The sequence below is a fragment of the Microtus oregoni genome, unplaced genomic scaffold (assembly GCF_018167655.1).
Source record: "Microtus oregoni isolate MIOR12 unplaced genomic scaffold, Mior012 000009F_ref0000495, whole genome shotgun sequence".
NCBI classification, from domain to species: domain Eukaryota; kingdom Metazoa; phylum Chordata; class Mammalia; order Rodentia; family Cricetidae; genus Microtus; species Microtus oregoni.
Window position 1 is genome coordinate 41077009 of NW_024543068.1, and position 117255 is coordinate 41194263.

The 117255-nt window shown below is 43.4% G+C and overlaps 1 protein-coding gene across 9 annotated transcripts; it reads left to right on the forward strand.

Moving 5' to 3' along the window:
* The first annotated feature begins 3436 nt into the window (after window positions 1–3436).
* On the forward strand, window positions 3437–104907 carry Heatr5a (HEAT repeat containing 5A). Of its 9 annotated transcripts, none has more exons than XM_041658339.1 (37): window positions 3437–3550; window positions 15734–15936; window positions 17822–18033; window positions 19471–19579; window positions 21275–21424; window positions 22004–22178; window positions 27493–27653; window positions 28928–29183; window positions 30364–30519; window positions 33012–33262; window positions 35746–35857; window positions 40155–40307; window positions 41437–41536; window positions 44989–45098; window positions 50631–50794; window positions 50882–51057; window positions 55625–55730; window positions 56525–56712; window positions 59944–60100; window positions 60979–61168; window positions 62117–62286; window positions 65001–65027; window positions 67830–67965; window positions 72759–72938; window positions 80295–80534; window positions 82062–82243; window positions 83304–83372; window positions 86371–86550; window positions 88542–88764; window positions 89445–89690; window positions 91526–91668; window positions 94367–94514; window positions 95093–95365; window positions 98242–98466; window positions 101052–101206; window positions 101968–102181; window positions 103376–104907. In XM_041658339.1, exons 2-37 carry the CDS (start codon window positions 15811–15813, stop codon window positions 103678–103680), a joined length of 6168 nt encoding a protein of 2055 aa, XP_041514273.1. In that variant the 5' UTR covers window positions 3437–3550; window positions 15734–15810; the 3' UTR covers window positions 103681–104907. The 9 variants fall into 9 exon arrangements, with proteins under 9 accessions (XP_041514273.1, XP_041514276.1, XP_041514275.1 ...); XM_041658342.1 differs by having other exon boundaries at window positions 91526–91653; XM_041658341.1 differs by having other exon boundaries at window positions 27496–27653.
* The last annotated feature ends 12348 nt before the right edge of the window (window positions 104908–117255 follow it).

Genomic DNA, 117255 nt, shown 5'->3' on the forward strand with positions numbered 1-117255 from the left:
AGCAATCTGGAAGCCGCTTATGCCTCCACGTGACAGAGTCACCCTGAGGGGTTGCAGCTTTCAGCAACCACGTGCTCTGGTTCGTGCCACTTAAGAGCTGTACTTGCAAGGGAGATTTAAAAATGACTCAGAAAAGAGCAAACCACGCGGCCAGAGACTACGCGGGCCTGTGGAGTTTAAATCCACGTGGGGAGTCCAAGGCCGCTGGCGGCTGAGGAAGGGGAGGGCTCCCGCCAAGCCGAACTAGAGCCCGCCAAGCCCGCAGCCGCCAAGCCGAACTTGGGGCCGCCAAGCCGAACTCGCGGCTGCGAGTGGGGAAAGGAGAGGTTCTAAAACCAAACGTTGGGTGCCAAAATGAAGGCGTAAGTCACAAACAATGCCACACCAATTCGGGGTTATGATTATTAGGGTGGTATTTATTTAAAGGGGAAAAAACTTACAGATCACTGTCCCAGGCAACAGCCCTCTGCGCAACCAGGAAAGGAGTCTAGTCGCAGGCGGAGAGGAAGTGAAGAGAGCGAGGAGAGGGAAGTGGCCGCTTTTTTAAAGGGAGAGAAACCACGCCCCAGTGGGCTGGTACCTCAGCGGTGATAGGCTGGAGGAGTGGGAGGACCTCCCGCAACAAAGGAAGTTCAAAGAAAGACGTCAAATGCCTTACTTTGGAACAAAATCCTAAATTTCATGTACGTTTACTTTATTTATCTGATGAGAGATCGGGGGTTGGGAAGGAACCCAAGTGCCTTTCGTATCAAATAGGAATGTAATTGTAGCCCTTTTCTGTAAAATACTGTTAAATACACTGTTGCAGTATTTCCCTTTGCTCAGGAAGCCTGTGTAGAGTTCCTAGTGAGTTCAACTGCTTCCTTTGAGAATCAACAGCTCAGGACTATTCACTTGCCATCCTGAGCCAAATTCATGTTGATACGTTCAAACATCTCTTTGGATATTTATAGATGTGCTTTGCCTACTGAGGGAATCCTGCCCAGCTTTATGTTACTACTAGAATTTTTAAATATTTTTATTGTTTTTATTGAGCTATACATTTTTCCCACTCTCCTTCCTTTCCCCCCTCCCCTTCATCCTCCCATTTGTCCCCCCCACACACACCATGTTCCCAATTTACTTAGGAGATCTTGTCTTTTTCTCCTTCCTAAGTGGATCCATGTATGTCTCTTTTAGGATCCTCTTTGGAAATGTTTCCAGTCAGAGAGGGACTGTAAGCATGTGTATGAGTATATGCATACTGGTGACTCCGTGAGTATGAATATATAAATATTTTCTAACTGCATCCATTGATACAGCCTGGGCAGTAATGCTTCTACTGCAGCAGTAAACAAACCTAATGCTGCAAGATATAATTATCCATTAAAAGGAACCAGGGCTTTTCAAGGAACTGCTGTGTTCACTCTGGTGAGCCTGGGCTATTTTAATTATGCCAAAAAGTAAAGGTGTGCCAAGAATATGGAGACATTTCTTAAAGGGCACAGAATCTGGAAGATTGGTGCACAAAGCTGTTGTTATAGCTTCTAAAATGTTTAGCCATAGAATGCTGGGAAACAACTCAAAACACAAAGACACAGAACTAAGAATGAATGAAACTCCTACTGAGAAAACGTGGGAGAATTTGATCATAAATGGAGATGAAGGGGCTGGAGAGATAGCTCCATGCTGCTTTTGCAGAGGGCCCTGGTTCAGTTTCCACAGCGGGCAGCTCACAACCACCTCTGACGCCACCTCTCATAGCTCCAATGCTGTCTTCAGGCTTCTGTGGGTACCTGCATGTCCATGGTACACATAAAAACAAGCACACATATGTACATATGAAAAAATAAAACCGGAAGGAATGAGCCCTGAGTGAAAGTACATTGCTGACATGACCATGGCCACGTCAAGGACCCGAGGCCTCAGACGCAGGGCAGTGACAAAGCCCTCTGCTGGTTCCAGTGTTTACTAATGATTGACCAATGTGTGAAAAACTGGCAACTGCAGCTGACAATGCTGCCTACAGAGAACTCCTCTAAGACTAGCTGGTCCCTCCCCCCGTGCTGAGGTTCCAGTGGGTTATTGCATAGTTGGTGCCACTGTCAGAATGTTCACATGTTACCCCAACTTCTCTGCATCTGATCTGTCCTTTCTTCATTCCCTCACTGCCCCAGTCAGGTTTCTAGGATCAAACTGTGCATCATGCAGCACAAAACAAAAAAGACACTCACTGCTCTTGCAGAGGACCCCAGCTCAGTTCCCAGAACTTGCATCAGGGAGCTCCCCACTGCCTGTAACTGCAGTTCCGGGGATCTGATGCCCTCTTCTGGTCTCTGTAGGTACTGCATGTATATGGTGCACATACACACAGGTAGATTCACACATAAAAATAAATGTAAATGTAAAAGTAAGTAAATAAATAATGAAAGCATACTATAGTCAATCAAGTGGAAAACGCTGGATCCAGTGTTATAAATATTATGAATTTATAAACAAGGTTATTTACAGGTACCTTGAAACAAGACTCTTTAAAGACTCTTCCTCTGAAAATACATATTAATTACAAAGATGAAAAAAGTAACTTTACAGTACCATCTGATGGAAAGCAATGAAAACCAAACCCCGACAAATATTAGCACACAATTACTTTTGAGAGTCCTCAAAGATACATAGTTTATGTCTAATCATGAATAAATAGCAGGCAAAGTCCCAGTGGCCGCCTTTCTCTAAAAACAATGGGCCAATACTCTTCAAAAGTGTCAAGGTTATAAAAGTCAAAGAGAGACAAAGGAAGAACCCCAGGCTGAAGATACGCATTGCTGTTTCTAGAACACTTGTTTGGGAAATGAAGACCATTACTATAAAGAACACTACTGAGAGAACCAACAACACGGATGTATCACATAAAGAGTTTTATGACTGTGCAGAAGGTGCCGGGGGACAGTGTGACATGTTAGCAACTTAGATCTCAAAACTGTTCAGGGGAATAATGCTTTCATACTATGTTTGCAACCTTTTTGTAAGCTTGTTTCAAAACAAACAAAAAATTACACTCAAACTCCTGATTGTAAGCAGGAGCCACTCATTCCGTGCGCGATCTTCATCCAATCATTTTACACTTTAGTTCCCATTGAGGTTCTTCCCCGTGTAAGATTCCATCATCTTCCTCTTACAGCTCCGACCCTGCCTGAAGTTTTCCAGTCTCCTGTAGTGACTTTTGGGGCCTTCGAAGCCCCAAAGCCGCAACCATAGATTCTGGCTGGTGACAAAAACAAAAATAGTCGTGGCCGGAACCTCGGGACAGCAAGACGGCTGCCATCCTTGATGTGACTTGGGCTCAAGGGCCCCCATCGCGCTCTCGGCAATGGAGTAGTCACGCCTGCCACAGCGTGCGCTCTCTGGCTCGGCGGGCGGCTGGCAGGCCTGGGCGCGGGAGGGGCCGGGCGCTCCCAATGGCCGCTCCCGCCGCGCTGTCAGCCCCGCCCGCCCGCTCGGCCCCGCAGTCGCCTGCGGCGAGCCGGTGCCGCTGTGCTGTCGCGGAGCCGGGAACGTGGCAGAGCCGGGACAGGTGTGAGCTCAGGGCATCCCTGCAGGCGAGCCGGGGGGCGCGGAGAGGCTGCTGGGGCCGGCGCCTGAGGGGCTGGGGCGGGGCGGCGGGAGCCGGGGGGCGCGGGACCCCGGGGGGCGCGGGGCGGAGGCTGAGGACCCGGCCGGGGTGGGTGCGAGCCGGGGTCCACGGGGTCCGGGCAGCAGCTACAGCCCGGACACCGGGGCTGACTGCGGCGTGGCCGGGTTCCCCCTCCGCACAACAGGTAGGCGGGGACGGCATCCGCGGGGCCGGGGACGCGGCAGGGGAAAAGTCGGGGAGCAGGGCAGGTCGCCTGCCCCACGGCCGGGGACCCGCCCTACAGCCTTGTGGGGCCCCCAGCAGCAAGGAGTGGACGTCGCCTTAGGTTGCCAGAAGTTTCCAGGTCTTCCGAGGAAGGAAGGAAAGCCTGGCGCTGAGGGCGTTTGCGTTTTCCCAGGAAACGTTTGTTTGTAGTTTTATTTATTTTCTTACTTTACCTCCCTACACGCCAGCAAGATACCATTTCAAGTGATTGTGAATCCTTAGGAACATCGTAAAGGTGCTTGTACTTGTTAACCATGACATGTAACTCTGGCAAGTTAATTCATTTCAACGGTCAGGTCAAATAAATCAGATGGCTTGCGGTCCTTCAGGTTGTGGGTGTTTTATATGCATGCTAGGCGCCCTTAAGGAACTTAAAGCCTAGAGATGGCAAGAAGTTTAAGGAAGTGAAAAGGGCCCTATACAGTTAGGGACCTTGCAAAACAATACTGAGATTCAGTTAAGGAACATTAGCGCAGGGCTTTAGAAGGATTGTCTGGTTTTATTTCCCAAACATCTTACGAACTGTGTTTGAGGATGAGGCTTGATTTACTATTTATTTCTTTTTCTATTTATTTGAGACATCATCTCAAACCTGGCGCTGGCTCCAGAATTAAAGCAATCTAACACATCAAGGCAGAGAGTGAGATTTTAGATGAGCACCCAAACAGAGATTTGCCTTGTTTTAGAACCTTTGACTTTTTCTTCCGTAACAAGCCAGGAGTAGTATCACACACCTGTAATTCTAGTGTTGAGAAGGTTGAGGCAGGGAATAGAGAGAGTTCCCAGCCAACCTGGGCGTATGCAGACCGATCCACTCCGGCTTAGGCTAAGTAGTGGAAACTCAGTTTCAAAAAATGAAATCAAGGGGGCAGTTTAATGTAATCCTAGGAGGCGGAGAGCACTGGTGGTTTGATTTGGTGTGCCCTGGAATGCAGTTCTTTTACATAGATAGCCGTAGGTTAGGAATGAACTCCCGACTTTAACCTTTGGTCCTGTTTATGGATCCTAGATTAGATCGCCTTTAGTTTTTCTTTGTTTTAGTGTTTGACTTTAGTAACAGGAAGATTCAGAATTCCAAAATAACTCTGGGGGGGGGGGGTGTAATATGCACATAAATGTGCAGGCACTTGCACCCATGAATATATGTTGAGGTCAGAAGACAGGTGCCCTGCTCTCTTCCCCTTTTTTGAAACAACGGCTGCTCCCTAACCAGGGAGATAAAGTGGTGGCCTGCCAGCTTCAGCAGGCTTCCTCTCTGCCCACTACAGTGATGAGTTAGAGGCTGCTGCCCTCATCCTCTTTTTAAGTGGGTTTAACCTCAGACCCTTGTTCTTGCTCAACCAGCTTTCTTACCTGCTCAGCCATCTCCCCAGAATCCCAAAGTACCTCTAAAATTTTTTAATTATTATCTAAAATTAACCTCATCAATTTAAACTAATGAATATACTGTCTATGGGGAAAATTAAGGTTCTTTGTCTCTGCCTGCGCATTTTCATCTTCTCTCCCTTCCCTCCTTGCAGCTTAATGCTCAAAAGGGCAGTTGCTAATGACCTTGATTAGCCTTTCTTATGACTAAAATAAGGAATTAACTTCTGGACGTTCTAAATTCAACTAGTCTAAATTCTTGATAACCTGTTTAATGACGTTTAGTCTTGTGTGATACATTACTATTCCCACAGATCATTGAGGAATTTGAGTGACTTTTCACTTAGACCGTAAAGAAAGCAAAAGAAAGCCAGAACTCCCTCGTGAGGCTCCTCTGAATTCTAGGTCCAGGCTGGTGTTAGGAGGGTGTGGCTTTCTCCTGTGGGTGCCTAGGTTATGAGTAATTCATTTCAGTGGCTTTGGTCTTTTGGGAGTGAAGAAAAGGGGGATACTTTTATGGTTTGTCAACTGGTTTTCAGTTTTAATTTAGATTGGGTCTGGTTTTTGTTTGTTTTTTAATTTAACCACCAATCAGTCTCTCTCTCTCTCTCTCTCTCTCTCTCTCTCTCTCTCTCTCTCCCAGTGTCAGGGCTTGAGCCTCAACCCTCGCTTTTTAATATAAAAGTCATGATGTCTATCATAAGTTAGTGTTGCTCCTGACTTTTCCTTTAAACATGGCTGATGACAATGTTGGATTACTAGATTGGTTAGAATATTGTTGAAGTGTAAATGTAGACCTGAAATCGAAGGTGGTTCTATAGGAAGAATCAAATGGGGTTGCTTCTTGGCCCTTTGGCTAAGATCAAGTGTAGAACAGAATGGACTGTTAGAACTCTGAATAAATACTCAGCAGATTGAGATTGGATGTGTCTCCAGAATTGGTTTTTTTGTTTGTTTGTTTAAAGCACCAGTACAGGTTCAAAATCTCTCAACTTAATTCCAAAATCCAAAAGGCTATGAAATGTTTTCTGTTAGTCTCATCTGTTAGCATGGTTTGAACTGATTAAGATGCTATCTGTAGTCATTATGTATCTCATTGTATGAGGAACATATATCTAGAAATAACAGTTTGATCTCAGAGAGCTTCCCACATCAATGTAGAGATTTGATGCAGTAGACTGTGTTTTTACTCTGTAAGATGGGTGGGCCATGACGGAAGCTGCCGGAAGGCAGAGAAACAAGGAGGTATTCCAAGGAGCTGTCATTGCAAAGCAAGGCGTCTCGCTGGACGTCTGGCAGGGAGTAAGAAGCTCTGTCTGCCAAGAAAACCCTCAGGAAGGTGCGGCTCCAAGAGGCCAGACTGTGCAGAGCTCTATTCTGGGTATTCTGAGCAAGTTGTGTTATAGATTACACTGTGGAACCGGGATGGAGAGCCCTGGAGCTGTGGAACCAGAAGGCTGGACCACGGTGTGCTCAAGGGCAAATCTGCGTGTTGACGAGAGTGAGAGCTGCAAACGGGGGAAGGGAAGAGTAGTCTTACATAAACCACATCTAGTAGGGGAACACGGAAGTTCTAGGTGACGGATTGTGCAAGCAGCAAGTACGAGGATAGACTTTGAAAAGTGAGTAAGAGTTCCTGTCCTGGCTTGTGAATTCTGCTGTGCTTTGGGGTTGGTGGCATCTCGTGTGCTTTTAAAGATGCCCTATTGACTAGTGTTCCGTTTCTTCCATCACTGCTAGCTGCCTGCCCAGGATTCGTCCCCCCTCGGGGGATTTGCCCTTTCACATTTACTGTAGTGCGCTATTCCACTCTAGCGAAAATTGAGGTAACTGGATTATTAATCATGTCAGAATGGAATGAATAGGCTTTGAGGGATTTATGTCAAACTTATGAGTTCTCAAACAATGAATTGCTGTTTAGACCTCTTTGTTTTTATACTTTGTGGTCCTGGAGTTTTGACTAGGTAGCAAGCGGCTGGACGTTGTGACTAAGAGGAGTGTTGGTGTTGGGGAGAGGCTGACAAGTTACACTTCCTTTACCTTAAAATGGGCCTTGGGGTTCTTGAATGTCCAGAGTGAGATCTCCCATCTGAAAATGAGACCGGAGAGTGTGGTATGTGATACAGAGATGGTTTTTAAGGAAATAGAAGGATATGGAAGCTGTACTAATACTTTAGGTACTTACAGACCTGCTGTCTGGGTTGAGAAGGATATGGAAGCTAATTGAAAAACCTAGCTCTTTAATGGAAAGCTCCAAAGTACTGGAGTCATGGTGGAGTGAAGAGAAGAGCAAGAACAGCAGGTTGTAACGTCTATTAGATGTGCCAGCACCTGTGTAATCGTTGCCATTAGCAACAGCAGTTAGCAGCAGTGTGGAGTGATAAAGGAACACAGACGTTGAAACTGGACATAGATGTCACTTTGTTGTATTTTAGCCTTGAGCAGGTTTTCTCCCTCTCTTCTGCCTTGAGAAGTTCTTTCTTTTCTTCCTTCCTTCCTTTCTTTGCTAGTGATCAAACCCAGGGTCTCATGCCTGCTATGTAACTGTTTTACCACGGAGGCATACCCAGCCTATAGACAGATTTCTTAATCCATTATCTTTGTCTATATTAATAATATTTAGACTCAGTGCCACAGGTCTGTAAATACTGACTGCTTTGGTGAGTTAAAGAGAGTGAGCTGGTTAGCTTTGTCAACTTGATGCAAACAAGACTCACCTCAAGTGAAGAATTGTCCTGATTACTGGTTGATGTAGGTGGGCACATGGACGGTGGGCAGTGCTATCCCCAGACCTGTGGGCCTAGGTTGTATAAGAAAGGTGACTGAGCAAGCCAGTATAGTGTCCCTCCAGGCTCTGCTCCAGGTCTCCCTTCCCTTGATGACAGCCAGCGATGGACGGGTGAAGCAAATAAACCTTCTTTTCTCCAAGTTGGTTTTGGTCACTGGTTCGTTGGTTGAAAATCAAGACAGATTTTCACTGTGTAGCCCTGGCCATCCTGGAACTCACTCTGTTGACCATACTGATTTAGAACTCACAGAAATTCTCCTGCCTCTGCCTCCTAAGTGCTGGGATTAAAGGTGTGTGCCACCACCACCCAGCATTGGCCAGTGTTTCATCACAGCAACAGAAAGTAAACTAGGGCAGAGGTTGGTGCCAGAGGGTGGGGTGCTGCTGTCAGGGACCTGGCCATATGGGCTGTATTGTGCAGGATTTTGGAAGTTTGGGTTGGAGAAGCCATTCAGTGCTCAGAATCAGTGAGCTGTCATGGGAATTTAGAAGAAGAGAATGCTGGGAGGAGTGCAGAGGCAGGGGCTGACTTGTGAAATTTCAGAGGGAAGTTGGAAAGTGTCTAAGACAATGAAGGCCATTTGTGTGATGTGTTTGAATTAAGAATCTATGGAAATAACACCTTTGATTTTCAGAGACAATAGATGCTAACTAACTCAGGCTGAAAAAGCAGCTGTGATCAACAGGAGACCAGTATTATTGAGGTGAAATTTTCTGGGGAGGGTTTCCTTAGGGTCAGAGCATAGAGGCTGTGGTTCAGAGCAGTTCAAGGCTGCATCTCCAACTGGCAGCTGAACCCAGTGACGTGTAAGTGTCTCCTGTGTAGTACTGGTTTGGGAGGCATGAAAGCACGGATTGGAGGGGATATGGAGAGAAGCTGAGGCTTGGCACCATGTAGCAGGTTAGAGTCCCTGAAGAGAGGCTAGGAGGCCATTGGTGAAGGTGCAGTCCCTGTTGCATGTTAGCGATGCCGGTGCCATGGGGTGAGCCCTGAGAATATCGGCAGGTGTGGAGTGGGGCTGGCCCGAGCCTGGGAGGCAGGTTGTGTGTGTTGCAGGTGGCAGAGCCGCAGAAGTGGAACTAAGGAAGAGAGACTGCTGGCTCTGGTCACTCTGCCCGTCCGGACAGAAGCCCTGAAGTGTACAGGGAAGTGTTCTGGGCTGGGGAAAGATTGAGCAATAGAAACCAACATAATAATGAGAAACAGAAACTGTATATCTGCCAGGCATCATGGCGCATGCGTTTAATCCCAGCACTCTCACGGCAGAGGAAGATGGATCTTTGTGAGTTCGAGGCCAGCCTGGTCTATATAGTGAGTTCAGAACAGCCAGGGTTATACAAAGAAACCTATCTTGGGAAAGAAAAACAAAATAAAACATACCTGCATATCTATTTTTTTTTTGAGGCTTTGCTAGCCAAAACTTTACATTCACTATGCCATTTAATCCTAACATTGAGATTTAACTAAGCACCACCAGTGAAAACTGAACTGAACCTAGGTCCCCCTGCACATACTAGACAAACACCCTACCACTGAGCTATGTGCCCTCTTTTTACTTTGAGGCAGTCTTGTGAATGCCAAGGCTAGCCTTGAACTCAAGTCTGGATAGGTTTTGGATTTGTGATCCTCCTACCCTAGTTTCTTCTCCATTGCTGTGGTAATATACTGAACAAAACCAGCTTAGGGAGGAAACCCAGGTTCACTTGACTCCATCCTCCCATCACAGCCCACCTTTAAGTGCTCCAGTATGGAACCTGCAGTCAGGAACTGAAGCCGAGACCACAGAGGAACGCTGCTTACTGGCTTGCTCGGCTATTATACAGCTAAGGCCGCCTGCCCTGGGAGAGCATTGCCTACAGTGGGTTGGGCTCACCTACATCAAGTAGCAGTCAGGGTAACTCTTTAGTTAGGCTCCCTACTCAGGTGAGTCCAGTTTCTGTCCACTTGACAAAACTAACAGCACAACTGACCACTTACCAACCTGACACAAACACTTCAGTATTCAGCCATAACCTTTCCTTTCTTGTTTGTCCCTAAGACTTCATGTTAATTTCACGTATGTGTATACACACACACACACACACACACACACACACATAGTCCAACTTTAAAAGTTCCAGTCTTTAAATTTTTCAATGCTTTAAAAGTCCAAGTTCTCTTTAAAAATCCAACATCTCTGCTGGAGACTTGTCTCTGAGGTTAAGAGCACTGACAGCTCTTCCAGAGGACCCGGGTTCAATTCCTAGCACCCACATGGCAGCTCACAGTTGTCCGTAACTCCAGTTTCAGGGCTTCTGACAGCCTCACACAGACATACATGCAGATAAAACACCAATGAAAATAAAAACAAATTACACATAAGAATCCGCCATCTCCGCTGCGTGTTAATCCTAGCACCTGGGGGTCAGAGGCAGACAACTCTCTCTCGGAAGCCTACATTGAGAGTGATTTCTCCTCTTCTTTTTCTTTTTTAAGGATTTACTTATGTGTATGAGTGTTTTGCTTGTGTGTGTGTGTATGTATGTATCAGCTGTATGTCTGGAATAGAAGACATCAGATTCCTTGGAACTCAAGGTCTGGATCACGTATGGCTGTGAGTACTGGGAACGGAACCCAGGTCCTTTGCGTGAACAACTGAGGCGTTAAGGACTCTTAGCAGCTGAGCCCTCTCTCCAGTCCTACCTGTGGTGCTTTGAATGAGAAATGTTCCCCCACAGTCTCCGGCATTTAAACACTTAGTCCTGGTGGTGTAGCCTTGCTAGAAGAAGTACAACACTGGCATGGGCTTTTGAGATTAAGTTTGTGCTACTTTGTCTTCGGGTTTCTATGGCTGTGAAGAGACACCATGACCATGACAGCTCTTATAAAGAAAAACATTGAATTCAGATGGCTGTTGACAGCTCAGAGGTTCAGTCCTTATCACAGCAAGACATGGCGGTGTGCAGGCAGACATGGTGCTGGAGAGGTAGCCGCTACACGTTGATATGCAAGCAATACATTGGGAATCCAAGGGAAGAAAGTCAAGTCCGTGCCCACCTTTGGCCCTCAGATCTTCCACCTCTGTAAGCACTTCTTAGAAACCTCTCAGAAGCTGACTGAGGCCTTAGGAGATGAGGCAGGAGGATCAGGAGTTCAAGGCAACCCCGTCTCAAAACAAACACAAATAAGAACTTGTGTGTCTGGGTGATAGCCCTTAGCCAGTTTGCACAGTGCTTATGATAAACTTCTGCCTTGTGGCTTTGAAGTTCTCTTTTATTGGCATTTTCATGCTTTTCCTCATTGAGGCCCAGTTACCCAGTACCTCCAGATATGCACAGTCTACCTGAAAGCCCCTCATTTTTCTCCACCACCTAATGAACGCCTCGCGTGCCTTGGGAGATCCTCTTCTGTGACCTGCTGTTTTACAAAGCCCTGGTCACCAGTGGGGATCAGAGGTTAGAAGGCTTGACTTCTGGCTGTGCTATAGGTGATTACTGTTGATTTGGGGGTTTGCTTCAGTTTGAAATGCATAGATTTGTAAAAATGGTTTATATAGAGTTAATGTATGTTCAGATTTACTTTTAACAAAGCCAGAGAAACTGAAGACGGAAGCTGGGCTGAAGCTGGGCTGTGTCCTTTGAGTAGAGAGAATAAAAGGAACGTGTTTGAAATGTAATCCAAGTGTCGTACAAGACTTGGGGTAGTTGACTCCTGTACTGGGTCCATTCCCTGATAGGTGACTTACATTTTCTGAATGACTCTTCCCATTCTCTGCGGGAAACACTGGCAGACCACCCCAGTACCTTATCTAGTGTCTGATGGTCTCCTGGTTGTCATTATCTTCTTTCCTTCAAAATAGTTTTAAGAAACCAAAAACAGCTAAAGATATTATGTGTGTATTTAGGAAAGCTACTGAATTTTCCACTTCCGTTTTCTCATTTGTAAGGGAAGGCAATGAACATGACTACTCCGAGGACTAGGAACTGACTTGGTGCTTAAGAGCACACGCTGTTCTTACAAAGGACCCGCGTTCAGTTCTCAGCTCCCATGAAACTTAAAGTAGATTAAACAAGGGGTGGGAGACATGGGGTGGGGATTAAAAGTGCGCTCTGCTCTTGCAGAGGACCCTACTTTGGTTCCCAGCACCCACTCAGACTGCTACAGCCACCCATAACCCCGGCTCTGGGGGTCCAACGTCTCTGACCTCCAGAGGCATTCATGTGTACACATAGACAAATAATAATAATAAATTTCTGGAAAAAATAGCAACCTCATCAACATTTTTGAGGTTTATTCAATAAAATAAATGTTACACTCTTAAAAGTATTACATAGCCATCTTAGAAAGTGATCAGATTATACATTAGCAGCTGTTATAATTGCTACTGGTGTTAGAGCTGGAACAGCAGTTTTATAAAGTCATTTTTTTCAAGCAAACTAACTGTTCTTTGAAAAATAGATCCCAACTAGGTGCTGAATGGCTCTCATCCAAACTGCTCAAGAGGAGAAAGTAGGGGGATTGCAAGTTTAAGGTTACCTTGACTAGCATATAGCAAGACTTCATCTAAAGGAAGCGTATGTCTAAAGGTATTGCTATAAGTGTTCACTGTCAGTGGGTAAATCAGCCCATAGTCTCAACAGGAATATGAGTGGACAAGGAAATTAGGAGAGGGAAGTTCTTCGGTGTGTGTAGGGTGTGGCTGTATTCCAGTTTGAAGGAGGCAGCGCTGACTCTGCAGCCATCTTCCTAAAGCAAGACTAGGTCAGAGCCTCTGTCTGCAAAGTGTTTTTGCTTCTCACCTTGGAGCGCAGGTGTGGTCGAAGATGGATGGAAAGGTGAGGTTGCCAGAAGGAATGGGTGGCTGCTGCTTTTAAGCGTGGTTTGTATGAGGGCTGCATGGGAGGCATTAGTGGGAACTTTGTGCCCTGCTTTGGGGCTCGAATTCAGCTTTTTTGCTGAATTATTTATTATCACATTGTATTAGCTATTTTGCTTCTTGGTAGATCATTTTACACCACAATATTGCTGCTGTCTAAGGAAGAAAAAGGTCTTTGCAGCAGCACTGCCGGTCTCCACATGAAAGGGTAATTTGATTCTTAAGATTGTCATTTGCCCTGGTGATTGCAGGATCATTTCTCTGTGCGCTAAGGTTATTTTTCCCTCTAGAGTCTCAGATATTGAGGACAAAAGTTCTGTGTGCTTATTAGTAGGTTTCTTCTAAGAAAAGTATTACTGGCATCTCTAAATTCTATTCCCTAATTGTGACTATTTTTTAGCCAGTTCATTTTGGTAATTTTTCTCCCTTGTGTGGAAAAGCATGGGGGACATGTGTACCCGCCTGTGACGGCCGGAAGGTGACCTGCCTTATTCACTGAGGCACGGTCCCATTTCTCCCAAATGTGGGGGTGACAGGCAGGTCGCCACGCCTACCTAGCGTGTACAAGGATGGGTTCTAGGCTCCTGGTCATCACACTTGTGTGGCAGATTCACTAGCCACTGAGCCATTTCACCAGCCCCATTCTGGTAATTTATGAAAGGGAAAGCTTTTCAAACAAGAAGCTAGGATTCATGTTATTTCTGTAAAAATCTTAGCAACATTGTTCAGATTGTTCTTTTGGTTGGTTTGTTTGGAAACAGAATTTCAGATCGCCCAGGGTGGCTTCAACTTAACTGTGTGTCTAAGGATAGATAATCCTTAGCTACTGCCTCTACTTCCCAAGTTGTGGGGTTACTAGTCACACCACCATGCCTGGATGTTTGTATTGTTCTTTGCCCCTTAAAAGTGACGCTTCTGAAAATAAGCTGAGTTGGGTTTTGTTTTGAGTGACTCTGGGTGCCATGTCATGGACAGTATGAGGCATGTGGGCAGAACTGATTGGGAAGATGGCTAAAACACAGATGTGAGAAGAGATACAGCTGGACAGAGGTGGTTTTCTTCATCAAAGGTGTATCCTGAACTCTAGACAGGTCCATAGCAGCTGATGTAAGTAAAATAAAGTGTGAGTCTTTTCATAGGCCTTTCTGATAGCTAGGAGTCACAATCATCTGATGGTGTAAGTGTGCTATACTAGGAAGTACACAGAAAGAAATAAAATGAATTAAAAGCCTTCCTACATCTCACACCTCCTTTTCTAATATATCTTACTGGCTCTCCTGTTTCAGTATTTAGGTTAGCTTAGGGAAACATGAGGCATGCATTTTTAATCTTTTAATTACCTATAGCAGTCTATACTTTTGTGAAATATTTAAGTCATTTTTTGATGCATTAGAGAACTCATATGTTTATGTGTACGTTCCTGTACATACGTGTGCTTAATGTTCTTGATAGCTGCTTCTCCTGTGAGCTGCTGTGATTTTGTTTCCTAAAAGGGGTCTTGCTGTGTTTCTAGGCAGGCATCTGGCTTAAAGGATGCTACTCGCTCAGTTGCTTCAACAGCTGTGCTGGAGGTTTCCTCATCACCTAGTTGTATTTGTTGAGAAGTTGTATTTGTTTGGTTTTTGTTTTGTTTCATTTTTTGAGACAAGGTTTCTCTGTGTAGCAGCCCTGGCTGTCCTGGAACTCCCTCTGTAGAACAGGCTGGCCTTGAACTCTGCCCCCGAGTTCTGGGATTAATTTTAGTGTGTGTGTGTGTGTGTGTGTGTGTGTGTGTGTGTGTAGAAGTCCGAGGACAGCTTGCAGGAGTCAGTTTTCTCTTCCTACTATGTGGGTCCTGGGAACTGAACTTAAGCTGTCAGGCTTGGTAGCATGCCTTTACTTGCTGAGCCATGTCTCTGGCCCGCAAATGCTATATTATTTATTAATTTTGTAGGCAACTTTTTAAAAATGCTTAAATAATCTTTCTGCATTTTATTGTGATCTTTTTTAAAAGTACAAAAAATATAGACTAGTAAAATGGCCCCTCTCCTGTCCACTACTTATTTGTTAACATTTTGCCGTATTTTATGGTTGACTTGATCATTTAAAAATACATTACTGCGGCATACTTAAGCACGAACTTCCTTAAAAATAAAACCATCCCATGCTGATATTACCTGTTAAGATTAGTGTGAATTTCTGTGCTGTGTGCAGTCTAGAAAGACCGAGATGCTGGTGAATGTGTCTTGTTATCAAGGCCCCACTGGGTCTGGGTCACACAGATGTGACCCGAGCTTCACAGTTCTGGAGAAATCCCCCACGTGCCCTCAGGCATCTGTCACAACTGAACTCCAGTAAGGTGACTGCTGGCGGAGGCGGGTGCTCCTAAAACCCTCAAGCTGCAAATGTTCTTGATGAGACAAGACAGACCCACACAGGGTAGGGTGGGTCAGCTTCTCCGCAGAGTTTTAGTAGGGTGGCTAGCTATTGGTCACTTGTTAAATACCTATGACACATTTTAATGAAAGGTATCTAGCGTGCAATGAGTTCTGAAGTCTAACATCGACCTCACTAGTTGACCCTGAAACATGGAGAACTTAAATGGATTAACTCTTGGTTTTAGTGATTTTGTTTTGGTTTTGCCTGTTGGCAATCTGGCCTGTTTGACCTGTCTGTACTTTTGAAAATAGATTCTGAATGGGAAGATGAATTTGGGTCAGCTAACTAGAACTTACTATTGGGACCTTTCTGGGATTCACCCTGCAGCAGTTCTAAAGATAAATTTAGCTGTGCTTTTACTTCTTATAGAAATCTCCAGCGTTCTGACTGCCTTCTTACTCACCTTTCAAAGTGCGTTGTTTTCCATTGCAGGTTTTGTTCCCTAGGTGTATGGACTGCGTTTATAAGTGAGAAGACTTGTGACCCGCTAAGAGAATTTGCTTCAAGGAATGGAACTAGCTCATAGCCTGCTGCTCAATGAAGAAGCGTCCAGCCAACTAGGTGAAGTTCAGAAGGCTGAGTTTATTTTTGAGTGGCTGAGATACTTGGAGAAGCTTTTGCTAGCAACCAACAGGGTGGGTAACGTCACTAAAGCTGGTTTTGCTCCGTAATGTGCCAGAAATGTTTGGTCCGTTTGTTTTCTTGCTTTGTCTATAGGCACCTATTAGTTTGTAAAAGCTACAGTTTCTTAAGACTTAGCAGTGAAACACGGTAGACCCCTTGCCTCTTCTGAAATGTCACTTTTAACTTTGTTTAAAAAAACAGAAAGCAATTAGCCACTATCTGTTGTTTTACTTTAAAAATACATGTAATGCTTGAGCCGGGAATATAGTTCAGTAGTAGTGAGCTGGCCTAGCACACACGAAGCCTTGAGTCCAGCCCCCAGTACTGCAGAACGCGCGCGCGCGCACACACACACACACATCACAACCCCTGTGTATTCTGTTTCATCTTCATTATCTTTTACAACTTGTGTTTCTCCAAATACATGAAGTCCTGATGTCCTATGGTGCTAAACAATGCCATTGGAATTTTACTTTCAGAAGCTGTGAGACCTGGGAGGAGAATAGGAGCTGAAAAGCTCTTTCTATTCCCTCTCCCAAAGCGCATGAAATAGATGCAAAGAAAGAAAATTGATTTCTAGTGCTATGTGCCTACACCTTTGGACATGCTACACACGGACATGAGGTGGCAATTCTGGACACTCCAGCACCTCTCTCAGATGAGGACATTTTATATAACCACAGTGTTGTACGTAATACAAAAGTGATGGTAGGTCTCAGTTGTACATACCCAGCACATGCGCGTGCACACACACATTCACACAGATACATTTCACAGAAGATAAATGTTTGTTAATTTAAAACTGATTTTAAATCAGTTAAAAACCCTCCTAATTCTGAAACTATTTATTGTTAGCAGGCAATATAATATAATATAAATATTTGATAAATTTGGTTATCTTCAAGAAGAAATTAAAAGCAAATTCTAGGTTTGGGAAAATAAGCTTAACAAAAGATAAAATTCTAGGGCTAAAGAAATGGCTCAGTGGTTAAGAGCACCAGCCGATCTTCCAGAGAGGTAGGTTTGATACCCAGCACGCAAAGGCCGCTTATAACTGTCTATAACTCCAGTCCTAGGGGATCCAGTGTCCTCTTCTGGCTTCCATGGGCACTGGGTAACATGTGGTGTACCAGTATGCATGCGGTGCCTCTGTGCGGTCAAAATGCCAATATACTTAAGATTTAAAAAGAGACATCCTTTTTTTTTTTTTTTTTTTTCTTTTCCAGACAGAGTTTCTCTATGTAACCCTGACTATCCTGGAACTCGCTCTGTAGATCAGGCTGGTCTCACTCAGTGATCCATCTGCCTCTGCCCTCTAAGTGCTGGGACTAAAAGCATATGCCACCACATCTGTCTGGAAAAGGTTTTTTTTAAGATAAAATTCTATCTGCCCATTGAACAAATACTCATTTGTGGAATTGAACGAGCACCTGAGTGCCATTAGTGTTGCAGGGACTTTTTCAGAAAGCACATGGGTGTTACATTCATACGCATTCACTTGTACAAAGAAAACTGTGCTGTCCTTAGGAAGACTTGAATACACCAGGAAGCTGCTGCAGGATCAGCTCTTGCTTTGGGCTGTAGGCTGCTGCCTTACATCGCTCACATAACTCAGTGGGGAGAGTTGACTCAGTAAGCTGTAAAATCACAAATCACGTGTCTTTCAAGTAGACTTAGAAGAAGAACCCTGTCTCTGTTCTGCAGTGTGTTTCAGAGTTTCCTTCTTGGCGAGAGCAAAGCAAAGAACCGCTTGTTAGTATAGCACAGTACCTGCGTCTCCAACTTAGGTATGGGGATCCGCGTTCAGAATAATGTGGAGTTTTCCTAGGGAAGATCTGTACCACGCAGTCACAGGGAGTCCTGCTAACTTTCTGTCCTTTGTTACTTCCTTTGTAGGCCGATGTGAGGGAGAAGCAGAAGGCTCTTGTTGAACAGCTCCTGTCCTTACTCAACAGCTCCCCGGGGCCTCCCACGCGCAAGCTCCTTGCTCAGAATCTAGCCATACTTTATAGTATTGGAGACACGTTTTCTGTTTATGAGACAATTGATAAGTGTAATGATCTTATTCGTAGCAAAGATGACTCTCCAAGTTACCTTCCCACCAAACTGTAAGTAAACATTAAAACCTAACAATACAAAATACTGTTTCCTTGTATGATTTTTCTGAATTGTATAACCTTTTTAACACTTGTTTTGAAATAGAGCATAAATTCAGTTTTTTATTTTTATTTTTTCTTTTTATTTTATGAGACAGGGTCTCTCTATGTAGTCCTGACTGTCCTGTAACTCCCTACATAGATTTGACTGGCCTTGAACTCAAAGAAATCTGCCTGTGTCTCCTGAATTCTCTAATTAAAGTCACTTATCACCTGCACAGCTTGATTTCTGATCTATTAAAACAAACAAACAAACAACATTCAGCCATGCAGTGGTGGCACACATCTTTAATCCCAGCACTTTGGGAGACAGAGGCAGGTGACTCTGAGTTTGAGGCCAGCCTGGTCTATAGAGCAAGTTCCAGGACAGCCAGGGCTACCCAGAGAAAGTCTGTCTTGAAAAACCAAAACAAAGAAACAAAAGAAGCGCAATATTTTCCTGTCAAGTAAGTCCTTTTAAACATATTTTAGGGGAGATGAACCGGCAGTTAAGGTCCTTGTTGCTCTAGCTTCCATCCTCAGCATTCATATGTTGGCTCACAACTACCTGTAACTCCAATTACAGGATTCAGTGCCCTCTTTAATCTCCACAGGCACCAAGAATGCATATGGTGCACATACATGCTTGCAAGCAAAACACCCTTACACATAAAATAATTCTAAAAAAAAGGTCAGGGTCTAAGGATATACAACTCAGTAGTAGAAGGCATGCCTAGCATTCAGAAGGCACTGGATTAAGTAACAAGAATAAGATGGGAATGCCACTCATGGCGTAACATGTACAAAGGGCCTTGGCTTCTATCTCTGATACTGTAATTAATAATAATAATAATAATAAACAAAAAAGACTAAGATGTGGCAAAAGTCTAGCTTTGGGAATGAAAACATCTTCCTAAGTTTTTGGTAGGTAAGTGTTTAAGAATGTGTTTTCAGTTCTTCATGTTTTGTTTATTTTCTTAAGTTCTTAGTAGTAAACTAAGACAGAAGGAAATATAGGTGAGTGGCACTTCATCACAGTTGAAAGCATTCTAAGGAGGCGGAGAGATGGCTCAGCCTGAAGAGTGTGAAGTGCTCTTCCAGAAGACCTTGCTTGGATTCCTGGCACCCATAGTCAGGCAGCTCACACGTGTCTGGAACTCCAGCTCCAGGGCAAATCTGACGTCCCCTTCTGCCCTTTATGGGCACTGTGCTCACTTGCACAAACCCAGGCACAGCCATACACATACCCACATAATTTAAAAATTTTATTATTCGCGGAAACTCACCCATAAAAAGCAGAACCACCGAGAATGGGAACAGTTTGAATAGTCATGTTTATACAGTATTAAGCTGTCTATACTACCACCCTTTTTGGTCGTGACTCTGTTTCCAATTTAAATGTTGTTTCAGTGCTGCTGTGGTGTGTTTGGGTGCCTTGTACAAGAAGTTGGGTAGAATACTGGCTAACGCCTTTACTGATACAGTGGGGAACATTCTGAAAGCAATGAAGAGTGCAGAGGTAAGTGCAACCAAGGGCATCGTATGTGACTGTACTTTCCAGAGTTAGTAAAAGGGTTACATGCAAAGATAGCTGTGTAACTTTATCTAAACTAAACATATCTAGAATATGTATGATGCCTGGAAAGTAGATTGGTTATCATACTAGCATTGGAAAGGAATAAGCAGTGTGTAGTTAGAGGGAAAGAGAAAAGAAAGGGCTGGGGTCGGACCTGGAGGGCCTTTACATGCCAGGCCCACAGAGCGCAGCCGCAACCTTTCCCTCCTGGTACTGTGGCATTGCTCTCGGGAGCACCTCTTGATTTTGAGACTGACTTAATTTAATTTCCAAGATCCTGTAATCTCACAACAGCTATAGTTTAACCACTTTTTAAATTAAACTCATCTGTTAATAAAAAAAATTTAAGTTCTAGTATTTAGGACTAAATATTAAATTCCTAATATTTATGGATAATGCTAAAAGATCACAACAGTTCTTTCTTTGTTTAGAGAAGCAGTCTAGAAAATAGCTCTGAAGTCATTTATATACAAAGATAGCCCAACTTCACATTTCTAAAATGTTACAAGACAAAACACTAGGAAATGAAAAACAAACACCATTAAATTTAAGATTTGTACTAGAGTCAGAACCGTAAGGTCTGAAGTCTGCATCACCGGACTGGTGAGGGCCCTCCAAGCAGATTACTTCCTAGCATTGTTTTCCAAAAGACTGTTGACATTTGGGAAGGCTTTCTGCGTTGATAAATTGGGTTTCATTCTTGGAAGGGGAGATTAGCAACATGCCCCACCTCTAGACAAAGCACTGCATACAGCTGACGTGTTCTGAGAGGAGAATTAGTCTTCAGCAGTGCCGAGTCCCCGTCGGTTATCCAATACCAAGAGGTCAGCCCTGAAATCATACATATGAGCAAGCATGAAAAGGCCTCCTCAGGTGTGTGTGTGTGTGTGTGTGTGTGTGTGTGTGTAAAGGAGTCATTTCTATGAGTGTTTTGCCTACATGTATGTATGTGTACCACATTCATGCCTGGTGCTCCTTGGAGGTCAGAAGAGGGATTGGATCCTGTGGAACTGGAGTTAGATATGATTGTGAACTGCTGTGTGGTGCTGGAAACCAAACCCGGGTCCTCTGCTAAAGCAGTCAGTGCTCTTAACCAATGAGCCATCTCTCCAGCCCCTGTTCTTTGGTTTTTGCGGGGCTTTTTTTGCTTTTGTTTGTTTGTTTGTTTTTTGGTGGTGAGATTGAAGGCGGAGCCTGGCGCGTGCTATTGACAAGAGCTCTCACTGAGGTGCAGCCATGGTCCAGGTTTGAGCCTCAGAGTGCTGGGATTCTATTGTATTGAGATATGTACTGATATGTACTGATGGTTCTTTTTTAATAGAAAATTGAATGGTTAGTGTTTGTTTGGTTTATTTTTTGTGTTTTTGTTTTGCGAGACAAGATTTCTCTCTGTACTCCTTGCTGTCCTGGAACTCTCTCTGTAGTCCAGGACTTACCTTTGCCTCCAGAGTGCTGGGATTAAAGGCATGCGCCACCACAACTGGTTAGTGTTTCTTAATGTCAGAAACACTATAATAAGTTGGTCAGTACATAAAGAAACCTGAGTTTTCTTACATCTGAAATAAACACAGTGTTTAGTGTTGCCCTTTGGGTGAACTTTCCCCGTTATTCTTTGCGTTGTTCTTTTCTTCTTGGCAGTCTCAGGGCCGCTATGAGATCATGCTGAGTCTGCAGAGTATACTGACTGGCCTGGGTGCTGCCGCTGCACCATGCCACCGGGATGTTTACAAAGCTGCTCGGTCCTGCTTAACAGACAGATCCATGGCTGTCCGTTGTGCTGCTGCCAAGGTAAAACCCTCTGAAAGCATTAGGCTCAGCCACATGATGTTAGAGCTGTAGCCTTGGTGCTGATGTGAGGAACCACAGGCCAGAGGTTCCCAGCTGCACCGTGTGCATCGCCCGGACAGGAAGGTCTGGCTTTCACACTTAACAGGTGCATTCTGTTTGTGTGCGCCCCCTCTCTACAGGCCTGAACTGAATGTGTGTGTTAGTTATTGTTGCTCCAAATTGTTTTCAGTTTTAAAAAGTTACCCTTGACGTAGCTGACTGGGTAGTACAGTGCAGTCACTTACGATTGCTCAGATTGTCACCACAGTCGTCATAGTTAGCAGGCTGACTCTGAGGGTTTGTTTGGTGCTTTTGTTTTTTTAATGTGCTCTGAGAATTAGAAGGGGGTTGTTCTCTCATCTTTTTTTTTTGTACTAATATATATGAGTTTTAATAGTTCTTGGTTGTTCCTATAGCATATAAAATACTATGAAATTGTGTTTTTGTTAGACCGTTCTATTTCTCCAGCTTACACATACCTGAACCTGACATCTATATTTTGTTTTTTTTCCTCACTAATCTGTGTGTGCATTTGCATAGTGTCTTCTTGAACTCCAGAATGAGGCTGTCTTTATGTGGAGCACGGACCTAGACAGTGTGGCCACACTATGTTTTAAGTCCTTCGAAGGTTCCAATTACGATGTGAGGATTTCCATTTCAAAGCTACTGGGCACAGTGTTGGCTAAGGCTGTAATTGCTAAGCATCCAGGAGCAGGTAAAGTTATTTAATTATTCTCAGAGTGTCTTCTTCACCTCTCCTCTATTCATAAATACAGCTACCTATTTTTAATATTTGAAAAGCAGGCTATAAATCAGTTGCAGTTCATGAATATTGCTATAGATCTTAAGATGCTATTCTCAAACAACTCAGTAAAAAAAAAAAAAGTAGAGGAAAAAACCCAAACAATTTTTGCAGTGTGCTTTACTGAGTTATTGTCTTTTTAAAAAATGAATTTTACCTGGGTGTGGTAACCTTTAATCCCAGCACTTAGTAGGTGTGGGCCTGCGGGTGCTCTAAGTTCAAGGCCAGCCTGGTCTGCATATCAAGTTCCAGAGCAGCCAGGACTACACAATAAAACCGTATCTCAAAAACAAAATAAACAAACAAAGAATTTTGATGTGATTTTATTCAACAAGACATAAGACCTAAATCTTAGAAGTTATTTTAAGGCTATATTTTATTATATCTGGCTTGTCATTGTCTAGATTGGTAAAGGGCGTAGCTGATGTGGATAATTACTGACAGATGTGTGGCATGTATTCTGTTTGGACAGTTTTCTTTTGTTAGTTTTAGTCCCTCATATATGCTCTAAGCTGTAAGCAAGGAGAGGATGTTTTTGAAAACGAAGATTCTATATACTATATACAGTATGTGCAAAGTGCAGATGAATAACTGAATACTTTATCCTGTATCCTCAAAGATAAAAACACTCACATAAATGAAACTGTAACTTCTCTAGACCTTGACTCAGATAACTCAGACCAGAAGGCGTAGCCTGAGTGGTTTTAAGATGTGTGAAACCCTAAGGACCCAATTTAATCTAAATGCTTACTTTATCAGGCATTCTATATAATTTGTGTGTACATTATTTGAAAAACATTATTAAAGAAGTACTTCATTGTTATCTAGAGGGAAAGCCCATTGTTTCTCTAAAACATTGCTTCTCAGCGAGCGGTAAGAAAAGACAGAAGTGACACCATGTTAGAATCACGGGGGACACAGTAGCAAACCTTTGGGTACAGCCGTCTCATTCTCCAAGTGAGACCCACATCCGTAACAGTCACAACAGGAAATTTCTTTCCCCGTGGTTTTTGTAGTCTTGTGATTCACTCACATGTTCTTATTTGGGGGGATCAGGCGGGCTATGCTGGGAAGAAGACACACCCACCCCAAACCAGGAAGAAAAGAATTGCATTTAAGAGGTATAAAAACGAAGAGATTGAAGTTAGAACATATGTTTATTCAAACCCTCTTAAAAATGTCAACTACACACCTCTACAGGTTGTCCTTAGCAATACTACACAGATGGAGTAAAAAGCACAGTGTAGAACTGCATAATAAAAGTGCAAAGAATTTAATCTCTGCTCTCTTAGAGAAGCAATGAAAATTGACTAAGGAAAGGAAGAATCAATTGTACCCACAGTGAAACTTTGGCCTACTCTTTTGTTGGAGATTCATTTTGCATCTTTAAATTCTACTTTGTTGTATGATCTGCAAGTCATAGTTGTGTTGTGTTTTTTACTTTGTTTTATTGAGAGTATCCCAGGCCAGCCTTGAACATGTGATTCTCCTCCATTATCTCCGAGTGCGGGGATCACAGGCATGTGCCAGCATGCAAGCTTTATGCAGTTCTGGGGATCAACCCAGGGCTGTGTGCCCTTGAGGAAACGCTGTTCCGACTGAGTGACTTCCACAGCCTGACTCACTTCTTACATGAGTTCTTGTCCTCTGTCCATGTTTTGTCATACAATCCATAATTCCTTTGTAAAAAGACTCAATATGATTCTGTTGTGCGTATATGCTACACTTGATTTATCAGTGTACTAGTTGGTGGCCATTAAGATTGTTCCACGTGTATCTTAGCTATTGAGAATAGTATTGCAGTAGATATGAGAGTACTAATCTCTTTGTTTATCAGCCAGGCTTCTCTGAAGGAATGGACGTGATAGAATAAACACGTCTATAAAAGGGATTTATTAAAGTGGCTTAAAAATCAAAATCTTTCTTCTTCAGTGTCTTTTAATGTGAATGTTCACAAAGAGGTGGCCCAGATTTAGGGTGGGTCTTCCACCTCAAATAATCCAAACCAGAAAAGTTGTCACAATGTAAACAGTTTTCCTGTCGTCAGCTGCTTCCAAATAAACACACTAAGGTTTATATTAATTACAAACGCTCAAACAATAACTCAGGCTTGCTACTAGCTAACTCTTATATTTAAATTAACCCATATTTTCTTTTCCTTTTTTTACCCTTGCATTTCTTGTCTATGCTCTGCCATGTGGCTTGGTACCCTTTCTCATCACAGCATCCCCATCTCGCTTCTCTCTGCATCTGCTGGTGACTTTAGACGCCACCCTTCTATCCAGCATTCTTTGTTTGATGCTCCTGAGTAACCTGATTCTGTTGAACTGTTGACCTGTCAGCTTCTTTATTAAACCAGTCACAGCGACATATATTCACACAGTGTAAAGGCGTATTCCACATCACAAGTGTGCCCAGTTGCTTGGGTTTTAGTTAATTCTAGTTGTGGGCAAGTTGGCAAACAAGATTAGCCATCATACTTTGGAATTCCAGTTTCAGTTCTTTCAAGTAAATAGTCACAAATGAAATGGCTGTATCAAACAGTGCTTCTAGTTTTAGTTTCTTATTTGGGATTTGTGGGCTTACCCACCATGCCCGGTTTATAAAGTACCAGATATAAAGTCCAGGGTTTGTCTGTGCTAGGTAAGTACTACATCCATGGAGCCTTCCTGGGTACTTAGTCCAAAATTCATGAGTCACCTTTGACTCCTCTGGCACTTAGCATCTGTTTGAACTATAAATACATCCAGAGTTGAGACTCTGAAGCATACGTAGTTCTGGGGCAGAGCCTAGAAAGTTCAGGATGAGCCTTGAGCATCTGTGCCAAAACCAGGGAACATTTGTGTTGTAGAGTGATGCCTCCAGCTCAAACCCAGCACCAAAATGGCTAGTGATAGAAACCCTTAGAACTGTTGAATAAAGGATCTCTGAGGCCATGCTGATCCCGGGCAGCCAGGAAACAGGAAGAGCTGCTTTCTTGGGTAGCATGGCGGCTGGCCACTGCAGGAGGGGGACAGAAAGGACCTTTCTGCAGTTGTAGTGAAAATCTACACAGGGCTTCCTGGTGGATCCTGGATGGAAGCTGTATAGCACTTTCAAATAATCTCATGGCGAGTACGTTGAGAAGGCTAACCTTACCCAGCTATTCAAAGCTAAGCTACTGAGAGAAACTATCCATTAGGTGGTTCTCCACCAGAACTCTGATGAAATACCAGACTCGTTGGAATCAGCCATTCTATGAAACAACTGGCCAGAAATCTATTCTTCAAAATGAAATATGAGGAGCCTAGGTACAAAGCATTTGGGAGTTGACTATGCCCTTCTTGCAGCTTTTCTTTTTGTTTATTTTTGTAATTCGAGAAATGTAATCTTCTGAGACCCACCCTTCCCTTCCCTGACTCACCTTTGTCCCTTAGCTTGAATTTACAGATCACTTCTAGTGGCTCCATCTCGTGGCTGTGTCCCCTCTATAGTCTGGTGTCACTAGAGCAGCAGAAGGGCCAATTGCACCCCTCTTCTTCTCCTGCCCCCCCTGCTGTGCTGATCTACAAGGTCTGTGTGTTCTATCTGTGCCAGGCTCTCTCCCGTCTTCTCCTCTGGGGGCTGTCTGTTAGCTAACCTTCATGGCTCCAACCACCCTGCCTGCTCGGACTCAGTGGGTCCTCAGTATGGCTCTTTGAAACCTTTTTGCCTAGAAGAAAAGGCCTAGAGACTGTTCCAGATGTGCACATGCCTGATTGCCCTGCCCTCCTGCTCCGTTGACACACCCTGAGTCTATCCAACCTCACCTTCCCATCCCTCCAGGCGCTGTTTAATGACTGCTACGTGTTGCTCGTGTTTATTGTTCACCTTCCTGGTGTTTGCACACCCAGGGGAGGGGGTTTGTGCCGTTCTTTGTGTTTCTTCAGATTCCAGCGTAGATTCTCATTGGCCTCGGGTAGTTTTCTCTTCCTCAGACTCTAGAGTAGATGTTAAAGAAAGTTAATTTCGCTGCTACTGTATGATTTGAGTTTATGGGGTCTGAACTTTTTACCTAGTGTGTTCAGATGAAAAATGAGGGTTTTTTTAAAGGTCTTCTTTTTATGGTGTTCATAATTAGAAATTCAGAAATATCAGACAAAAGACATTCTTGAATTCCTGCCCTAACTGGTCTTTTCATTGTTAAAACCTAAGCCAATTTTAGTAGTTGTTATGATCCTACTATTTCATTTAAGGGACTGATAAAATAATAAAAGTCATATTTGCCAGTTGAAAAATTTTAACAAGAAAGCATGATGGTTACCTTGTGTAAATTTCATTAAAAGTTATAGAATATTTGGAAAAATTCATGTTTTGATTTTAGTATTTCTGTTTTTTTTAAGATTTTTGTATATATGTGTGTGTGTGTGTTTGTTTGTCTGTTTTTTCGAGACAGGGTTTCTCTGTGTAACAGCCCTGGCTGTCCTGGAACTTACAGAGATCCACCTGCCTCTGCCTCCTGAGTGCTGGAACTAAAGGCGTGTACCACCACTGCCTGGCTAATTTACTTTAATCGTGTGTTGTGTATGTACAGGAGTTTGTACCAATGAGTATAGTTCCAGCAGAGGCTTTGGTGTTGAAGTTACAGCCGCCTAAGTGGCTGCTGGGACCAGTCTTGGGTTCTCTTAGAGCAGCCCGTGCCAGCTCTCCAGTCCCTTCAGCTCTGCAGTGCACCATGGCGTCTTCATCTGTGATGATGCTTGTGGGTTTGGTTGATAGTTCCTCTGTGCTGAGAGATCGCTTGTCTTTTCATGTTTTGGGGGAAAGAAAGCAGTGGAGCAGGATCACGAAGTGGCATAGCATGAAGATGTCCGTCAAAGGGCACTTCGGGCTCTTTCCCTGGGGCTGAGGATTGAACCTACAGCTCTGTGTGTATGTTCTAGGCAAGCATTGTACTGCACAGTACATCCCAGACCCACCAGGGCTCGTTCTGGTGGACCGTTAAATCGTCATGTGCCTTCTTCTGTTTATTGATACGTGGAATCTCCTGTGGACTTTGCATTACATTTGGATTTTTACTTTTTCTGTCAGTATGCTTGCTTTTGGCAACTAGAGGCTGTGTCTGCCTGGCTGGGGGTGCAGCTCAGCAGCCGAGCATGCGCTTGATGTGCACAGGTCCCTGGATGGCTCTCCAGCCCCCAAAATAAAAGGATTGCACATTAAAGTTGAGTCTGTAAACTATGAATTGTTCTTTTGTTCTTTGTCATAGCAGCCTCGAGGCAAAATGCTCGCAGAGTCTCTCTGGAGGAAGTTCTGGAATTGCTGGGAACAGGGTTTCTGCGTGGGAGTTCAGGATTCCTCCGAGCCAGTGGAGATATGCTGAAAGGAAGCAGTTCGGTCAGCAGGGACGTGCGCGTGGGAGTGACTCAGGTCAGAATCTCAAATCGGTGACCTACGGGTAACTCCCACTGGCCTGCACTGCAAGTTTTAGTATCTTGAGTCCTTGGTGCCAGGTTGCTAATTGTGCTCACCCTCACAGAGAGATATGGCGAAGGAAAAATAGCTTTTGAAAACAAGGTTACAAGTTAAGAGACTCTTGTAACCCAAATATGATTTGTAGTAACGAGTTTTACTTATTTCCTTTAAATCATAATCAGTTTTTCCTCCCCTGGTACTGTCATGTGTCTTATGGCTAACATCTCTTCCTCTGTGTTTATGTATGCTCATGCAGTACAGTTCAAATAGTAGTACTTAATATTTAATGTGTCAAGATAACATGATTTTAACCCCTACAAGAGATTATGGCATGCAGTCTATATTTTTGCTCTGTAGTTTTCTGTCCTAAACACAAGTTTTAAAGCTAAATCCTTAGAAAGATTTCTCATAATAAAACAATGCAAAAGCCACTGCATCCTCCTCCCAAGTCTTTTTCCTAAATGTCATGATTCGGGAAGTTCATGCTGGACTGGAGGTGAAGCTCAGCCAGCAGGGGCACTTGCCTGCTGCATACAAGATCCTTGGCTGAATCCCCAAAATTTACTATGTCCAGCCAAAAATGAAGTCATTGCATGCTGAACATTTTCAATGAACAATTTAAAATAAACTAAAAATCCACCTGCTTCCTGATGGATTGTGCTGGGTGGCCTGCTCCTGAATGTGCAAGTGCCCAGCGTGACTGTAAACTGTTTCCTTGTCAGTATTGCTTGAGAAGACTGCTGTCTTTGTACCTGGAGTCAGGAATTGTTAGCACTCTGGAGAGAAAGAGCTGCAAGATTGTCACTGCAAACTCTCCCTTGCGTCTAGAACAATCCTTAGAGGTTACGGTGTTAGGGGGTAGCTCATACAATGTGCTCCTGTGTTTGAATTCAGCTTGCTTGTTCAGAAGGTTAAATAGCCTCCAGCCTTTGTTCCCAGAAGCTAGGGACACATTTTACAAAATATCTGGCAGTTTCTCTCTACTGAACATTAAACAGAGCCTGACCAAGGTAGAAGAGAGGTGCCACGTAGGTGGAGTCCACATTGAGAGACTGTCTCTTCAGCCACAAACAAGCACTCACACTACACTGACATCTATCTACCAAGTGACTAAGTCAGAAAGGAATACGATGTGTAGGGGAAATTGTGCATATTTTTGTGAACAAAAAAAAATGTTAATTTACAACTGAAATGATTGAATTTTGAAGATGAAATTGCTTTCTTTTTAGGCTTACGTGGTATTTGTTTCAACATTAGGAGGAGCTTGGCTAGAGAAGAATTTTGCAGTCTTTCTTTCTCATACGCTAAGCCTTGTGTCCCAGTTGAGTTCTAAAGCCACCCAAACTCAGACTGATGGTGTCTGCTGTCGTCGTTGCGTTTCATTTATCCTTCGAGCGACTATAGGAGGCCTTCTTGGAGAAAAGGCTCAAATTGCTGCTGCGAAGGATATCTGCCAGGCCATCTGGAAGCTAAAGAAAGTTGTGGGTATGGATCTACTAAAAGAGTCTGGCTCACCCGTATCCAACGCACCACCCTTTGAAAGTGCAGGGCTGCCGTATTACTATAACAAAAATATTTTTAAAAACAGTCTATAGAAAAATACATAGCTCAATGAAAACAATAAAAAAGAATGAAAAAAACAGTTTATTCTTTATTCATGTGTATGTGTAGCCATATTCATGTGTGCTGTGTACACACATGCATTTGAGTACCCAAGGAGGCCAGAAAAGAGCATCAGAGAGCCACACGGCATGGGTCCTGGGAACCAAGTCCTCTGGAAGAGCAGCAAATGCTTTTAACCACTGAACCAACCACCTCTCCAGTCCCATAACAAAAACTTTAAAAGCTGGTTCATGATGGTTCCTCGGGGTTTTGTTGTGGTTCCTATACATGTTCGGATTGCTGTTTTAAACAGCCGCTTCAGCTTATATATTGTCCACTCTGATCACCCTGATTTTCTTACACTTGGTCTTGGCTAAAATGTGGAGATGTATTAACCCCAAGTTTTCTTTCCCATTGTCCCTAGCTGACAGGGTAACAAGGGATCTGATCATGCTGCTTGAATTGAATCTTAGTTGAGGGGCTGGAGAGTTGGCTCAGTGGTTAAGAGTCCGTGGTGGCGCACGCCTTTAATCCCAGCACTCGGGAGGCAGAGGCAGGCGGATCTCTGTGAGTTCGAGACCAGCCTGGTCTACAAGAGCTAGTTCCAGGACAGGCTCCAAAACCACAGAGAAACCCTGTCTCGAAAAACCAAAAAAAAAAAAGAGTCTTTGTTGTTCATACAGAGGACCTGGATTCAATTCCCAGCACCCATGTGGTGACTCATAACTGTCTGTAACTCCAGTCCCAAGGGATCTGACACCTCCATCTGACTTCAGGCACCAAAGCACATGTGTGTTGCACATATATGCATGCAGTCAAAGTGCTCATATGTGTAAGATAGTAAAATCAATGATCTAAAAATTTTTTTCAAGATTTATCTTATTCCAAGGTCAATTGATTTCCCATGTGATTGTGAATTTAAACATTGCACTTACCCTGGGTTTCCTACTGATCAAGTGGGTACTGGATTTCTTTGGCCCTTGTGCTTTTTGCTCTTATCGATGACTTCCTATGACATATGTTTATAAAAGTGATGCATAAGTGATTCCTGTGTTTCCGTCAGATGCTGTGTTGAGTGATGGTAATTTGGAAACCCGGCTCAGTTCCACAGATGTAGCAGCCAGCCAACACGCGCTGGTTTGCGCATTACAAGAACTTGGAAATCTCATACATGGTCTTGGCACTACAGCTGCACCTTTGCTGCAGGAGTCCAGTACAGGTAACTCTGTTGTTTGTGACTATCTCAATACTGTATTCCACTTGTACTTGAGGAGGAAATCTCCTTCATATGAGTAAGCTAGAGCAAACATAAAGCAGCCATATCTGATGGCTTAGAACCACGGGTTAACTCAAGCCCCAAGGGGTCTGATACCCTCGTCCTGCCTCCAAGGGCATCTGCACATACACTCACACATAACATACACACAGAGTAAAACTTTAAAACAATGAATAGATGTTGTCCTCTTTTTTAATGGTTGCTGCCTTTTAATCTACAGCTATCCTAGTCTGTAACTGCCTCAGCCTGAGGAAATTCTGTTCCCTCAGGCACCAACTCTTTCAAAACTACTAAGAGAACTTATCTAAATCTCTTTCCCTCTAAAGAACTCAGATTCAAAGGTTGAGGTAGAATCCTGCTTCTCAGAGAGGCTGAATAGCAAGCCCAAGAAGTCCTGTGTTTTTTCTCACCCCTCAGAACCCCTTCTCCGCCTGGCTCCTCCCTATAAGTTCCAGTCAGCAGGTCGCTGACTCAACCTCTGGACTGCAGGTGAATTTTATTTAACCAAACACATCTTTGCATCATTAAGCAAATGTTCCAGAGTATAAATAAAAGTAACACACCTTAAAATAATATTCTACAACAAACTGATGGATGGGTGAATATCTGAGGGGGTTTCTGGGGCTTTTTGTTTTGTTTTAATTTGGGGGTTTGTTTGCCTTTCTTCCCCTTTTGTAATTAAAGGCTGTTCTCTGGAGAGGTGTGACGAGATGCACACCTTGAATCTCAGCACTCAGAAGGCAAAGGCTCCATAGTGAGTTCCTGTCTTTACGAAAAGATGAAAAAGTTATTTTCTAATTCTCCTCATTCCTCTTTCTGAAGACGTTTACTGTAATGGAAAAACTTAGAAGAAAGCCTAGCCCTTCTCTGCTACAGTGGAAACCATACTATCTGTAGGGGTCCTCTCGTCAGTGCCTCAGAGATCTTTATATAATAAGTAGTCTTTTTCTTTCTGATAATAATTTTTCATATTTAGACAATTTAGAATAATTTGTCAACATTGTCACATCTTCGGGCTGGGGAGATGGCTCAGAGGTTAAGAGAACTGACTGCTGTTCTAGAGGTCCTGAGTTCAATTCCCAGCAACCACATGATGGCTCACACCCATCTATAATGAGATCTGGTGCCCAGAACACTATATACATAATAAATAAATTAAAAAAAAAAACATTGTCACATCTTCAATAACGGGAAGTCCACTCCTTTAAATTATGCAGCTCAGTGGTTTCGAGAGTTCACAGTTGTCTGATTACCACCCCTGCTTAACTACAGGATGTTTTTATCACCCCAAAAGAGAATCTGGCCATGGCCGTGCCCGCCTGTCCTTCGCAGCCCCTGGTGACTACTCCTCCACTTCCCAGTGCTGCCATCACCTACTCAGGGCTTTTCGTGTCACTGAGACCCTGTGAGACGTGGTCTGTAGTGACTGGTGTCTTTTCTGTAATCCTTCCTGTGGCTTTGTTCTTTGTCATATTCCTGCTATGTGCCTTTGTGTTTACATCATATTTGTGTCTGCAAGCTCTCTAAATTTCTATAGCAGTCGGCAGGAAACGTCCATGTCTCAAAGGTCTGTCTTGAATCATAATAAAGAGAGACTTGTTGCTGTCCACTGTACTCTGTCATTGTGTGATGAGTTAGCTGGTTAGACCACCGAGGTCCTGGTGAAACCTCTGCAGTAAATAGAAGCATTTTTAGCATGTCTCTAATGTGCTGGAGAGAGTTTTTAGAGGAGTAAGGGGGCTGGAAAGATGACTTAGAGGTGAAGAGTAGAACCCTGAGTTCCAGCCCAGCGCCCATGCAGGAAGCTCACAAGTGCCTGTAACTCCAGTCAGGGGATCCAGTGCCCCTGTCCTCTGCAGTTCCTGCACTCACACGAGCACACACATAAGTAGAAACAGTAAAACAGTCTCTCCTTAAAAGGGGGTTTGGACAAGGTCTGACTTCTTAAAGGTGGTTTTGTTATGAACTGGTAATTTTTATGTTACTAGTACAATACTGAATTACAAATGATCTCAAGGTAGAATATGAAAAACATCAAGAAATAAAAGTTTTCTTTGTGTATTGACTTAGCATAAGCCTATTTTAATGAGCTAATACTAGATATGACCTCTCCATTAAAAAACAAAAACAGGTCAGTGGCGCTACGTGCCTTTGATCCCCGCACTTGGGGCAGAAGCAGGTGGATCTCTGAGTTCAAGGCCAGCCTGGTCTGCAGAGTTCCAGGACAGCCACGGGTATTACACAGAAAAACCCTGTCTCAAAAAAACAAACAAAAAACAAAAGCAATTTTATTATATCTCACTTTTTTCATTGTAATTTGGCTTTTCATAGAAGTGGTATATTTTATATACAGAAGGCTATCTATTCTTTTGACTGTCTGGTGGCTTAAATGAGTTCTGTCTGTGCACATAAGTTGTTTTGCTCTGTCCCTCCAGGCCTTCTGGATGGCGTCATTTCAATGACTCTGCACCCTAGCGTTTCCGTTCGACTGGCAGCAGCTTGGTGCTTGCACTGCATTGCTGTGGCGTTGCCTTCCCAGCTGACGCCTCTCCTAGATCGTTGCCTAGACCGGATCGCCACACTTAAGTCTTCACCGGAAGCAGTGACTGGCTTTAGTTTTGATGTGGCGGCTTTGCTCGGTGCAGTGGCACACTGTCCTCTAGGAATTCCTCATGGAAAGGGCAAGGTAAAGATTTCCTTCTCTATGCAGAGATACGTTCAGATTTTCCTGAAAATGGGTGGCTGTTGTGTGTCCCCAGTTAAAGTCTTAAGCGACTGCCTGATTACTCCTCATGTTGAACACTAGCAACAGTCTCTCTGGAAAGTGATGGCTGTCGGCACTTTTCTCAGGGAATACTTCCTGACCTAGAATGCAGGACTCACAGATGAGTGTTTGTGTAGTGTGCGCAGGCCCTGGCTTTGACCCCACTGGGGTGGGGGAAGGGTTGTTTCCCATGCTTTTATAGAAGGATCTCTCTGTAGTAACAGACTACAGGGTATCCAGCCTCGCCATGGATGTCTATTAAAATCCCACCGAATACTCTGGCTTCTCAATAGCGCATACATCTCCTGCTCTTTAAAAATACCACTACAAGCCTGACTGTGCTTACCTGTAAGGCCATGAGGATCAGGAGTGGGGAGTAGCCTGGCCCATTTAGTGGAATCCTGCCTCAGAAAAAAAAAAAAAAGTGAAGTGCAAATAGACGTCTGAAAGAATGCCTGAGTGTCATTCAATAAACTTAGTTATTGTTAATATTGGTGTCTTCTGAATTAGCTTACATATAGTTGTATAAACTAGATAAATAATTAATATTTTTAGGAGCTAAGATTTTTCCATATAAGAAAAAAAGATGATTGCTATAGTTACAGAATCAAGAAAGTTAAATAGCCGGGCAGTGATGGCACATGCCTTTAATCCTAGTACCCGGGTGGCAGAGGCAGGTGGATCTCTGTGAGTTCGAAGCCAGCCTGGTCTACAAGAGCTTGTTCCAGGACAAACTTCAAAGCTACAGAGAAACCCCATCTTGGAAAAAAAAAAAAGTTAAATGAAAGTTCATAAGTTAAATTGAAATTATCACTATGAACTTGTAATTTTATTTCTTCAAAATAAATACTTACAGGGGGCTGGAGAGATGGCTCAGTGGTTAAGAGCATTGCCTGCTCTTCCAAAGGTCCTGAGTTCAATTCCCAGCAACCACATGGTGGCTCACAACCATCTGTAATGGGGTCTGGTGCCCTCTTCTGGCCTGCAGACATACACACAGACAGAACATTGTATACATAATAAATAAATAAATATTTAAAAAAATAAAAAAAATAAATAAATACTTACAGCCTCATTCTTTCTACTAAACGCCTAAAGCAGTAATTAACCAGTAACAGGAAATATCTTAGTGATGAAACTGAGATGTCCTTTTTACTCCCCTCCAAAAGTAGTCAGGGTTCAGTGTGGTGGTGGTATGTGCCTTTAATCCCAACACTCAGGAGGCAGAGGTAGGTGGATCTTTGAGGCCAGCCTGGTCTACAGAATGAGTTCCAAGACAGCTAGGGCTACACAGAGAGATCCTGCCTCAAAAAAAAACAAACAAACAACAACAAAAAAGGAATCGGTTCTATTCAAAAATTCCAAATATCTCTTCAGTATTATCAGTGTCATTATAGCAAACTAGGTAACTACTTGGAGAAGGACCTTTTTAAAAATTTTCCTTTATGCTATTTGTATGAGTGTTTGCCTGTATATGTGTGTTCACCTCATTCATACCTGGTACCCACAGAGGTCAGAGGATAGTATTGGATCCCATGAAATTGGAGTTATGGATGATTGTAAACCACCTTGTGAGTGCTGGGAACTGAACATGGGTATTCTGCAAAAGCAATAGGTATTCTTTTTAATTATAATAGTGCTGACATGTTATCATCATTGTGTGTATTAAGTTCATCCTCATTAATTTTGACCTCATACATGTGAAATTTCTTTACATGCCCGCTTGTCCTGATTTGACTAAGTTGGTCGTTTTGGCCTTCCTTTTTCTGAGTGCCATCTGAACCGTGGAGGCCGTGCTCAGCCTATGGGAGCTGTGTCTGCAGCCCCGGTGCTGCCGTCTGTCCAGGGGTGATTGACAGCAGATTCTTTCTCAGGCTCGGGACCCTTTAAACATACAGGATGCTCACATTGAAATACCTGGTTATTTCCCTGTTGTTTACACCATCTGATTTAGAGACTTTTAATGTAATATTTTATGGAATCCTGCTCCACTGCTCTTGGCAGGGCCATTATGACCTTTAAAATATCAGGTTTGTATATAGAATTTTATAAAGGGAAGCTTCTATAATGAAACTTCTCTGGTAATTACTGATTAAAGAGGTTAATTGCTTTAAGCGAAGTAAATGAGAAATCTAGACAGCAATGTTTTGAATAGCCACAGTGTTGTCACGCATGCTTACAAAGAATCGTGCCTCTCTGTGCACAGTTTAGTCCTCTAGTATTTAACCTTGAGAACAGTTGTTTGTGGTTCCCTGTGTGCTCTCCTATCGTAGAGCCTGCACAGTTGGCCACTGTTGTACTCTATTATACATAAGAGTCCTTTTTCCAAGAGATTGTACTTAGTTTCTTTCACTTTCCTACTAATTTGTAAGCTGGTTTTTATTACTTTTTCTATACACAAACAGATTATCATGGCATTAGCAGAGGATTTGCTGTGTTCTGCTGCTCAGAACAGTCGCCTGTCGCTACAACGCACACAAGCGGGATGGTTACTGATTGCTGCTCTCATGACGTTAGGTAACAGTGCCTTGGACAATGTCCATAATAAGGAAATTACTTTGTTTTCTGGCTCTAAGGGTTGCTTTTAGTGTATATCAGAATTTAAATAACCAAACAAACATTTATCTTACACTGGCTTTAAGAAGATGGCCAGGCTGGGCAGTGATGGTACTCCCCTTGATCCCAGCACTCAGGAGGTAGAGGCAGCTAGGTCTCTGAGAGTTCTACAGCAGCCAGGGCTTCATAGTTCCAGGCCAGCCAGAATTTCATAGTGAGACCCTCTCTGAAAAAACACCACCAAAGGTACCTGACACAAACCCGAGGAAGCCTAAAGCTCAACGACAGCCTGGGTAGCATAGGATGATCCCGTCTCAAACAAGCAAGAAACCAGGTGAACACTCACTACTTTACTCCCGAAAGTATTTGCAGATATCTTCTAGTTTCTCTGCTAGACCACCTTATCAGCCATAAGTAGAATAAATACATTTGTTCATTTTTCAAGCTTAAAATGATTCAGACGTGTCTCAGAAACTATAGTTTCTATAGTTAGAAGGAGAAGGATAGGCAAGAAAGCCTCTCATGGCTGGGCAATCCTGCCCCGTGGCTGTTTTTTCATTCCTAACACCCACTGAGGTTCTATGTGGTATTAAAGGGTTGGGACTTGCTTAAGTTCCATTTATTAAACATCACTGTTTCATGGGTGTGGCTGCTCACATCCAGTAACTATGAGACTTTAAATGTTACTACCCTATCACAGTTAAGTTTCTAACATGAATTAGTGGAAGGATATGAGATAATTCATGAATTTAGGTAAATAAGTCATTGTGGATATGAAGTAATTTGATATAAAAAAAGCTTAAATTAAATAAGTAGTCTTCAGTAAAGAATAACTTCAATATTTTTAAGATTGTTAAAGAAACTTATTACACTAAAGAATCTACTGAATCAGGTTTACCTGGCTTCCTATGTATTGTGGGCTTGTTTTGTTTTGTTCTATTTTGGTTTATTTGCCCCCTGATTTTTGCCATCTGTGAGCTGAGTGATTGCGGGAGTGTGTGGTGTGGCTCTGGAAGTGTAAGGCTTTTAAGTATATAGGCATTTTTTTTAAAGATTTATTCATTTATTATGTATACAATGTTCTGCCTGCATGTGTACCTGCACCCCAGCAGAGGGCACCAGATCTCATTACAGATGGTTGTGAGCCACTATGTGGTTGCTGGGAATTGAACTCAGGACCTGTGGAAGAACAGTCAATGCTCTTAACCACTGAGCCATTGCTCCAGCGCCCAGTATATAGGCATTTTGTGTGCAGATAAGTCTGTGTACTATATAGATGCCATTCATACAGAGGCCAGAGGAGGGTGTTAAAACTCTAAAACTGGAGTTGCAGATGGCTGTGAGCTGCCTTGTGGGTGCTGAGAATTGAACCCAGGTCCTGTGGGACAGCAGCCAATGCATTTAACTGCCTAGCCCACTTTCCAAATAAGTTATTACTGTATTTTATGTGCATGTTTTGTCTCCATGTGTGTCTATGTCCCACATGCGTGCCTGCTACCTGTGAAGGCCAGAAGAGGGTGTTAGATCACCTGGAACTGGAGTTAGAAATGGTTGTGAACCACCACGTGAGTGCTGGGAATTGAACCCAGCTGGTGCTCTTAACTCCTGAACCATCTCTCCAGACTCCCCATACTCCATTAAGTTATTCAAAGTGTGTGTGTATGTGTGTTCGGTTGCAAAGACCTCAGGGAACGTCAGGTATTTCCCTCCATTTTTACACCTTTTCATTGAGGCAGGGTCTCTTTTTGAATCTGGATCTTGTGGGCCTTTGTTGTTGTTAAGCTGGCAGCCAGCAAAACCTGGTGATCCTCCTTTCCATGACACTCAGTGTTGAGTTCTAACCATGGGGACACCCTTATCTTACAGGGGTCCTGAGACCCAACTTCCAGCCCTCATATGTGTGCAATAAGAACGCTTAACCCTGAGTTTTCTGCCCCACTAAATTCAGTGTCTTGAGAAAACATTGCTCATGCAGTGTCATTGCCTGGAGGAAGGTTATACAGGGTTATTTTCCTTAAAGCAAAAGAGAGGAGAAAGCCTGGCATGGCTACAGAGTGGGCTGAGCTGGGTAGGAGGATTGCAGATTTGAGGTGGGCATGGGCTAGTGAACAAGAGTTTATGCCAAAAAGAAAGAGAAGAGAGATTGATTTGTACATATTTATTGTATATTCATAACCACTACATAAAAATTTTAATTTCTTATGAATATTTAATTACTGTGTTTCCTTGGGCTCAATTTTTACGTTTGTCCCCCCACCCTTGTGTGTGTTAGATTTGTTGGGATGTGTATGTGTATATTGGGATATATGTATATATGTTTATGTATATGCACACTTAGAGGAAGTGAGCATGAGTGTGAACACTAGAGACTGACATCTTATCTCCATCAGTCACTCTCCGCTGTGTCTTTAGAAGCAGTGTATGTCACTGACTCTGGAGCTCACTGTTTGCTGGACTGGCTGCCAACTCATAAACACACACACATACACACACACACTGACACTGGGTAATACATCTTGCCCAGCTTTTTACATGGATGCTAGGCACCCTAAAGAGATCCTTATGGCCGGGCAGTGGTGGTGCACGCCGTTAATCCCAGCACTTGGGAGGCAGAGGCAGGCGGATCTCTGTGAGTTCGAGACCAGCCTGGTCTACAAGAGCTAGTTCCAAGACAGGCTCCAAAACCACAGAGAAACCCTGTCTCAAAAAACCAAAAAAAAAAAAAAAAAAAAGATCCTTATGCTTGTTCTGCAGTCGTTAACAACTGATCCATCTCCCTGGCCCCTACTCATTTCCTTTGTTATCAGTTTTTAGAATATTCTAAAATCCTAAAGCTAGGAACTCACCTCATGGTAGAGAACTTACTTAGCATTCATAAAGCACTAGGTTGAGTACCCAGTACTACAAAAAAATAAATAGATGAACTCCTAGAATCTTCTAAAGGAGGTAAGTGGTAATTTTGCCTTTAAATACCATTATAAATTCATGGAATATTATATGTTTCTATGTTTCAAGTCAATGCAGTCATTATTCCTTCCGACCCTTATCATTGGCCAGCTGAAGGACTCCAGTCTGTTCATATGTCCTTTTTTTCTTTTCTTTTTACAAGACAGGGTTTCTTTATATAAAGAACTCTCTCTGTAGACCAGCCTGTCCTTGAACTCACAGAGATCTGTCTGCATCTGCCTCCAAAGTGCTGGGATTAAAGGGAGTATACCACCACTGCCCAGCTATATGTCTTTTTTGAGACAGGATTTCTCTGTGTAGCTGTGACTGTCCTGAATCTCACTCTGTAGACTAAGTTAGCCTCAAACTCAAAGATCCACCTGTCTATGAATCTTTAGACTGAATGGGTCAGAGATCCTGTCTCCACCCACCTTATATTCCTATTTCTATCTCCCAAGTACTGGATCAAAGTCATGAGATCCCAAGTGCTGGGGTTCAAAGGTGTATGCCACCATTGCCTGACCTCTATGACTAACTAGTGGCTAGCTCTGCCCTCTGATCTTCATGCAAGCTTTGTTGGAGCACAAGCTATCACCACAGTAGCAGGCACCTTTACCTGATGAGCTGTCTCTCCAGCCTGATGTTGCTTTCGAATTTTGACCTCAGAGCAAATTGCTGTCAACATTGAACGCTGGAAAGCTTGGCAATGCGGTCCGTGCCTGCAGCCTTAGCACTGGGAGGCTAAGGCAGGAGGATCATGAGTTCCCAAGTACACCTCCGAAAATAAACAGGCTAGAGAGATGGCTCAGAAGCTAGGAGCGCTTGTTCTTGCAGAGGACTTGAGTTTGATTTCAGCTCAATTGGGTAGCTCCCTGCTGCCTATAACTCCAACTTCAGGGATCTGCAACTTCTTCTGGCTTCCATGGGACACTGCACTTATATGCATACCCAAATATAGACACACATATATACTTTTAATTAAAAAATAAAATAAATTTACTCTGAGGATTGTCACAATGTTACTTGTTGCTGTGGTAATTGTACCTTCCATTTATGTGGTACTTGTCAGTTTTTTCAAGGGCATTGAAATACATTCTGCCAGAGGAGACACAGAGCTGGAATTTGACACCCCAGCCCAAGCTTTGCTGCTGCATCCCTTGTTTCTTTTCTGTGCTCCAACACTTCTAGTAGTGGTTCATTCAGTCGTAGATTCATTTGGAACCAGAAAACAGAAAGATAAAAAACATTGCAGTTGTGAATTAAAATATGTTCACCCTAAGAGCTTCAGAGTCACCTTAGGTTCCTTTCGCAGGCCCTGCTGTGGTCAGCCGTCATCTCGCTCGCGTTCTGCTGCTGTGGAAATGTGTCTTTCCAGCATCTCCCAAAGATTTAGAAACAGAGAAAAGCCGAGGCGATTCGTTTACATGGCAAGTAACCCTGGAGGGCCGAGCTGGCGCTCTCTGTGGTAGGTTGACTGTCATCTCTCTCCTCTTCCCTTTGTCTCTAGGTGTTCTGTGTGCTTCCTTTCGCATAAAGGACAGGGTTCTGACTAGGGTCTCCATACCTGAATGAAGTTGGTTAGCTGGTGATGACCGAGAGTGGCAGCCAGCACATTAGAGAGGGGTGCCCTAGACTGATAACTATTAAGTACTGGAATTAAGTGCTTGGGTCACAATGCCCAGCTTTGACTTCTTTTTCTTTTAAATTTCTGAGCTCCAGAGTAAATACAGCCCCAAGACAACAGCATTTTGTTAATTTACTGATTTCTTAGCGATCCCAGGATTTTTTTGTTTGTTTGTTTTTTGGTTTTTCGAGACAGGGTTTCTCTGTGGTTTTGGAGCCTGTCCTGGAACTAGCTCTTGTAGACCAGGCTGGTCTCGAACTCACAGAGATCTGCCTGCCTCTGCCTCCTGAGTGCTGGGATTAAAGGCGTGCGCCACCACCGCCCGGCTCCAGGATTTTTTTTTTTAATTATCTCATACAATACATATTGGCTATAGTTTCCCCACTCCACTCCTCCTCCATTTCCCTTCAGAAAAGAGCAGGCCTCCCAGGGGTGTCAACCAAACACAACAAGATACAATAAGACTAGGCACAAACCCTCATATCGAGACTAGGCGAGGCAACCCAGTAGGAGGAAAAGGGTCCCAAGAGCAAGCAAAGAGTCAGAGACACCCCACTCCCACTTTCAGGAGTTCTTCAAAACACAAGCTGACAACCATATGAGCCCTGCTAGGTTGAGTCTGTGGGCCATAGCCTCGTGGTGTCCTCAACCCCTCTAGCTCCTACAATCCTTCATCCCTTTTTCGGGGGGGTTCCCTAAGCTCCGCCTAATGTTTGACTTGGTTCTCTGTATCTGCTCCCTCAGTTGCTGATGATGATTGAGCTTGGCACCTATCTGTTCTTCTGCCTGGCCAGAAAGTCTTGAAAAATAAAGAGATGGAAGATACTAGCTCCCTTTTTAGCATTAGAATTTCGAGATGTTTTTTGTTTGAGCACACTTCTCTGTAACGTTTCTGATGGTATACATAGCTGAATGCTCTTGTTTCATGGCTGTTACACTGTACCAAGTAAATATCTGTTCTCATTTTCAGCTGTCAAGAGCCTCATTTCCCACTGTGGTGATCTCCTTACTGGGGAAGTAATTCAGCGTCTTCTGCCACCACTTCCCTGCGCTGTGGATTTGCTGACTCAGTAAGGACCAACTGCTCGGACTGGTAGAGTTTCCTGAGAGCAGTTAGTTGCCCTCTGTATGCTATCCCTAGATACGTTGATAAGATGAGCCAATATGGTTGGTTATTTTTGCAGGGGAAGGCAATCATTTAGATGTGCGACTTTCCTTTTTTTTAGGCTAGGATCTTGAGAGGAAATGCATATTAAAAGGGAAGGAAAATTACTTGGTGTATAATATACCTTCCATACAGGCAGATTTAACAAGAAATTAAATCTTAAGCCTGCTAACCTTTGCAGGTATGCATCGTATTTGTTTGTTAGTGCTGTTCTATGTTCCTAAGTGCTAGATGCTTGTTAACACTTCCAGGTTTCTGTATGTTTATACTTCTCCTAAGCTGATTTAACATCTCTCTGATAAAACACAGGGAAAAGCCAGCACTTTTTATAGCATGTGTGTAGGTGTGAATGAGTGAGTATATGTGTATATGTATGTAAAACTTCCAGTCATAAGCACTAATTTCTAAAATAGTAATGTATAGAGAAAAATCTTTCCAAAGGTTTTTAATGATACACTGTTTTATGTATAAAGAAAAATATATTTAGGGTATGACCTGTAAAATACAATAATAAAGTAAATATCATTGAATCAAACACGGGTAGAGCAGGGGCTACAAATCTCTGCTATTAAGGGCCTATTAATTTGCTATTAAATATATTGAGCTTTATAGGCTATAAGGTCTGCACTGAAACTGCTCAGCTCTTACAGCTCAGAAGGAATCACATGAGATGTGAGTGGAGAGACAGATGTGTCTGTAGTCCAGCATGCTTGACTTATGAGACAGGAAAACGAGAGCACAAGCAACAGACATGCCTTTCCTTTTAGGTTTTTTGTCCTCTGATTTATATGACTTTTTAGATATTTGCGATACTATTGCTATCCATTAAAATACTAAAATATTTTTATTAATATGTTCTTAAATGTCACATCTTTTACTTGGTGTTTTTTGAGGGGGGGGAGGTTGGTTTAGGTGTTTTTGTTTTTTAATAGGGTCTCTATGTATCCCCAGCTGTCCTAGAACCAGACTGACCTTGAACGCACAGAGATCCATATCTGCCTTTTCTCCCAAGTGCTGGGATTCAAGATGTGTGCCACACACCAGCCCCCATCTTACATATTTTTGCTTTGATTTTCTTATATTTCAAGTTTTATTTTTTATGCTTAAATCTTTACTCCATCTTTAGTTGGAGTTTCTACTTAGAGTACGATAGAAGTCTGTCCCAGTCAGTGCATTTCTACTGTGTGGCCGAACGCCTCAGACCAGCCGGCTCAGAGAACAGAAATATGTGTTTTCAGTTCTGGGAACTGAGTCTGCATGCAGGAGATGACAGATTAACGTCTGGTCTCCAACACGACGCCTTCTTCCTCCATCCTTTGAAGAGGGTGGATGGTGTGTCCTCATGTGGCAGAAGGAACAGAAAGTCAAAGGGAACCAAACTGCCTTTGTCAAAACATTTCATAAAGTTACTAATCATTCATGAAGGCAGAGGCAAAAGGCCCAGCTGTAAGCAGAGACTGTTCATTTGTTTCCCAGCCTCCCAGACCTGAAAAATCATACAGAAACTATATTAATTACAACACTGTTTGGTCAATGGCTCAAATGTATTTCTAGCTAGCTCTTATATCTTAAATTAACCCATTTCTGCTAATCTGCGTATCACGATGAGGCTGTGGCTTACCAAGTAATGTTCTGAGTGTCTATCTCCTTTGGCACCTGTACAGCGTTTCCTTAACTCCTACTCTCTCTCTCTATCTCTGTTCAAATTTCCTGCCAACCTAGAGCCTCTCAAAAAATAAAACAAGAATCCAAAAGAGAAGGTTGTCAAGGATCACTTTTGATGTTTTGTTTTGTTTTAAGACAGAGTCTCTCTATCTGTCCCTGACTGTCCTGGAACTCACTCTGTAGACTAGGCTGGCCTAGAACTCAAAGATCTGTCTGCCTTTGCCTCCCAAGTGCTGGTATTAAAGGTGTGCACCTCCATGCCCCACCTGATATTTTGTTCTTGACAGTGATATTTGCCGTAGACTTCTTTTTTAAGTATATGCTATTTTAGTCCATGGTTTTTGTTTTAGTTTTTAAAATGAGAAAATTTCAATTTATATTGAATTGTTAAATGTGATAAACTTTAAGAAACTTACTGATCAGTTTTATGAGCTTCTGGATGTGGTTTTGTTATGGGTTTCTTTATATATAATCATAGGTATTCTGTCCTATTTCTTTCTTATACTATCTTTTCCATGAAGTATTGAAATGTTATTAACCCCATAGAATAAGGTTTCATCGAGAGAGTTTATGTGTGATTGGAATGATCTGCCACATAAAACTTACTGAGGCCATCCATCTGAAATTTCTTCATTTTTTTTTGTTTTTGTTGTTGTTGTTGTTTGAGACAGGGTTTCTCTGTAGCTTTGGAGCCTGTCCTGGAACTAGCTTTTGTAGACCAGGCTGGCCTCTAACTCAGAGATCCACCTGCCCTGCCTGCTAAGTGCTGGGATTAAAGGTGTGTGCCACCACAGCCCAACTGAATTTTTTTTTTTAATACTGCAAAATCCATTTCTTGTTTCTGACTTTGTGAGGTCTATTTCAGGAATGTTCTGTGCTCTTTGTCTGTTTAAGTAAAATTTGGCAAGTAAATTTTTCTAAAAGATTTCCTAATCGTTATCTTTGGAGGTTTTTAGCATGAAGTTGTTCCTAGCATTATCTCTTAAAATCTTACGTTTAAAGTTTTCTGTAACTGTAGTGTCCCTTTATTCTGAAGAAGTTTTAATCATGTTTTTTCTTGTCTTTCCTGTTGAGTCTCACTAAAGACATACCTGTTAAGCTTTCTGAAAAATAGCCTTGTTCGTGTTAAAATTTGTTTTTTATGTCTTCATTTTCTGTAACTTCTTTTTCTTAAACTCTTGTTCTTTTTTAAAAGCCTTAGTTCTTTCATGACTATCAAGATGAAGTTTATAAAATAAAGCCAATGTTTATTTTACTTTATTTATTGAATTAATTTTCTACCTAATAGATCTTTGTTTCTGGCAAATGCCAAGTTGTAACTTTTGAAATTTTATAGTAGAGTTTCCAGTTTCCAGTATAATAAATACTTAACAGCCTTTGAAATGAAAGCTGACTTTATGGTTTCACTTTATGAAGTCTGTCAGAAAAATTATTATTGTCGTTGTTTTGTTGGATTGTTTTGTTGGTTTGATTGCTGTGGCCGGAATAAAACCCAGGCCTCATGTGTTAGGCAGGCACTCTACCCCTGAGCTGCATTCCTAGAATTCCATGTAGACTTATGATGTCACCTTATTTTAAAAACATAAATTAGCACTAATGTTCATTAGCTTGTGTTTATATGTTGACCTGTTCCATGTTTATACATTTCCATATAACATACACACTAAGATACACTTTTTCTTTTGTTTTAAGGCTTTCTTCAATACTAAAAACATATGGAAATTCTTTGAAAACACCATCAGTAGTTTATAGACAGAGGCTTTATGAACTACTGATTTTATTACCTCCTGAGACCTATAAAGGTATGTGCCTTAGACCAAAATGTTTTGTTGTCTGTGACCAGTTTGATACCTAGAAATCAGTAGATGTTAAATGCTTGACGGAGTGAATGAATAGTGATGGTTATTGTTTTTTCTTAGCTGAGGATGACCTTGAATTCCTGACCCTCCCACTTCTGCTTCCTTCGTGCAGGGATTGCAGGTTTGTGCCATTGTGCCTTGTATAAAGCATAGTTTTAAACCGGATGGTAGTGGTGCACACCTTTAATCCCAGTGTCGCAAGGCAGAGAGACAGGTGCATCTCTGTGAGTTCAAGACCAGCCTGGTCTACAGAATCAGTTCCAGGACAGGCTCTAAAGCTACAAAGAGAAACCTTATCTCAAAAAACAAAAACAAACAAACATGGTTTTAGGATAATACTTTGCTTCTCTAACTGAATAATTGAAGGCATTTATTTCAGGAGTTGAAAGTTGACATTTATACTCCTGGGACGTCTGTCTTCTTTTGAATACTTAAGCCATGTTAAGTTGCATGTTACTTCCTGCATTCCTTATGAAGCTACATGTTTTTGCTCATCTCCTTTTACACATTAAAGTAATACAACATATGCCACATTAATTCAGAATACTAATATATAACATCCTGTCTTGACTTTCGTTATTATGTTTGTGTATGTATATAGTGTTAACTATTGCCATGTGGGCTAAATGTCCTTAGAAAGAACTGCCAAAATTAGTTCATCACCATTACTCAGGAGCTATCAACTAACTCACTGTTTTATGTTCAGTGCTGCTCTAAAAATAGTAAATAACCATTACTTCAGTTATCCTAGGATAATGTGATGGTCTCGTTATATTTTCCTCTCACGGTAAAGGCTTAGACAGTTTATGAGTGTACTCAAACTCGTATCTAGTACATGGTGGGATTGAGACTGATGTGCGAGTTTGGCGGCTGGGTTTTGTGGCACACATTCTAATCTATGAACTGGGAGCCCAACCTAGAATTAAGGAGATTGTGAGTTCAAGGCCAGCCTGTACTGCTCTGCACCGCACAGTGAGCTCTTATCTTAAAAAGACAAACAAACAAACAAAAAAGGTTTGTTTCATATTGCCCTGCCTCCACTAGAAACCTCAAAGGCAGTCCCTGCTTAGCCCAAGTCTGTGTCACCCTGTGCTCTCTAGGTCATGGGACCTCACAACACCGTGGGGACCATTTCAGTCTACGTGGCTTAACAGCCTAGGCTGCCGCAAAATCAACCCTCAAGATTTATACTTTAAAATCCATACATCAGTATAAAATTTCAGGGTGTTGAGTTTTTAAACATTTAGAAATGTAGGAATATAAACTTAGAGTCTGTAGGCTATTCTCTTTTTTTTCTTTTTTTTGTTTATTATTTTTTTTTAGTTGTTGAAAAAAATTTCCGCCTCCTCCCCGTTTCCCATTTCCCTCCCCCTCCTACCACACATCGCCCCCTCCCCCCCACTCCCCTCCCCCTCTCCTCCTCTCCCGCTCCCCCCCACTCCATTCCCTCTCCCTCTCAAGACTGAAGAGCAGTCCAGATTCCTTGCCCTGCGGGAAGTCCAAGGTCCTCCCACTTCTATCCAGGTCCAGGAAGGTGAGCATCCAAACAGGCTAGGCTCCCACAAAGCCAGTTCGTTCATGTATTAGGATCGCAACCTAGTGCCATTGTCCTTGGCTTCTCATCAGCCTTCATTGTCCACCATGTTCAGAGAGTTGGTTTCATCCCATGCTTATTCAGTCCCAGTCCAGCTGGCCTTGGTGAGCTCCCAATAGATCAGTTCCACTGTCAAACTGGGTGGGTGCACCCCTCGTGGTCCTGACTTCCTTGTTCATGTTCTCCCTCCTTCTGCTCCTCATTTGGACCTTAAGAGCTCAGTCCGGTGCTCCAGTTTGGGTCTCTGTCTCTATCTCATTCCATCGCCAGATGAAGGTTCTAAGGTGGTATGCAAGATATTCATCAGTATGGCTATAGGATAGGGTCATTTCAGGTTCCCTCTCCTCAGTTGCCCAAGGTACTAGCTGGGGACATCTCCCTGGACACCTGCGAGCCCCTCTAGAGTCAAGTCTCTTGCCAACCCTAAGATGGCTCCCTTAATTAGGAAATATATTTCTCTGCTCCTGTATCCACCCTTCCTTTATCCCAACCATCCCATTCCCCCAAGCTCCCCCCATCCTCCTCTTCTCACGTTTCTCACCCCATTTCCCCTTAGCCCCATGCCACCTCACCCCCAAGTTCCCATTTTTTGCCCAGCAATCTTGTCTACTTCCCATATCCAGGCGGATGACTATATGTTTTTCTTTGGGTTCACCTTCTTATAAACACCAATGATAGCCTTTGCTGGAGAGGTTGTGGAGGAAGGGGTACACTCATCCATTGCTGGTTGGAATGCAAACTTGTGCAACCACTTTGGAAATCAGTGTGGCGATTTCTCAGGAAATTCGGGATTAACCTACCCCAAGATCCAGTAATACCACTCTTGGGAATATACCCAAGAGATGCCCTATCATATGACAAAAGCATTTGTTCAACTATGTTCATAGCAGCATTATTTGTAATAGCCAGAACCTGGAAACAACCTAGATGTCCTTCAATGGAAGAATGGATGAAGAAAATGTGGAATATATACATATTAGAGTACTACTCAGTGGTAAAAAACAATGACATCGTGAATTTTGCATGCAAATGGATGGAAATAGAAAACACTATCCTGAGTGAGGTGTCCCAGACCCCAAAAGATGAACATGGGATGTACTTACTCATAATTGGTTTCTAACCATAAATAAAGGACATTGAGCATATAATTTGTGATCCTAAAGAAGCTATTTTCTGAGAAGGGAGGAAATTAGTCTACCTTTGAAGAACTTTAAGGAAAAGGAAAAATAGACCTTGAATTTGTTTTTTACTTGTTTTTTTTTTAAAGATTTATTTACTTATTATGTACACGGTGTTCAGCCTCCATGTCTATAGCAGATAATGATTCTGTTCGTTGGTTGGTTGATTTTTCAAGACAGGGTTTCTCGGTGTAGCCCTCCCTAATTATCCTGGGGCTCACCTCAAACTCACAGATCTGCCTGCCTTTGCCTCCCAAGTATTGAAGGTTTTTCTTAAAGAGTAATTCCAGCGAGCATGGTGACTCACACCTGTAATCCCAGCATTCCTGAGCTGGGACAGAAAGAACCCCTTAAGGTCAAGGGCAGCCTGGGCTATAGAGTAAGACTCTAACTTAGGAAAAAGAGGAGGAGAGTGACTGACTACTGAGATATCTGGTGGTTGTGGAATAAAATTTTGAGTTCTTAGTTTTTATTTGCTATCTTAGGTTTGATGTGATTAAGTTCTTTTCCCAGAAACAATTATGCAAGGGATTACTGTAACTAAGAAATACTTCACTATTTTCATACTTAGCTGTAGCAACAAAAATATCTTGTGTTGTACTGACAATGAAATCATTTTACTGAGTGTGCTGTGAGTTAAACTCACAAGCATTCCTTTAACTGACTCTGATTTGTTCTGCCAAGCCCTCATTAGTCCCTGTCTACCCTCTCTGATTGTGTCTGTGAGCTTAATAGTGCTTTTGTGTCCATGGAAACTGCTGCCTACCCTCATATTATAGTTATAGTTATAATTCTGCCAGCAGGACCTGGTGGAACAAACCTATGAAACTGAATCAGGAGGATCTGAGTTGAGAGGCTGCTCGGATTATAGATTGTAATCATGCTATTCTGAGTAATTAGTATGACCTCGTCTCAAAATAAAGTAAAATGAGGTTGGGGACTACAATTCAAGTGGCAGGTTTCTTACCTAGCATGTGGAGGCCATCCTCTGATCAGTTCCCAGCACTGCAAAACCAAGTGGAAATTCTCCATAGTACCCCCAGTTCACCTTCAATAAATGATAAATTCAGCACAGTGGTTAGAAGCTCGGGTTCAGTCAGGCTGCATTAAGATCTCTGTCATATCTGATCCTGTCTGCTCATCTGACCTCAGAACATTTCTTAAGAGACTCTTTTGTAAGCTGTTAGGATGTTTTATTACATTTATTGTCTTGAATACATTTTGTTACGAGTGTTGTGCTTTGTAGTATAGTAGCGTTTTTAAAGTTTTAAACATAATCTCACTATCGTGATTTCTTGTTTGTTTTAAAAATGACTAAATGTCAAATATCTACTCAGTCTCCAAATTTCCACTGTCTCCAACACAGAACTACCCATCACCTCTCCCCAGAAAAGATGTGCTACCTCTGGGTGGACCACCCAGAACAAAGGGGAGTACACTAACTGTTAAACTATTCCAGAGTGTTATCATCATCAAAATCCGGACGACTGAAAGATCTATAGAAAAGTAACTTTGTTTCTCCTAATGCATTACAATGAAGGGAAGCACAGGGAAGAAGATAAGGGGTTCAAAGAGACTTGAGATCTGTCATCTGACTGGCGTGTGTAAACCTTATGTAGATCTGGATTCCACCATAGAAACAAAGATCACATTTGTAACATAATTGGAAATTTGGGGACAGAGTAACTACTTGATGTTCCATGATTTTTAAAACATGAAATTATGATGGTGAGATTATGTTTAAGATAAAACATCCTTGACTTTACTGATCACAGATTTGTAGATGGAATGGTAGCACTGTTTGGGATGCAGGAGATGGGTAGAATAGGATTGCTCCAGCTGGTGCAGGGCATGGATTGTAGCACTGGTGTCCCCTGTGATGGTGCAGGGTGTATCTCCTATAATGTTGCTGATGTTTTCTTTAGTCATTGTGTAGTATTTTCAGTCTCTGTTTTGCTTTAAACCAGTTTGTTCTTGCTTATCTGTCTTCCATTTTCTTTTGAGATGAAATTGTGGTGGGTGTCCAGGAAGGCTTCCTTCCAGGTCCTGGCCTCAGGGAATCCTCCTGTGTCATCTCCTCCTTAGATGAACTTTGAGAATATACCACCTTGCTGGGCTAAATTTTCCTTCCCCGATGCTAATGAGTGAACCTAGGGACTTAAACATGGCAGGGCAAGTGTCATACCGCTGGGCTACATACCCAGCCTGTTCAGTTGTTTTATTTTGTATGGAGACAACATCTCTATATAGCCATGGCTGTCCTGGAGCTCACTGTGTAGACCAGGCTGGCGTCCTGGAGCTCACTGTGTAGACCAGGCTGGCCTCAAACTCAAGAGATCTGCCTGCCTCTGCCTCCAAGTGCAAGGATTAATACCATGCCCTGCTAGGTGTAGGTGTTTTGTTTTACAGATGTGTTTATACACAGTTATTAGATGCTTAAGGCATGAAAGAATTGGACTCATGTACTTTTGTTCTTCCTGTAGTTTTATTTTAAACTTTAAACTTTCTGCTGCAAATATGAGCTTCACGTTGTCATTTCACTGTTGTGGATAACAGCTGAGCCATTCATGTGTGGTGAAGTTACTGAAGATGAGAGAATCTTAGGCTGTGAGACTTTGAAGTTGGTCTTCTGTGCTCTCCTTTATCCCGTACTCTAAGGACAACAGCTACCAAATTGCTAATTGTTTTTCTCTGACTCTACAGGGAACCTCAGTGCTATCCTCAAAGAGCTGACTGCTGAACTGACTGCCCCTGACGCCCAAGCAGCAGCGTCTGCGTGTTTACTTCCAGCCCTTTGTCACCCAGATGACCTTTTGATATTGAGTCCTTTACTGCAAGAGACTGACCACAGATTTATTGAAGAACAGGTATAATGGCTTTACAATAACTCTTGAGGAGATTTTTGTCTTGAATGATTTTTTTAACCCTTACTTGCTTTTTCTGCCCCCATCCAGCTCCTTCTTAGTAATGGTGTTGCTTGTGGAAGTCTAGAATACGACCCTTACTCTGTCTATGAGAAGGACGTAGGAGGAGACTCCGTGCCTAAGCCCCTGCCCCCAGCACTGTCAGTTTCTAACTCCGCATCCAAGCTCTTCGGGGTTGTCTGTGCTCATGTGGAAGAAGCTGAGAGGTAGGTCTCTTCTGTAACTGCTAGCGTGAAGTGTAACATGAACGTCTGTCTAATGGACTCACTGCTGGTCGGGGAGGGGTGCCGTCAGATGATCCCATTAGCCACAGAATGTCACCTGCGACAGGTGAGGTAAAGTCTGTTTTCACTGTAGATAATATTGATAAGAAATTACTAGATGCATCTGCCATAAGCCTGGCACACAGGAAACGGGGGTTTTGAAGATACCAAAGGCTAATGAATGATTTCTCATTTAAGATGCCAGGTTCTTACTTGGATCAAAGTCCACTGCTCAGGAAATACTGTTCTCAGAGAAATTAAACATCTGTGCTGATCGGGAGTTTATGGATTATCCCTCTTACCCACTCAGGTTTTCTCTCCTTCCCTTTTCCCTAACGTTTCACTCTAGACCACGACGCATTTGATCAGATCGTGGTCTTTATTCCGTCATTTCATCTAATCATGTCTCCTAGTGGATAGCAGTTCGGTAGATATCACACCTTGGTCCCTGGGTGAAAACTTCAACAGTAGTCTAGTCATGGAGTAGTTTCTGAAGCAAGTCCAATACAGTTTGCATGCATGGCCCACGTCTTCTACAGACCTAGTACAAAGAATGTCCTTTCCTTTACGACAGAGTGACTCTCTCTTGTAGACAAGTTTCTGATATATTGTCTAGTTAGAGTTTCAAGGAGATGGTTTCTTATTTTATTACATTTAATGAAGTTTAAATTGTTCTCATCTTCCCTACCTAGGTTATAACAATATAATGAGCGTTCACGTATTTGAAAGGAGGTTTTATTTGTTGTAATTAAAATGTTCAGACATAACAAAAACAAAACCTGTTATCTTTTTGATTTTTTTTCTGTTTTGATTTGAAGTGAATAAAAATGGTAGGCCATAGTTTGTAGCTTTTTGTTTTTTAAAGGAAATGGCACCTTTAATCCCAGCACTTGGGAGGCAGAGGCAGGCGGATCTCTGTGAGTTCGAGGCCAGCCTGGTCTACAAGAGCTAGTTCCAGGACAGACTCCAAAGCCACAGAGAAACCCTGTCTCGAAAAACTAAAAAAAAAAAGGAAATGACATTGCAGGATCCCAGAAACAGAAAGTAAGTCGGTGTTACTCAGTGGCTGTCATTAGAGAAACAGGAGAGAGGCTGTGTGACTAGAGTCTAGTCTCCTGTTGTCCCACTTTGGGCTCGTGTATGTACAGGTGCATGTACGTGCACATAGCGGCCAGAGGATAACCACCATGTCATTTTTCAGATCACGGTCTACCTTAATGTAAGTCTCTCAGGATGGCGGGGGGCACAGTGACAGCTGACCTGAGCTTGTGGGAGCTCATGGACACTGGACCAACAGCTAGGGAGCCTGCATGGGACCCACCTAGGCCCTCTGCAGGTGGGTGACAGTCATAAAGCTTGGTCTCTTGGTAAGGCTTCTGACAGTGAGAGCAGGATCTCTCCCTAGCGGTTAGCTGGCTTCTGGTCACCTGTTCCCCATGCTGGATTACCTAGGTGTAAAGGGAAGAGCTCAGTCCTACCCTGGTTTGTATCATGCTTTCTTCAAGGCCTGTATTGATAGACTGATGCTAATATTTATTTAAAAGTGTTTCTCTGTAATCATTAATAAAATGGGGAAATGTGTGACAGTATGCTTAGAAAGAAAAAAGTCATAACACTGGTAAGTACAGTGTAAGCCCAGTTTTCTGAAAATTATTGCCGTAATCCTGGAGTGGGGGTCTAAAAATAAAAATAAAGATTCTGAAATCTTGACGGTAACTCTTCCTAGATGCCAGGGTTAGAAGTGAACTTTGGAGTAGTGAGATTCTTTCAACCCTTGGTGACCTGCCATTTTTATTATACCTTCTTCTTCCACCAAACTTGCTGCACTGTTGGGCTTTTAAAAGGATCAACACCCATATCTCCTTTACTTTGATAACAAAATTACTACTGGACAGAACTGTAAGCCTTGTGACCTCACTACTCTGATAGAGATCTGGCCTGCAAGATGACTCAGGGGGTAAGGGCTCTCGCTGCCATACTGACATCCTGAATTCCATCCCTGGGATTCATGTCTAGGTGGAAGGAGAGAGCCTGAAGGGTATTTCTCTGACATGCTGTGACATACATATGTACTCCTGTTGGACTCTAGCGTCCAAACACCGAGAAGGAGTCACCCCCAGAGACCATCTCACACACCACAGCCGATGCAAAAGCATGAGGATTTTATTAATTCTGTCATGACAGGGTCCCCCAGCATTCAGGAAGCTGAGGGACCTCAAATAGCTGGTATAGTCTACTTTTAAAGGGGCCACAGAAGCAAGTGGGGTTGTTCTTTGACTATTCTGATTGTCTTATTCGAAAGGGCTATTACCAATAATTGACTGGAGAGCTGTTGCCAGATCAGATAGGTAAGAGGTCATTTTGACCCGTTTCCCAGGGGACCGAACCAAAACATACGTATATGGGTAATTGTTCAGGAACTGAGTACGTGCGATGTAGCTGTTAGGTCCTTGGTTCCCAGGGGAGGAGGGGAAGCACTATGGCACAGAGGCTAAGAGGATTCAGAATTGTCAAAAATGGCTTCAGGATTGTCTTAAAGTCTTACACTCCTAGTAAACAAACAAATGGGAAGAAAAAAATCTCAAGGTAGAGAAAACCAGCACCATAAAGTTGTCCTGACACCCCCGGCACACACACACACAGACACACACACACAGACACACACACACACACACATAAAGGTTTTTATATGACAGAGATCTGATTCAGCACTCAGGGACATTGGAGTGTGGTAGTGTCTCGTAAAGGGTGCCCATCTGCCTTCTCTCCAGCTCTGCACTGTTTGTACCTTCCTGATGCAGTTCTTTTATGCTGGTGCTGTTGCTGCCATCTTAATTCCCAGTCTACAAAATACTCCTTAGTATTGTTTCTGCTTTCGTTTTTTAAAAATATTTATTTATTTATTTATTATGTAAACAATGTTCTGTCTCTGTGTATGCCTGGAGGCCAGAAGAGGGCACCAGACCTCACTACAGATGGTTATGAGCCACCGTGTGGTTGCTGGGAATTGAACTCAGGACCTTTGGAAGAACAGGCTATGCTCTTAACCGCTGAGCCATTTCTTTAGCCCCCTGTTTCTGCTTTCTTAATATAAATGGAGAGAAAGTGTTAACCTCAAACAGTGTTTCGGGGAAAATTGATAGGGTGATGGTATGGCTTGTCTCACAGGTAAAAGTCTTGAATCTTGACATAAAGAATTAAAACCTTTTTAAAAATTATTTATTTTATATGCATTGGTGTTTTTTGCTTTCATATATGTCTGTGTGAGGGTGTTGGATCCCGAGGAACTGGAGTCACAGATAGTTGTGAGCTGCCATGTGGGTGCTGGGAATCAAACCCTGGTCCTCTGGAAGAGCAGTCAGTGCTCTTAATCGCTGAGCCATCTCTCCAGCCCCCAAACCTCTGTTTTTAAGTGGCATTAAAAAAAAAAAAAAAAGAATGCCTTGAATTCACTGGCCGCACACTCAGGATCCTCCTGTCTCATCCTCCTGACTATTAGGGTTGCAAGCTTTGTGCCTCTCTGCCTGGTTTACATAAGCTACTTTGTAAAGAGGCAAAATTCTGTAATATTAAAGAGGTCATGTGTTACAAATGTTTGTGTAATTGTCAACATTGAGTATATGAATTAGAATATTCTCAAATAATTGCATTCAGTTGCTCACCTTTTTCTAGAGTCTAGTAAATACCTGTGATAACCAATTTATAATAAAGAACGTTTATTTTTGCTCACAAATGTAGAGGTTTCAATGACTGGTTGAGTCAGTGGTTGATGCGTGTCATGTTGGGACTGCCTGCCAGGGCAGAACCCCTGCCTCACAGCCAGGGTGCAAAGGACTTGGGAACCCCAGTCCTCAGTCTTCTTGGAGGAGACAGCAATGACCAGAAACCTCATATTAGTTCCTACTTTGCCTCGGCTCTAAGCTAGGGACCACGAACCCCTACCACACAACCTTGGGAGTGTGTTCTCACAATTACAGCTACCGCAGGTAACTTAAGGAGCATAAAGTATGAGTTTTGAAAATGTTAAGGACTACATTTAAAAGAGTTTTCGAGGCCAGCCTGGTCTACAGGAGCTAGTTCCAGGACAGGAACCGAAAGCTATGGAGAAACCTGTCTCGAAAATCAAAAAAAAAGAAAAGAAAAAAATAAAATAAAAGAGTTTTCCCTGTGTTTCATAGACTGGAAGTTAGGAAGAGTGGGCAAAATATTGTATGTAGATTACAGGTAATGAGTGAGGTAGCTGAATTTCCCAAGGGAAAAATAAAAAATCTCTTGAGACAAGACAGTAGTAGTCTTTTTCATAAAACAGTGCTCTTTCCCCCTTGCTGCTGAAGTGGCCCTTTATAAAAATATTTTCCTATGGTTATGATGTATATTTTTTTTCCTTAAAATGTTTCAAGGTGTTGGATAGCAGCTTCTCACTTTAGTAGCTGCCACCAAACATGAACAGGAGAACCGGCAGGTCTTCGGCCCCGCAGCTGTGCTTAACTCCTGTGGCTTCTGATTTCAGGATCCTGATCCTGGAGCAGCTCTTGACCAGCATAAAGCACAGCAAAGGAGCACGTCAGCAGGCAGTTCAGTTGCACGTTGTTTGTGCCGTTTCTAATTTATTGAAGGTAATTTTACTTAAATTACTATCTACTTGGTATTTTAAAATTAAGTAAATTTTGTAGCTAAGTAGGTTTTATGCTGATGTGTCTAGAGAAATTTATTATTCATTTTTCTTAATCTCTGATAAAAATATTTCAGGACGGAGAGTTATCCTTTACTTTTTCTCCATATAAAACTTGTCATTAGGGCTGGAGAGATGGCTCAGTGGTTAAGAGCACTGCCTGCTCTTCCAAAGGTCCTGAATTCAATTCCCAGCAACCACATGGTGGCTCACAACCATCTGTAATGAGGTCTGGTGCCCTCTTCTGGCCTGCAGACATACACACAGACAGAATATTGTATACATAATAAATAAATAAAAAAGTATCATTTAAAAAAAAAAATTTTGTCAATAAGCCAGGCAGTAGTGGGCATTTGGGCAGAGAACTCTAAGAGTTCAAGGTCAGCCTGGTCTGTGCAAAGCGAGTTCCAGGACAGCCTGGGTTACACAGAGAAAACCTGTCTAAAAAAAAAAAGAAAAGAAAAAAAACTGACCTTGACTCAGTGCCACACCTTAGCTGACTAAACCTGCCAGCCCAGAGTGGACCAAATCCAACTGCTGCCCTTAAAACGTCTTACTGTTGCTCAGTGAAACATGATAGTGTCCATTTATTCATTTTATGGACATCGTGAGTCATGATTTCTGTGTTCTGTGTTTTCTTAAGTGATGAACATGCTTGATTGACAAGAATATATATTTCAAGCTAGATCAGAAAATTTGCTGTAATTGTATATTTTAATTGTTTTTCATCTTCTTTAGTATGTGGCTGGCTCTAAACGAAGTTTAGGTCCAGAAGTAAGAAGACTTGTCCTTACATTAGTGTTGGGAGCCCTAGAAAGTCCCAACCCCCTTTTGAGATGTGCAGCTTCAGAAGCATGGGCTAGATTGGCCCAGGTGGTTGATGATGGAGCTTTTACAGCTGGATTAGCTCAAGTTAGCTTTGACAAGTAAGTGAATCTCTTAGAGTTCGTGGGCTGTTAACAGAATGGGATGTAGTCTGCTATTTAATGGAACTCATAAGAGTGTTGTCCTGCGCTTTAACTAAAGAAGGAAATGTGTTGATGTGGATGTTACCAGATGCAGACGGCAAGCTCTATGTGGATGTTACAGTTGGCCATATGCAGGCAGTAAATAGACTGTAGGCCAGTGGGACAGCTCTGCCATGTAAAGTCCATCCGATACACACCAGGAGTCTGTAGGAAGGGAAAGCTGTGGGCTGCACACCATAGGACCCCTAGCCTTGGGAGGTCACTTTGGGAGGTTCAGTTATCTTGAACTATTCTGAAGAGGTGGTCAGTAATGATCCTGCTTATTTAAGACTGTTTAAGGGGAAGGAGTATAAGTTTGAAAATGATACTAAAACAATTACAAATAAAGTCCATGATTATACCAGGTGTGGTAGCACATACTCATAAACTTAAGAAACAGAAGCTGGGCAGCGGTGGCACATACCTTTAATCCCAGCTCTCGGGAGGCAGAGGCAGGCAGATCTTTATGAGTGTGAGGCCAGCCTGATCTACAGAGCTAGTTCCAGAACAGCCAGAGCTACACAGAGAGATTCTGTCTCAAAATAAAAAGAAAGAAACAGAAGTAGAATTGCCACTGGCTTCCTTTCAGACAACCCCGAACCTCATACCAAGACCCTGTCTCCAAAATGTTCATGCTTCTGAATTTACTGCTAACACAGTCAACTGGTTAGTAGCTGTGGTGGTAATGTGAGCACTTTGGCCCTGGCTCCATAGTACTCTGTGGGATTCCAGCTGTCCTCTTAAAATGCAGCAGTGATAGCATAATCTCAGGGCCATTTGGAACAAAGCCAAGGTGCCTGAAGCATGTGAGACAGTCCCGATAAATAATAACTTCCTTATAGTTTTAGTATCAGCATCCTGAATTGAAATGAGGGAATTAAAATGTAACCTAATAATGAAATAGTATTAATGCCCACCCTATAAACTATGTGTATACATGTATATGTCACATAAAATTATATTTGCATGTATGTTGTATGTAGTGAGTGTGTGTGTATATATATATATCTGTCATGTAAGCATATATACTAAATTGTGTATATCTCTGAAATGGTATGGTGAGAAAATGGTAGGTTATGGTGGTGCACACCTTTAATCCCAACACTTAAAAGCAGAGGCAGCCAGATCTCTGTATGTTCAAGGCCAGCTTGATCTATAGAGTAAGACCCTCTCTTTGGGGGTGGGGGTGGGGGACAGGCCTTTTTGAGACAGGATTTCTTCACATAGCCTTGGCTGTCTGGAACTCGCTTGTAGGCTCACCCTGAGTTCTTTCATTAAAGGCATAGGCCGCCACTCCTAGCTTGAGACCCTGTCTTAAACTTTTTTTAAAAAGGAAAAGTAAATGTCTTACTTAGGGTTTTAATTGCTGTGAAGACACCATGACCACGGCAGCTCTTACAAAGGAAACCATTTAGTCGAGTGGCTTACAGTTTCAGAGGTGAAGTCCATTATCATCATGGGGGACAAGGCAAGTGCAGGCAGACATGGTACCAGAGTAGGAGCTGAGAGCCAGCCCTACATCTTGCACAGGTAACAAGAAGTGGTCTCTCTCACTGGATGTGGCTTTGGTATGTATGAGACTTCAAAGCCAGTCTCCACAGTGACATACTTCCTCCAACAAGACCACACCTGTTCCAGTAAAACCACACCTCCTAATAGTGCTACTCCCTTTGGGGACCGTTTTCCTTCAGACCATCACAAGAAAGATACCTTTCTACTTTTCTGATTATTCTCTGTGTGTGTGTCTGTGTGTGTGTGTGTAGTTTTTCAAGAGAAGGTTTGGCTGTGTAGCTTTGGAGCCTGTCCTGAAACTCACTCTGTAGATCAGTCTGGCCTCAAACTCACAGAGATCCTCCTGCCTCTGCCTCCTGAGTGCTGGGACTAAAGGCATCGCCATCACCCAGCTTCTAATTATTCTTATGAAAAGTTTTGCCTGTATAACAAGTTACATGTATTAAAGATTTTTATTTTTCATTTATTGTTTAGTTTGTACATGTGTGAGTGGTGCACATGTATGTTTATGATTGCTCGTATGTGTGTAAATACATATGCCTGTGTATGTGTGTATGTAAGGGTGTTCATGTATGTGTGATGGTGTGTATGTGTATGTGTGTATGTAAGGGTGTTCATGTGTGTGATGGTGTGCATGTGTGTGTATGTAAGGGTGTTCATGTATGTGATGGTGTGTATGTGTGTGTATATGTAAGGGTGTTCATGTATGTGTGATGATGTGTATGTGTATGTAAGGGTGTTCATGTATGTGTGATGGTGTGCATGTGTATGTGTGTATGTAAGGGTGTTCATGTGTATGTGATGTGTGCATGTGTATGTGTGTGTGTAAGGGTGTTCATGTATGTGATGGTGTGCGTGTGTGTGTATGTAAGGGTGTTCATGTATGTGATGGTGTGCATGTGTATGTGTGTATGTAAGGGTGTTCATGTATGTGTGACCGTGTGCATGTGTGTGTATGTAAGGGTTTTCATGTGTATGTGATGTGTGCATGTGTATGTGTGTATGTAAGGGTGTTCATGTATGTGATGGTGTGCATGTGTATGTGTGTATGTAAGGGTGTTCATGTATGTGTGATGGTGTGCATGTGTATGTGTGTATGTAAGGGTGTTCATGTATGTGATGGTGTGCATGTGTGTATGTAAGGGTGTTCATGTATGTGTGATGGTGTGCATGTGTATGTGTATGTAAGGGTGTTCATGTGTATGTGATGTGTGCATGTGTATGTGTGTATGTAAGGGTGTTCATGTATGTGATGGTGTGCATGTGTATGTGTGTATGTAAGGGTGTTCATGTATGTGATGGTGTGCATGTGTATGTGTGTATGTAAGGGTGTTCATGTATGTGATGGTGTGCATGTGTGTATGTAAGGGTGTTCGTGTATGTGTGATGGTGTGCATGTGTATGTGTGTATGTAAGGGTGTTCATGCATGTGTATGTGGGAGTCCACATGTGCCACAGCTTGCATGTGTGTACATGCAAGGCTCAAGAGACAATTTACGGAAGTAGCCCTTTCCTTCTGTAGATTGAGTCCTAGAGTTAGACTTAGGTAGTCGGCCCTCACAGGCTGAGCCCTGCATGCACTTTGGTTCAGGTTTATCTTTTCTGTACTTGTGTATATTTTTATTTCTGTAATTGCAGATTGAAGTCAGCAAGAGATGTGGTTACCAGAACAGGCCACTCGCTGGCTCTGGGATCCCTGCATAGGTACTTAGGGGGCATAGGGCCTCAGCACTTGAGCTCTTGTATTGGAGTCCTTTATACTTTGTCTCAGGACAGTACTTCTCCTGATGTGCAGGTGAGTCTCCTCACGGAACACCATCCTTTGAATCTGTGACTTCTTGATTCAGATTCTGTTTTTACTGACAACTGATACTCCCTGTTAAATGTCAAAGCTGTTGTTAAATTGGACAGATTTTAAAATTCAAATCCCTCTTCCATTCAAACTCATGAGAACCTAAAGTCAGTCACATTCGGTGTCTTTGAAAAAGAAATCAGGGGCTGGAGAGATGGCTCAGAGGTTAAGAGCACTGACTGCTCTTCCAAAGGTCCTGAGTTCAATTCCCAGCAACCACATAGTGGCTCACAGCCATCTGTAATGGGGTCTGGCGCCCTCTTCTAGCCTGCAGGCATACACACGGAAAAAATATTGTACATATAATACATAAATAAATAAATATTTTTTTTAAAAAAAAAAAAAAGAGCACTGGTTGCTTTTCCAGAGGGCCTGAGTTCAATTCCCAGCAACCACATGGTGGCTCACAACCATCTGTTATGAGATCTGGTGCCCTCTTCTGGCGTGTGGGCATACATGGAGGCAGAATGTTGTATACATAATAAATAAATATATTTTTCTTGTAGAGGACCTGGGTTCAGTTCCCACCACTCACAACCATCTGTAACTCTAGTTCTAAGGCACCCTATTACCGTCTTCTGGTCTCTCTGGTCACCAGGTTTGCATGTGGTACACCTATATACATGTAGACAAAACACCCATACACGTGATATAAAATAAATAAACTCAAAGGGTTCACTTACTCTCTTTCCAGATTAGCAGTAACACATCCATCCCTTAATTTCCGCTGCTTTTTAATTTGCTAAACAAAGATCAGTTTGGTGCCTTTTTGTGTTTTGCGATGCAGCTTTGGCAAGTTTATTTCCTTTCTGTCTTTACAGACCTGGGCCCTTCACTCTCTCTCCCTGACCATCGACTCTGCCGGTGCACTCTATCACGTCCATGTGGAGCCGACCCTGTCACTCATCACCATGCTGCTGTTAAACGTGCCTCCAACTCATGCTGAAGTGCACCAGAGTCTTGGCCGCTGCTTGAACGCCCTTATTACCACATTAGGCCCAGAGCTACAAGGTATGCAGAGGCCATTTCCGTGGTGTTTTACATGAAGGTACACATGGAGTTAAGTTCACGTCTTAGTCTCTGTGGTCAGCATGTAGCAGGGGCTCAATATGTCTTGTCAGATGAAGGTTTCAGTTCAATCAGCCTGTTGTCTCCTACCCTGAAAAGATAAAAGTGCCATGTTTAGAAATATTTGTCTTAAAAATACTTGCCTAAATAATTTAAGTGGCAAATATAAAATACAGTAGCATAAAGAACTCTCCAAGAAATAAATAAATCTGAAGTCTCAAATACCTCTTCAAATGACATGGTATATGATTATAATATATGAAAATAACACTCAAATGATACCAGCAAAGTTCAATTGATTGGCAATGTCTAATTCTACTTTTTACCAAATTTTGCCTTTCATGAATATTTAATAAAACCTGTAAATCGTTTTGAATTCTTCTAACAGACACTTCATTTAGAAAAAACTAGTTAGGCTAATGAGATGGCTGAGCAAGCAAAGGCACCTCTTGCCACACCCCCGAGTTTGAGCCCCATGATCCGTTTGGTGGGAAGAGAGGACCAGCTGCTCCCCCAGGTTGTCCTTTGACCTCCACACACTCACTGTTACATGCTCAGCTGCCCACATAAATACACACAAAACAAGAGTCATTTTTAAAAAAGGTTTAAGAATAAGATAATCTATCTTACTATTCTTCCTCTGCTGTGTGTGTGTGTGTGTGTGTGTGTGTGTGTTACAAAGACCTCCCACATTCTAAGTATATGGTTAGCCATTGACCCATGTCCCAGTCCATGTCTCTGAGTTTGAGGTAGAAATTTGGTTTGAGAAATCTATGAAGTAATTTTAATGAATTTTATCTTATATATATTTAAAGACTAGTGGTTTTATAGGTCAATAATTAAAAGCTCTGGCTTTTAATAACTTCAGCTTTTGGCTTTTACTAATTCCAGGTAACAATACTTCTGTGTCCACCTTAAGGACTTCCTGTCTGCTGGGTTGCGCAGTGATGCAAGATAACCCAGGCTGCCTGGTCCAGGCTCAGGCCATCTCTTGCCTTCAGCAGCTTCACATGTTTGCTCCACGACATGTCAACTTGTCTAGCCTGGTCAGCTGCCTCTGTGTGAGTATGAAATGAGTGCCTAGTTTCTGAGGCTTGAATTTATTCCGATTTGATTATTTTCTAGACTATGTAAAAAATATGCTATATATGACTGGTTTTTTTAGTTTGTTTTAGAAAAAGGAAGGGCCACTTTCATGTATCTGCCTCTAAGCCTAACATACATGGCTTCACTTTTCTGCTATTGGTGTTGAACATAAGTCCTGGAATATTCATTCATGAATGGGGACACTTAATGCAAGTGTTTGTGTGGTCCTGTCTGCCTGCCTCCCTCTGCTGCTCTAAGTGCATCACAGTTCTGTCTCAGAGGTAAAGGAGTTTGCAGATGGCTTAGTGGGTGAGAGCTTGCTGTGTGAGCATGAGCACATGGGTTCAGCTCACCACACCCACATACAAGCTCAGCTGCAACTCGGGCATAGAGACAGGTAGGTCCTGGGAGCTCAGGAGCCAACCAGTGCCACTGAAGTATCAAACTCTAGGCTCAGTGAGGCTCAAGAGAATAAATACAGTAGAGCGTCATAGAGTAGGACACTGGAAGCCGTCTGATGACCTCCACAGCCCTTGCAGGGCCATTGCCTTCCATACAGTCCCACACACACATACACAGAGAAAGAGAATGAGAAATACCTTTCTGTAACATTTGTATGTAACACATCAATATCTGGGTCTTTATCTAACAAATGTAGAAAAATAAAGCCAGCCAACCAGAAGTTCTGATCAAGTGGTTCATTAATATCTTCACTTTGATGATTTTCTTTTGGCATAGCCAGTGTCTGTCTAAATTTGCCTCAAAAATTGAGCTCCAGGATATCAATAAATATAGTCCAACACAAAATCGCAAACCTACCTAAAATGTTATTTGTAGGTTGTTTTTGTTGTTGGAAGGGCATTGTTTCTGTTGTTTTGTTTCTAACTTGACTGTGTGGTTCCCAGCATGGATGTTGTAGGCGGTGTGTCACGGTGTCAGCCTGTTACACAGACATAGGCCGTCCTTTCATTTCAGAGCTTGAGGCAAAATACGTAGTATTTCAGAGCTAGTCTTTAAAGGATAGTCTGAGGGCCACAGCATCAAGCCATTCACTAAATTTAGTCGTGGCTTAGTGTACTCTCCTCTCTCCTGAATTCCTTGCCCAATTGCCATCTTCATTATTCTATTACTGTCCTGGGAAGTTTTATGGCCTGATCATAGGCATAATTTTATCACTTCCTAGTCTTCCATACCCTCTTCCAGGCTTGGCTATGTCATTTGTTAAATCAAGGATTACACAGATGCTGATTAGTGACACATGGACCACACACTAAAATAACATTGACATGTCTGAAGCAATGCATAATATTAATTATTAATGCTAATTGTCATATAAAACTTTAAAAAGATGACATGACTAGCAATGATAAGATATGAATCTTTTGTGTGTTGGGAACAGCAAGGGAAAGGATTTTTATCTTCACCATTCAAAAGCAAGTTCTCCCAAGATATTAATTTCTACATGCAAAGAATTTTTGCAGAATTGTTATTGAAAAAAGTATTTTATTTATTGCAAGTTGATCTGACATTAAGAAAATAGTAGTGCTGCTATATTTAAATGGAGATTAATTCCTTACCCGATATGTGAACTCTCTTACTGAAGTTTACTAAGAAGCAGAATAACATTACCACCCACTAATCCATGATGACTAAGACCTCATCAGGGCTATTACCTTTTTCCTTTCTCATGCCAGGCGGTGGTGGCACATGACTTTAATCCCAGCATTTGGGAGACAGAGGCAGGTGTATTTCTGTGAGTTTGAGGCCAGCCTGGTCTACAAGAGATACTTCTGGGACAGGCTCCAAAGCTACAGAGAAACCCTGTCTCGAAAAACTAAAAAGAGATGGCTCAGTGGTTAAGAGCACTGCCTGCCCTTCCGAGGGTCCTAAGGTCAGTTCCCGAGGTCAGTTCCCAGCAACCACATGGTGGCTCACAGTCATCTGTAATGAGATCTGGTGCCCTCTTCTGGCCTGCAGGCATACTTGCAGACAGAATACTGAGAATACTCTATACATAATAAATAAATAGATTTTAAAAAAAGAAAAAGAAAAAAGCTACATATGAAAAACAGTCTGCTACATTTAAAATAGAAATCATATTTTAAAATGGTTTTCATTATGTTATATTAAAGTAATAATTTGATTAGCAATTTATTTTAAATTTATAGATTGAGTTTATTATATTTTACAGTATTTCCCTAAGTAAAGAAATTGTATGTCATCATTGGGCAAGAATCATACACTAAAGGCTCCCTGCTACCTCACGCCGTCTCTCTTCTGTCTGAACTTGGACTTGGCGACACTAGCACTTCCGAGCACTGTGTGCTGAGGTGAACTGTGTAAGCGCAGTCCAGCTTCTCCCACACATTTGTCTCCTGGGCCTGCTTTGGAGCTGAGGCATATGAGCTTCAGGGAAAGCCTCATTAGTACAGTGGGCATTCATTCAGTCCTTGCCTGGTTCATATCTTTACATCCTGAATTTGTAATTCATGTATTTTCAAGATCTTAGCTCAGCTCTTACCAAGTAAGAAAATAAAACTGTTTGTGGCCACGTTTTTAGATTGACGCTAAGCCATTTGAAGGATAACTCAGCCTTTATATTTGAAGCTTAGCTGATTGTTGTCATAGTCGTCCTAATACTTATCTTTTGATTTTGTCATGACTGGTCTGTCATTTGTTTTTTGTGCAGGAGATCTTGTTGGATAATTCTGTGTTGGTAGGTCCCTGACCCCTGACTCCTAACCTTGTTGAGGTTTGCAGTGCTGTTTTTTCATATTGTTTTGGTTGCAGATGTTTTCCCTGCATTTCTGTGTTTAAGCTAACCATTAATGCACAAGCCAGTATGCATAGCATGTTTCTTGGTGTTTATTTGATATTAGTGTCAACAAGTCCTTCCTAACCTTCTCCAGCTGGTACACTTGCTCCTTGCACTAAATTTTGTAATATTTTTATTTAACATATTCATTTCATAAAAAAATTATAATTATGGTTTGATTTGGTGTCTGTGTTTTGCCTGCTTCGTTTGCCTGCTTTAATCCAGCCTACATTCCTTTCCCAGTTGACTTGCTGGAGAATGACATGGAGATGTGAAGCCTCCCGTTTGCTCTGTGTGATCGCCCCCAACCTCTTTTCCCAAACACATGAAGAGTATTTCTCAGCATGCTTTTTTTTAAAGGATTGTTTAGCTGATGAATGCTGCACCTGCCTTGTGTTACATGCTCATAAAATTCCAATCAAAATAACTAATATATTATTCATTTTTACTTAAATTTTCATATAGAGTACAGTTTCTAATCATTGGCCTTAACTACAATAATCTTGGGCACGAGTAGACTTGCTCTTTATATTTTACCTGCTGTGTGGTTCTATATACTAATTCTAACAATAGAGGTCTTAAACCTGACTGTGGCGACATTACCTTAAGGAATCTGTGAATGGCATTCTCCTCCTCCACTTGTGATGTCTAATGAAACATACTCACAAAACAGACTCCACCCTGTGTTTCACTGGTGACTACCTAATACCTTGGCTTCTAAACTTAGAGCCGGGCCTTCTCTGCATGTGTTCCTGTACAGTGGACAGGACCTGCCACCACCCGTCTTGTTTTTCTCTGAATTTAGGCTCACTTTCTACAGCAAACTCACCCACTTCGGTCCTGTTTTCCCATATATGCCACATCCCCAGGCCTCTGTCATGGCTGTACCACGTTTGTCGAGTTTTCACGTGACCATCACTGTGTCACAGTGCAGTGAACTGAGGTTATGCTCTGCAGAAAACACGCGTGAGACTCTGGCTCCAGCCTTCTGCTCCTCCAGACATAAGATATTGTAGGGAAAATACATTTTATATCTCTACATTTTATATTACTTAGGAGGTCCTTAAGTAAGCCTTTGTCTCTAGGATTGAGGCATGGTAGGCTGTGTCTTTAAGTAGAAGGCTGAGACAGGAAAATTGTGTGTTTAAGGCCAGCCTGGACTGTATGGCAAAATGCCCACTCAAAAGAAAAAAAACTAGCCCAGCAGTGGTGGCACATACCTTTAATCCCAGCACTTGGAAAGCAGACACAGGCAGGTATCTGTGAGTTTGAGGCCAACCTGATCTACAGAGTGAGTTCCAGGACAGCCAAGGCCACATACAGGAACTCTTGTCTCAAAAGAAAAAAAAAAAAAATTAAGAAATTTGTATCCAGAAACTTCTGATTTTCAATTGGTTATTTGAAGTACATTGCCAGACTTATCATTTGCTACAGATAACTATATATAGCTGCTGCCAAACCATTTGATTTGCATATATTATCTGTAGACATGTTACATGTATGTAGACATGTATGTAAAAGTTGCTGTTCTTTGGTGTTACTAAAGAATTTTTTCCAAGAGGCTGGAGCACTGGCTGCTCTACCAGAGGATCTGGGTTCAGTTCCATGCATCCACGTCGCAGCTCACAGCTGTCTGTAACTCCAGTTCCAGAAGATCCAACACCTTCACACGGGCAAAATACCAGTGCACATACAATAAAAAAATAGGTCATTTTTAAATTTTTTTTTAATTTAAAGACTGTTTCTGATCAATTTTCCTGAGTGAAATTTATTTGAAAATGCACTTTCTCTGTAATACTGCTGTGAGGAGCCACACCTATCAATCACTGAGTCTCGAGTGTCCCTGTTTGTGGGTCCTGTGGCGAGCACTTGGCTTGTTACTCTATGTTAACTCGGCAGTAGTTCTGTGGAAGCTAAGATCCAGAGAGGCTAAATGACTTGTCCATGTCACACAGCGAGCAAGTGATAGGTGGAGGGTTCATCCTGAGACTTCCTGACTCCAGAGCTTCCAGCTGAATCCATGCATTGTTTTGCCTATGTCACTGTGAATGTGTTCACTTCATAGGGAACCATAAGCATAATTGCATGAATACAATGTGTGAGTCCTTCCAATTGTGTTTCTTTTATCTCAGAACTATTTTTATCTTTGTCTTCTAACTTTGTCATAGCTGTTGCTTGTGTGTGTGTGTGTGTGTGTGTGTGTGTGTAGTGAATAATTAGTATGTGTATTATTCCTTGAGCTGTTTTGAGTTGTAATTGTGTATTCTAGAACAGTTGAAAAGGTTTTGCTGTATTTGATAAACTGTGTCCAGCCCACTAATGAGCTAAAAAGAATCAGAAAGTCCAGTGAATATGTACTGAGTGCCACCAAGAGGCCTATGTGTATTAGACCTACTGAGTGCCACCAAGAGGCCTATGTGTATAGACCTACTGAGTGCCACCAAGAGGCCTATATGTATTAGACCTACTGAGTGCCACCAAGAGGCCTATGTGTATTAGACCTACTGAGTGCCACCAAGAGGCCTATATGTATTAGACCTACTGAGTGCCACCAAGAGGCCTATGTGTATTAGACCTACTGAGTGCCACCAAGAAGCCTATATGTGTTAGACCTACTGAGTGCTACCAAGAGGCCTATATGTGTTAGACCTACTGAGTGCCACCAAGAGTCTTAGCTTTCATTCCCCACATCTCATCTTTCAGGTGAATCTTTGTAGCCCCTACCTGTTGCTGAGAAGAGCAGTGCTGGCTTGTTTGCGGCAGCTGGTGCAGAGGGAAGCAGTTGAAGTTTCAGAGCATGCTGTCCTGCTGGCCAGGGATAGCGGGGACCTGGCTGCAGGTGATTCTTTTCTTCAGTAATAAGAATTTCCATGTATACGTGAATTTTTTAAGTGATGAGTGTCTTAGGGTTTCTCTTACTATGAAGAGACACCATGACCACGGCAACTCTTATAAAGGAAAACATTTCATTGGGGTTCAGAGATTTAATCCATTATCATTATTAAGGGGAGCATGGCAGCAGGCAGGCAGACTTGGTGCTGAAGAGGTGGCTGAGAGTACTACCTTTTGTAGGCAACAGGAAGTGGTGTGAGACACTGGGTGGTATCTTGAGCATTTATGACACCTCAAAGCCCACCTTGAGTGACAGCACAGTTCCTCCAACAAAACCACACCTACTCTAACAAGGCCACACTCCCTTTGGGGGCCAATTTCTCTAAAGGTGGCACACGCCTTTAATCCCAGCACTTGGGAAGCAGAGGCAGGTGGATCTCTGAATTTGAGGCCAGCTCCGTCTACAGAGTGAGCTCCTGGACAGCCAGAAATATACAGAGAAACCCTGTCTTCAAAAACAAAACCACCTGTGAGTTTGAGGCCAGCCTGGTCTACAGAGCTAGTTCCAGGACAGGAACCAAAGCCACAGAGAAACCCTGTCTCGAAAAAAAAAAAAAGATATGTAAAGCTTAATGCGCAGGGAATTTGAAACACGCTGCAAAAGTCACCCCTTACAGTTATCATTTCACCTCGTGACAACAGCGGCTTAGAGCAGTGATTCTCAAATTGAGGCTAACCAGCAGTGTCTACCTCATGTGAGAACTTGTTAGAAATACTTGTTCTTAGCCGGTGGTGGTGGTGCACACCTTTAATCCCAACTGGAAGGCAGAGGCAGGATCTCTGTGAGTTTGAGGCCAGCCTGGTCTACAAGAGCTAGCTCCAGAACAGGCTCCAAAGCTATAGAAGAACCCTGTCTCAGTAAACAAAAACAGAAAGAAAAGAAAAGGGGGGGGGGGGGGAAGAAAAGAAAAAAAATACCATTTAGTTCTTACCCCAGCTCCGAACTTGAAATCTGGGAGCCAGAGCCCAGCGATCTGTGTTTTGCAGCCCTTCATCGTTCAGGGGTCCTGACTGACATCAGGGGTTGTTCACAGCAGCAGGATTTCTGAGCAGAAGGCAGTTGCCGCCAAGCCTGATGACCTGAATGGTGGTCCCAGAACCCATACAATGGAAGGGAAAACTGAGTCCCACACACTGTCCTTTGCCACGCATGCACAGTTGTGCCTAAACACCACTAAGCAGACAAACACTTAAGGAATTGGTAAAAGAAATTAATCCTAAAATAATTTTTCATACATGCTTGCCTTCCACCAAAACAACATTTTAATAAAATGGAGATGAATCCTGCTACACGTTAAAAGTTTTTTTTTTTTTTTGTCCCTTCTTCATTGTAAAACAGAATTCAGTATTGCTTAGTAAAATTTGTTGGTTTTCTTCTTTCTTTATGCCTGCAGGTGTATGCCTGTGTTTGGGTGTTTGCATGCGTGGCTGCAGGTACCTGAGGAGTTCAGGAGAGGACATTGGAGTCCTTGGAGGTGGAGTCTTAGGTGGTTGGGAACAAACTCAGGTCCTCTGGAAGAGCAGCAGATGCTCTTAATTACAGAGCCGTTTCTATCACCCCAGTAACATTTAAATAAATACCTAGTTTTATTTTGTGCATTGCTAAGAATTGAACCTAGCACCTCAGGCATTCTGGGCAAGTGCTCTGTCACTGAGCCACATTCCTGACCCTTATCCCTCCATTTTAGAACTGATAAAAGTAACTCAAACTTAATATAATTTTAACTGTAAATAATAATGTTATCATATTATTGTATGTATATTTCCAAAATTACTGTCATACATTTAGAAAGTCACAGCTTTTGCAAAGCTTCCCAGCTAAAGCTTTCAGGTCCATAATGTGTTTACTGTCAAAGCCTCTCCTGTTTATTCTATTAGTACATTGAAACGTTTGTGCTGGGTGATGATGGGTCTGGAAGGAATTTAGAGGGAAGGGTGGGTTGGCGAATATGATCAAAATTGTTGCGTGCATGTGTGCTGGTTTTTACACGTTAGCTTGACACAAGATAAAGTCACCTGAGATGAGAGAACCTCAATTGAGAAATTGGCTTTGTAAGATCGGCTGTAGGCAAACCTATAGAACATTTTCTTAATTGGTGATTGATTGGGGTGGGGGTATCCACCCATTGTGGGTGGTGCCATCTCTGAGCTCATGGTCCTGGCTGCTATAAAAAGTCAATCTGAGAAGCCAGTGAGCAGCACCTTTCTATGGCCTCTGCATCAGCTCTTGCCGCCAGGATCCTGCCCTGTGTGAGCCAAATAAACCCTTTCCTCCCAAGTTGCTTTGGTCATGGTGTTTCATCACAGCAACAGTGACCCTAACTAGGACAGCATGTGTGAAATTCTTACATGTTAATAAAAATAGTACATTTTGGAAAAATTCTGCTGACTTGGGTTACTCAACATGACTGTTGAGTTGTAATAATGTCAGGTCTTTCCCCAAAGAAACTTTTTAGTTTTTATTTACAACCAAAATTGTCTGTATCTATTGCTTTAGATTTTGCTGGTGTGAACATGTTATTAGTAGTATTAAGTTATGTGCGCACACACACATGTACACACAAACATATACAGAGAACTAGAAGAGGGAGTAGTTAGGAAGGCAATGTTTTGTTGTTGTTGTTTTTCAAGACAGAATTTCTTTTTATAACAGCCCTAACTGTCTCGAAACTCGCTCTGTAGACCAGGCTGACCACGAACTGCAAATGCTCGGATTAAAAGCATGCACCACTACTGCACACACACACCCCAGAGGGGCAATTTTCTGGTTTTTTAGAAAAGATGTTTTTATAATGTTCTATTTTGTGTGTTTGCAAGTGAGAGAGAGCATCAGCTGCTGAGCGAACCCATATCCTCTGCAAGTGCAGCCAGCGTCCTTACCCTTCAAGCCATCTCCATCTCCAGAGCCTTCATTTATCCTTACTTCTTTTGAACATTTTTTTTTAAATGCTTTTTGGCCAGGAAAAAATAAAATACTGCATAAGCTATGTGAGTAAAATTATAGTGGAAAACTCATTGTCTTATTCCTTTAAAATTTTTAATGCTTGGTGCTGGAGAGACGGCCAGCAGTTCAGAGCGCTTGTTCTTACAGAGGATCCCAGTTCAGTTCCCAGCACTCACGGGGTGACACACAGCCATCCGTGACTCCGATCAAGGGCATCCAATGCCCCCTTCCTGCCCCTGCAAGCCCCAGGCACACATATAGTGCATACATAGACATGTGGACAAAACACTCATACATATAATATAAATCTAAAAAAAATTCTAAATAAAAATTTAATATTTAAAACTCATTGAAAAGTTGAAAGAGCCATGCAGTGAATACATAATTGACCTTATCTACATCTTTAGGATGCTCATTGTATATGTGTCTCCATCCATATTCACAACACTGGCTGTTGTCATGTCATTTCAAAGCAGGCTGTAGGCCTCACAGTTAAGTCTACACACTTCACCTTGCATTCTCAAGAAGGGCATTGTCTTCCATGCCAGACCCAATTTCCAACCCAAGAAAGTCAGCAGTGATTTAGTAATATCATGAATTTACAGTCCCGAAGCCCCAGTCTGTGACTATCATTACTCAACATTAGTTAGTATATCCTCTTATGCTAATCTGAAATATCCCTACTGTTCCCTTCTGATCTTCAAAAGATAATTCAACTTTTAGAATATAATTGATTTTATAAATGCTAAGCTGAGCTAAATCAGCTGTACTGGTTTTTGACTTTTTCAGAATTAAAGGAAGTAGATGAAAGATTGAAGCTGTTTTTCTCCTCTGAGTTGCTGTGTCTCTCTTTGGTGGGAATGTTGTATAATGATGTATATGAACTCAGAGATTGAACCCTGTTCACCAGTCAGTAGTTGTTTACTGCTTAATTTGTTTTAAAACAAAATTAAGGAACTAGCGGGGTGGTTCAGTAGGGATAGGCCCTTGCCGCTAAACTTATGACCTGAGTTCAGTTCCTGGGGCCCACAGTTGTCATCTGACCTCCACACATGCATGATGCACACACAACCACTAATTAATTAATTAGATGTGATTTTTAAATTATTTAGATTTTTTTAACTGGATTTGGTGGTACAGTTCTGTAATTTGCCTACTCGGGAGACAGACAGAAGGATCTCACATTCAAAACTTAGCCTGGATTAATTCCCCAGTAGCACCCAACAAATCAGAGCCTTTATACTAGAACAAGGAAACTTATTGATCATGTTTACTGGTTTGAATTTCACTTTAAACCAAAAAAAAAAAGAATTCTGATAAATAATAGATAAAATATATGTGTGCATTCTGAATTGCTGCATTGACCATTAATTAGATAATATTTAACCTAATTAAGGTGACATTAACAACTTTATAAATTTTTCATTGCACTTATATGTGGGTTTGCACACATGTGGAGGTCAGAGTAGTCATTGGTTCTCTCATTTCCTTCATGTGAGTTCCAGAGTTGTCAAATTTCTCAGCAGGGATCTTTATGCTCTGAATTGCTGGATGCCTTATATCACTAGCTCTTAAAAGAGTTTGTTTTTTTTTTTTTTTAATGGCTATGCAGGGTTGTAAGTTACCCCAGAGATTGACTGTGAATTAATTTCAACTTCAGTAGATTAAACACAATGTCTAGGCTAATCTCTGAAGTACATTGATAGGTGGTGTTTAGTGACCGCTGAACATGTGTGTTTCCCAAATGGCAGTTCTGTCTTCTGTGTTACTTAGCTCATCGGTTTTCTTCTTGGCAGATGCTAACATCAAAGAAGTGGGCCTTGAAGGGGCGCTGCTGGCCTTACTAGATAAAGAAACAGACAAAAGCTTATGCCAGGATATCAGAGAGACTCTACATCACATGCTGACCTCTATGGCAGTGGAGAAGCTGTCCTTTTGGTTAAAACTTTGTAGAGATGTACTTGCTGCATCTGCTGGTGAGTACTGGGAACTGCTAATTACAGCAGTAAAATCAGAAGAAGAAACCTAGTTGGAAATGGTCTGCCATTGACAACAGTTTCTCTTCTCTGTTTAAGTATTGTATGGTCATTGCTTTCTTCAAATGCTATTATTATTAGAGTTCTCTTGGATTTCCACAACATAAATATAATGATTAGCTTGTTTTTTCTTCTTTTGTCTTAGATAATTTTTTCTGTAATAATTTTTTTTGTCTTTTTGAAAAAAAGATTTATTTTTGTATGTGTGACTGCGTGGGGATTTGTGCATGTATGAGTGTAATGCTCTCAGAGTCCAGAAAAAGGCATTGGGTCGCCTAGAGCTGGGGTTGCAGGTGGTAGTGAGCTGCCGTATGGGTGCTGGGAACCATTTTTTTTTTTAAACAAAGTCTTATATGTAGGCTAGTCCCACAGAGACTGGTTTTTTCTCCCAAATGCTGGAATGAAGGTTGTGTACCACAACACTTGGCTTTTTGTTTTTGTTCTTTTTGTTTTGTTTGGTTTGGCTTGGCTTGGCTTGGTTTATTTTATTTTGCTTTTCAAGAAAAGGTTACACTGTGTTCCAAACAGCCTTGATTTCAGGAACTGACTTTGTCAAGCAGGCTGGTCTCAAAATCAGAGCTCCCTGGTCTCTGCCTCCCAAGTGCTGGGCTAAAGGTATTCACCCCGGGGCTGCAGAGATGGCTCAGAGGTTAAGAACACTGACTACAACTCTTATAAAGGAGTACATTTAATTGGGGCTGGCTTACAGTTTAGAGATTTAGTCCATTGTCATCAGGGCAGGAAGCCTGACAGTGTGCAGGCATACAGGGTCCTGGAGAGGGAACTGAGAGTTCTACATCTTGATCCACAGACAGTAGAAGGAGACTGTGTGCCACATTGGGTGTAGCTTGGGTATAGGAGACCTCCAAAGCTGCCCCCATAGTGACACAGTTCTTCCAACAAGACCTTGTCTACTCCAATAAGGCCATGCTTCCTAATAGCGCCCCTCTCTATGGGCCTATGGGGGCTATTTTCTTTCAAACCACCGCATAGTTATATCATTTCTTTGCATATGTTATAAATGATTGAGAGATTGCTACATGTCATCATAATAGAAGAGTTACCATAGTTCACATTTTGTGATTCTGTGAGGCCTTGTGCTGTGTAATGAGCTGGCAGTACCAACACTCAATTGTTTGTTTGTTTGTTTGTTTGTTTTGATTTGATTTGATTCTTTATTCTTTAGGGGCCCACCACCCAGCTCCCAAATAAATCACATGGAATCTTATTCTGTCTTTATTCTTTCTTATAAATGCCTTAGTTTGGCTTGTTTCTAATCAGTTTTTTGTTTGTGTGTTTGTTTGTTTTGGTTTTTTGAGACAGGTTTTTCTCTGTGTAACAGCCCTAACTGTCCAGAAACTAGCTCTTGTAGACCAGGCTGGCCTCACACTCACAAAGATCCACCTGTGTCTGCCTCCCAAGTGCTGGAATTAAAGGCGTGCGCCACCACCACCTTCTCTAGCCAGCTTTTCTTAAATTAGCTCATCTACCTTTTGCCTCTGGGCTTTTACCTTTTTCTACTCTATATTCCTTTTCTTTACTTCTTACTCCATGTCTGCCTGACTGAGTGGTGGGGTGACTGGTCCCACGTATCCTCCTCCTTTTCTTACTCCTCTATCTCTCTTCCCAGATTTCTCCTCCTGTTTATTCTCTTTACCTGTCAGCCCTGCCTATTCTTTCTCCTGCCTCACTATTGGCTGTTCAACTCTTTATTAGACCAATCAGGTGTTTTAGACATGTTCCACAGCATAAAAGAATGTAACACATCTTTAACTAACATTCTACAACACTCAGTAGTTGACGTTTTGAACAGTCTGGTCTCTCCACAGTTAATAATGTTAATTTCAAATAGTGTTAGATCTGTATTAGTCAAGAGTAACAGGATTTACAGAATTATCCTGTCTATATGTATATATAGAAAGGAGATTTACTAAAATGGCACAGACTGTGGTCCACCTGATCCAACAATGGAAGCCTACTAACCCATAGTTCAAGAATCCAGTAGTTGTTCAGTCTGCGAGGCTGGATGTCTCAGCTGATCTACAGTGTATGCCAGAATCCCAAAGAAGTAGGCTCTAATGCCACTGAATTAATCGACTTGCTAGAAGGTGAGAGCAAGCAGGCAAAGAGCAACAGCTTCCTTCTTCCATGTCCTTATATAGGCTGCCAGCAGAAGGCGTAGCCCAGATTAGATCTTGGTTAAAGGCTTGTCTTCCTACCTCAAAGATCTGGATTAGAAGAGACAGTCATTCTTCACATTAACCGGAAATCCCTCACAGGTGTGCCTTCCATTTTGGGGTTTTAATTGATTCAAGATGTAGTCAAGTTTACACTCAAGAATAGCATCACAGATGCCCAATATGGGCTGCATGTCTGTGATCCCATCCCGTGGAGATACTGGCCGAAGAATAAGGAATTCATAATGAGTGTGGGACCAGACTAGTCTATATAAGGTTACCTGAAACAGAAACAAAACTGGGGTGCTGGCACATGCCTGTAATCGCAGCACTTGGGAGATCAGAAATTAAATGTCATCCTTAGCCACATAGCAAGTTTGAGGCCAGCCTGGGATACATGAGAGACCCTGCCTCAAAAAAAAAAAATTTAATTTAATTTAAAAATTTAAAATAAAATTAAAGAATTCAATAAATATTGAAAACCATGTTATTTGACTAATGTCTTAGCTTAATAAAAAGAATATGTGTTTGAGGTCTTAAACTGTGTCTCTCCTTAATTTAAGTGAAAATGAGAAGAGAAAAAAGAAATTTCACTTTAGGCAAAATGATTTTTTTATGCATTAATGTTCTACCTGCATGTGTGTCTGTGTGAGGATGTCAGACCCCTAGAACTGGAGTTACGGTTTAAGCTGCCATGTGGCTGCTGGGAATTGAATTCAGAACCTCTCTGGAAGAGCAGCCAGTGCTGGGAATTGAATTCAGAACCTCTCTGGAAGAGCAGCCAGTGCTGGGAATTGAATTCAGAACCTCTCTGGAAGAGCAGCCAGTGCTCTTAACCACCAGTCTCACCAAAAAGTAATTTCTTTAATCTGATGTAAGTTTTTTTGTTTTTGTTTTTCGAGACAGGGTTTCTCTGTAGCTTTGGAGCCTGTCCTGGAACTAGCTCTTGTAGACCAGGCTGGCCTTGACCTCACAGGGATCCCCCTGCCTCTGCCTCCCAAGTGCTGGGATTAAAGGCGTGTGCTACCACTGCCTGGCTCTGATTTAATCTTTTAACTCACCCTCTGAATAGGCCGGATTATTCCTTTTTACAGAGGAAGTTGTCTTGAACAAATTAGTAACTTAAAGACACAGATTCAGCTCTTTTGCCGTCTGTTTCCCTTTCAAACCTACTTATTTTCTCAGCGTCCCAGCACCTTCCAGTGTAGTCAGCAGAGGTCCCTCATGGGTAAACTATGTGAAAGGAGAAAGTACTGTGGCATTTCTAGAGATTTGTCTGTTTTGTCCAATTTGACCTCTTTTTTTTTTTTTAATTATGTATATAGTATTGTGCCTGCAGGCCAGAAGAGGGCACCAGATCTCATTACAGATGGCTGTGGGCCACCGTGTGGTTGTTGGGAATTGAACTCAGGACTCTGGAAGAATGGCCTATGCTCTTAACCTCTGAGTCATCTCTCCAGCCCCGATTTGACTTCTTAGTGGTTGGTCCTCCTGTGATCTATATGTCTGTAACTTAAAACCTGGTAAGGACTTCTGCTTTGAAAGAAAATGTGGCTCTGGCTGGGGATCCAGTTCAGTGGTAGAGCGCTGCCTTCCACATGTGCTGCCCGAGGTCAGACCCCAGGGAGAGAAGAAAAGAGCACCTCTAATGGTGGGAACAGGATGATTCAGAGACAGGTTCATCCTCAGCTACATAGCAAATTCATTGCCATCCTGGCGACATGAAACCCTATTTCAAACCAAAAAACTTAAAAATGTGTACATAATGAGATTGATTTTTTTTCTATTATCTTTCTTATTTAAATTTTTTTCTGCTCTTTCTTCCTCTACTCCCTGAGTACTGGGATCCTGGTGTGCACCGCCATGCCCAGCTTTTCTTAATTTTGAATTTGTATTCCCTGAGGCTCCCAATTCAGCTGTGTTTTGTCAATAACATTTCATTTTGTTTGCTCTGGCACCTCCCTGACCAAAAATCATAGAAAATGATCCCATACCTAGCATTTTCATCTAGTAGCTCATGGCTTCTGGGAGCAGTATCTATCCAGTACCTAAGCAGGATACCCTTGTTCAAACTCATTAACACACACATACACACACTTCAATTAACAACTCAAAAAAGGTCATTTACGATGATACATATTTACTATCCCTTCTTCGACTCCTTTTCCCCCAGTATTTTCCACTTCTGCCTTCATATGACATATGTTCCACACTCCTCTCACCCTCTCCGGGGCCTTTCTGGACTCCTGGCCGCTACAGACACTCCAAACTAAACGTACAAATCTAAAAATTTGAAACTAGGATCCTTATGAGAGAGAACATGAGCCATTTGTCTTTCTGGACCTGTTTCAACTCAGTATATTTCCAGTTCTGTCTTCCTGCAGAGTTTATAATTTCATTTTTCTTATCATTCATCAGTTCACGAATGTCCAGACTGACAGAGAGCAGCAAGCGTGGATGAGCAGGAACCTCTGTGTTAGGACAGGGAGTCCTTTGGGTAATTCCTAGAAATGGTGTAGCTGGATCATCTGGTAATTCCCTTCTAGCTTTTTAAGAAAGATACATGCTGGGCTGGAGAGATGGCTCAGTGGTTAAGAGCATTGCCTGCTCTTCCAAAGGTCCTGAGTTCAATTCCCAGCAACCACATGGTGGCTCACAACCATCTGTAATGAGGTCTGGTGCCCTCTTCTGGCCTGCAGGCATAGACACAGAACATTGTACACATAATAAATAAATATTAAAAAAAAATTTAAAAAAAAAAAAAGAAAGATACATGCTTCCCGGCGGTGGTGGCGCACGCCTCTAATCCCAGCACTCGGAGGCAGAAGCAGGCGGATCTCTGTGAGTTCGAGGCCAGCTTGGTTTACAGAGTGAGTTCCAGGACAGGCTTCGAAGCTACAGAGAAACCCTGTCCCAAATGGAAGGTAGGAAGGAAGGAAGGAAGGAGGGAGGAAGGAAGGAGGGAGGAAGGAAGGAGGGAGGAAGGAAGGAGGGAGGGAGGGAGGAAGGAAGGAAGGAAGGAAGGAGGGAAGGAAGGAAGGAAGGAAGGAAGGAGGGAGGGAAGGAAGGAGGGAGGGAAGGAAGGAAGGAGGGAGGGAGGGAAGGAAGGAAGGAAGGAAGGAGGGAGGGAAGGAAGGAAGGAAGGAAGGAGGGAGGGAAGGAAGGAAGGAAGGAGGGAGGGAAGGAAGGAAGGAAGGAGGGAAGGAAGGAAGGAGGGAGGAAGGAGGGAGGGAGGAAGGAAGGAAGGAAGGAAGGAGGGAAGGAAGGAGGGAGGGAAGGAAGGAGGGAGGGAAGGAAGGAAGGAAGGAAGGAGGGAGGAAGGAAGGAGGGAAGGAAGGAAGGAAGGAGGGAAGGAAGGAAGGAAGGAAGGAGGGAGGGAGGGAAGGAAGGAAGGAAGGAAGGAGGGAGGGAGGGAGGAAGGAAGGAAGGAAGGGAGGAAGGAAGGAAGACTTCCATGCTGATTTCCGTGGTGTCTGCCTGTTTGCACTTTTGCCAACAGTGAACAAGGTTCCTCTTTCCCCACATATGTGTAAGAGTGGAGATTAAAGAACCAGAGGTGGGAAGAACACTTAGGGAGCTAACTGCTGCCACCCCGGGAAACACAAGGCTCTGCTTCTGTGGTTCTAGCAGACTGCACCTGGTACTGCGTGAGGGGCTGAGTGGACACCATGTCCACTGCAGCCTCCTTTTGTTCTGGCATGTGGAACGGGGAGATTAAAAATCTTTTCCTGGTGATTTCTTTATACCCTTGCCTTCTATCTTGACCTCTTTTGATACTGCAGGTCTGGTTTATTCTCTCATTGGTATTTTGTTTTTGTTTTTTGTCTTTTTATTAATGCTCTGTAGTTTGACTTCATCCTTTCTTATTGGGAAAATGTCTTTCCATCTCTGTAGACTGTTTTGTTTTTGTTTTTGTTTTTTTGTTAGTGGCTTGAACTCATCTGCTTGTCTCTACCTTCAGAGTGTAAGGAACATTCTGGTTCTCATCACCACATCTGGTTCGGTATAGACTTTGTAGTCACAGTGTGTTCTTGGCTAAAACTTTGTTAGTGAGTTCTTTGCTATTCTAACACACACCAAAAAGTGTGGAAAATATTGACATATACAAGATACTTTAAGAATAATAGATTGGGGGCTGGAGAGATGACTCAATGGTTAAGAGCACTGGCTACTCTTCCAAAGGTCCTGAGCTCAATTCCCAACAACCACATGGTGGCTCACAACCATCTGTAATGAGATCTGGTGCCTTCTGGCCCTCAGACATACAAGCAGGCAGAATACTGTATATATAATAAATAAATAAATAATCTTTTTATAAAGATTAATAGGTTGGTTTGTTTTATGGCATTCCTTCCATTTAGTTTATAAGGTTACCAGTTAGCCAGTTAAGAAGTGTAGGTTTGGTGGTATATGTCTTTAATCCCTACACCCTACAGGCAAATCTCTAGGAATTCAAAACCAACTAGTACACTGACCCTGTATCAAAAGAAAAAGTTAGCCAGGCGGTGGTGGCGCACGCCTTTAATCCCAGCACTCGGGAGGCAGAGGCAGGCGGATCTCTGTGAGTTCGAGACCAGCCTGGTCTACAAGAGCTAGTTCCAGGACAGGCTCCAAAACCACAGAGAAACCCTGTCTCGAAAAACCAAAAAAAAAAAGAAAAAGTTAAACAGTTAATAAGAAACAGTTCCGTGATTGGTAACTAGAAGCATAACTTTGAGACTATAATAATAGCAGTGAATGTTCTAACAAAAAAGTGTGTGCATGTCCCCTGACTATTTCAAGAATCTCCTTAAACCCACTTCAGGCCTTATTGTCGAGATTTTGAATTTTATTAAGTACAGCCATCTTCATGCAAGGGATTAATAATTATCACAGTATGTGGTAATTTTATCATCATTATTGGTGTGTGTGTGATTGGAGTGCACATGTACATGTCTGTGGAGGTCAGAATGACAACTCATTGTTGCCAGTTGCTATGAGACCTAATTATCTTATGTCGTCATAAAGGTGTATGATTGGTTAATAGTAATTCTAGTCTGCATTTGGAGTTGTATTTTGTGTTCTTTAATAGCTGTGTCTTCCAATTAATTGTAGTTACTTATGTTTTCCCTTGACGAAGATTTCACAGCTGTAACTTGCCTGGATACAATGCAAGAGGAAGAAGGAGACAGGGGTGACGATGCCTCGGTTTTGACCAGCAGGAGTGATGGGAAACCACACCCTTTCAGTAATCCTAGATGGGCCACCAGAGTCTTTGCTGCTGACTGTGTCTGTAGAATAATTAACCAGTGTGCAAATGCGAACCGTGCCCATTTTGACATCGCTTTGGCACAGGAAATGAAAAAAAGTGATTCGAGAAGTAAGTAGCACGGAGCGGAACAGCCAGGATGAAAGCAGAGAGCTGACTGCCATGGTTCCCACCTAAAATAAAGCCTCGGCACTGCCGGGCCTTATTCTCGCTGCACCAGCCCACGGCCTTCTTGCGCTGTATTCAGATAATAAGATATTTATTACAGGTTCAGTTCCTGGAACCTGTATGGTAGAAGGGAAGAACCAGTTCCTGGTGGTTGCATGCATTATGACACACATATTCATAATATACATGTGCACATGCACACACACACGTTAGGAAATGTAATATTTTTAAAAAAATTTAAATCAAAATGCTAGTATTGCCAGTCTGAATATACATTGTGTTTAATAGTTTTCAAGCAAGCATTTATTTTATTTTTTTATTTTTATGGTTTGTTTTTTTTTTTAAAGAAAGTAAGCTATTTTTTTTCATTATACATACCAATCCAAGTTCCCACTCCCTTCCCTCCTCCCATTCCCTCCACATACTCTCCCACCCCATCCCTATCCAGTCTTCAGAGAGAGTAAGGTACATTGCTTTGGGGACGGTCCAAGGCCTTCCCTTCTATATCTAGGCTGAGCAAGGTATATATCCAAAGAGAATAGGTTCCCAAAAAGCCAATACATGCAGTTGGGATAAATCCTGGTGCCACTGCCAGTGGCCCCGCAGTCTGCCCCAGCAATTCAACTGTCAGTCACATTCAGAAGGACTAGTTTGGTCCTATGCTTGTTTCTTCCCAGTCCGGCTGGAGTTGGTGATATTTTCATGTATGTTTGGGATGAACGTAGTTTTAGACACTAACGATACAAAATCAGTGTGCCATTCACTGATACTCTCTGACTCCATGCTAGAAATGAAGACTGTAGTTGGCTTTTACTAAGAGGTGGTGGTTTTATTGTGAACTCTAACATGTTTTCTAGGTAAACGCTGGTTTCCTAAGTACTACTGGAACCCTTAAGTGATTTACTTTTGTTTCTCAGAATTTTTATAGCAAGAATATGCTTTAGGAATGAAAGGAATTTGCATTTTTCATTTCTGTAGCTAGAGTTGTTTTTATATGTTTCTGTGTTTGACAAGACAGGAAAAACATAATCCATATAAAGAGCCACATGGAACTTTTTAAAGTCCCTTGTCACCAACTTGGCATAAAGAAAATGAATTACTGCCAAGTTCGTCACACCCCGAGCTCTGCTAAATACAATTAATTCATGTGCTTTTATCAGACAGTCCGGACAAAGTGTTTATTGAGGAAACTGCTAGCACTTGTTCTTAAAGACTGTTAATTCTGCTTTGGGCTTTTGCACAGCTATATATATAACATTTTGGTTTCAGATGGTTTTGTGTATATTTGAGTGTGCATTAAATTTAGCCTAAAAATCTATTTAACACAGGATGAAACAGAGCAGTAAATCAAATCAAGAGAGCCTAAAAGCAAGTGTGGGCTATGAAATAAGGAGAGAACATTATCACGGAACGCAAATCTTAGTTTCAGCTTATTCTTCTTCATGATAATGCATATTTTTCATCTTCTAGATGATTTTTTGGTGCTCCACCTTGCTGACCTAATTCGCATGGCTTTTATGGCTGCAACAGACCATAGTGACCAGCTGCGTCTCTCTGGCCTTGACACGCTCTTGGTTGTTATTCGGCGGTTTGCAGATATTGCAGAGCCAGAGTTTCCAGGTCATGTTATCCTGGAACAGTATCAAGCCAATGTAAGTGTCACTTGTTCAGGTTCTCCTGGTACTACTACTAACACACATACCGATAAAAGCTACGAAGTCATCTCATGTCACCTTTTAGTTCATAAAGACTCTCTTCTAACCTGTGGCCCTTAACATCGGTGCATAGAAAATACATGTATTTGTAGAACAAATCTAGTAGCTAGCGTTTGATAAAGCTTCAAGTAAAATCAAAATCATGTATTTAAAATAGTAGCTTATAACCTTAAGGATTAATTTTTATAATTAAAACCTTTTTAATTTACAGGAACAGACATTTTTTAGTAGGAAATTTTTTTGCAAAATGTCTGAGTAAGCAACATAACAGTAAATAATTGGGCTACGTACATGCTTTGCCTTCCTTACTCCCAGATTGGAGTGCCACATGCAACCTCCCTCGGCATTTATTTTTCTACATTTAGAAAAGAACCTGGTTTCGTGATCTTTCTGTGTTTAATAGTCCAAGGATGGAAGTAGAACCGTCCATCTTGTAATCTGTCGGTTGATTGACAGGTAGTTGGTGATAGTTAGGAATAAGCAGACCGTGTAGAACAGTTCTCTAGTTGGGTGGCCAGCTCCTTCACTTCTTCCCAGCAAACAAAGCCAGTGTATGCATGGAGATGTAGCCAAAGAGGGGCTGCAGTGCATGGAATTACCGTCTTGGAACAGTACTATACCAGCTTGGTTATGTCCTCATAGAACTCCAGATGCAAGAAACACAGTTTGGCAAGAAAATGGAGGATTCTCCATGCTGGCTTTACTCCAAGTACACGCCCCCCCCCCCCCCACACACACACACACCTCTGATTGGTAGCAAGATGATTCTTCCCACACTCAGATCTTTATACAGAAAATAGCCCCTCTTCAGCAAAAGTCTTGAGAGATTTGGATACCTGGAGCCAGTTACTAGCTCCACAGCAAAACACAGACCTTCCCCAGAGGCAGAAATGTGCTGTCGTATGGGGCAGACAGGAGACATCCTAAATGGATGATTTCCAATGTTAAAGTGATGCTCTCTTGTTGATGTTTGTCAAATCCTGTGATTCCTTGTCAGGTTGGAGCAGCTCTTAGACCAGCCTTCACTTCAGAGACACCGCCTGACATCACTGCCAAGGCCTGTCAGGTGAGTGGATACAGAGTGGAGACTTAAAGAGGCGGAATCCAGAGCTCCAGTCTCAGGGTCACATTGGCACACCCTTTTCCTTTCCTTTGGACGTTTGGGAAACAGCCTGCTTCTTCCCCAGTGCATGGTGCCCCAGGCTGCGAGAGTCCCAATTTACTAGAACAGTGTATGTTGATGAGCCTGTCAGTGTTTCTTCTGTTCCTGTTACAAATACTGTCACAGCTGGGTATGGTGGTGCATGCCTTTAATCCCAGCACTCAGGAGGCACGCAGACCTAACACTGAGTTCGAGGTCAGCCTGTTCTACACAGTGAGTTTTAGAACATCCAGGGCCAAAACCCTGTCTCGAAAAACCAAAAAAAATAAAGTAAAAATATTGCCACAGCAAGTCATCCCGCATGGGGCCTGCCAGTGGATACACTGCACGGGGGGAGGGGAGAAGGTCAGAAAGGGGCAGATTATGAAACACACCAGCAGTGTATGCAAACACCTGCTTTCCCCATTACCAGCAGCAGTATGAGCTAGCAGACTTTTATTTAGACTTTTATTGACTAAGAACGGTGTGTCAGGAGAGCATAGGTTGGCATTTCAAGCAAAGTTAAGCATGTTTTCCTGTCTCTAAGAGCTGTGTGACACAGTTGGAAACAGCGGGCATCCTTGGCATGGGTGTCCTGTCCAATAGGTGACCTGAAGGAAAAGTTATAGACATAGCACAGAAACTTAGCTTGCAGCAGCTCCTTCATCTTTCTTGTTCTTTTCATTATTCTTAGAGGCTGTCTCGTGCTACAGTTGAGTGTGGGCCCTCGTGCGTGCCATCTACAGTGTGTGTTCTGTCACTGGCACACCTTCCCAGCATTCACCTTCTTTTTACCTGCTTGAATTTTGGAGCTATTTGAGTGCAGGCATTATTAATGGACTGTGTATTAAGGAAATTTTGCTCAAAGCCCTTAATTTGGCATCTCTTTGTATCAGTGTTCTTTTTATAAACCACCTGAAATCTTAGTAAATGAGACAAGAATTAAATAAATATATGTTGGCCAGGTGCTGGTGGCACACGCCTTTAGTCCCAGTACTCAGGAGGCAGAGACAGGCAGATCTCTGTGAGTTCAAGGCCAGCCTGGTCAACAGAGTGAGTTCCAAGACAGGCTTCAAAGTTACACAGAGAAACCTTATCTTGAAAAACCCAAAATGAATAAATGAATGAATGAATAGATGTTCTCCTCTATGTAAATAGAGTTATGTTCTGAGCAGTGGTGGCACACACCTTTAATCCCAGCATTTGGGAGGCAAAGGCAGGAGAATCTCTGTGAGTTCTAAGCCAGCCTGGTCTACACAGTTCCAGTACTGCCAGGGCTATTACACAGAAAACTCTGTCTTGAAAAACGAATAAACAAAATGGGGTTCTGTATCAATAAATCTATCACAAATAGAAAATGCATGTAGTGCGTCAGTTCCAGCCACTGTTCCTGGGCAACCTGGCACCAGCAGCTGACTTGGTCCCCTTGTGATGGTGTTACTGAGTAGGACTGTGGCTTTCTGCCTCCTCCCAGAACCACAGGAGTGAGTACAGCTTTTCCTAACTTACTGCCTTTGCAAATAATGAAGTTTAAAAATAGCTAGTCAAAGGCCAACTGTATATGGACAAGGCAAAAATATTTTTCTCTAGAAAGAGAGCTACCATGGCATCTGGAAAAGCACAGAGTCCCTAAAAAATTAGCAAACTTTAGTTAGGCATTGCAGATTTTACTCCCTCTGGTTTTGTGTTGTGGGTTTGTTTGTCAATTAGTTTAGAAGCAGGATCTCTTTGCCACCCTGACTGACCCGGACTCACTATATAGGTCAGCCTGTCCTCAAATTCACAGAGATCTTCCTGCCTCTACCTCCTGAGTACTGAAATTAAAGGCATCTACTACCACATCCTTTGGTTTTTAGGAACTGGACCTGTTGTAGCCCTGACTGGCTCCAAACTAGCCAAATCTGACCTGTAACTCCTTCCTCTGCCTCCCTACTGCTGGGATATAGGCATAAGCCACTATAGTCAACCTGCATTGCAAAATATGAATAGTGTTTAGTTGTGGTGATTTTGACTTGTTTTTAAATAAAAATAAACTGTTATTAGAAAGATCAAAATCTTTCTTAGTGTCCAGGATTGTTGCCCAGTAAGAGAACACTTGCCTGGCATGTGTGAGAGTCTGCATACTGCTAAAACAAAAATGAAAACGAAGCCTTCCTTGGAGTGTTGTGTTGTGTTGTGTTGTGTTTTGTGACAGGGTCTCACTGTGTAGTTCTCATGACCTGGAAGTTGCTATGTAGACAAGGCTGGCCTCACAAAGATCCCCCTGCCTCTGCCTCCCAAGCACTGAAACTAAAGGCATGCACCAGCACACCCAGCTTCGTCAGGGTTCTAAATATTAAGTCTTTGTCTTTTAACTAAGTCACATTAGTTAACCACATAGCCTCTTAATTTTAAATACTGAGATAAGATACTAAAGATTGGAATGTTATTTAAAACATTTATCCAGAAGTTTGTGGTTATGGATTTGTAGTTTAATGTATGCATATGGGTCTCTCACACTCTTCACCTTACGCCCTAAAGAGCACTGTTTGGTTGTTTCAGCCTTAGTCTCTGTTCATTTTTGAAGTCCCAGCTTTGATTCTTTGTCTGCTACATTCTATTAGGTTTCTTGGTTTAAAAAAATCTGGACTGGGAGGATAGCTCAGCAATTAAGAGCACAGGATGCTCCTCCAGAGGACCCGGGTTCAATTCCCAGCACTCACACCTGTCTGTAACTCCAGGTCCAGAGGATCTGACATCTTTACACAGGCATACATGCAGGCAAAACACCAATGCACATAAAATAAAAATAAATAAATCATTTAAAAATTAAAAATAAAACATATTTCCATGGCTAGTTCCTAAGATTTGGATGGGCTCTGCTAAGCTCACAAAGACTAGCTACAGAATTCTTAAATCTGACTTCTGATCTCCTCGAAACCAGGTTTGCAGTGCGTGGATAGCAAGTGGAGTTGTACGTGACCTCAGTGATCTCCGCAGAGTTCATCAGCTGCTTGTCTCCTCCCTAATGAAAGTACAGGCCGGGAAAGAAGCTCTCAGCCACCTGTATAACGAGAGCGCTTCCACCATGGAGATCTTGGCTGTGCTGAAAGCCTGGGCGGAGGTTGGTGCTCTTGGTTTACAGTGGGAATTATAGCAACTACCAGACACCCGTAAACACTCTAGGCTGTATATACAATTATACAAAGTCCTATTTGTTAGGATTTTGGATGGGAGGGACTTTGGCAGCATGTGGGAGCCCCCAGCCAGTAAGGGACAGACAAATATGCCATGTATACAGAGCTTCTATGGAGAATTTATTGAGACAAGAGGGAAGGGGAGGGAAGAGAGGCTGAGAGAGAGGGGGGCAGAGACCTGCTTGCAGAAAGAGAGTAGGAATAGGCAGATCTTGTCTCTTAAAGGGACCCTGGGCTAGCCAGGATGCTGCCTGAGTGCATCCTGCCAAGTAACAGAGGCAACATAATGCCTGAATCCTGACACTGTTGTCAGGGGAGGGTTTTTTGTTGATCTCTGTGGTTGCCAAGAATTGAAGCCAGGTCCTTGACTGAACCAGGCATGGTAGGTAAAGCCTATAAGGCTGAGCCATACCCTAACCTGGGTTGGTTTGGGGTATTTTGTTGGTTTGGTTTGGTTTGGTTTGGTTGTTGTTTTGGTTTTATTGTTGGTGTTGTTTAGAGTTTGCATGTTTTGTTTTTGAGGCAAGGTCCTCCCATGTGGCTGAGACTGGCGATGAGACTGATTCTTTCCTCTCAAATGCTGAGACACCGCCTGTGTCACAGTGCTGAGTAGTAGCCAATTGCAAGGGAAACCAAAGACGTCCAAGCGAGATGTGTATGAATGTTAATTAACAAATGACAAGCAGTCTAAAGAGTCAAGTAGGAGCAGTTATGAATTACAGATAAAATTAAAGATAAACTATAGAAGTCTGGGTGGTGGTGGCGCACGCCTTTAATCCCAGCACTAGGGAGGCAGAAGCAGGCTGATCTCTTGAGTTCAAGACCAGCCTGGTCTACAAGCGGTAGTTCCAGGACAGGCTCCAAATCTACAGAGAAGAGAAACTGAATTAAATTTGTCACTTTTTTTTGGTTTTTGTTTTTTTGAGACAGGGTTTCCCCCTGCCTCTGCCTCCCAAGTGCTGGGATTAAAGGCGTGCAGCACCACCACCCAGCAAATTTGTCCAGTTTTGCCATTATTTTGGCTTAACACAGTGTATGTATTTCAGAGTGTTTTTGTTTCAAAGTTAGCTCTTTTAGGTTTTAGAGTTATAGGACTAAAGTTATTCTTTAGTTCATGAATCTACTTAAGTAAACGTTTTTATAATGGTTTTTTAGTAAGCATATTTTCAGTACCCACAGTTGAGTTGAGAAGTGGCTGTCTGCAGCCCCGTGATGAGGGGATTAGGTTAACCTGGAGTGCTGTTGTTGGTAGCTGCCGTGGCTGTTGAAGTGCATACCGGCAGGGTGTGTACAGTGCTTATTATCTCCGAGATATCTCATGGAATTTATTTTTAGATTCATTTATTAGTTTATGTGTATGAATGTTTTACCTGCATGCATATGTGTGTACTAGACATGTGCCTGTTGTCTGTAGAGGTCAAAATGGGGTATTAGCTCCCCTGGAACTGGAGTTACAGATGGTTGCATGCTACCATATAGCTGTTAGGAATTGAACCCAGGTTTTGCAAGAGCAGCCAGTACTCTTAACTGCTGAGCCAACTCTTCTTTCCCAGAAATGATTTTTTTATCTTTCTACAATCTGTATGTGTTTATACATACATGCCTTTTTAAAAAATAATTTCAACACTTTATTTTTGCTAATCATATGGTGCGTGTGCTGCCAGTGCATGTGTGGGTGGTGGATGCCAGAAGAGGGTGTGGGGTCTGCTCACTCCCGCCTCCCCCACTTGATGGAAGTGTTGGGAGTCGAACTCAGATCCTCTGGAAGAGCAGTGTGCTCTTACCCGCTGAGCCATCGCTCCAGCCCTGCACGCCTTCTTGATACCACAGTGCATTTCAAGTTGAATGTTCTCACATAATAACATCGTATTGCTTCATCAGACACGAGATTTTTCTTCTACTTATAAACTTTTAACAGGTCTACGTAATTGCTGTACAAAGACATAAAAGTCACAAACAAACTTCAAAGACTCCTATTAACTCAGAAGACAGTGTGAGAAGTGGGTCCCCTTTGGCTGATGGTCTTCTTGACTTGGTCTGCGCAGACCTGGGCACTCTAAGCAAACTCTGGCTTGCTGCCCTGCAGGATTTTGCTCTCTTAACTTTGCCTGCAGAATTTGCCTCTCAACTTCCTGTTGAAGGTAAGGAGGTAAAACAAGCTGCTAATTCCTAGAGTGACAGTAACTTCTATCCCAAAATTTCTCCTAGAGTATGTGCATATGTGATGCTTAGCTGAAACATTTTCCCCTGGGACAATTTGTATTCGTGGGGTAAACAGCTAAGAGTTGCATTAAATGTAGACTGCTAGAAATTTGCTCTATTTTGTTTTTTGAGACAGGGTTTCTCTGTGTAACACGCTGGCTCTCCTGGAACTCACTCTGTAGACCATGCTGGCCTCGAACAGTAAGATGAGTCACAAAGCCGGGCAGTGATGGCATACATCTTTAATCCCAGCACTCGGGAGGCGGAGGCAGAGGCAGGAGGATCTCTGTGAGTTCGAGGCCAGCCTAGTTTATAGAGAGAGTTCCAGGACAGACCTCAAAGCTACAGAGAAACCCTGTCTCAGAAAACAAGAAAAAAACAAAAGCAAAAAAATCAAACAAGCAAAAACCCAAAACCAAAAAAAAAAAAACCCAGATGAGTCACCAACAGAGTATAGTGAAGGTTTATGTCTGCCGAGCCAGAGAACAGACAGCTCATCAGAAAGTCCTGGGGGTGAGGGGCTTGGGAACTGCCGGGAGAGTTACAGATGCACTTGCTGAGCAGCACAGGTTAGCCACAGTCTTTCCCTGTTCCCACCGACTGCTTCCTCCTTTGGCAGGCGGTGCTTTCTACACAGCAGAGACAAGCGAAAACGCAAAGCTGCATTACCACAGCTCCTGGGCGCTCATCCTCCATGCTGCAGCACTGTGGCTCACCAGCACAGGCTTCACTGACCCGGATGAAGGCGCTGCCAATCTCTCCAGGCCTGTAACTCCCACGTCCATGTGTCAGGACTCATCATCATCTGGGGCTGCGGTGAAGTCCCCCGAGGATGTCTACACTGACAGGTTCCATCTGATTCTAGGTCAGCAAAAGGGCTGGCAGTGCTAGAGGGCTTACTCTTGAGTTGTGCCTCCTGCTGGGACCTTCACCTCGTTCCTTGCTGGGTGCTAGTGACATCATTATTGAAACTAGGTATTGCGTTGCCGGGCAGTGGTGGCGCACGCCTTTAATCCCAGTACTCAGGAGGCAGAGGCAGAGGCAGGCGGATCTCTGTGGGTTTGAGGCCAGCCTGGTCCAAAGAGCAAGTGCCAGGACAGGCTCCAAAGCTACAGAGAAACCCTGTCTCGAAAAATCAGAGGGAGGGAGGGAGGGAGGAAGGAAGGAAACTAGGTATTATGTATATTTTATAAAATTAAAACTTGTATTAAGTAAGTCTAGAATCCTGTTGCAAGTTGGCTTCAGTGTCAAGTTGATAAATAACAGAAATTACAAGAGAAGTTTAGTCCCTTTCTTTCTACAAAAGTTTTGTTTGATTGGTGGAAGAAGGGAGTCGTTTTGTGACAGGATCTCAGATGTAGCCCAGGCTGGCCTAGGACTCTGTCTCCCCCGAAAGTCTGAGATTACAAAATTGTGCCACCCCATTTGGCTTTCCATTGTTTTGTTTGTTTTGTTTTGTGTGTGTGTGCGTGTCTGCCTGCTGTGACTGTGTGTACCTGTGAGTACAGACACCCACTGGAGACAGAAGGAGGCTTCGGGTCCCATGGAACTGGAGTTATTGACATTGAGCTGCCAGTGTGGGTGCTGGGAACTGAGCTCTGGTCCTCTGAAGGGCTCTACGTGCACCTGACCACTGAGCTGTCTCTGCAGCCACTCCACAGTTTTTACAAGAGGAACGCTCCTACCGATATTCTGAATTTCTTGCTATATACATTAAAAAAAATTGGAATGTGCATGCATGTTTTCATTGTGTTATTCCCAAAAGTTTCAAAAGTGTATGCCCAGTGACTTTTTAAAAAGAAAATCAGGAAGCTCCACAGTTAAGAGCTGTTGCTGCTCCTCTAGGACCTAAATTCAGTTCTCAGCATCGACTTCAGGCTCCGGACGGTCACCTGTAACTCCAGCTCCTGGTATCTGTAGGCCCCTGCATGTGTGCGCGCACACACAACACACACACACACACTTTTTTAATTTTAAAATTATTATTTTATTCTATGTGTATGGTATTTTGCTTGTATATATTCTGCCCACCAATTACATGCTTCGTACCCATGGGAACCAGGTGTCAGCTGCCCTGGAACTTGAGTTGTAATCAGTTGTGATCGCCATGTGGATGCTGGAGATCAAACCCAGGTCTTCCAGAAGAGCAGCCACTGTTCATTAACCACTGAGCCATCTCTTCAGCCACTAAAATTATTTTTTTTTTTTGGGTTTTTTTTTTTTTTTTTTTTTTTTTGGTTTTTCGAGACAGGGTTTCTCTGTGGTTTTGGAGCCTGTCCTGGAACTAGCTCTTGTAGACCAGGCTGGTCTCGAACTCACAGAGATCCGCCTGCCTCTGCCTCCCGAGTGCTGGGATTAAAGGCGTGCGCCACCACCGCCCGGCCCTAAAATTATTTTTAACTAATAAAGAAAGAAAGAAAGAAAGAAAGAAAGAAAGAAAGAAAGAAAGAAAGAAAATTAGCTAAGTGTGATAGCATGTACTTTTAATCCCATCACTTGGGGGTAGAGACAGCAGGATCAGGAATTGAAGACAAGTCCAAGGCCAGCCTCGACCAGGTGACTGTGGCTGCATCACACCCACACAGAGCTAAAGCTGTCTTACTGTTTACTTGTGCGAAGTCGCTGCATGTGTCTTACTGCAGTGGACTTATCTTAACAGTCTGGACAAACTCTCAGAAGCCTCTTCTCTACCTTTCCCAGGAATCAGCGTGGAGTTCCTGTGTTCCCTGCGCTCAGATGCCACCATGGAGAGCATCACCGCCTGCCTGCGGGCACTGCAGGTCCTCCTTGATGTCCCGTGGCCCAGATCTAAAATCGGCAGTGACCAGGTGATACACTGTGCTGTGAGTAGGCGTCTGTGGGCTTCAGAGAACAGGAATGTGTTCAGGTCACTATGGTGGAGATCTCGGCAAAGATCACTAAAGGAAAAGAGGGGCACGGCCAGCCCTGGGATGCCACGAGGATTTGGTAACCCAGGAACCGCCAAGCCTCTGACCGTGCACTCTGCCTTCTGCCATGCAGGAAGGACCTGTGTTGCTTTGTCCAGCATAGTAGCCATTGTTGTGTGTTGCAATCATTTCTTTTCTTTTCTCCGGAACCCAGTCTTTTCACTTGTCTCTAGCTTACCTTGCGTTTCCCCTAAGAGACAATGTACATGGTGTGAAAATATCCCTGTTAGCCGGGCGGTGGTGGTGCACGCCTTGAATCCCAGCACTTGGGAGGCAGAGGCAGGCGGATCTTTGTGAGTTCGAGACCAGCCTGGTCTACAAGAGCTAGTTCCAGGACAGGCTCCAAAACCACAGAGAAACCCTGTCTCGAAAAACTTAAAAAAAAAAAAAAAAGAAAGAAAATATCCCTGTTGTCTGGGTTCTCTTCCTGGTCTTCAGTCTGGCTATGGCATGAGGATGGCTGCAGAGTTAGAGGAAATGGGGGTTAGGGAGGCACTTTAGCAGTGGGTGCCATTTGTCTTACTGCTGACTCTGGTTTTTTTTTTTTTTTTTTTTTTTTGGTTTTTTGAGACAGGGTTTCTCTGTGGTTTTGGAGCCTGTCCTGGAACTAGCTCTTGTAGACCAGGCTGGTCTCGAACTCACAGAGATCCGCCTGCCTCTGCCTCCCAAGTGCTGGGATTAAAGGCGTCGCCACCACCGCCCGGCGCTGACTCTGGTTTTAAGGTAAATGGGTTCTATGATTCTAAGCTCTTACTTAATTAGTAGTACCACTAATTAGGCTTCAAGCGCTAGTTGGAGTTCTATCTGAGTTAAATTGACCTTGACTAAATTATAAACTGTGTTGTGATTATTTCCTTTTTCTTTTTTTCTGGTGGGAGATGGTTTTTTTCAAGACAGAGTCTAAGTAACCCTGGCTAACCTGGAACTCACTAGACCAGGCTGGCCTCAAACTCATATATGCCTCTGCCGCTGCCTCTGAAAGATGTGTGCCTCTGCATCTGGCTACTTTCTGTATGCATTCAAACAAATAATTTTACATTTTATTGGTACTTATGTGTATGGATGGGTGTGTGCCTGTGCATATTTGCATGTTGATGAGGGAGCCCTCAGAGGTAACTCCTGGAACTGGTGGTATAGGCCCTTGTGAGCAGCCCTGGTGAGTGCTGGGAACTAAATGCCAGTCCTCTGCTGTGGTAAGTGCTTTCAACTCCTAAGCCATCGCTCCAACCCTCAAGTGAGCATTTATTAATGACAGATTCACTCAGATTATTCAAAATGAAAGACAGCAACCAGAATAACTAATGAAAAAGAGAAGGGAGGCGCAGGAAAGAAGGCTCCAGTGGTTAAGAGCACTTCCTCGTCGTGCAGAGACCCCAGGTTCGGTTCCTAGCACCCACTCACAACCACTTGTGTACCTCCAGTTTCACGGGATCTGATGCTCCTTTCTGAACAACTCCAACACCATACATTGGTTCGGGTGAAATATTCATACATATAAAATTAAACTCAAGGGCTGGAGAGATGGCTCAGAGGTTAAGAGCACTGACTGCTCTTCCAGAGGACCCTGGTTCAATTCCCAGCACCCACATGGCAGCTCACAACTGTCTGAAAATGCAGTTCCATGAGATCTGACACCTTCACACCAATACACATAAAATAAAGTTTAAAAAAAAAAAGAATTAAAATGAAACTCAAGGCCAGGCGGTGGTGGCACATTCTTTTAATCCCAGCACTTGGGAGGCAGAGGCAGGCAGATTTCTGTGAGTTCGAGGCTGGCCTGGTCTATAAGAGCTAGTTCCAGGACAGGCACCAAAAACTACAGAGAAACCCTGTCTCGAAAATCAAAAAATAAAAAATAAAAAAAATAAATAAAACACAATAAAATCTTAGAGAAAGGAAGGGGAAATGGAGCAGGGACTTCCCAGGGTGTTGTAAAGATCAAGGAAGCTTTAGTATTAGCCATAGAGCCTACATGGCAGCCGTTATGCTTTTGTCTGTGCCTCCAGTATCGTGTTAGAACTTGAATGAAAACGATCTTTTGTCATAGTCCATCTCCCACCAAAATGAGCCAGGAATGTTCTGAGGTTGGTTGAAATGTTACAAGCCAGGCATGGTGATACACACCTGAAATTCTAGCACTGTGGGGACAGAGGCAGGAGGGTCGAGAGGTCAGGGTCATCCTTGGCATGTTGAGGCCAGGCGGGGCCACATAAGACTGTCTCCAGACTAACAAAAGAAGTGTCGATATCCACCATTATTGCTATGGTAATGGATTTATTTTAAAAAGAATTTATTGGGGCTGGAGAAATGGCTCAGGTTAAGAGCATTGGCTGCTCTTTCAGAGGTCTATGTTCAATTTCCAGCAACCACATGATGACCTACAGTCATCTGTGATGAGATGTAGAGCCCTCTTCTGTGATGCAGACATACGTGGAGGCAGAATGCTGTATACATAATAAATAAGTAAATAATTTTTTTCAAAAAAGAATTTATTAAATTCTCTTTTTCTAAATTTTGTTGTGGCACTTAGAATTGTTACTTTTACACACACAGAAGTGTCATTTCCAATAGTGTCCACTCTGTTTTCTGACAGGACTTGGGTATTGAATTGCTGAATGTACTACACCGAGTAATTCTGACCAGAGAGTCGCCTTCCATTCAGTTGGCTTCTCTTGAAGTGGTAAGGCAGATTATCTGTGCCGCTCAAGAACATGTGAAGGAAAAGAGACGAAGCGCAGAAGGTTAAGTATTAACTCCTCGTGTGCCAGTTCTGGAGCTTAAATCAAATGGAGGACTTCTCCACGCTACCAAGCACTGTACAGTGCAGTGCAGCGGTTTTTAGTGTTGCTCGTTATCGCTGCGCAGTCTTAATACTGCTAGACCTAGGGCAGAGGGAGCATATGTACATAGAAAGTGGAAGTGCAGAGAGAGGCAGCAAGGGACGGGGGTACAGCTTCTAATGGCGTCAGGGACTTGGATTCTGATCTTAGTGCCCAGCCTCTCTCAATCCGTAACTTGACAGAGTCACTGTTGGAGTTACTGTTGTCAGGTTCTCATTTGTAACGACAAGGAGCTAAGTTCAAACCAGCACTGTTGAAGGCTGAATGAATTATAAGGATTGTTTGTTTTGTTTTATCCATTGCAGTGGGAAGTCATAGTGAAGGCAGCACTTTTAACTTGAGAACTGCTTTCTCCTTCAGCTTTCCACACCTCACACTTGAGCCACTAAATGCATTTCCCTTCCAGAAATAAAGTGCATTGCCATCTACTTGAAGCCAAACAAGCAGCATTTCTCAAGCCATTTTTCCCTGTCTTTTAGTTGATGACGGAGCCTCTGAAAAGGAAACCGTGCCAGAGTTTGGTGAAGGGAAGGACACAGGAGGACTTGTGCCTGGGAAGTCGCTGGTCTTTGCAACCCTGGAATTGTGTGTCTGCATCCTCGTTAGACAACTCCCAGAACTAAACCCTAAGTTGACAGGTAGCCCAAGAGTAAAAGCTGCAAAGCCACAGACCCTGTCAGAGGAAGGAAGTAGATTGGTCACAGCTGCCCTGGTCATCCTCGCTGAGCTTCCTGCAGTGTGCTCTCCTGAAGGTATGCTGTGGCATGCAGTTGCCCCAGAGCAGTGGTCCTCAGCCTTCCTAATGCTGAGCCCCCTGAATAACAGTTCCTCATGCGGTGATGACGCTCCACCACTAAATTGTTTCATTGCTACTTCATAACTGTCATTTTGTTACTGTTATGAATCATAATATAAACATCTGATATGTGGCCCCCCAGTGAGGCTGTGACCCACAGGTTGCAAACCACTACCCTAGAGAGCGAGAAACGGCCTTGTTGCTGGTTATTTTCCCATTGATCCAAACATTTGAGTAGTTTTTATAATCTTGTAAGATTAGTTTTATAGTCTAGTTTGTTCCACCAAAAAGTGAAAGTGAAATATGGGGGCTAGAAAAGATGGCTCAGTGGTTAAGATCATTGCCTGCTTTTCCAAAGGTCCTGAGTTCAATTCCCAGCAACCACATGGTGGCTCACAACCATCTGTAATGAGGTCTGGTGCCCTCTTCTGGTCTGCAGGCATACACGCAGACAGAATATTGTACACATGATAGATGATTAGATAGATAGATAGATAGATAGATAGATAGATAGATAGATAGATAGATAGTGAAATGCGTAGCAAATATAAAGATGAGTACTTTTGCTGTGAGTGACCTTGTTACTCTGGTCCAGGCACTGAACCAGGTCTGACAGTATCATCGATCAAGCAGTAGTCCTGGGCATCCATTCAGTGCACAAATCCGTCAGGTCTTCAGATAGCTATTAGGGCACTCCGTAGGTGCTGCCGAATCCACTGCATCCCAGGAGGCTTCCTCTTCATCCTGCTGTTTGCAGTCATTCATGCTCTCTCTGAGCCAGAATGACCTAAAGCTGGGTCAGGGAGGCCCACTCTGCCGCATACATAGTGGTCAGAGGACAACCTTTCGGGAGTCGGTTCTTCCTGCTCTGTTCCTGTAGCTGTGCTGTGTCCCGTAGGTAGCTGATCTACAAGCTTCCAGGTGACTCGGCCTCCATCGCACTAGGGATGTTAGAGTTACACATGTCCACCACTACATCCAGCTTTGGTTATGCTTCTAGGGATTAAATCCAGGTCATCAGTCTCCTACAGCCCATACTGCACAGAACCCACTTTTCAGATGTCTTTTTTCAAAGTTCAACTCCCGTCTCACCGTATCAGAAGTTGTTTCCCTAGAAACCTGCTCATACTGAGCTTTCTTTGTGTATGTATATATGCTATTTCTGTTTTAAGATCTATAATGTTCTTCAACATGTAAGTGCATTATGTGTGACTATTGTATATAAAAGTTAATATGTGTATAAACGTATCTTATTTCCAATTAAAATATATGTTCTATACCAAATCTAGAACAGGAACTGAAAAAATTACTCAGTTGGTAAAGCGCCCACCATGCAAGCCTGAGAATTGAGTTTAGATCCCCAGAGCCCTCGTAAAACCTAAGCATAGCAGTGTGCACCTGTAACTCAGAAGAGCCAAGTGTGGTAGTGCACATCTGTAACTCAGAAGAGCCGAGCAGTGCAGTGTAGTTCACATCTGTAACTCAGAAGAGCCGAGCAGTGCACTGCACATCTGTAACTCAGAAGAGCCAAGTGTGGCAGTGCACATCTGTAACTCAAGAGCCGAGTGTGGCGGTGCACATCTGTAACTCAGAAGAGCCGAGCAGTGCACTGCACATCTGTAACTCAGAAGAGCCGAGTGTGGCAGTGCACATCTGTAACTCAGAAGAGCCGAGTGTGGCAGTGCACATCTGTAACTCAAGAGCCGAGTGTGGCAGTGCACATCTGTAACTCAGAAGAGCCAAGCATGGCAGTGCACATCTGTAACTCAGAAGAGCCAAGCAGTGCACTGCACATCTATAACTAAGAAGAGCCAAGCAGTGCAGTGCACATCTGTAACTCAGAAGAGCCGAGCAGTGCACTGCACATCTGTAACTCAGTGCTGCGGGAGGGGAAAAGGCAGAAACAAGGAGATTGCTGGAGTTCATGAGGCAGCCATCCTAGCCGTTGATGAGCTCCAGGTTTAGTGAGAGACTGTCTCAGAAAATAAGGAAAGAAAAGATACCCAGTATCACACACAAACACCAAATTTTTTTTGTTTGTTTATTTTGTTTTGTTTTTCGAGACAGGGTTTCTCTGTGGTTTTGGAGCCTGTCCTGGAACTAGCTCTTGTAGACCAGGCTGGTCTCGAACTCACAGAGATCCGCCTGCCTCTGCCTCCCAAGTGCTGGGATTAAAGGCATGTGCCACCACCGCCCGGCACCAACTGTAAAGTCTTAGTTGATGGGGAGATGGTTCAGATGATCAGATGATTGCCTGGCAAGCTTAAGGACTTGAGCTGGATCCCAAGAACCACATTAAAAAGAGGTGGGCATGCTGGCACACACTCATGGTACCAGTACTAGGACGGAAGAGAAGGCTTGGGGCTAGCCAGTGTAGGCTAATCACGGACTCTTGTTTTTGTCTTTTTAATTTGATTGAGTTACTGAATTCTCTCAAAGGCTGTAATTTATAAGCAATGCTCTAGAGTTTGTTCTGTGGGTGGTGCTTTGGAAAGGATGAGTTGGTGCTGAAGAAGAAACCCACAGCCCATGTGCAGTAGTGCAGAGCTGTGTGCTCTGGGCCCAGAGAGATGACACTGGACGTCTGAAACTGGTACTCCTTGACAACTGTTTTTCTAGCTGTATGTATTTCATTTTATGTGTATGGGTGTCTTGCCAGAACATATATCTGTGTACTGTGTGCATTCCTGGTTCTCATGGGGGTCAGAAGAGGCCATAACCCCAGTCGGTGCAAGAGCAACAAGTGTTCTTAATTGATGAGCCGTCTCTGCAGCCCCTGTGAGGACTTGAGAAAACATACCTGCTGAAACGCATGTTACTTCTTTCTTGCAGGAAGCATCTCAATTCTCCCTACTATATTGTACCTTGCAATTGGAGTCCTCAGAGAAACTGCTGTGAAGTTACCTGGGGGACAGTTGTCCTCAACAGTCACAGCCTCCCTGCAAGCTCTGAAAGGAATCTTAACTTCCCCGATGGCCCGAGCGGAGAAGAGCCATGCAGCTTGGACCAGCCTCCTGCAGAATGCCCTAGCGACTGTGCTTGACTGTTGGAGTTCAGGTCAGCAGGACTGGTGGCAGGTTTGAAAGGGAGGGGCACGGCTCAGCTGATTACATTTGGTAGACTGTGTTCTATATTCAGTGGATGTGGAAGTGTTCAGAGATAACTTGGCCCCGCCTTCCCTGTCCTCTTTACGGTTGGTGTGATTCACTCAGTTTGAGTTTGGGCAGCAGGAAGAGGACCCAAATCAAGATGAAGAGACTCAAAAGAATTCAGTCACAGAAGCCTAAGGAAAGAAAAGTGCTGGCGCACACCTTTAATCCCAGCACTCGGGAGGCAGAGGCAGGAGGATCTCTGAGTTCTACAGAGAAAATTCCAGGACAGCCAGGGCTACACGGAGAAAATCTGTCTTAAAAAAACAAAAGGAAAAAGATAAATAAAAGAGTCAAAGCAGAGTGACGAGCAGGGAATGCTTTGGTGCAGGCAAGAGCTGAAGACAGAAGTCCAGGTGGGCTCCTCCTGGACAGACAGACCTCAGAAGGAAGACAGATGGGGTCGATGTATTGTTGTTTCCCTGAGGCAACCAGAATCTTGCTGGGTCACCCAGGGTTGCTTTGAACTCAGCATCACCCCGCTCGGTGCTTACATTAGAAGTCCATGTCATCACACCTGGCAAGAAGGTTTTATTTTCAGAGCCCCACTGGTGAAAGTTCATATTTAAGAGATAAAAGGAGCTGGAGAATGTACTGAGCCAGGATCCAGAAAGCAGCTGAACCTAAAGTCATTATTTGATCCCCACTTGATAGTGAAGTAGTCTCATCGCCTAAGAGGACTGATGGCACGTGTTTTTTAAGTACTTACTGAATTAATATAACTGCTGCTGCTGTTTATGTGTGTCATTTGTCTCTATGTAACAGCCTTCTGGTGGGCTGCGTGTGCAGCTTGGCTGGCGCAGTTCTTGGCTGACGCGTCCGTGCCCTGGCTTCTGCCCCTGCACTGCATACGCTTGCTGTGCTGCCCCGCCTGTAAACCCAGCACTCAGGAGCTGCAGGACAGGAAATGTCAGCAGCCACATATTAAAGCTATGTGAGACCCTGTTTCCTTGGTGCGGATTGTTTTTAATCATATCACTTGATCTTAGGCAGAAGCCCAAGAAGCTAAAAAAAAAAGTAATTTAGTAAGTTAAGTTTGATACTTTTCCCTTTCAAAATAATATGTAGCTACTTCATTAAAAATATTTAATTAGAATATCACTTTGGAAAATGAAGGTAACTTATTTAAACAGAAAATGGGGGGCTGGAGAGATGGCTCAGTGGTTAAGAGCATTGCCTGCTCTTCCAAAGGTCCTGAGTTCAATTCCCAGCAACCACATGGTGGCTCACAACCCTCTGTAAAGAGGTCTGGCGCCCTCTTCTGGCCTTCAGGCATACATCCAGAATATTGGATACATAATAAATAAATAAATAAATATTTAAAAAAAAAAAAGAAAATGGTACATACCTGTAACTCTAGTCTAAGCACTGGAGAATGGACAGGAAGAGCATTGAAAACTGAAGCCTGTCTGGTCTGTGTATTGAGGTCTAGCCAAAGCTACAGAGGGAAACCATGTCTCAAAAGTAGACCACAGATGTAGCCTAATAGGCTAGCATGCATGAAGCTCTGGATTCAGTCCCAGGAACTCATAAACCAGCTATGGTATTATATACTTGTAATCTCAGCATTTGAGAAATGAAGACAGGAAGATCAAAAATTTACTTCTTTTATCCTAGGACTCAGGAGGCAAAGGTAGGCAGATTTCTGAGTTCAAGGCCAAACCTGGTCTACAGAGCTAGTTTATGGCAGCCAGGGTTGCACAGAGAAACAGGGTTATCCTCAGCTACATAGCAAGTTGAAGCTAGCCTAAACTACATGAGACCCTGCCTCAAAGAGAGAGAGAGAAGAGAAAAATTCATTCACATCATAGTGTGGCCTCCACACTCTTTTTTTTTTTTAATGTGTAGCCCAGGCTGGCCTCGAACTTGTGATCCTCCTGCCTCTGCGTCCTTAAGCAAAACCTACCGATGTGCACCACCGCAACCGGCGACTCCTCACTCTTGAGGAGTGGAATATGTAGACAGCGTGCTAAGATATTTACCCAGCACCAGTATTAACAGAGTACGGAGGAAACTGAAGAACAGTGGCGCAGGCACCTATAGCAGCGACAGCAGGCCGCACATAGCGATGTGTGTGTGCCAGTCACCCAGGAGGATCTACTGAGGCCAAGAGTTCAAAGGCCTGCATACTCTGTCCAGAAACAAAACAAAAACTCACATCCTAGAGCACTGTACGTGGGAGTAACATGTCACCTACACTCATAAAGGTTAGCTCACTCAATTCTTGTGTCCCATTTACTATGAGAAAACTGAAGATACACATATATGTCCAAAGTCAGCCGGTCTCAAATGTGTGCTAGTCCACCCCTCCACACACCTGAGAGGCTTAAACCTAGGGCCTTGCCTGTGCCATCAAGTGCTCCACCATGGAGCTGCACCCCCAGCCTTCGGGGTTCTTAGAGTCGGTTTGTCTGTAGGGGAAAGAAATGGAGCTACCAAACTAAAGAGAGACACGGTGGTGAATATGACCTTCTAACGCTCATTTCTCTTCAGTGGACGGAGCGCACCATGACCTTGATGAAGTCAGTCTCCTCACTGCCGTCACGGTGTTCATTCTGTCCACCAGTCCAGAAGTGACGACCGTCCCCTGCCTTCAGAAGAGCTGCATTGAGAAATTTAAGGCTGCCCTGGAGAGCGGAGACCCTGTGGTAAATGTCTTTTATAGTAGAGAGCTGTTTGCAGTAGGAATCTGTCTAGACTTGGAGACTTTGTCCTTATGATTGTCATACATACACTGTGCTTTGTGCTTTTGATTGTTCCTACAAAAAGTATCGGGGAGGACTGGATTTGTGGCTCCGTCAGTAGGATGCATCTCTAGCACACACGGCCCTCTGTGTGATCCCAGCACTGTATAAACACAGCATGGTAGCATAGGCCTGTAAGGCCAGCCCGGGCTCCATGAGTCTGTCTCAAAACTAGAGGAGCCGGGCAGTGCTGACACATACCTTTCTTTAATCCCAGCACTCGGGAGGCAGAGGCAGACGGATCTCTGTGAGTTTTAAGGTCTACACAGAGGGACCCTGCCTTGAAAAAGAAAAGATAACAAACAAACAAAATGGTATAATTTGCCAGGAGTGGTAGCCACCCCTGTAATCCCAGCTCTGGGGACACAAAGGAGGAAGAATGCCCTGGGCCCAAGGCCAGTCCCGTCCACACAGGGTGTTTCAGGCCAGGATTCCCTTCCCAAGTGGAAAATGTCAAAGGGGAGGGAGGTGGCTCAGCAGTTACTAGCACTCCCTGCCCTCCCAGGAGCAGTGCTCAGTTCCCAGCTCCCAAGAGGGCTGATGCCTCTTCTGGCGTCCGTGGACACTTCACTCGTTCCCATATCCACACACATACACATAATTAAAAATACAGTCATTCATACGGCTTTTTAAATTTACAGTTTATTTTTGTCTGGCCTCACTAGGTACAAATGAAGACCTATCAGCTCCTGCATTCCATTTTTCAGTATCCAAATCCAGCCATATCCTACCCATACATTTACTCTTTAGCGTCTTCCATTGTGGAGAAACTGCAGGAGATAGACAAGAGAAAGCCTGAAGACACCGCAGAACTGCACATCTTCCAAGAAGGAATAAAGGTCTTGGGAGCTTTGGTCACCGTTGCCGAAGAACAGCACCGTGAGTGTCAGCGCTAAGTCCCAGCTCTCTCCCCGGTGTCTGTGATCACACTATATTTTTTGCCCTTTCCTCAGAAGGCTCTTAGGAGAGACCACAATGACCTCTGTAGTTTCTCAAAATCTAGTTTCTCAAGCTCCTGGGGCAGCAGGATCTCTTGGGGCTAAGGGTTTGTCAGGGCCCTGTCTCAAAAACAACAGACAAAAAAGATCATCAGAGCCCGGCAGTGGTGGTGCATGCCTTTAATCCCAGCACTTGGGAGGCAGAGGCAGATGGGTCTCTATGAGTTCGAGGCCAGCCTGCCTACAAGAGCTAGTTCCAGGACAGGCTCCAAAGCTACAAAGAAACTTTATCTTGAAAAAAAAACAAAAAATAAAAAGATCACCAGGTATGGTGGCACATGTCTGTGATTCTTGCACTCTTGAAGTGGAGACAAGAAGACCACCAACAACCTGGGCCACAGGGTGAGACTGAGACAGGGCAATCCCATGGGGCCCAGCCCTGGATGCAGAGCTACAAGCAGTTAACACTGAGAGAGTACACTCAGTCTTCCCTGGAGATGAGATCCCCAAAGCAAGTGCTCAGCCCTAAAAGCATTATGTATGAGCAACATGAAATCGACTTGGCAGGTCTTATTTATGTATTCATTTTTGTACGTACACACACACACACACAAAAAAAAACAATTTTTTAGAAAAGGGGCCGTGACTTTGAAAGAGAGTTGGGAACATGGGTGAGGCTAAGAAGAAGTGGTGTGAATATAGGAGACGTGGAATTTTTAATTAAGTTAATCTTTAAAAGAGCGAGCTGGAGAGCTAGCTCAATCATTGAAGTTCTTGCCTTGCCAACGTGAGGACCTGGATTCAGGGGATAGGAAGTTTTCATGTCATCTTCAGTGAAGTTGGGGCCAGGCTATTCCTAAAATCAGAAACAGCCGGGTGGTATGTAGGTGAAGGCTGCTTGTAATCCCAGTGCCAAAGAGTCAGAAACAGGCGATTCCCAGGGCTTCCTGGCCAGCCTAACCTACATGAGCTCTGGCCTCCACCTGCCGTGTGCTCTAAACACGCATGCACGCACATGCACCGTTAGCGGGTATGATAACCCCAGATACAAATAATATAATGTGAGGAGAGTCGGGGTTATTTTCGCCCCAAGTGAGGCTCATTAACCTTCCTGACCCCCCTTTCTCCCCCGCAGGCTCCCAGCTGGTGGCCTGCCTTCTCCCTGTTCTCATCTCCTTCCTTCTGGATGAGAAGGCGCTGGGATCCGCATCTTCAGTTAGGAGAAGTCTGCATGACTTCGCTTTGCAGAATCTCATGCAGATTGGACCTCAACATTCGTCAGTGTTTAGGAATGTCATGGCGTCCTCCCCTGCCCTGAAAGCCAGGCTGGAGGCTGCTGTGAAGGGCAATCAGGAAAGCGTCCGAGTGGAGCCGCCTTCTAAGCACCCCAAGAGCCTGGGCAGGAACTCAAGCATCCAATTAAAGACTCACTTCCTGTGATGCTGCTCTTCTGGACACTGGGCACCTTAATGTAACGCTTGATTGTTTCCTTGCTCCGGGACAAAAGTGAAACTGGAGACACAAGTGCACTTGGAGGTCTGGCCAACGGCTCTAATTCAGGAGTGACTGAAAGCTGAACATTCTTGGCAGTTTTGGTTTGGTTTGGTTTCCCTTGACTAAGACCATGGAACTGTCAGAATTCTTGCCAGGCATTTCAAGAAAGTGCCAAAGATCCCAATTACTAAGTAATGCACAGGTTTGCGAATGAGGGAATTTCCTCTAAGAGTCCGTCTGTCCGACTCTGACAGATGTCGGTGTGCTCCGCCTCAGCTCCCTCCCCACACCCAGTGCTAATGCGAATCCTGCCCTATTCAGTGCGAGCATCAAAGTCCCTTGCGTGTCTCAAGCCTCATGAGGATGAGAGCAGGGAATGAGGCAGAGGGAGCACCAAAGTTCCACACCAGCTGGTTCCAGACCAGCTAGGACTAGACTTCCCACAAAAACGAAATTAATTAACAAACAAGCTCATTAATATTAGTAACGGCAATAGTAAATAAGTGGTCGGAACACTATTTCAGAACCAGCTCTAGAATTACCCACAGATACTGGGGCAGGCAGCTTCAGCGTCCCCGTAGGGCTTGAGGCTGCGCTCTCTTCAGCCAGTCTCTGCTGAGTGCACAGGGCTTTGATATTTGTAAGCCTTCTCCATCCCGCTGCTACTCAGTGGATTTCCCATTACCTCTGTTCCATTCGTTTGTCTTCATTTGTGGAAGTCATTCATGTTGAGAGCTTAATGTAGATTCATGTCTCTATCTATATGGGATTATATGAATATCAAATTTAGTACAACAAATTTAGAACTTCGATGAATACAAATACGTTTTTTTAACACAGAATGTATTTTAATATAAAAATGATAAAGTCATATTGGTGGAAAAATATTTTTGGCTGTGTTCATGACCACTAACTTGCCTCCACTTCAGTATTGTACTGCGTGAGTCAGCCGTGTGTCAGAGCAATGCAGCGTCCTGTTCTCATCCACAGACGGTAGGACAGGCGTGCGCAGAGCTGAGAAGACCGCTTCGAGCAGGAGCCTCACAATGGACTCTATTTTATTATGTTTGTATGTAAGCCTCTTGTAAAGCTTTCAGAGTGCAGAACATCTGACAGACTCTAACACTATGATCAACTTTTCTATACTCCACAAATAAAGCTAATTTTCTGTAATGTTCTTGTGTCTTGAATTATTTCATCCAGGAAAGGTAGTGGTGTGAGTGTCTCCTGCGAGGCTTGGAGATTTGTTTGCTGTCTCCGCATCTGAAATGCCCTTCCTTCTCCCTGGTTCTTTCTGTGACTCCGAACTCCATCTCCTTCCAGGCCTGGGCTAACGGCGTGTTGTGTTGTGCTGGAAATTTAACTTCTACCTCACTACTCCAGGGTAGTCTGTCAGTCCAGGGTACTGCCAGCTTTCCCCCGTCTGGATGGCTTCCTCAGGGAGAGACTGTGCCCAGCAGTCCTGCCTCTGTGCCGACTATGGACATTCTGGGTGATGGTTGACCAGCAATAGCACCTACAGTGCTCTGCTGTGAGCCAGAGCTAGACTCGGGAGCAAACCCCTTTACCAAGGAGAGTGCAGCCCCGGTGCTCTCCAGATAGAATCTGTCTTAGTGACTGTTCACTGGCTGTGAAGAGACACCATGAGCAAGGCCACTCTTGTAAACAAAAGTATTTCACTAGGGCTTGTGTGCAGCTTCAAAGGGGTAGGGTAGTCCGATAACCTCAAGGCAGGAAGCAGATAAACAGGATCTGGAGCAGGGACTGAGAGATACCCCAGGCAGCAGGCAGAGAGACACTGGATGTGGTGTGACCTTTTGGAATCTCAAAGCCCACCCCTCAGTGACATACCTCCTCCAAGACCTCACTTAATCCTTCCAAACAACTCATAGAATGGGAATTTAAGATGCAATATATGAGCCTGTGGGGGTAAAGGGGCTTCTGTTGCTTTATCCATTTTTAATTGTTTCATTTGGTTGTTAATATTATGATTTCTGCTCATTTTTGTGGCACAATGTTTTTAAATCCATCATCTTAGTTGACAGTGCTAACTCTTTAGCTATTATCTGAAAATATTACTGATAAGAAAACTATTAATGGCTGAGCACTTGAACCTGTCTTTCCCATGCTGGCATCCACAATAGGGACTTACAGCCTGACCCTATCAAGCTAAGGCTTCCTTTAGGACAGCTGTTCTCAACCTGTGGGTCATGATCCCTTTGGAGTCTGATGACCTTAAAACCATCAGAAAACATAGATGTTAACATTATGATTCATAACAGTAGCAAAGTTACAGTTATGAAGTAGCAGTGGAAATAATTTTATGGTTGGGGGTCATCACAGCATGAGGAACTATATATTAAAGGGTCCCAACATTAGGAAGGTCGAAAATCACTGTTTTAGGGGCTTATGCGTTCCTTGTTGAAGGGCTTTCAGTGAACTATCTTGGTCAAACTTTTCTCCCCTTGTAACCAAACTCTTTCAAATGAATCTGATTGGTTGGACGGAAAGGCCAGCTGTGTCTGCTGACAATGATGGAACCCACAAGGAAAGTCTCAGTTTTTGATTCCTGATTAGGAGAAATTATAACTAATTTGAAAACAAGGGTTTGTGGGTTTTGTGCTTATATGCCCTGCTTGGGGCCACCAGGAGAAGCAAGGCTCCCAGGTCCTTGTCCTGGAGCTCTGATTGATTGGTGACTCACTTATGTGATTATTATTAAAATCCTTAGAGATATCTAAGTTTTGTCTCTCTTCATCATGGTACAGAACGGGCTAGTTGTAACAGACCGTCAGGCTTGACAGCAAGGCCTTTGCCCTTGAACCATCTCGCCAGCCAAAGCCTTATGTTTGGGGGGGTAAGAGGCTCCCTGCTTCTTGAGCCATAAGGGACAGCATCTAGACTTTGTTTCAACCCAAAGCTTTTCTAAAAATAGACCGTCTAGCTTAGGGAACTAACTGCTTTTGCTTTGCTAATCAACAGGCCCTTTGTGAGCCAGCATCAGTCGGAAACCAGCCAGGCCTTGCCCTGGAGCCCCGAGCACTGTGGCTCTGGTTGCTGGACTTTCCGAGCAGATTCTCTTTGTTGACAGCCATTCTTACTTATGAATCTTGAGGAAATTTTACAGGATCTGGATGTTGGTAGTTCATGCCTGGAATGTCAGGAGACCAAGATCATTAGTGTCACCCTGACTAGCTTGGAACTCAGTACATAGACCAGGCTAGACCAGGCTGGCCACAAACTCAGAGACCTACCTGCCTGCCAAGTGTTGGTACTAAAGGCCTGTGCCACAACATGCAGCTGGTTTGCAGGTTTAGGCGAGGTGAAAACATATTGTGTACATAGGAGGCTTTTGTTAATTTGTTTAGATTGACTTATGTTTGTATACAGTGTTCTGCTGCAGGCCAGAAGAGGGCACTATATCTCATTACAGATGGTTGTGAGCCACCATGTGTTTGCTGGGAATTGAACTCAGGACCTCTGGAAGATCAGTCAGTGTCCTTAACCACTGAGCCGTCTCTCCAGCTATATATAGGTTTTTACTGAAGTCTAAATCTGTATTGCTCAGAAGCCAGTCTTGGCAGCAAGCAGAGAGCCTATCTTTAGCTGCCTCGCTCAGTGGTTCTATTCCAAGTCTAAAACACAAACACTCCTGTGTTGTCTTTCTATGCCTGATAACCACGGTACGGTGCTGCGGCTCCTTAGGGCACCATCCTACCCTCTGAGTTTCACTGTTCTCATCTACTGACTTAGTTAGGGTTCCTACTGCTGTGAAGACACACCATGACCATGACTTCATTGAGGCAGCAGCTCACAGGTGCAGAGGTTCCATCCATTACCATCGTGGGGAGCACGGCAGCATCCCAACAGACAAGGTGCTGGCTACATCTTGATCAGAAGGCAACGAACAGGAAGTCACTTGTAACACTGGGAATAGCTGGAGCATAGAACTTCCTCCAACAAGGCTGTACCTACCCCAACAAAGCCACACCTCCTAATAGTGCCACTTCCTGTGAGCTTATAGGGGCCAATTACAATCAAACCATTACATCAACAAAACATTTTTCCATGTCCCTATTTAGTAGTGAGGGTCTCTTGAGAAAGGGCATCTGAGAACACTTGGCAATACACTAAAAACTTCCTCTCCCACTGCTGTGAACTCAGATATCTGAGCTGGGCTGTACTGAGGACCTCAGAGCCCCGTTTATGAACATGCCTGAGAGCAAGAATGACTGGAGAGTCAGTGCCCCCCCCCCACAAGAGACACGTCTGAATCCAGAGATGCCTGGCACAGCACACTGCTGAACCCTTCCTATACATACAGCTCCAATAAAGCTTAACTTATAAACTAGACTCTGAGCTATTAGCAGCAATAAAGTAGAACATTTATAATAATGTAATGGTCACAGAAAGTGGATATAAATCGTTTCTGTAGAGCTAATGGGATGAGTCAGCAGGTAAGGCACTTGCCACCAAGCCTGGTGTCATGGGTTTGGTCCCCTGGAACCTATAGAGTAGAAGGAAAGAATGAACTCCTGAGACTTGTCCTCTGACCGCCACAAGTGACCATGATACGTGTATATACACAATAAATCAATGTAAAAAGAAGGATTTCTAAAATGTTCATTACGTGGTGATTTATGCCTTAAGTTCCAGCACTTGAGAGAAAGAGACAGGCAGACCTCTGTGAATTCAAGGCCACATAGTGAAACCCAACTTTTAAAAATAAAAAAGCCATAAATAAAAAAAACATAAATATTTTGTAAATGCCTTAACTTCAAAAATTAAAAGTCAAAAGATATGTTACTTTAAAGAAGAGGTTTTGCTTTTGTTTCCACAGAAAATGAGAGGCTGTGGATTCATTTTGAGTTAAGAAAAATCAGGTTTGATCAAGGAAGACCACCTGAGAAATCTCTGGTAGGAGTGGATGGCCCCGATGTCTGAGTTCTACATCCAGAACAGGTTCAAGACTGCTGCCTGAGATTATCAAGCCTCACAGGATACTCCAGTCCTGACTTGATGATAATTCTGAATTTTCTTTAGGTCCCCATAAGATTATCAGCGCCCCCAACCAACAGGAGTTAGCCTGGAAAACTATGCCCTCACTCCCAAAGAATAGACTATGGATATTTTCCTTTGTTTAGAATGTTGGTTACAAGTTGTTATGGATAATGGTCAGGAGAAAAGCTAAACAAAGGAGATTAGATTCAGAGTTCTTGTTCCTTAAAAAAAAAAAAAAGTGGGGAGTGGGTGGGGAGTGCTTTGTATTCTAATAAAATGCTGATTGGCCAGTAGCCAGGCAGGAAGTATAGGTGGGACAACCAGGCGACAAGTAGAGGTGGGCCAATGAGAATTCTAGGAAGAAGAAAGTTCTTATTGCAGTTGTGATCCAGCCACAGAAGAAGCAAGATGTGACTGCCTCGCCGAATAAGGTACTGAGCCTCATGGCTAACATAGACATGAAAAATGGGCTAATATAAGTTATAAGAATTATCTCTGGAGAGATGGCTCAGAAGTTAAGAGCACTGACTGTTCTGCCAGAGGTCCTGAGTTCAAATCCCTGCAACCACATGGTGGGTCACAGCCATCTGTAATGAGATCTGGTGTCCTCCTCTAGAATTCAGACATACATGCTGAATACTGTGTACATAATATATAAATAAAACTTTTTTTAAAAGTTGTAAGAGTTAGCCGGGCGGTGGTGGCGCACGCCTTTAATCCCAGCACTTGGGAGGCAGAGTCAGGTGGATCTCTGTGAGTTCGAGACCAACCTGGTCTACAAGAGCTAGTTCCAGGACAGGCTCCAAAACCACAGAGAAACCCTGCCTCGAAAAACCAAAAAGAAAAAAAAAAGAGTTAATAAGAAGTCTGAGCTACTAGGCCAATCAGTTTATAGTTAAAATAAATAAATAAACAAAAAAAAACAAATAGAAAAGAACAACCAGGTGGTAGCACACACCTTTAATTCCAGCACTCAGGAGGCAGAGGCGGGCAGATCTCTGTGAGTTCGAGGCCAGCCTGGTCTACAAGAGTGATGTGGGATTCCCCCCTGTATGCTGTGAATATGTTTTATTGCCATTGGTTAATAAAGAAGCTGCTTTTGGCCAAAGGTTTGACAGAGTAAAGCCAGGTGGAAAATTTGAACAGAGATGTAGAGAGAGAGAGAGTAGACAGAGTCAGGGAGACACCATGTAGCTGCCAAAAAAGACAGACACCCCGGAACCTTAATGGTAAACCACGAACCTTGTGGTAAAATGCAAAATAATAGGAATGGATTAATTTAAGATCTAAGAGTTAGTTACTAAGAATCCTAAGCTAACACACAAACCAGTTTTAATTAATATAGCTTCTGTGCGAAAAAAAAAATACATATATATATATATATATATATATATATATATATATAGTTTCTGTGTGATTATTTCAGGTCTGGGCAGCTGAGAAACGAATAAACAGCCTCTGCCTACACAAGAGCTCGTTCCAAGACATGCTCCAAAGCTACAGAGAAACCCTGTCTGGGGGGAAAAAAAGAGAAGGAAGGAAGGAGGGAAGGAAGGAAGGAAGGAAGGAAGGAGAAAAAGAAAAGGAAAGAAGGAGGAGCAGAAGAAAACTGGTTGATTATAAGTGAGCCTGCCAGGGAGCCAGCAGGCAGCATCCTCCATGACTTCTGCTGTGCTTCTTTGGGTGTGAAGTGAATTCCTTGGTTGGAGGTAGCGTGTGGACCGGTATGCCACCAGCCTTCAGTTCCTCCCTTGAGTTCCCTCAATGATGGACTGTGATCTGGGATTATAAATTGAAATCAACCCCTTCCTCCCCTAAATTGCTTCTCACAGCATGAGAACGAAACAGAACGGTGGTGCAGCCTTTGCCCACCATGCATAATTGCCCTGGGTTCAACCTTCAGTGACAGAAAGAGGGGTGGGTGGAGAGGAAGGGAGGGAAGGAGTAAATAGTGAACCCTCCACCACCAAGACACTGCCAACCTCAACAAAAACAAGGACAGGAAGCAACCTAAAGATCTGCTGCATCCATGAGATGCCGGAGGAGACACGGGGGTAGATGTAAAGTGGCTCCCTGGGCAGGATAGGCTAGGACCTGCATAAAGTCTGAGCATGGGTTCAAAGGTGGCAAGGGCACCATAGAGATGTTAGCAGTGGGGCGAGCAGGCGTGGGGTATATGAAAACCTTCAGTTTTCTTTTTTTCTTTTTTATTCTATGTGCCTTGGTGTTATTTTGTCTGCATGTGTGTCTGTGTGAACATGTCAGATCTTGGAGTTACAGACAGTTGTGAGCTGGTATGTGGGTGCTGGGAATTGGACCCAGACCCACTGGTGTTTGCCCAAATCCACGAAGTCCCCCAAACGCCAACAAGGAGACCGAGTTCCGCATGTAAAAGCAAAAGAGCCTTTATTTTAGGTAAGTTTGCAAACTTGGTCTCTCCGTATGTCCAACGTATTGGAATAAACAGAGGGCCCCGAGCTCCGTTAGAATTGGGTTTTTATAGTAGTAAAGGAGGGATGAGGGGTTTCTGAGGTTCAGGACCCCTGATTAACTGACATTTGTCTAGGGGTGTCTGGTGAGTGTGTACTGGCAGGTGGTCCTACCTAAGGCGGTTGGAACGTTAGGCATTTCCTTTAGATGGTTCTTGGGTGGTGCTCAGGTAATCTCAGCTTGTTCTTCCTGCAGCCAGGTATGGCTTCAGGGTAAACTTCTGAGACTCAGGCCTCTTATTAAACGGAGTCCTACTCTGGCAGGTGTTAATGGTTGGAAGTAAAGAACTTCCTTCGGGTGGTCTGTTCCTATTTAGCTTATCATGGCTGGCTCCTACAGCTGGAAGAGCAACTGCTGAGCCATCTCTCCCGCCCCCCACAACTTTCTTTTTCTTCAGCACTAGGAAGAGAGGGTAGTGTACATGCTGGCTCTGCCGCTGAGCTACCGTCTCAGACCGTTTGAGAAACGGTCTCCTTTTTTTTTTTTTAAATATTTATTTATTATGTATACAATATTCTGTCTGTGTGTATGTCTGCAGGCCAGAAGAGGGCAGCAGACCTCATTACAGATGGTTGTGAGCCACCATGTGGTTGCTGGGAATTGAACTCAGGACCTTTGGAAGAGCAGGCAATGCTCTTAACCACTGAGCCATCTCTCCAGCCCGAGAAATGGTCTCCTTAAGTTGCCTGAACTGTCCTTGGAATGTACAATGGTCCTTGCCTCTGACCCCAGAGTAACTGGGGTTTCAGAAGTGTGCTGTCAGGCCAGCTTCTGTACAGCCTTTCTGTAAACCAAAAACTATTCTAAATTGAAAAGCTTGGGGTTTTTGTTTGTTTTGACTTTTTGGTTGGTTGGTTGGTTTTTTGAGACAGGGTTTCTCTGTAGCTTTGGAGCCTGTCCTGAAACTCACTCTGTGGACCAAGCTGATCTTGAACTCAACAAAGATCTGCATGTCTCTGCCTCCTGAGTGCTGGGATTAAAGGCATGTGCCAGCACCACCCAGTAAAACACTTGGTTTTTGGAGTGCTGGCTCAGCACACAGGTTATATTCTGCTACCCTTTCACCTCACCCGTCATTTCCCATCCCCCCATAACTCCCCCCCCCACACACACACACACACCAGTGCTAGGGATCAAACTCAGGGCCTGGTGCAGGCTAAGCAAGTGCTCTAGCCCTGATCTACACTGCCAGACCCTGTTTGGTTGTGATAGCCCATCCCGAACTCACTGTTTTTGTCTGCTGTTGGTAGCTTTTAGAAACAAAATCTTGTGTAGCCCAGGCGAGCCTTGACCTCACTCAGGACTCTGAACTCTTGATCTTCCTGCTTTACCCTGCAGCACTGAGACGGCAGGAATCTGCCACCACACCCAACTCCACAATCCCATTCTTTCAGTACTGCCCTAAAGTCGGCGCCCGGTCCAGGCATCCACCCCAAGCAGAAAAGCTGCCTGCTAAGTTTGCTAATTGACATCATCACACGGATTGGCAAAGTAGGTCAACTCAGTTTCTGTTCACCCGCGTTGTCAGAGGTTAGTTGGGACGGGTGACCTATTTCAGGTCAGCAGCAGGAAAAGGTGTGGTGGGATGGGAAAGGAGGTACCCCGCTTCCACTGGAGGAGTAACACCCCAAACAAATGTCAGGTCACCTAGTCACTTCCAGTTTGTTTACACCGCTCTCTTCAGATGGATCGCTTCCTCGGACTTCCTCCCAAACCAAGGCGACCAAGTGCCACGGCATGATAAAAAGTATGTGTTCCCAACCCCTGGCTGCCAACAGACATCCTCCCAGTTTAATCCCCAGCAGGTCACGGTCTCAGGCCTTGCCTGTTCCCTCAGAGTACACAGCGCTGTGCCTCTCCAGGCAAACAGCCCAAACACACGCACAACCTCAGAGAGACGCAGCGGTGCTCAGAGAAAGGGTGGTAAAGAACCGTGTATAACAGATTAGTGACCCCTAGGAATCCAGGCTGCTTCGTGAAATCTGTGTCCAGGGGAGAAAACTGACAAAGAAAACATCAAGCCTCAGATCTGGAGGGACAACGGGTACTGCTGGGCTCCCTTGCAGACCTCAGAAAACACGTGCACATGAATGTCAGGTGATAACCATGTCTCCTTATGCGGTCATGACTGCATGGGGGTGTCTCCATGGTTACCTTTCTTCTCTTGTCAGAAGAACTAGAATGCTTTTCTATTGACCATGTTTTCCCTCTGAGGACAGGAAAATAATACTTCCTTGTCTTTGGTGTTGACGCCCTCCGCCATATTCCTTTGTGGTGTTGCTCACCACCCCCCCTCCCCCCGCAGTATTTGCACAATTCTGTTTGCTTACCCGCTGCTGTTACTCACTGAGCTGCCTGCTCCCTGCTCACACTGTTTTGTTCTGAGTCCAGAAACAGACTTCATTTCACTGTTGCCTAATGAGTACCTGAGTGAGATCCATCACTAATTAGGGGTGACTGTATCTGTGATAAACATGTCCCTGAATGTCGAAAGCAACCAGGGCACAGCCGTGAGCCCCTGTTCTGTACAGTGCTACCCTGGAATACAAGAACGTTCCAGCATTACAAAGAACGTGAACCCTACCACCCTGGGATCTGGCCTCTAGACCTAGGTCTATTGATGACAGTTTGTGCTGGCATGGGCAAGTGGGCCTCCTGGCTTGTAGTTTCTTCCCTGCAGAAGGGTTGAAGGCTGGCCAATCATCTCAGGTCCCTAAGGCTCCTAGTTTTAGCACTAAAAGGTCTGTGTGTTCCAAGGGTCTTCTCAGTTCCAGCTAAGCTTGCTCGGGGCAGTTTATGCGCTGGGTCCCAGACAAGCAGAGAATCTTTCTGGTTCTGATTCTTGAGAATCTAAACCACAGATGTTTCTCCAGGCAAGCTGCGCAAGCCATTGAGAGGTGAGCTGAGTCACAGGGAGGATGTTTGGTGGCTGTATGCAAAAATCTTGGAAGATGTCCTGCCCCATGACCTCTGACTCACCTGGGGCAGGACACCGACACGTCAGTAACATCTTACAGGAAGAGGTCAGTGAAGAAGGAAATGCTCAGGCCAAAAGGGCCCTTGGGTTTTCCAATAGAAAAGGAATTAAAAAGCAATCCACTAAAATGTTTGTAAGAAAGGCGACTGCCGGCCTCCTTGCAAGAGATCCAATAATCTCGGAGACTCCATCTTTAACTGGCTGGTATCGTGGCCTCCATCCCCAGGAAGGCTCCTTCCCCTGTTTAATTGCTCAGTGGTTAGACCTAGCACCCCCAGACACAGCACAAGAGATTTCTAATGGAGGCCGAAGAGACCAGATAGGCAAGTGAGCGTCGGCCGCAGTGTTGACAACTGAATCGTTGTCCTGTTGACAAGACCTTCGGCATCCAGCTCTTCGGGTGCCTTAAATCAAGGGCCAAGACAGCTGAAGTCAGGTTTTGAGCAGATTGTCTACTCTGCAAGGAGCTACGGAGCTGCCAGCTGGCCCTTCGTTGGCTGGAAGAAATATGGCTTGCCTCAGATTCATATTTAATTTAAGAGCAAACTTCATAATCATCTTTTTCATTTTCTTTGTGCCTGATCTAATTTTGGCCTTCTGCTTAAGTCAACTCCTATTTCAATCTCACCTCATAGAATAAATCTGGCCCAATTGGCTCCTCGGAAGGTCCTTGAGCAGCAGCGACAGAACGCTCAGGGAGAAAGTCAAGAGAGAGAGATTAACACCAGCTATTTAAGGAACCAAGAAGCAAATCAAAGAACTTTTGAAACTCAGCAAATTAAAGTGCGGCTACTTCAAGTCTCTTCCCATTCCCTGACCAATGGGAGACACAGTTAAAAAAAAAAAAAAAAAAAAAAAGCAAGTCAAACTGGTTTAAATACACAGTAAAATCAAGCCAAACTGGTTTCAGAAGCAAGCAGACCGAGTCACAATATTGTTCCCTAGCAGATTTTCCTCACCCCTTTTTCTGTGAGCTCAGTGTTAACAAAATCTCATGCTGCTAGCAGAGGAGGCATTAACCAACAAAGTCCACGAGTTAATTATCTGGAGACCAATTATGACTCAAATGAAAAGTCTTGTTTACCCACAACCAGAGGATTCTAGACGGTTCCTTCTTTGGTCAGCCCAGGAGAGACGGGCTGAATGAGCATGCTGTAGGCATTGAGCATATTCCGTGTTCCCTAATGGACTGTGAACATATTAAAAGGAACCGTGTTCACAGGCTCTGCATACCCAGGCTGCCAAGGTTCTCTTCATTGGCAAGATCGTGCTACCTTGAGCTACCTATTCCTCACCTGTGGTGATGAGAAAGCATCTTTAAACCCCTCTTCAGAGCCAGGAGTTGGTGGCTGTGCACACCTTTAATTCCAGCAGTCGGGAGGCAAAGGCAGGCAGATCTCTGTGAGTTCAAGGTCAGCCAGGTCTACAGAGTGAGTTCCAGGACAGTCAGGACTATGAACAGAGAAACTTTGTCTTGAAAAACAGAAACAAGGGCTGGAGAGATGGCTCAGAGGTTGGGAGCGCTGCCTGCTCTTCCGGGGGTCCTGGGTTCAGTTCCCAGCGACCGCATGGTGGCTCACAGCCATCTGTGATGGGGTCTGGTGCCCTCTTCTGGCCTGTGGGCATACACACAGACAGAATTATTGTACATAATAAATAAATAAATAAATATTTAAAAAAAAAAAAGAAAAAGAAAAACAGAAACAAAACAAAAACACTTGTTCAGTCAAGTTTCTGACAGAAAGTTAGAGGACTGAGCAGCCCTGGTGGGGAGGGGCTCACCAGATCCACACCTGGGTTTGTGCTGTTCACATTTCCCTCTGAGGCACGCTGATTCCTGCCCATCTGGTCTTCCTGAAAGACGGAGACTGTGGAGAATAAGCTCATGAAAAGTCTTGGTTTTCTCAGCACATGGATTGTTTATTTGAGATGTCTCACGTAGCGCAGGCTGCCTTTGAATTCTCCATCTTCCTGGCTCCCCTTCCAAGCACTGGGCTTACAAGCACCAGTGGACCTGGCTCCATCTAGAAGCCCTGAGCCCAGTAGGCCACTGCATCACCCAAAGCTGGAAACAGTAGGTTTGGGTTCCTTGAGCCGGTCTTTCTACAGTGAATTTGTACTTTTCCCTTTCTTTGATTTTCTCTGAATTCAGGGTTGCTCCGAGGCTCTTTTTGTTTGTTTGTTTGTTTTTTGGTTTTTCTAGACAGGGTTTCTCTGTAGCTTTGGAGCCTGTCCTGGAACTAGCTCTTGTAGACCAGGCTGGCCTCGAACTCACAGAGATCTGCTTGCCTCTGCCACCACTGCCATGCAAGGCTCTATTTTGTAATGAGTCATGTAACTGACCCTGACATTGTCCATCCACCCTTTACCCAAGCTATTTTTACATTTCGTTGGTAGGTTTGTTCATCTGAGAAAGGTGTAGAGCTCTCTAAGACTCCAGAGGCTGTAAACCTGAAGCATGTTTTAAAAGCAGATGTTAAAAGCAGGAAAAGGTTGGGACCGTCCTGGGCAGTTTCACGTTACAACCTTCCTTGTTCAAGTCTCGTCCTCCTGTGTTTATGCCTACATGGGTCTTACACACTGAAGTCGGGGAGGAGGGCCCCATGGAGATTTTCTCTCTCTACCTTCCTAGCCAGCTTTACATACACCCTCTACGTCGCTTGTGTTTTGGTATACAGAATTTAGGTCTTTCTTTTCCAAGGAGTAGTTTCGTCACCACGGTATATACTACCTAGTCTTTTGACCAGTAAGTGGACAAGCAGCAATAACAAAATGACAAATCAATATGTCTAAAAGGTTTTTTTCAGATGTAATGAACAGGGGTGGGAGAGGGTGAGGTGGCTCAGTGGATAAAGGTGCTTGCTACCAAGTCTGAGGACCTGAGTTCAGTTCCCAGAACCCATATAGTGGGAGGAGAGAGTCACTTCCGAGTGACCTCCTTACATGTCTCCCTGATCCCCCACAAATAAATCAATAAGTATATATTTTTAAAAGAATATGTATGTGTGCTGTTACTTTGATCATTCTATTTTTGTCTTGTGTGTTCTCTTTAA

Excerpts from the sequence above, each read along its gene's own strand:
- Heatr5a (XM_041658339.1), top strand. The coding sequence starts at position 15,811 with ATGGAACTAGCTCATAGCCTGCTGCTCAATGAAGAAGCGTCCAGCCAA. Across the intron at positions 30,520-33,011 it reads GCTGCAGGAGTCCAGTACAG|GCCTTCTGGATGGCGTCATT; the intron begins GTAACTCTGTTG and ends CTGTCCCTCCAG. Across the intron at positions 51,058-55,624 it reads CATGTGGAAGAAGCTGAGAG|GATCCTGATCCTGGAGCAGC; the intron begins GTAGGTCTCTTC and ends TTCTGATTTCAG.